General features: G+C 52.0%; 1 protein-coding gene across 8 annotated transcripts; it reads left to right on the top strand.

The window, feature by feature from the left end:
• Positions 1-439: 439 nt before the first annotated feature.
• On the top strand, positions 440-95,464 carry FGFR2 (fibroblast growth factor receptor 2). Of its 8 annotated transcripts, none has more exons than XM_004579767.2 (17): positions 440-711; positions 20,314-20,580; positions 21,352-21,429; positions 31,985-32,154; positions 43,387-43,510; positions 60,781-60,971; positions 63,629-63,773; positions 65,659-65,855; positions 74,072-74,223; positions 76,931-77,052; positions 78,929-79,039; positions 81,313-81,503; positions 86,654-86,776; positions 88,157-88,227; positions 89,458-89,595; positions 90,913-91,018; positions 94,286-95,464. In XM_004579767.2, exons 1-17 carry the CDS (start codon positions 546-548, stop codon positions 94,445-94,447), a joined length of 2,514 nt encoding a protein of 837 aa, XP_004579824.2. In that variant the 5' UTR covers positions 440-545; the 3' UTR covers positions 94,448-95,464. The 8 variants fall into 8 exon arrangements, with proteins under 8 accessions (XP_004579824.2, XP_004579823.2, XP_058527296.1 ...); XM_004579766.2 differs by lacking the exon at positions 63,629-63,773 and adding an exon at positions 62,355-62,502; XM_058671313.1 differs by having other exon boundaries at positions 94,193-94,315.
• Positions 95,465-121,896: the final 26,432 nt, after the last annotated feature.

Here is a 121,896-nt window from a genome sequence, read left to right as displayed (position 1 = left end):
CGGGAACTGGTCGTGTAAGCAGATGCTGCCTTCCGGCCGCCTGGCCAGTTTTCCACAGGATGGGGAGAACCTGACAAGGCTGAGCCCACCAGCCAAGCCAGCAAGCTTGTTTTCCTGGTCGTTCTCGAAGCTGAGGTCAGGCGCTCCTGCTTGAAGGGTGGTGGAGGCCTGGTCGATGGGTGACAGAGAGCGCTCTTCGCTGCACTCATGTGGCCACGCCTGAGTCCTGTAGCTGCTGCTTTTTCTCTCTGTTTCTTGAAAGGATGGCTTTTCAGAGGTTAGCCTCACACCTTTGTGGACGGTTCTGGAGGACACGCCTAGTGGTGGGCAGATAATGAAAAATGCTCATTGTGCCCATTGGGCGTCTGGAACTTTAAGAGAGAGGTACTGGGTGGAAGACAGCACTAACTCGCCTTGATCTCCTTTTCCTGGCAGCGGCAGCGGCGGCTAGACCAGCTTCAGCCCAGCAGCACCCTGGTTCCTGAGACCCCCACTCCAGGCTGAAGGCATTGCAGGCAGTCCATGCTCCCCGGGGACGTGCGCAGATGGGATTAACGTCCACATGGAGATACGGACAAGGACCGGGGATTGGCACTGGAGCCATGGTCAGCTGGGGCCGCTTCATCTGCCTGGTCATGGTCACCATGGCAACTGTGTCCCTGGCCCGGCCCTCCTTCAATTTAGTTGAGGATACCACCTTGGAGCCTGAAGGTAAGGGGTATCATTTCCCTTTTGTTGGGGGTGCGGAGTTTGTTTTAGGGGATTTGGGTGTGGGCGAAGTGGCACTTACTGGAAGGCCTGTTGAGTTTGGAAAGGAGTCTTGGAGAGGAGGTGGAGACCTTGTGAGAGGGCTTTTTTGGGGAGCCCTGCGGGCAGCAGGGTGCCTTGCTTGGTGGTCCCTGGCTGAGTGTGTCCCTCTCTGTGCTGGGTGAGGGAGGGTTGCAGCCAGAGCCGGGGAGAGCCGTGGCAGCCCGTGCTGTGCCTTGGCACCCTCGCTCCCAGGATGGGTTCCTACTCTGTAAAGGATTGCTGGTTTTAAGAAAAGGAGCTGGGAAGGGACGTCGGCTTCTGTCTGAAATGCTCATGTTTTCATTGTTCAAGGACGAAAGATTTTGGAAGTGAGCATGGAAAGGATTGACTTACTAGGGGTTCTTATTTTTATTTTTATTAAAGTTTTTTTTTTTTATGCTGCTGTAGTCATCTGACCTTGTAAGCCACGTGCCCTGGAGTGGCCTTCTAGTTCAGGTCACCTTCCGCGTGGCTCCACCAGGGGTCTGCCGGCTCCGTGAGAACTTCCAGACCCTGTGGGGCCGTGCAGCTCTGAGACTTCCTTGTAAAGGCATCGGGCCACTTGCAAGGCCTCGGCCAGGCTCAAGTTTTCCACTGGTTTGGACCCTGTCTCCCCAGGTTCTTCCGAGACATCATGAGCCAGGCGTCTGCTTGGTGCAGCCCTGAGACCTGTCATCGGCAGGGAATATTGGTAGCCGAGTTAGTTTGCGAGTGGTAATCTGAGACTAGCATGCCAGATCCCAACACTCATCGCCACTTAATGAACCTGCTTGCTGAGAGCCCACCTGGTGCCTGCCTGGCTCTGGGGGAGCCGGCACCATCCTTGGTGGCATCTGGGATTAGCCGAGCTGCTGTGCAAGTGCATGGGGAGCCCAGGCCCTGGGTTCGCTCTGTTGGGCTGGGTAGCTGGGTGGGGACAGGGAGCCGACCCGAGAGGGGTCCCTGGTAGTGCCTTCACGCTAAGGGTCTATGCATACTTGATGAGAGGGTAAGCCCCTGGGTACAAAGCACCAGAAGTGTGCCAGGGAGCTTGGGGAACTTTCTGTTACACAGAAATGTGACCGCTTTGTCATGAGCAGGTGTGGTGACGTCCCAGCGACGACGGCATCCCTAGGAAGGGAGTCTGGGTGTGTGTGTGTTGCGGGCGGGGTGTGGGTGTTTGTGTCTGTAGCTTGTACCGTCTGCACCTACAGATGGCTTCCGGCATTACCTCGTGGTGCCTCATGTTGTGACATCAAGATGGAAGTGATTGGCAGTGGGGGGTTGAGTGGGAGGGAGGAGGTTCCAGGTTTCTGAAAGTTGGGACTGCGCTTCTTTAATTTTGCTAATAATTAAAATGGATGTTCCCGTAATTGTTGGTTTTCCCTCGAGTGCATGGCTTAGCGCGCAGCGGGCAAGAAGAGCCGGGATTTCCTACAGAGGGGTTAGGAGCAAGCTGCCATTTTTCATTTGGATTTTCAGGGTGGCCTGGTTGTGGCTTGATTTCAGTGTGAAGTGGTCCTGGAGGGTTTCTTGAACCTTTTTTAATTACTGATGGGAGGTTACGGTGATGTGGATACCTGCACAGTGGGACCAGGCAGCGGTGTAGGAAGGCACTGAGTGCCCCGCACTGTTCCCTGAGTGGGAATTGCCGTGTGAGGACGTGGGTGTAGTTGACAGCTGGTCTTCCCATGTGGGGATGTGGGGATGCCCTGGGAGGAAACCTGAGATGTCCCTGAAAGTTGTAGGTCTGGCTTTACCGGGTATGTGTGTGTGTTTGTGTCTGGGATCATTAATTTGCCTCTAGAATCCCAAGACACTGGAGTGAGTAAGGAGACTGCGAGCCCTGGGCCTCCTGCAGTTCTGTGCCTGTATGTCTTCAGGGTCTCTTTATGGATACCCGATGGATGCTCATGCCCACTGCCTAGCTGCCTCTGAAGGTTGAGGTGGGCATAAAGGCCAGTCAGTACGAATGGCCGCCAGTGGGCACCGCGGTGCCAGCTGTTACCATTGTCCCTGGGAAGGCTGTGCCCGTTCCCACAGTGTCTGGCTTTTGGGAGAGGGGCAGTGTAAAATGCTGCCTGTGGAAGGAGGAGGCCCCTCCCCCATTCCAGGTCCTGAGGGGTTGCCCACCTCCCTCTCTGCCACCCAACCCCTCAATACCAGCCACCTGAGAGCAGATCATTCCTGGGGGGAGTTTGGTGATAAGGAGGGGCTGTTTGTCTATCTGAGGTTAGGATAAGCACAGCTGTCTTCCTGTATAACTATAGCTTCCTTCCCGTAGCAGTTAAGGTCTGCTTTGACTTTCTAAAGCCTTATCTTGGGAGACTTTTTGTTTTGCTAATAGGGAATTCAGTTTAGATCCTGTGTGGTTGGATCCTCCTGATGAAAGGGTCTCGGAGGAGAACCCCTGGCCTCTAACCCCAGAGCCCTTTCCTGAGAGTGGGGCTAGCCCCTGGATGGCCTTGGCTTTGTGGCTGGCAGAGTGCATGTGGCTTGCTAGCCCAGGTCTGTCTTTCAGAGACCCTGTGCCTGCAGGCGGGGGCCGGATTCTGCTCACCTGAGAGCCGTGATCTGCTGCTGCTCCTTGGTTCTGGGGCAGGGATGCGAAAGGCGTGGGATTGATTGAGACGGGAGCAGGCCGCAGTGCCAAGTTCTGTGCATGAGTGTTGTAAACAGTCACACACCCTCCCCATCTTAGCCTGGTCACCTCTGAGGGGGACTCTTGCTTTCAAACTCTTTCTGCTGTTTGCATCTCAGGTGGCTAACACAGCCGCGGGTGCCCTTACCAGCATCTTCCTTTACCCCAGCCCAATAGGAGCTGGGATAAAAGGGCATCCCCAGCCCCAAAGCCCTGAGGACTTGCCCACCCTCCTCAACCTGTGATTCCTGGCCTGTATCGAGGCAAGCACTGGGGGGAGGTTTGCCCGTCTTCCTTAAACTTATTGGGGGGGCAGTCAGACTGGATGTGGAGCTGGCCGAAAATTCGATGACAGAGAAGCAGAGTGTGGGGTTCTGCGTGGGTACCCCCTCAGTCTGATTTTTCCACTAAGCCCTTTGTTGGAAGTGTTGTAAATGTCATATCGGCCATATGCATTTAATTGCAAGTGAAAAGAAAAACAGAATATCTCCACATACCAAGAGTGGATGCTTTAAACTAATCTGTTTTATATTATCTGCATCTTTCCCCCTCAATATGGGTGTTAATATTTAAGAGTTGACTGTAATTTGATCGTTAGGCTTAGGAACAAGGACTTATTCTTGGCCAATTAAACCAAATGCAGGCTTATGCAGTTAAATACACAATGAAGTACACATTCTTTATTAGTATATAAAGTATTTCACAATTCATGGACGAAGAGCTGTGTTTAATATTACTTCTAGAACTCAAATCTGGCAAGCCCAGAGAACTGGTGTTTGTATACTTTCCATACTGCTCCCTCTAATCCGACTTTGGATTGTGTGTTTGTGTGGGTGTGTGTGCACACACACGTGTGTGCACCTATTTGAGCCAGTTGAGCACTGAGCATCCACGCAGCCCAAAGCTCCCCGTCCATCATGGCCCCCGCAGGCCAGAACTAGAGATGTGTTCCCTTGGAGTCTTGACTCGGTGGAGGGTGAGGGTTCAGATAACCAGGGCTATCGTATTTGAGAAGTTTCTGAAGGGAGAATTAATGAGTAATTACATGGTTATGAAATAACTGGGGTGGTGTTCAAGCAGGAAGTTTTGTTTAATATTCACGTTCTCAATTAAATCTGTCCACAGCCCTTCAGTTGTCTGGGGCGGGCGGTGAAAGCCCTCCTCCCCTCTGTCAGCGTCAGGCCCTTCCGCCTTTCCCTTCCAGCTATTTTTGTCCCTGCTGGAGGAGGCAGGGAATTGATTTTTGGGTGCTGGTGTGTGGGTAGGTGGGAAATCTTGAGGCTGCTGCGGCATCCCCCTCTCCCACACCCCGACTTCATTTTTGACGGGGTGACCTGCTGTGTGCGAAGGGTTCTGGAGTCATTTCTGGGGAGTTCTCATTAGGCCTTCCCCAGAGAATTCGGAGCCGGTGCTTTCGATGGGTCGCTCTCTGGTTCCTTAGGTCTTGGTGGTGGTGGTGTCTCTGCCCCGTGCCCCGAATTCTCCTTCCTGGCATCAGAAGGCTGGGCATTGTTCCAGGCCCACCCCTCTGTTCCTCGATTTGTCTTCTCAGTGTTGCTGTCTTTTTTTTTTTTCTTTTAAAGATTCCTTGGAATATGAGGGGTCAGAAGAGGGGCTCAAGTTCTAGTTCTGTTCCTCCCTGCTCTGAGTCGTCACTGCCTGCTTTTAGGGGGCGCAAGAGAAAATGCAAAATGGTGGTTCCCCATCGGTGGAGGCTGGAGATGATCCTGGTGATCGTGTATATAGCTTGAAGCTTTCGCCTTTTAGCTGTTCCTAGGGATGTTAACAACCCCTGGGGAAGCCATGGTGCACCTGGAGGAATTGATGTCAAGGTCAAGGCACCCTGCAGCTTTCAGTCATTTAGTTTTGGGAGACTTGTCTCCCTAGGGAGCGTGAAGGTGCTGAATGTGGCCTTGGCTCTGCTGTGGAATATGCCCATTGTGGACTGAGAATATCAAGCATCCCTGGTTTTTTCTTTTTTCTTTCTTTTTTTTTTTTTGGACTGGACTGAGTTAGGGACCTGAACTACGGCATATATTCTCCTTGCCTTTTAATGCCTGTCTGACCCAGGGTGGTGAATTCCAAGTCACTCGTGAACGGAATGCAGTCATATAGAATTTCAGGCTGTGGTGAGCGTGTTTTATGAGGTTAAAAATAGCTTATAAGGCAAATGCTGATAGGTCCAGCAAAGAGAACAAGAGAGGCCTTTATTTGTATGATTTATGCTTCACTTTTCCTTAAACAACTTCATTTTGAACTCTAACAGTAGTAAAGTTAACATCTCTATAAATTGTTGTGACACGTATACATATATATATTTTTTACCCAGAACGCTCATGTGACTTTACCTGATCTATTTTTACACTTGATAGTTTGCCATGAAGCTTTTTAATATGTGACCAATTGTAGTGATTTGAAAGCATTCAGACATGGAGCAAGGCCAGCTTTGGGTTGGGTGCGTGCGTGCGTGTGTGTGTACATGTTTTGCTGGGGTGTTATGAAGATGAATATAAAGATTTTGGGTCACTGGTGGAGCTGAGTCTTTTAGCTCCCCGTGCACCTTGGGCACAGTGGGGTTGCCCTAAAGCTGTGGGACTGCTCCCAGGGGCCTCCTCCTCCTGGCCCTGCTAAACCTGGATTTCCAGTAGGATTGCTAAAATGTTCTGGTTGTTGTCAGTCCAACCCAAGAATCACCAACTACACAATGAATCCAAATTCTGCCTAAGACATTTGTTTTTAAAATGCAAGTGAGTCAAATAAAAGAGAAGTAAGTTGTCTTGGATGGCCTGTGCTGCAGGAAGTCTGAGGGAACTTGGCCTGGGAAGCTGGGTCCCCTTTGCAGGATTTGCTGGGCTGTGTGACCTTAGACCAGTTAGATAACCTATCTGAGCCTGAGTTTCTCTATCTGGAGATTGAATGCAAATAGCCAACCAAGCCTCTGTCTGCTTTCTGGCCCAAGCTGGGTACTTAGAAAATGCTAATTTCTTCCCCGCCCCACCCCACTTGCCAAACTAAATTTAAAACCAGTATTTTGCAGACTGATAAGATGTTTGTCCTTCAGTATACACAGCAAGTCTTCTGATGAGAGAGGTGAGTTAAAATAGAAAACTGACCTCCTAGCTAGGTTTGTTTGTTTGTTTATTTATTTATTTACTTACTTACTTACTATCCTGGGCTTTGTGCAATGTGATCATCTTTCTGCTTGTAGTTCAAATGGCTCAGGATTGATATTTTTTTTTCCTCCTTTGTTAAAAAACTCAGTTGTAGATGTGTGCTAGCAGTGGGATGCATACGTCATGAGACACAACAGGTTTTGGAAAGGATGTTTTCTGTTTGAGGCTTCCAGGGCTGGGGTGGGGTGCCACTCGGCCCTGGTTAGAATGGTGATGGGGCCACTTTCGCCCAGGTCAGTGACCAGAGCCTGTTGCGATTGCCCTTGCCTTGGTGGTTTGTAGTGACCCGTCTGCTGCGTGATCTAGGTGCAGAGGGAGGGGGCTGCTTGTCTGCCTGGCAGGGAGCGCTTGCTGTGGGGCCTGTGGGAGTGAAGTGGGGAGGAGCCGACCTGTGTGGTCCTGTGGCGGTTACGGGATGGGACAGGTGGGGCTGGATGAGCTCACCTTCCTGGCCAGTGAAGCCTCAGGAGGAATGAGGTCAGGCGCCCTTCACCCATTCCTTGAGGTTGCGATGGTGACGACTGGCGTTGTGCTGGGTACTTGGATGGATTATCTTGAATCCTGTAATCCAGAGGGTTCATGTATTCCTGTTGTTGTGATATGACAAGGTAACCGTGCCTCTCGGGGACAAAGTCACTCTTTGGCTGTATCACATGGACCCAGCTCCTCCGGAAAAGTTTTTGGAGCTAAAATGATTTGCAACTTGATTGCTTCTGCTTGCTGAGCAGGCCGTCCTGGGGCAATGCCCCGCCCCTGACCATGGCGTCCTTATTCCTCCTAAATCTGTCATTGACCCTGGGGGATGCTGTGATCACTGCTTCTTCCTTCTGTCTCTTCCTCCCACACCCACACTTGTCCACAGCAACATCTCAGGCCGTGAAGGACTTGACTTTGTGATTCTCTGAAATGACCCCTGTCTTGTTGGTTAAGATTCTTGGGGTGGTATGGCAGCCGCGGTCTGCTCTGCGATACTGGCATCCCATATGGGTGCCCGTGTGTGTCGTGGCTGTTCAGCTCCTGACCCAGCTCCCCACCTTTGGCCTGGGAGGAGCAGCAGAGGATGGCCCAAGTGCTTGGGGCCTGGAGCCCACACGGGAGACCCAGCCTGAGCCCCCTGGCCATGGCCTGCCCCGAGCAGGCCATCGTGGCCATCTGGGGAGTGAGCCAGCAGGTGGGTCACTCACTGTCTTTTCTGCCTCTCTCTCTTTCCTTCCTCCCCTTTCCTTCTCTGTAACTCTGACTTTGAAAACAAATGGATAAAGCTTTGAAAAAAAATAAAAAGAAGCCAATTCTGCTTTAGGAGACCCATGGGGCTTGCTGCTCTGGGTCCCAGTGGTGACTCAGCCCACAGTGGGTTCTGAGGAGGCAGAGCGCTGGCCCAGCGTGCAACTGCCTGAGCTGGGCTGGCTGCCCCCACACCTTTCCTGTCCCAGATGCCAACTCTGGAGGTTTGCCCTAGCTGGTACTGAGCAGTGGCCTTCTGCTCATTGCTTTGAGAACCGCTTCAGCCCTTCTTTGCAGCATTTCTGATTTGCAAGGGGGTGGGAAATCAAGCTCCCCCCTACTGCCCTGACAACCCTTCAGCCAGGCCTCCCGTGTCCTTCTAGGGTCATTTCTCAACAGAATTCAGGAGCAGACTTGGAAAGCTGGGAAAGAGAACAGGTCCAAGATGGAAGGGCAGAAGCAGACACACCCAGTCTCCCGTCCGCCATCTAGGGGAATGGAGCCCACTGTTAAACAAAAGTAAAGTTCAGTTTGGTGGTGTTTTTTTTTTTTTTTTTAAGGTGATCTCTGATCCCAGCAACTGCAGGGATGCTTTGGGTCAGGCTTGGTCGCTAACCTTTGCTCTGGTGCCCCATATGGGGTCATCCAGGGGTTGGACATGATAGCTCAGTGTGGGAGGAAGTTGTAGAAATCTCAGCCGGAAGGAGACACCTCACTCCCCTCTGAAGCTTGCAGCCCCAAGTGAGATGCGCACCCTCGGAGCTCGGCAGAGGGGCTGTGGGCTTTGGCAGATGCTCTTAGCATTCCCAGAGACGCGGGTTTGACTCCTTAGGCTGGCTCTGCTCATTTGTCCCTCCTCCCCCTTGGTTTTTTCTAAGACGCTGCCACTGGGCAGGTTGTGTCAGGGATGGAAGATGGGGTGTGGTACATGTAGAGCAGGGTGTATCTCAGAGGGGAGCCCGAGCTGGAGGCGTCTGCACCCTCAGGGTGTTCCATGGACGTGGGCTAGGTTGTCCCTGGTCCAGTGATGGAGGTGGCCCCAGTCACAGGGCGAGAGCGTGCAGCCCACTTCCGCTGCTGGGTGATGCCCCTTGCGGGACCCCTCCCCCGCCTCGCCAGTGGCTACTGGCCGGTGCTTGAGCTGGGTCTATTTCAGCTGGCTCCTTGACCGTCACTTCCAGCACTACCTCCAATGAGCAGACTGCTTGCCAGGCTGACCTGGAGGCAGGGAGAGGGGTAAGTGTTCAGGCATTCGGCAGGGAAGTGACGGCGGGTCTGTGGGTGGGTAGCCAGGATGCTTGGGAACCTTGCCCAGCCTTTCTAAGATCAGATGGTTGCTTGATAAAGGGCTCTGCCGGGAAGAGAAGACCCTTCTGGGTGCTAGGTTGGTTGGTCCGAGGTTTTACCTCTGTGCATATGGGCAGGGGTTGGGTAGGGTGAAGGTTTCACCGTGGTGGCGCCTAGGTTTAATTTGGAATTTCCTGAATTGATGTGGGTTTCACTCCTCTGGCACAGGATCCCTAAAGGGGAGAGGTTTGGTGTTCTCTGCACAAAATTGGAGAAAAGTGATCCCTGGGGTCCTGGCTAGCTGATTCTGGGCTCTGCGGGCCGAAGCAGCTGGGTCAGCGGAATGCCTGCTCCAGGCTCCCACCCTCCTCCACGAGTCTGGGCCGGCCTTCCAGCCCCTTGCTGAATCCTCCTCTGGCCAGGAAGCAGTGCCTGAGCAGGATGTACTATCCAGCTTTGCCTGTCTGCCAGGGCTGACCCGGCTACCCGGCTAACGGGGCTGACCGCATTGGGAGCGGGAGGAGAGCCAGAGGAGAGCCATCTCCGAACCAGCTTCGAGCTGGGGGCCTGCTGAGAGGAGCAAGGCCCCAGGCCTTTGTATAGACTTACTGGAACAATGGCCCTCCAAGATTCTCACCTCTGCCCTCTTGGGATAATTCTGCGAACCCACCTCCCCCTCCCCACCCCGCCCCACTTCCACTTAAAAAGTTTTTCTGTATTCAAAAAGTACCATGGCCTGGGGAAAATGTCAAACAATATTTAGACATTGATCTGACCTTTAATGGGACTTAAAGGGCAAATGCGCCCACTTGAGACTGCACCGTTTATGAAGTGTTTGTATCAGGCTCTGCCGCAGCTTCTGGGGGCCGCAGGTGATGTGATGTTCGGCAAGGTGGCTGTCCTTGAACTCTTGCTCCTGGAATGCATGTCTGTCTCTGCAGTTCACGGGAAGGCACGTCTCCAGCTTGGGGACCCAGGGAGGCACGACTCCAGCCCCCAGTTCCACCTTGCTCTGCTTTGGGGCTTGTGAGACCATTCCCAGCATGCTTTGGGGCTTGTGATTATTTGTTCATGCTCCTCTGTCCGAGTCTTAGGAATTCTGTGGGGTGTGACCATGCTCTGCACAGTGAAGCTGTGAGGTCCTGAAAGAGTTTGTGGGAAATGGAATGGAAAAATAGGTAGGTTTGTTCTGGGGCCAAAAGAATTTTGAAATCCATGAGTATGAGGGATTACCAAAGCTTTATGAAAAATATGGTTTGGAATTGATAGTTTTTTGCACCATCTTTGAATTCCGTTTTTGTAAAACTGGTTTTTCCTAAGTCCCAGGCCACACCCCTTACTAATTACCCAGATGGGTGGGGTCTGTGGGTGTTGATAATGCCACTTCCCCAACTTTAGGTATTCAGTTCCCTTTGGGAGTGTTTCTAGAAGTCCCCACCTCCTTGGGTAACTGACAGAAATGTGCTGTGACAGGTTGGTTCTTTTGAAAGAAAACCCGGTTTTGAAGTCAGGAATGTGAATCGAGGTTCTCCTGGGGTTGGGAAAGCAGTATGGTGACTTCAAGCATCTGTGTTGGCACTACCACCTGCCGACAGGGACCTGGGAGACCCCAGGGCCAGGGCTGACCTGCAGGGACCTAGGGGAGCCCCGGGGCCATGGCTGAGCCGCAGGGGCCACCTCCTTCCCTGGGTGAGAGGGCTTTTGCTCAGAGGTGACCCTTTTCTTAAGGGCTACATGCAGAGACCTTCTGGGGTAGTTTCCACTGTTGTCCTTGCTGTAACCTTGAGGGCGGTGTGTTCCATGGACTGCAACTCGGGCCGGGCACATGCAGTGTGTTCCTGGCTGAAGCGGCTTTGAAACACTGTCCCCTGGCCACCAGAGGCAAAGGTCTCCCAGGAGGACCTCAGGCTAGCACTAGACATTTGCTAACTCCGGAGTGTGTTGGTCATTGTGCCCAGGGACGCCCATGGGAAGCAGGGTGTACAGACATCAGCTCTGCAGAGCCTGGAGGGGCACACAAAACTGCTCTGGGCAGAGGCAGTGGTGCAATCGGAGAGCTGTGAGCCTGGCTGTGGAGCCTGGACAGGAGCTTGCCAGGCTGGGCAACAGGGCAGGTGCGTTGGTGGATGTGGGGAGGCAGGAGGGAGCAGCCAAGCGTCTGTGTCCGCTACTCTTTGGGTTTTATTTGGAGCATTGTGAAGTCCAGGGGTGGACAGCTGGCTAGCAGAGATCCAGGAACAGCTGTGTTCTCAGGGGCATCGGAGTGAGCTTCGTAGGAAGGGATGCAGAGGTACCCAGAGGGGCATCAGGTGAATGGGGAGCTTGGGCTGTTGGCTGCTGCCAACAGCAGCGAGAGGCGGTGGCCGGTCCCTGGCTGGTTCTGCACAGGGCCTTGTGAGCTGTCCAGGGACACTTCCCTTGGTCAGGAGTGTGAGTGGCTGGGGCTTGGAGAGTAGGATGCATCCATGGGTACAGGAGGGGCATGGAAGGAGAATTTTCTAGAAAAGCAGGAGGTTCTCTGTTTTAAAAAAAAAAAGGATTTTTTAAAAAAAGATTTATTTTTATTACAAAGTCACATATACAGAGAGGAGGAGAGACAAAGAGGAAGATCTTCCATCCAATGATTCAATTCCCAGGCTACAAGCAAGGAGGTAGATGGGAAGTGAAGCTGCCAGGATTAGAACCGGTGCCCATATGGTCTCCCCGGGGCGTTCAAGGCAAGGACTTTAGCCTCTAGGCCACTGCACTGGGCCCAAGGATTTATTTTTAATTTTTACTTGAAAGAGTTATGGAGAGAAAGGGTGAGAGGTAGAAAGATATTCCATCTACTGCTTCATTCTCCAAATGGCCACAATGGCCAGAGCTGAGCCCATCTGAAGCCAGGAGCCATGGGTTCAGGGGCCCAAGGCTTTTGGGCCACCCTCTGCTGCTTCTCCGGATCATAAGCAGGGAGCTGGGTCATAAGTGGAGCAGCCAGAACTAGAACTGGCACCCCATGGGATGGCGGTACTGCGGAGGGAGGGTTGTGCCAGCCCCGAGAAGACCTCCCTGACAGGTGGAAGGCAAGCCAGTAGCTGAAGGTGCCTTGTCTCTCTGCTGGCGGCTCCTGGGCTCTTCTCACTGGCCCACTGCTTTTGCATGACGATGATGATGGTGTTGATGATTGGCCTGTCGTGTGGCCATGCAGGTGTGCTGTGAGCCATGGGTCCCTGTGCAGGTGGGTGATGGGGTCTGAGTGTTCACCAGGTGCCCAGCGTTGTATGGGTACGGTCCATGTGCTCCCCTGTTTGGTGTGGGGAAGAGGCATGAAGGAATGGCAAATGTGGGCGTTGGGCCCAATGTCACGTGACTTAGGTGGCAGGCGGGACTCGGCTCCCTGCTGCGCCTCGTGTCCTTCAGGACTGGGCATGGCATGTTTAATGTCCACCTGTTGCTTGGTTGTGCTGTGATGTGGGGCAGGAGTCGCCCAGAGCGTGAGCCCTGACAGGCCCTGGAGGACTTGAGATGTCCCCCATTGTGTGCTGCGTGTGGCAGGCGTGTTTCCAGGGGGCGGCAGGAGGCTGTGGCCCGGGGCCACCTGATGGCCGTGCACACAAACCCTCTTTGTGTGTGGGAGCTGTGGAGTGCGGGGCCCGTTGACATACTTGCTGTGCAAGTTTCTGCATCCTGGGCACGCTGTAATCTACTTGCCTGTCTCTTGGGAGAATGCCTTTGGAACAAAGGGCTCGATTCTGGAGTTCTTGTGTGAGCAGAATGGCCAGGGTTGAGGGATTTTGTGCAAACAGTGCTTAGTCCCTTTGTCTTACTGGTGAAGTGGGAGGTTTTTTGCTTCAAGTTATTTATTTTCATTTTATTTGGAAGACAGCACGAGTTCTTCCCATGCACCGACTTACTCCCCAAATGCCCACAGCACTCTCGGCTGGGCCAGGCCAAAGGCAGGAGCCAGGAACTGCATTTGTGTCTTACCTGGGTGACAGGGGCCCAAGGACCTGAATCGCCACTACGGCCTTCCTGGACACGCCCCGAGACAGGGGCGTCCCAGCTGGCACCTTCACTGTTCTGCTCCCCAAAAGTTCAAACCCCCCCTTCCCCACCGCAGTGGGAGTTTTGTGCTTGGGAAGCTGAGAGTTGAATGCGGTCATGTGACCAGGGTGAGAGGTGTGTTCCCCTCCCCCTCCATGATGTCCCTGTCATTGACAGCCTGAAACTTTGGGCTGGAGGCAGAAAACACAGGGAGGGAAGGTGTGCATTTTGAATCCCCACACTGGGTGATCCGGGTGACTCAGCCACAAATGTTTGTGTTCTTAGATGCTTTTCTGACATTTTTATTTTCTTGTGTGCCACAGTATGATTTCTGTACCCCGTGGAGAGTTGCACCCCGCCGTCCTCAGGCCCTGAGTTCTGTGGAGGGTGTCATTGGTCATGGCTCCCGTCTTAGAAGCACTGACCCTGAGCCCCTGGGTGAGGAGAAAGGGCAGGCAGTAGGGCAGGCAGGCTGTGTTGGAGGTGGCTCTTAGGGCTGTGCGTTGTAGAACAGCTGGGCGCTCAGCTGGAGCAGCTGCAGCTCCCGCGCCTGCCCACTTAGCTCCATTTCTGTCCGTCCCCCGCTTTCCTGTTGGCAGTTTTCCTTGAGGTCTGGAGCGTACGTGCGTCCTTGCGTCATGCTGTAACCCATGTCCCTCCTTCCCTCTCCAAGGACAGATAGACCCGTGCCTTCGTAGGCCTGCATGTGGAGTTTGTTATCCTTCAAGTCAGTTCTGGTCTGTGCGAGCCCCTGTAGTCGGGCCCGAGACTGCCGCTGGTGACATCATCATGAGCCTCCGTTGCTACAGAGTGGGGTGGCCAGGTTGATCACGTGTCTGCTTGTCGGGTTGCACTTCATTGATTCCTGGTTGTTCAAAGAAAGCCTTCCAGGGTACTGTGTGTTGGAGGGTTTCAGCCGTCCGTCCCAGTGGACTCTGTGGGTGTAGCAGGTGATGGTGGCGTGGCCTCAGTGGGATGGCCAAGGCAGGCCACTGGGCACTGGGAGAGGCCCTGCCACCCATCTGCCATGCTTTCCGTGTGGCTCAGCAGGAACATCTACCACTGGCTTCTGTTCCGCCAGGACACTTGATCACTGACCACTGCACCACCCTTGCTGCAAGCAGGAGCCTGGGCTGTGGCCCTGCGACCCACCCGCTGTCCGGTCCATCACCTCCTGCCTCTTCTTCCCTGTTCTCTGCACTCCCCTCCCCCGCCCTTCTTCTTTTCTCCCTTGTTTGTTCAGATGAATCCATCTGGGTTTCTGTCTCCCTGGAGGAATGTGTCCAGGGCTACCCTCGGTGGGGTTTGTCCCAGGGGCGACCCCTCGCATGCCCGGACCCAGGTATGGTCTGCGCCATTAGAAAGGCCCTGGCTTTCCTTGTGAGAGGAGCTCAGTTAGGTCCCACCCCCACCCGCCCCAGCACGACCTGCATCCTCCTGGCTCTGCAGCTTGAATCTGTCGTCCGTTCTCCCCTGAAAGGATCAGATGGGGCAAGACGTGGGTTCCCCATCTGTTCTCTGTTTGCATTTGGGCGCCATTTCAAAAACCACACGGGAAAGGTTTATAGGCAAACATTATAAAAAGTGACAGGCTGAAGTGCTGCTATCGCTGGTTTGGCAGCGTCCAGCGTTACCTGAAATAGCTGACCGTTCCCAGCCCTTCCGACGACACTGGTGTGGCAGGGAGCTGGGCGTGCCCAGCAGGTTGAGGTGTCCGCGCGTTGTTTATTTACAGAGGGATCACCTGCAGTTCTAAGAGGTGACGTCATCATCTGTGTGATGCCACGGTGAGGTCATGGGCTCCACCCTGACCTGCTGAGTGTCGGGGAGGGTCAGGATAGCTCCTACCTTTGTTTCCATCTCTCTCTGACTGGAGAACCCTTAGCAATTTGTGTAAGATTGATCTGTTTCTGCAATAGCCAGAGAAGGATTGGATGGAAGCTGGGAGAGCAGAAACTGAATCTGGGTTCCCACGTGGCTAGCCGACACCCAGGTGCTTGAGCCATCATGGCTGCTTCTCAGGGTGCAAGTCACTAGGGAGCTGGAACTTAAACCCAGGCCCCGTGATGGGGGTGCCTGGGACCCAAGCACCCCCCCATCTTTTTTTAAGATTTATTTATTTTTATTGGAAAGTCATATATATATATATATAGCAGAAGGAAAGACAGAGAGGAAGATCTTCTGTCTGATGATTCACTCCCCAAGTGAGCACAACTGCGCTGATCCAAAGCCAGGAGCCAGGAGCCTCTCCAGATCTCCCACACAGGCGCAGTGTCCCAAGGCTTTGGACTGTCCTTGACTGCTTTCCCAGGCCACAAGCAGGGAGCTGGATGGGAAGTGGAGCTGCCAGGATCAGAACCGGCATCCATTTGGGATCCCAGAGTGTTCAAGGGGAGCACTTCAGCTGCTAGGCCACCGCGCCGGGCCCCTAAATTTGTTTTTAAATTATTATTATTGTTTTTTGCAATAAAACGATCTTTTAATTCTGTTCTCAGTGAACTTGAGGAAGTACTCTGGTGCCTGCTGGGGAGTAACGGCCTGCTGAGGTTGGGCAAAGACCTAGGTTTCCGGCAGGGAACTGCTGCAGTTCCTGCCATTTGTTTTTGACCAGTCCTCTGTTCAGGCTTTCAGATATCAGAGCTGTCAGTTTATTCTGATAGAATATTGCACCCCAGCACTGCTCAAGGCTCTGAAACTTCTGGGAGAAAATGCAGCGGTTCACAGGGAGTCCTTCCTGCCCCAGGCTTGTGGGTGTGGCTACAGCAGGCAGAACCCTCCCAGAAAGTCAACGTGTCCCCTTGTTTGTCTGGCACTTTGCAGGAACAGTGACATGGGCTGTGCAGCGCCCGTCTGTGTCAGTCGGCCTTGCTGCTGGCGGACTTCTGTTTGGATTTGAGTCTGCGTCGTGATCAGTATGGAGAAACTTACCCTGTGTCTGTGGAGGCCTCTGCAGGAATGTCTGGGCCTTAGCAAAGAGCATCTGGAAGCTTCTCCTGTTCTTTTGGCGGGATCAGAGGAGGAGCTGCGGAAGGAGGCTGCTGTGGCTGTGGAGGACTAAACTCCTATAAAAGGGATTGTTTGGATTTCCCAGGCAGTTCTGTGCCCTGTGTCAACTGCCCTGTCAGAGCAGCCCGCACGGCCTGCTGGAGGCAGAGGGAGGGAGTGGTGGGGCCAGGACAAGGAGTTCAGGCAGGGCGGCAGGTGTCACAGTGAGGCGGGTGCAGCACCCCTGGAGATAGTCCTGCGATGTGCCAGGGGTCCCAGGCACGGGTGGTCCCCAGAACAGGCAGCACGGCTTCCCTGAGGCACCTGATGCGGAAGAGCGGGGCAAGGGGAAGAGAGGTCACCATGGAGCCGGCATCCTGGCCTGGGTATCCCTCTAAGCTGGGGACACCGGGTAGCCCTGCGGGCTTTGGGGCTGCCTTGTGATCATGCCTCTCCCAATCTCTCTTACATCTGTCCCTAGCTACTATTCCTCTAAGTTTCTCTTTATTGTATTTCCTTTCTCTTTGCCCCGTGCTTAAGGTCTTCCTAGGAGGATCTGGGATGTGGCCGCACACTGCCAGGAAGGGACCACTTTCCCGAAGGAGGAGGCCCCCACGCTCTTGAGTTTCCCCGGGCAGTGGTTACTGGGTGGAGGCTTGATGTTACACACCCTGTTATCTTGTTACTGTGTGTCCAGGTGATGTTTTGCCATCCTTGAAGCTTATCATCTCATTGGAAAATGCACAGACAGTTCTGACTGTGCTCACTGGAAATAAAAACCACCGTTACTACATCTGGTCATTTCATTGTCCGTTAGATGGGAGCCCATCAGGGAAATGTTTATGTGTGTGTCGCACTCCACAAATGGCCACAGTGGCTGGGGCCGAGCCAGGCTGAGGCCAAGAGCAATGAACTGCACCCACGTGGGTGCAGGGGCCTAGACACTTGGGCCATCGGCCATTGTTTTTTCAGATGCCTTAGCAGAGAGCTGGATCAGATGTGGAGCAAGAGGGACTTGAACTGGCACCCATTTGGGCTTTTGTTGTTGCGGGTGGTAGCTTAACCCGTTATGCTATGACACTAGCTCCTGGTTTTGTGTCTTGAAGAGACAAGTCCACTGACTTGCTTGTTAACCACTGGACTTGGTGGGGTCCCCCATCCTGGTGATGCTTGCTGCCTTGTAAAGTCATAGTGACAGTGCCTGTCACGAGCCCAGGACACTGTTCTGGAATGATCAGGATCAGGTTGGAGCCTCGTGGAGCACCCTGGGGTGTCTGGGTGTCTGGTGTGCAGGAGCGGGCAGGGCTTGGGTGCTGCCCATTCACCAAGCTGTCCTCCTGCTGCACCTGGCAGGCAGGTGTGGCCCAGCAGCCAGATGGCCCTGACTTCAGCAAGGCCTTGTGGTGTGCCCATTTCAGGGAGGGGCAGAATTTTCAGTGCAAACACTTGGTTCTGCAAGTGGAGAGAGCAGAGCTTTTCCTAGCGCTGCCTGGAGGAAGGACCCGCCTCTCCCCGCAGGGGTGGGGCAGAGCAGGCCTGTTGCTGCCTTCTGTGCCCCACCTTGTCTCTGCTCTGGCTTGGAGGAAGGCAGATTCCATCACATTCTCCGTGACTTGCGGATCACGCGGCATGCATAGTCATAGTATGAACTGATTGTTTTATGACCCTGGGCCAATGCAGTGTAAATTCATCCTGACATTGTGGGTGTTGTTTTGTAACTAGCCGTTGAAGACACGTGTGTGTGTGTGTGTGTGTGTGTGTGTGTGTGTGTATGGGTAGGAAGTGAGATTGGACTGAAAGACACCAGCCCCTGGCTTTCTTTGGTTGCTCGGGAGCAGGTGGCTTTGTGGGCTCTGTCCAGGCTGATGCTGAGTGACCTCTGACCCTGGGATGCTGGAAGTGGGACCACTTCCACTCTTCCTGTGTTTCTTCCTTTCCCTTTCTTTTTCTTTTTTCTTTTTTAAAAAAGAGTTATTTATTTAAGAGAGATCTCCCATTCACTAATTCACTCACCAAATGGCCACAGCAGCCAGAGCCGAGTCAGGCCAAAGTCAGGCACCAGGAGCTTTTCATGGGTCTCCCACATGGGTGGCAGGGTCCCAAGGCCTTGGGCCATTCTCCACTGCTGGGAGCTGGATGGGAAGTGGAGCAGCCGGGACACGAATCCATGTGCACTGCTTTACTGACTCTGCCACAGCTCCAGCCTCTTGGCCGTCCTATTCTGTTGCTGATGCAGAGTTCTTAGCATTTCTTAGCCAGTCAGTCTAGTCCTATTAGGACTTGAATAACTGTGAGTATCCTGGCCTGAGTCCCTTGCAAACCGAGTCCCCTGTGTTTCTCACTGCCCTGCCTGCTCTCAGGAGAGGGCCTTCCCTGGTCAGCCCGATGGCAGGACTTGCACAGCTCTCTGTGAAGGCGGGACTGTCAGGTGGCTGGCTCTGCAGGCCTGAAGGCTCTGCCACCGCGACACATCTCTGCCCTGCATTGCAAGGGCAGCCCTGGATGTAAACAGCAGTGTGTGGCCCCCTCCCTGGGACGCTTGTTTACCCAGAGGCTGATCTGGCCCAGGGGCTGTCACGTGCCAGCTGCAGCCATGGAGCAAGCAGTTGCCCATCATTTCTGTGGGTGCTGTGCCCTCCCTGCGTCGTCCTAATCCTGCGTTGTAGATTTTCTGTGTGTCCATTGCTTCCAGTGCGTAGAAGCTGCACTGGTGCAGGGCCTCCGTGTCTTCTCCGCTTGCTTTCTGAATGCCCGGAACAAGGCAGATGCTCAAGGAATGCTTGTTGAGTGGGATCAGCCCACCTGAGACATGCGGCCTGCCTCTCGGAGGGGACTTGCACCTGTCGTGTGAAGCACGACTTTGGCCATCTTCTGTGGATGTGGGTTTTTCTGGTTGACACCTGTGCTATTCCCTGTTTGTGTGCCCTGGGAGGGGGCCCCTTGTCAGGGAGCCAGGAACCTTCCCTGTTGGCTGCTGATGATGGTCGTTGGGGACCTCACTGCTCTGTTAGCTGTGGAGCTGAAGCTAGAACTGACTTTGTCCAGTGTCCTGTGCGGCCCTTGTTCTCCTGAATGGAGCCTGGCTAGGACACTGTCCCAGCACTGAGCAGGGGCTTGGGACTTTGTGTCCCATTCACAGTGCTCCATAGGGGGGTGGAAGCTGCTGCGTGGCTCCTAGGGCCACCCTGGCCAGCGGCACAGATTGGGCTGCTCTACAGCCAGGACTTTTGTGCTCCTTTTGGAGGGGCAGTCGGGGCTGGAGCCCTTGATGATGGTCACCATGTTCAGCTGGCCTGTGTCAGCTGAGGGTGACCCCAGTGTATAGGTGGCGGGGTGGTGGGGGCGAGTACAGAGATGGCAGACAGGCAAGCTTTGTTATTTAGAAATGTGGTCCACTTGCTGGGGACACGGGCAGCGGTGTGTGAGGCTGGGCAGTGTGAACAGGGAAGAGAGGGAGGAAGGCTGAGGGACCTGAGGCCTGAGTGGCAGGCAGGGTCGGACCTTGTCACGGAGTGAGGGTGCAGCTCTGGTCCGGCGCCGTGGAGACGGCCTCACAGCTGCTGTGCTGTTCACCGTCTTGGGGTTGAGGCCTCCAGGTTTTTAGCATTTGGGGAAAAGCAGCATGTCCCAGCTCGCCCAGCACAGAATGAAGTCTTGAGGTCCGTCTCTGAGAGCTCCTGACAGCCGCAGGGGGGCTAGCAGCTTTGCCGATGCACTGGTTTCCCTTGGGTTGGAGCCGTCTCAGCTTAAGAAACTCGATTTTCTTACTGGAAGGCCAAGCTTAACACAGGCGAAGGACTGATTGAGAGGTGACACACAGTCATGCTCAGGTACCACATCTGGAAAGTGCAACATTGTTGCAAGTCAGAGGTGCCGATGTAACGGTTCCCAGGTGCTCAGCAAGCAGCTTTGGGTTGGCAATGGACTTCAGTGTTGCTTGGGGGAAAATAATTTCCCACACTGGGTTTTGTTTTTAAAACCCTGCCAAGGTGGAAACTGAGGCCGGACTGCCTTTCTGGGTGTTTCTTCCGGTTGCTGTTTCTGGTGCTTAGACTGTTCTGGGGAGCTGGGGAGCCAGGGACCTTCCTGTGGAGCCAGTTGCAAAACAAGAACAGCTTCCAATGAGGACTCCGGGACCTCCAGTGGTCTTTGTGGGGCCTTCTCTCCCTCCTTCCCATCTGTCTCTGTCTTCTCTCTCCCGCCTTTCTGCAGAGCCACCAACCAAATACCAAATCTCCCAACCGGAAGTTTCTGTGGTCGTGCCAGGGGAGTCGCTAGAGTTGCGCTGCCTGTTGAAAGATGCCGCCGCCATCAGTTGGACTAAGGATGGGGTGCACTTGGGGCCCAACAATAGGACAGTGCTTACTGGGGAGTACTTACAGATAAGAGGTGCCACGCCTCGAGACTCCGGCCTCTATGCTTGTACTGCTGCTGGCACTGTAGGCAGTGACACTTGGTACTTCATGGTGAATGTAACAGGTGAGTTGGCCCCCACCCCGGCGGGACACACTCTTTGCAGCCACTTCCCAGTTACAATGTTTGCAGAAAAGTGCATTCCTGCTGAGATGTTGGCCTGCAGCTTCCTCACACACTGTGGGTCTGTTTATGACACTTTCCCCTGGGCCACTAACAATGACGGAGAGCTTGTGCACTGAGTAGCGTGTTTCTTTTTTGAGACGGCAGACTCTACTAGTCCAAACAGACCGTCCCTCGCCACCCTCAAAGCGACCCTGACAGCCTTGGCATTTTAGACTACGGGAGTGAAAGGTGCATGCTCGAGACCCAGGGTTCCTTCCTTAAAATTTGAGATTCCTCCCACGACGTGAGTGGCTCTGAGCTGATGCCCTGAGTTACGGTCCTGCTGAGCAATCAGCAGGGCCATGTGGGGATTCCATGTTGATGGGGGCTCATTCCTTTATTGAAATGAGCCCTGAATGCCAAGGTTATGTCGGACAAAGGGCTGTGGATGTTACACATGCGGTAAATTTATCAGGCACTTGAATACTGCTTGATGCGTACCTGATGGTTGCAGTCGTGTTTAAACCCCACAAAAGCAGAAAATCCTGAGATTCATCCCACGGACTGCTCATTGGCTAGGAGAGAGACTGCTTAAGCCGTGAAGACTGTATGACCTCGACACGTCTCTCACGCTAAATGCGAGGGCTCCTGGGTTGTAGGATTTGCAGTGTGGCCCATCGCAGCTTCTGGCCTTGCAACAGCGTACCCATGGGTCTGTTCTTTCCAATACAGATGCCATCTCATCCGGGGATGACGAGGACGACACGGATGGCGCTGAGGACTTTGTCAGTGAGAACAGTAACAGCAAGAGTAAGTAACCGCCTGCCTCGGAAGGTCCCGAGAGACAGAGAGCAAGCGCGCATCACGTGGAGGGAGCCCCTGCCTGCACCTGTCTGCTTGGCGACTCCTCAGCGCCCTGTGTGCCCTGTGGCCCGTGCCCCTCCTGACTTGCAGACCTGACAATAAACCAGTGTTCTGTGCACCCTGCTCTTCTACTTGTCTTTTCTTCTCGTGTCCGCTGCCACTCTGGTCTCTAAGCACCTGCTTCTCTTGCTCCTCTCCTCTGCCCTGTGGTTTCTCACTGTTGGAAGGTATACAAACAGCAGACCGTGGCGTCCATCCTAACCGCACTTGTGTTGAGACTGGGTGTGGTTGCCTGGCCTGCCCCCTGGGACACTGGTGGTGTTGGGTGGTCCTGAGGAGAGGATGGGGATTGTGGTGTCTCAGGGGTTCTGCTGTTTAACCCCTCAGCAGTGCGCAGTTCCAGAGCAGCCTGGTCTCATGTGCCGTGAATGCTGAGGGCAAGGGAAGCCTGCCTTGCTGTAGATGGGGCCTCAGTGTCGGGCACTTATTAAAAGGTGGTTGATGCTGAGTAGTCCCATGCCAGAGGCGGTTAACGTGGCGCACAGGGACTTGGTGGGGCCCCTGTGGCCTGGCTGTGAGTCTGGGTCCTGCCCCATCACTTCTCTGGGTTGCTAAGTGAACACAGTACACATCCATGCCTCAGTCTGTTCAGCTGTAAAGCAGTGAAAGCAAGAGCACAGAGCTGGTGTTGGGATTCGGAGCGGTGGTGGTCTGCAGTGCTCCAAGAGCGAGTGCTGGTGAATGCTTGCGGATGAAAGCCTTCCTTACTGACACAGCTGGAACTTGCCCAGAGTGACAACACGGCAGTCATTGGGTCCCTGGTGTGTGTGTGTGGGGGGGCATATTCTTTATTTTCTCAAATGGATTTTCATCAATTTTAGAACTTTTAAGGCAGTCCAAACGAGGCAGTTATTGAAGTGCAAGGCCTTTAAAAAAAAAAGGCAGGGCACCTTTTAGGGCATTTTAAAGTTCATAGTAAAAGTGAGGACACAGTGGTTTCTGGGTTTCTGGTCAGTTCCCGTGGTCTCCATTAGGGTTTGCTACTGGACTCACACCTTGAGTGTATGCATTGCAACAAAGGTGTAATGAGCTGCTTGCATCATTCTGGCGTCGCAGAGCGTGGTCCCACTCCCGGGCCGCCTGCCAGCAGCCGCAGCAGCCGTGGGTGACAACCCTTGTCGCCTCACTCGCTCGCCAGCATTCGCTGTTGGCAGCCTGCAGGGACTGGCCCGTTCTGAGGAGCGTGCGGTGATATCTTACTCTGGATTTGCTTCACGACGAATCAAGTGCACGCTTCAGTGGCACCTGGGTACCTATGATGCCTCTGAAACTGGGTGGGTTGTTTGCTGGTTGTTGGAGTTGAAGGGGTTTTGGATGACACTTCCGTGCCAGCTGTGTCAGCTGCACAGCCCGGTGTGTGGCTTGTCCTGTCAGTGTCTCTGACACAATAGAAAGCCTTACTTCTCAGGATGTCTACTTTGTCAGTTCTTTCATTGATTAATAACACGAACCTGATGCTGTTTCTAAAAAAGAAAGTCATCACACCCAAGCTTACATGTAGGTTTTCTTGGTCTTCTTGTGTTGAGAGTTTGAAAGATAGCTAGTGCAGAGCCGGGGAGAGGGACTCGTGGATCTTCCACCTGCTGGTTACGCCTCTCTGTGATTGGGGCTGGACCAGGCCGAAGCCAGAAATCAGAAAGTCCTTTTGAGTTTCCCTCATGATGGCAGGGACCCGAGTACTTGGGCCACCCTCTGCTGCCCTGCCAGGTGCATTAAGGCCTGGCGGCATGGCCTAGCGGCTAAAGTCCTCTCCTTGAACGTGTCCATATGGATCCCATATGGGCGCCAGTTCTAGTCCTGGCGCTCCACTTCCCATCCAGCTCCCTGCTTGTGGCCTGGGAAAGTAGTTGAGGATGGCCCAAAGCCTTGGGACCCTGTACCTACATGGGAGACCCGGAAGAGGTTCCTGGTTTCCTGGCTTTGGATAGGCGTAGCACCGGCCGTTGTGCTCACTTGGGGAGTGAATCATCGGACGGAAGATCTTCCTCTCTGTCTCTCCCCCTCTCTGTATATCTGACTTTGTAATAAAAGTAAATAAATCTTTAAAAGGAAGCTGACTCAAAAACAGAAGAACTGGGACTTGAACCAGCCTTGCTATAGGCGAACCCAGGCTCACAGCGGGAGGTTAATCTGCTGTGTCCCACCAAGGACCAAGGACCGCTCCCCACACTGTGTTTTGTTTTCTAAGAGTGTGTAACAGTTTTATTGTTTGCTTTAGGATCTGGAATATATTTTAAGATAGTTTTTGTGAAGTGTGCAAGGTTTATGTTTACATGAATTTGTGTGTGTGTGTGTGTGTGTGTGTGTGTGTATAGTTGTCCCAGCACCATCTATTGAAAAAAGTTTCAGGCCAGAGGTTTAGTTTTTTTAAAGGAAGAAGAGCAAATAGGTACTGCTGGGTGCCTGGGATCAGTATGTCACCCGAGTGGAGATTTGACCCGAAGGCTCCCAGCGGCTTGGGCAAAAAGGGAACGACTTTGGTTTATGTGGTCTTTGCTTTGTATTGGGAGGAAATTGAGGACAGTGGCCCTCAAAATGCAGTTCCTGGACCCCTGGTGTCAGCACCCCTGGGTGGGGGCGGAGCACCATCTCCTTGGCGCCCTGGGGTGCTTGTGAAAAACACTGTGTGAAAACCACTGGCTGAGGGGCTGCCCGCCGAGCTCTACGTTGGGCGGGAGCTTACCAGGAGTGACTGCAGGGTAGAACAGGAAGTGGACGGGCTGCTCTGGGCACGCTCTGTGTTGATGCTGGTTGCGCAGCACCACTAACCCAATGAGGTGGAGAGAAGGAGGTGTTCTTACAGTGTTGATCTAGAAATTGTAGTGCAGGTGCAGAGCTGTTGTTCAGCTGTGGGCATCTCAGGTTGGTTTGGGAAGACTGGAAATGCCACAGAGTAGTTTGTAGCTCTTCAGGATGACCTGCGAGTAGGAGTTGCTCTGCCTAATGGGAACACTGGGTTCTACTGGTTTGGTTTGGTTTGGTTGGTGGGACCTACCACTTGGCTGTGGTGGTTGAGCCCCTTGCAGCGTGATGTGTGAGCCTGAACACGGGAAGTGGGAAGATGCATCCCAAGGTGTAAGTTAGGTCACCAGCAGGCCCAGCAGATGCTGCTTCTTCGATGGTTCAGGAGGCTTGCGTGCTGTGCAGTGCTGCCAGGTTGGCCATGAGGCCTCTAGCCTGACCACCCCATGCCCGCTGCAGAGGGCTGGCCAGAATGGCACTCCGTTTCATGAATGCCAGCCAGTAGGTCACTTGCCATGCCTTCACCTTGCAAGCAGGGCTTTTGTAATTAGCTCTCGAATGACACCAACTCTGCCCCCCAAGTGGGTGCTGTGAGGTGATTATGGACTGGTGGGGACCCTGCTGCTGGGAGGGGCCTCTGCCTGGGGCCTGTGAAACATTAGATGCTATTTAAAGTGATAGCGGTTCTTAGCTGCCTACTTGGCCTCTGCCATCTGTTGGTGTGATTAGGCTGTTCTGATTCACAGGTGCAGCCCGGGGTGGCTGAGAGTAAGCAGCTGTGGCCTGTGTGGACAGAGGAATGCCAAAGCTGGGGCAATTGGCAACGCGGGAAAGGGGATGTTGCTATTGAAACAATTTCTTGCCACTCCAAGTGTCAAATACCTGACCTGATTTAATAGGGAAAATTGCAGAAGCACCACATTCTTTGCATTTTCCACCACCCTGGAAAACCCCCACGTGTCTGAATTGATTCCTTTGGGCCTTGCGAGGGTCTGGAGCATCGGTGGGTGGATTGGATGTTCTCTTGTGTAGCTAACCGTTGGCACTCCTGTAGTCCTGTGCTGATGCCAGTCGTTTCTGGGGGAGGTTCGTCCCTTTCTGAGTGGTGGTGATCTTGCAGGCTGACTCTCTCATCTTCTGGCTCAAAGGTTGTCCCCGCCCTGTGTGTGCTGGTTTCTTGTTGATCTAAATCTGGGAGTTGAGTATAAGAAGGCAAGCTTATGTGACCAGTAGAGTTGTTCTTAGGGTATGAACTCAGGTCCAGAATCGCAGCAGCGAAATGCGGTGGAGAGAGCAAGCCAGAGTGGAGGTGGGCCGGCTGGAGCTCGTCTCCGTGAATGTGTTTCTTGATTTTGAGAGAAGTGTTCTGCCATCTTCAGGGTGTAGTGGAGGCTTGCCACGTCCACTGGGTGGTGGACGCCTCTGAGTGTCACGTGTTGCGTTTTGCTGCCTTACACATGCAGGATGGCCCTGTGGCTCAGTGCGAACATTGCCCAGTCTTCGCTTACATCTTTCATGACTTTGTTTAAGAAGGACGGTAGTGTTCAGGTCTGGTCTTTAGCAAGCTCTTGTTTCCCTGAAAATATTTTTTTGGAGCCGTGGTCTAGAATAAAGTTCTGCCTACAGCTCATATTCCAAGGTGGATCTGACCCTGTCTTGGAAACTCCCAGCATCCCCTCAGCATCATACAAGCTCTGAGATCTTATACAGTAGGACATCTGCTTACTGTGTGCTATTGCAAGCTTGCTCACCAGAAGATGCTTTTGAAAAGACAGTGTCTAGCAGCCTCCTATTGCATGGGCTCTAAACAGCCTGGCCAGGGGCCGCTTTGATGGCCTGCATAGTGTCCCTCGCTCCCTTGCAGGCATGTTCTTGCGTCACTGATGTGGACGGCATTCTGACTGTGTTTTAGCATAATCAGACTAGATGATGACCTTATATTTCACCTGAGGCACAATCCTGTGATGTAATTGCAAGCCCAACTGCCAGGAACTACTGCCACTACATGCATGTGTTCAGAAAATGGCAGTTTCAGATGCTAATGTTTGAATTAAGTTCTGGTTGAAGGTTTGGAAAGGTTCAGATTTTGTGCTTGAGTATAAGAAAGTATAACCGAACAGGTCCTTGCTTTCTGTAGGAACCTGGTGTCCTAGTGGTCATCTGGCAGCAAACAAGACAATATGTGTGTCTGTTTGTTCATAAGATTGCCCTTACCTGGAGCTTGTGTTGAAGAAGTTAGTGTTGGAGTGCGAGATGTATCTCCTGGGAAGAGCATGTCGGACAGCAAGTTTACATTCTTTGAGAGGGAAAAAGGAAAGGAATTTGTTGGGTAGCAAGAAGGGAAAATAAAGAAACTCTGCTGAAGATTGCGGCCAACCTGCCGATAACGCAGTTCCCCATCACCTCTGTTCTCATTGGAGCTTTGATTTGCTAGAGATTATATCCGAGCTGCAAAATGGAGATTTTTCAGTTGTATTGAAATTTCCAGGAAATGAAGAGAACAATACAAGAGCAACAAAAGCTACAGGAGCAACAAAAACACAGAGGCTTTCTTAAGTTTGGAAATGTCTATAATCAAAAGCTCATTAGTAAGTTGGTTTGGGTTTTGGGGTGTTGGTGTTCCATTGAGACCTTCCGTTTCTCTGCCTACCCCCTGGTCAAGCAGCTAAGCTGGCAGCTGGAGGGTTTTCTTGGGAGGCAGCTCCTGGGCATTCCTGCAGGTTCCTGGTCTCCCAGTAGGACCCATCATCTCACTGGGAGCGAGTTGTGGTTTTTATGAGATTTCCCACGCCCCTGCCTCAGTTCACTCTCCCTTGCATCTTCGTATTTTGGTGGATTTGTTTCCTCTTGCGTTATGCCGGAGACAGACGAACCGCAGCCCACTGCAAGGATTGTGGGCAGCTCGCAGAGACGCCGCTCCTCCCGTCAGGGGTCAGAACATTCAAATGTTCTGATTAGTGATATTTTTAAAAGCCCTAATTATAGACTTAAGGCAGGCCTTAGTGGGGCTTTAGGGAGTTTGGGAGACTTAATCTAGAAGCTGAAATAGGCTGTGTGTATGTGTGTGTGTGTGTTTTTATTTTTGCATCAATAAAAATACAGTTGGCAGTCATCAGCATCCACTGCGCACATAAATCTTGAACTTTTGACTTAATTACCATGGGAGAGTTCAAAGGGCAGTTTGGAGTGGTTGAAAGAGTACTGCTCAGGGGGCTGGAGACTTGGGGTTGGCCTGAGCCTGGCCTCTGTCTGCGTGACCTTGAGCAGATCACTTAACCTTTCTGGTAACATTGATCACATCAGCGGTTGGGCCAGATGGTCACCAAGGTCTCCTCTGGTGCAGCACTGTAATCGGATCCCATGTTTTTCCTTAAACCACTGGGCCGTGTTCTCTCTGTTGGTGAGAGAGAGAGAGAGAGAGAGAGAGAGAGAGAGAGAGAGAGAGAGAGAGAAGGACCATAAACCTTAGATGCCAGTGTTGGGACATGTAAGCGTTGCTATGGGGACAGGCTTAGCAGCCTATGGTTTCTCCTAAGTTTAAATGAATGAGGTCACAGAAGCCCTATAATTCTGCCATTTGTTGATGTAATCAATAGCTGCCAGCACATGGATCCCTGGACTCAATGGACTAGGAGGGACCTTATCAGGGCAGTCCCTTATCTCACAGCTGCAACTTTCAGCAGTTGTCAGTCTGTCTGCCCATCCGTCCCTCCATCTGTCTTGATCCATCCATGCAGCGCTGGGATGTGCTCTAGACCTGGGTCAGCTCCAGCCGCATCCTCTGGGGCCAGCACCCTGGGCAGACACCGAAGGGGCTGTTTTGCAGTGCACATGCTAGAAGTACATGCCAGTGAAAGTGGCCCAGAGGAAGAATGAGGGACCCTCACCAAGGTTTCGGGATGGCAAAGAAAGACTGCATGGGAGGACTTTACTGGGGGATTTTGTAGGGTTATAAATCTTTCTTTAACCAGCCACATCTTAAGAGACGTCTGTTGTGTTAAAGTAACGCTCTTGCTTACTTAGCATTGTCACTGATGTACAGTAACTGTTCCAGTATAGAAAATCAGTGCTGGAATTTCATTTGTCAGTTGATGTACCGGTTGTGGCCAGGTTCTGATACTCATTCATCTGCCCATCATTAATACTTAGAGATTAGGAAAAGCTTGCCCTGTTGCTGCAGGCTCCATCTGAAGGCCTACGCATGTCAGGGTTGAAGGGACCTGGCCTGTCACTGGGATCAGCTGGAATACAGTGCCATTGGAGACTTCTGTCACGTTTCTGCTGCTCCACCACCTCCATGTCTGTTCCAGCAAAGAGGCATTACATGGATGCTCAAACCCGTGAGCTCAAACAACCTCATGTGAGCTTGGTTTGTATCTTGAACAAGGCTGTTGAAGAGCATTCATACTGAATACCTGCTGTGTACAGTCATCTCTGCATGTGTAGTTATTTAAAGATTTGAAACCAATTCCTTCTCCAAATGGAAGCTGTTCAAGGTGTTCACTCTCACATAGGAGGGAGGCCTCCTTAGCGGCAGGGGAGGTTGGCGAAGGTGTGTGGCCCATGATGCTCTCTGGCTGTGCTGTGGATTCCATGTCTTTGGTGGGAGACATGGAGGAGAGGAAGGGTGTGAGGTGGGCAAGAAGGCCCTGCTGAGGCTCATGAAGCTGGGCTGCTCTTGGGCAGTGTCAGCTTCTAGATAATGCGGCGTTGCATAGAACTGGCTTCTTTCAAGAAAAACCAATGTCAAATAATAGTTTTTCACCTCCAACTTTGCCCTCGTTGTAACAGCTGGCACCAAGAGAGGTCTGGTGTGATACGAGCAAATCAGCACAGGGTTTGGACAGAGAGTTGAGAGTGGCCTCTCAGGACGACGTGGGGAGCCCAGAGCAGCCTGTCTCCAGGGAACGTGAAATCCAGGATTCCGGCCTGACTGTGTGGGTGACCTAGTCCTGCTTTGCTGATTGGCTGTGTGGGGTCCGCACTACCCACTGTGGCTCTCTGAGACTTCAGTGAGGTGTGCCCATGCCTTGCCACGTGCCAACTGTTGCACACCCGCAGATTTTACAGATGTAGTTTTGTAGCCTGAAACTTTTTCCCCTTGAGAAGTAGCTGTCTGTCAGACATTCCAGCGGATTTCTTCCACCTTTGACAAGGTGCTGGTTGCCAGTGTGTGTCTGCTGCAGACCAGGGCTGCACAGGTGCACGTGAGCGGGGCCATTCCATTGCTGGTTGCAGGCCACCGCTGGCTTAGCACAGAGAGCTAGGGAAAGAACAGCATTTCTGTTCCCTAAGCTGAACACCTCTGCTGACGTTTTAGGGAACGTACAAATCATGCCTAATGATACATAACCCACATACCTGTTGTTTTCTTTTCTGTAAAGAAGTAAGGGCATTCCAGGGGACCAGCCCAGTGGTAATTGATGCTATCTGAAAGAGTTACTACATTAATATTTAGCTAATTCCAATGAATAGGCTATTGTGTTTACTTAAACAAATGACATGAGCCCAGACACCTGACAGCATGAGGTATGCTTTTCATTTAGGTCAGATTTGTGAAAGTCTTTGTGTAGCGACAAAGCTCATTATTTATGTTGTGCTCTCAATGGCCTCTTTTTAGTGACCGTGGATGTGGATGGATTTTTCTAAGTAGGAGCTTTTAAAATGAAAGATGATTGAAACCGTTTCAGTATATGCCAGGCCCCGGGAGCTGTGTGGTACATAGCGATCAAGTTCTCCCTCCTAAATCTTGAAAAGAAGAGTTGTTGTTTATGGGCATTTGACACCCAAAGTCAAACGGCTGCCTGGGTTGCCTGCCTGCCACTAAGACACCCAGGAGAGAAGGCCTCCGCTCCGTCTGTTTGGCCCCCCTCCCTGCTGTCTTTCCTGCTGCCCTAGACCGTTCCCAGCTGGAGTTTTTGCTCCTCTCTGCGCTGTCTTGTCTGTGTGCTGCCTTGACATTTAGCTGCTCAAGGATAAAGACGATAAGAACGCCCTTATGAAGAAAGCTCAGCTCCACTCTTCATCACAGTGCCAAGAACAAGCATGAGGCCAAGGGGTGTGTGTGTGTGTGTGTGTGTGTGTGTGTGTGTGTGTGTTTGGGATGTAATTACTCTGGTTCCTGATTGTACTGAGAGAGTCCTAAAGTTCAGTGGGGGGGTTGCTACACCCAGAAGCTTGGTTCACACCCCTTCTCACCACCCCAGAGTAGGGATGCTATTGAAATATGCATTGGGGATGCAGCCCCTCTGGACGCCTTGTGGGCTGTGGGCTGTGGGCTGTGGGGTATGTGTGTGTGTGCAAGTGAGCACCATCTCTCATGTCTTACCCTCATCAGAAAGGAGTCAAGTTACGAACTGTCCTTCTAGAACGTTCAGAGCCCTACTGGTGAATACTATACAGGGAGCACAGCTTTTGGTGACCAGTTGGCTATAATGCAAGCATTCCTGTGTTCAGTTTAATTGCTGTACAAGACTTCTATGGAGATGAAATGTGTTTGTGTGTGCGCCTTTGGCCCAGGATGGCCTGGCCTCTAGTTTTGCACAATCAGACTGGTTAAGGTGTGGGATCCAACCCCCCTGGGGAAGCTGCTTCCTCCCAGCAGTGCACAGGAGGCGTGGGGACAGCAGTGTGCTCTGACGCCAGACCCGGCTTGGCCCCACTCTGGCTGCACCCCTTTCCAGCTTCGTGGCTTTTGGCAGACTTCTCGCTTGCTCTGCGGCCGGGCCTCCCTACCTGTAAATAGGGATTATAATAGTGCCTTTCTCAGGACATTGTCGTGAGGATTAATGTGTTGGGCATGTAAAAGCTCTTAGCACGGTGCTTGGCAAACACAGCTTGCTCCGTCAACAGCGGTCATTAGCCATTATGTGCAGAGGTGAAGGATTCGCAGCAGTCTTGGGGATGGAGGCCTGGGCGCTCCTGCAGATAAAACGCACCTGACTTGGCGAGTTAAAAAGCTCCCTGCCTGCAGCTTAGAAACAATCTCTTGTGTTTATGACTTTGAGGATCATACTGTTCCACTGGTTGGCCCTCACTGTCAGCTCACACGTGGTGGCAAGATTATGGCGTTTCCAATCACCATTGGAGAGAACAATATTTTATTTTAAAAATTAAGATCTATTTAGAGACAGAGTTTTTCACCTGTCTCACGAAGTGCTGGGAGACGCCTGATGCCTCCCTGGACTGTTTCTCTCACATGAGGATGGTAATTTATATAATTGATTGCCCTTTAAAAGAAAGCTCTGAAGGGTTCCTGGATGTGGCTTCGGAGGCCAGCTTGTTTTTCCTGGTGTGCCTCCGTGCCATTGCTTCATGGGCGGTTATTGGAAAGATTGTGATTTTGGAAGACTCAGCTGTCCTTGCCATGTGTCACTGAGAGCTTCAAGTAGTGTTTTAAAAACATGCTTTGACATGAAATGATTCACTGGCACCAAGAACAAGAGAGAGAAGGTGTTTTAAATACCTTTTTTTCCTGTTTATAGGCGTAAACCAATGGGCAGCTCTTCCCCAGGGACCTTCCGCTAGGCCAGCTGGATAAGACTTCTGAAAACATTTTCCTAATGTAAATATTTTCCAGGGATTTGAAACACATCGAGTCTTTTTTCCTATAAAATACAGTGAGCCTACCTGCGTGGAGCTTACTGGCGGAGGGGAGGCAGTCTGCGACACATGCTTTAATGTTAATTTCCTGAAACAGGAGCGCCCTACTGGACCAACACAGAGAAGATGGAGAAGCGGCTGCATGCTGTCCCCGCCGCCAACACGGTCAAGTTCCGCTGCCCGGCAGGGGGGAGCCCGACCCCGACCATGCGATGGCTGAAGAACGGGAAGGAATTCAAGCAGGAACATCGCATCGGAGGCTATAAGGTAGGGTGAAGCATCCAGAAAGGGGCTGTTCAACTTGTGCATATTTACAGTTCTTGAAAGTTACTGGGAGCTAGCGACCAGCCGCATCCTTGCTTGCTGTTTTCTAACAATAGCCCTGGACTTGAACGTCATTTTCAAGTTCAGGCCCCATTTGTGTTGTTCGTTACACGAGGAGGGTTCAGTTGCAGAAAGGGTCGAAAGTTGAGCGTCTGTTTTCTATATGCTTTACGGTCTGTAAAACTTAAAACTGGTGCAGCGTTTGAGTCATCAGTGCAGTTGCATGTGGGAACAAGACTGGACCGGAGCCTGGAGTATGAGATATTTATTACTTGTTAGCCGAGAGTGTGCAAGGGCCCTGCGTCCTTCTATCTTCACGGATTCTGCAGGCTGTATCACCGAGGGCCATGGAGCCGAGACTTGTCAGTCTAGGGAATGTGGAATGGGCCAGCTGGCTCCCTAGACACACCTGCACGGGCTCCCAAAAGCCTGGGTTCAGCCCCTCAGCAAACATGGGTGCACATTCGGTGTTAGTAGTGTGGTTTTCCATGACTGTAATTAAGTATCCAGGGCAGGCTAACTGTATACGGAAACATAGTTAATTTTGGTTACAAGTTTTGGAGGCTGAAAGCCCAAAATGAGCTGTCTGGTTGCACCTCTGGTGAGGAAGGAGGCAAGGGTGTGGTGGTGGTGGTGGTGGTGGTATGTGTATATGTATATGAGAAAGAGAGAGAGAGAGAGAGAGAGAGAGAGAGAGACTGACTACAGGCAGAGATTGACCCCGCAGTGGGATTCGCTTACGACAGCTATCCCTCCTCCTGGGAGTTAACTCCGGCCCCAGGAACAACCTTAGTCCCTCTTGAGAGGTGGTATTGAGAGTTCTCTCCTAAGGGTCTGCCCCACCTCTTCAAAGGCTCTACCTCATTCTAGCATCACCATGTTGAAGAGCAAGTTCCCAGCATGTTAACCCCCAGTGGGTGTCCTGCCGACATTCCCAATCCTTTTTCTTCTGTGCCAAGCACTGTCCTGGGCTCTGAGCAAGCAAGGAGAGCAGGGCGTGGACGAAGCTTAGAGGCGCGGGAGACCCAACAGCATGCTGCATCCCATGTCCACAAGGAGAGGTGGTGCTTGGAGGAGAAAGATGAGGGTGGTCAGGATGTGGTGGGTGGGGCTGGGAGGGAGGATATTTCAGGTGAGAGGTGGGACATCCGGATTATCCAGCGTGGAAGGGAAAGCATCAAGAATTCGGCATATGAAAGGGACTTAGAACAGGCTTATTACGGAGCTCTGGGTGCATCTGGAGTATTTATACATTGCTGTGGAATGTATTGCCCCAAGATACAATGACTTTTCACAGCTACATTTGTTATCTCACAGTTTGTGTGAGTCAGGGCTGCAGGCATGGCTTAGTTTTGCTGGTCCTCTCCCAGGAACCTGGCGAACCCTGAGGCCCAGGCTGTCATCAGGGGGCTCACTGGGGAAGGCACTGGTCATGGGGCTGCTGTCAGGGTTCACCTCTTGGCGGGTGGGTGGGCTGAGAATGTGCCTTGCTGCTTCCATGGCTGGAAGCACCCGCACTTCCTTCCATGTGTGCTTGGCAGCCTGGTAGCTGCCTCTGTTAGGGAGGTGAGCAGGGAGCCAGAGAGAGAGGAGGAACAAAGGACGGTTTCTCTTACCTAGTCCTGGGAGTGATGTCCCTATTAGGAAGGAGGTGACCTCAGGACACCCCGAGGACTGCCAGGAGGTGAAGAACTTGCTGGGACCATGTGAGCAACCTACACTGAGGGCCAAAGAGGATGCTTCCGCTCAGACAGTAGCTGCTTTGGAGTCACGAGCGGTCAGGACCAGGTCAGTTCTTGGCAGCAGGGGAAGGTCTGGGAGTGCTCCCTCTGCCCCATGTGACACTAGCGTCACCCCACCTCTGCCGCTGGGTGCCACCTCCGGCCTGGACCTCTTCGTTGGCCTTCCATGCACAGCTATTGATCAGGGGGTTATTTGCTTCTGCGAAAGTTTTGCCTTTTTAAAAATTTATTATTACTATTAATTATTATTACCATTTAACAATGAACACTTGGAGGCCCAGGTTGAGGGAAGAATGGAGACTGCCTGGGAGTGTGTGGAGGGCAGGTTTGTGTGGTCCAGGATCTAAGCCACATCTGCTTGGAGGAACTGCACGGCAGGTGCCTCCAGGGGCCTGCTTGCCGGGGAAGCCAGAGGCAGGCGTGACTTGTCCGTTGTTTCTGGTTCAGCTCTTCTACCAGATGCAGTGAGGTTGCAGAGTCGCCCCATGGACAGAAGAGGGGTGGGTATTCTGTGGGACAGTGAGTTAAAGTGTCCCTTGAGATGCCTGCGTTCCGTTTTGGAGTGTATTGGCCAAGTCCTGCCTCTCCTTCTCGTCCAGTTCTTTTTCTAACACATTCCCTGGGAAACAGCAGGTGATGGTTTAAGTGGTGGAATCCTACCACATAGGAGGGTGGCAAACCCGGATGGAGTCCCAGGCTCCTCAGTGGTCTGGACCTGTCCTGACTGTTGTGGGTGTGTGCGGAGTGAAGTGGTAGATGGAAGGTAGTGTAAGGGCTGACTCTGTCTCCAAGAAATAAAGATAAATAGAGACCTATTAAGAAATAATGAATAGTTGAGGATTTCTGCAGGTGGTGCTGCTTAGAAAGAGTTAACCAATGAAATTGGCCCTTGGGGATATTTTATCCAGCAAATGTTCTCTGGAAGCTCATGTAATTGATGTTGTTCCAATGGTTTCTTTAAATATAAGTTAAGCATAAGCATGGTGGTCAAAATCCTGGTGATCAACTAATTTCGTTGATGAAGGCAGCCTGGTAAGGAAGTACAAAGAGAACTGACAGGCCTCCAGGGACGCCTGGTCTCAAAATAAATGCGACCAGGCATCAGACCGGCATCATCATTATGGGCACGGAGCTTTTTGCACATTTGCTTCTGTGATTATGAATATGTTGGGAGTCTGAGGGTGCCTAATGAGGAGACGCTGCTTGATTTGGAACAGGTGCAGCTCAGTTCTAATGAGGGGTGACAACATTCCACCAAGTTGGGGAGCTTCTGTGTTCTGCGGGCAGAAGGGGACCTCTTGGCCGAATACTCCAGCTTGCCCCTGGGCAGCGTGGATGGCTGGAGCGTTGTTCAGGCGGGGGGTTATGTTTGATTTGTTCCAGGATGGAAAGAGAAATGGAATTTGAGTGTGTGGACACCAAAACCCTACCCGAAAAAGTAACAAAAGGAAGAATAGTGTGTCTTTGCAGCGCGAAGTCCTGCTTGGCGAGTGGCTGCTCCTGTTTCCTGTCCTTCTGGGCTATCTGGTGGAGGCCGTGGCTGAGAGAGGCCAGCCGTCCAGTGCAGGGGTGAAGGAGGGGAATCTTGCAGTGTCCCTTTTAGGGGATAATGGGAACTTGGAAATCCCACCAGGCCCAGGTCCTGGGAGACCCAAAAGAGGCTCAAGACTCCTGACTCCTGGCTTTGGATTGGCACAGCTCCAACCCTTGCAGCCACTTGGGGAGTGGATTAACATACGTAAGATCTTTCTCTCTGTCACTCCTTCTTTCTGTTTATCTGAGTTTGCAATAAAAATAAATAAATCTTTTAAAAAAGATGATTTGGCGGAAAACAGTTGTGAGATCCATGCGTAGGTTTTTTGGAATGTTTGCCTTCCACGAACATTTCGATGAACACTTGTGCAGTCGGTAGATTTCATTTCTTGGCACTTCTGCACAAGGAGACAGAGGTGTTGACTGTCACACGGGGAGCCCAACATCATAGAGACCCCATCCCTCCCCCTCGACACTTGTTCAATGAAGCAGCAAAGTGTCAACTTTTCTAAGATGTATTTCTTTCCAGAAAGTAGAGGTCGGAAAGACTCCGCAAACAAATGTTTGTTATTTCTGCCACTTTTCTCCCTCTGTATGTCTGGGTGTGTGTGCTGGCCCTGCCCACTGCCCTGCTAGCTTTTCCACCTGCTGATGGGCAGGCACCCTGGCCCTCATCCACCCTGTGACAGCTGCTTTGAAATGGTGGTTGTGGCCGGGTGAGGGAGAAGGCCCAGAGCGGAACCCAAACAAAATCAGAAAGAGCTCATCATCCTTACCATGGCCAGGAGAACCGCTAGGTATTCCAAAGAAATTTTGATATAGATGTTTGGCTTGCTCTGCATGTGTGTTTGGAGTTATTGATGAACTTACAGTGTACTGGGGTTTTTCTTGGTTGAGACCATTGAGCTTGGCTCCCAGATCCAGCAGGCAGGAATGAAGTAGCAGGTATGTGTGGGTGTAAGCCAACGTTATTGGCTGCTTACCCCTGCCTGTGATGTCACTCGGTCAAGTATGTCCCGAGTGCTTTGTCACTCAGGCCTTCCACTCTCAGAGCAGCAGCCATGGGCTTTTTTTTTGTCCCTTTGGCCCAGGATGGCTGTGTGCCCCCAGCTGGCAGAGCTGGCATTGAGATCAGGTAGTTTTGCCCAGTCTGTGGCCTTGCTCAACTGTTTCCTCCACACATGGTTCTAGGGGTCTGTTACCGTGACAGCCATGACCCAAGCAAGGAAGGGCCCCAGAAGCCTGGAAAGATGGCTCAGCCCAGGGTTGGAGGGGAGGGCGGACTCGGGAGTCTGACCGTCTCCTCCCAACCTCTGAGTGTCCCGAATTGGTTATTGTTATTACGGTAAAATGGACATGAGCTGCAGCTTAGCGTTTAAGGACCGTTAATGTCACTGCGTTAATGACATCCGTTTTGTGTGCCATCAGCACTAGGCTCGTTTCCAACGCTTGGTCGCCTTAACTGATGTTCCCCTCCCTCCCCCCCAGCCTCTGTAGCCACCACGTTCTGTGCGTTCACCTCTTGCAGGGCCCCATGTAAGTGGAATGTTGGGATAGTCATCCCATCGTGCCTGCTGCTGTTCCTTCACCCGTGGGCCTGAGGCATTGAAACCCTGCTCCTGTGGATGATGGGGTCGGTCAGGACTGAGCGTATTCTGTCCACTCCAGCGTTTGATGGACACTTGGGTTGTTTCTGTCTTTTGGCTGGTGAGAGGAATGTCGCTGTGAGCAAGTGTCTCTTCCGGCCCCTGAATTCGGAAGTCTAAGTGGAATGACTGGGTCAGGTGGCAGTTTTGCTTCGCTTTTCCAGAACGATCGTGAGGCTAATATAGCACTACCTTCAGAAGGCAGTTGCACCTGCAGGCCAGCGCTGAGAGCGCCAGGCACCCTCTGTGGCCTCTGACTGAGCAAAGAGCCATTGTCACTGGTCCCGGGGGTCGCATGGCCTAGTGCTGCTCTCTGGCCACCTCCTGAAAAGCAGATTTCTTCTATTGAAGTTGCAGCTGGAGCATGACCAGGTGTCTGCCTCCACATCTGCATGGTGGTCACAACAGCTGGGCCATGGTCCCTGACATGTGAAGCTCAATGTGTGCAAACACGCTTGGGAGGTCTGGTCCGGAGTCCCTAGGAGCCTGGAAGGTGGCGAGGAGATAGAAGGATTTTTTGTGTGCCTTAAAAACAGCTGTAGTTAGGGCAGGGAACAGGCTCCTGAAGGCCAGGGTTAACAAGGCAGTGCTGTCTTTGGACAAATTAACTCAACTGGCAGAAGAAAGTCTTGGGTGTGATTTCTTGTCACATGGGCACAGCATGCGAGCTGGCAGGGAGACCAGTTTCTGGCTGTTTACTCCACTTGTTATTGAACACCTGGGTATTTGGAAATTCTCTCTCTCTGCAATGTGGAAACCAAATATCCAGTGATAGCCTTAGTTTTTGACCCGTGTGACTTGTGACCTAGGCGGTTTGGTGTCTTAAAAAAAAATAAGTTTATATTCCCAGTTGTCATCCAGAGGTAGCTGGGGATTTAATGGGCACCTTGGGAGATTTAGATAAGAGGAGGGAAAAAAAATCCAAGGAAGCTACTTTATGTATTTACATTTCCAAGGTTAGAGTCAGATGTTTGTGGAATATGCTTCTGGTATATGCTTCAGGCCGTTGTCAGGTGCCATCTGCTTTGCCTCCCTATTGGCGCGTTTTGTTAAGAAGTCTGCAATGAACCTTGTTTCGAAGCCCTGTGCTCTTTCATTTGTCACTTGGCAGCTGAAACGTGATGAGAAATTCCACCACAGTTTGGCTGTGGACAGGGATGAAAATGAAGATGCATGTGCTGTTAGCTGGTGGAGGGGCCCCCTCGCTCCTTGGCTGCTGGGTTTGCTGTGCCAGTCATAGGTACCATGGTTCTGAAGCCTGGCATTCAGTGCCAAGTGGGCTTCCAAGGAACTGGTCCTTGTTGACTTGTGATGCGTGTAGGAAAGAGTTTTGTTTCTATTTGAAGAGTGAGATGGAAAAAAAAATTAAGTGACATTCATAGTCCCTCCACTTAAAATCTAAAGTGTTTTGCCAACCATTTGGTGTTTTTTTTTCTGATTGAAGCTCCATTCAGGCGGTCATGCTGTGTGCACGTACGGCATGGCGTGTCTGTGTGTAGTTTGTGTAGAATGGAATCATGAACATCCTGGCATCCAGTCTCTTTTAAACTTAGTTGTATGTGACCTTTTTTTGTAGACAGTGCATTTGGCAGCATCAATGCCTCTCTCCTTGATGGAGCTCGGTCAAGGCCTCAAGCAGCTGTTTTGTTCTTGTGCCTTGAGGTCCTTGTGAGTGTATATGCATGTGTTTTAAGATCTGTTTATTTGAAAGGCAGAGAGAAAGGCGGAGAGAGAGAGAATCTTCCATCTGCTGGTTCACTGTACAAATGGTCACAATGGGTTGGACTGTGCCAGGTCAAACCAGGAGCCAGGAGCTTCTTCTTGGTGTTCTGTGTGGGTGTGGGGATCTTGAACTTGAATGATACTCTGTTGCTTTTCCATTGTGCGAGCAGGGAGCTGGATTGAAGTGGAGCAGTTAGGACTCAAGTCGGTGCCCATGTAGGATACTGGCATCACAAGTGGTGGCTTCATTACTCCACAGTGCCAGACCCTGTGATGTTTTGTTTTTTAACATATTTAAAAATATTTGTTTGAAAGGCAGAGTGACACGGTGGAAGAGAGTGATTTCCCATCTATTCATGCCCACAACAGCCTGGCTAGGCCAGGGAAGATCTGAGATCCACCTAGGTTTCCCAGATGGATACCAGGATCCAAGTACTTCAGCCTTGACCTGCCGCTGCCCAGGTGTGTTGGCAGAGTGCTGTATCTGAAGGAACAGGAACTGGCATCCCTAGGTGCTGTGGATGTCCCAGGCGACAGCTTAACCAGTTACGCCTTAACACCAGCTCCTGTTGTCTTCTGTGGTCTAAATGTTTAGAAATGAAATTAGCTGGATATAAAAACAAAATGTGCATTGCTGTCCTTAATAGATGTCACCAGATTGTGTTGCAGAAAGGGTTTTTTTTTTTTAAATTTTTGTCCCATTCGCACTTTGTGTCTCCTTTGCTTCGTACTCACCTAGTGCTGAATGACATTGATCATTCTAATTTTTGTTAATCAGCCAGTGAATAACAGGGTCTCATTATTGTTGTGATTTGCATCTCCCTGATTGTTAATGAGGTTAAGCGTCTTTTCATATGTTTATTGGATATTTACATCTCATCTTTTGGGAAAGCAAGAATGGTGTCTTTGACTTAAGTGCCAAGATAATCTGTGGCAATGAAACTCTGAGGGATGGGGAAAAGACAGTTTGAAGGGCACATCATAATTTGGGCTGAAAGAGTAGGCCCCATTAGATGACACTGAAGCTTAGAATGGAAACAGGCTGATTTAAAACAAGCAAGAAAAACCCAACCGTGACCGAAGCTTTGTGCCTTGGTTTCCCGTTTGTAAGAGCTGCTAATGCAGCCACTTAGCTGTTTAGCAGTCGCTAATTAATGGCAGGCTATCCCCTACAAAAGTGTCCCAACTCCCCATGCCTGCAGCTTCTAAATGCATCTTCCATTTGGAAGATACCATTGCTCATAAACTTGGGGGTGAGTGATATGTTAAGAAATTAAATGCAGAAGTGATGGTGGAAGAAAATAAATATTAACAGCCCTGCGTGGTGCAATGTTGATCAAGTGCTGAAGCTTCTGGAAGGGCAGAAACACCCTGTTTGCTCAATGTGCTACTTACTGTCAAAGCATTGTGGGAAAGCTGGCCTACTCCTGTGTGTGGTGCAGTGCTGGGGAGTAACTTTGGGGAGCACGTGTCCTCACTGAGGAATCTTACGTGGAATGCCACAGCCCTAGCGAGAGATTCCAGCTGACCATATGTCTTGGCTGAAGAGCAAACAGTGGCATCCTGAATTGCTGGTGCCAAGACTGAATGTCTTGGGGCCAAGGCAGACGGTGACCCCTTCCCCACGCCATTCAGGTTCAGTTCCATTTGGAATCTCCATGTGCCAGATCTGGATCTGGACACAGGAGATGCTGACAGTTTGGATGGGTTCCAGAGACAGGCACTCAGCGTGATTAAGGGCTTATGGGCATGACATCTGAGCGGGGGACTCAAAGACGTGGGTCTTTACAACAGATCTCAGTGCTGGATTACATGACTCGATGACGGAGGGGCCTGTGGCTGCAGCCCCAGTTACCCTCCTCGTGACTGGCTCTTCAGAAGCAAGGAGCTAACCCTTTCTGGTACCCTGGAGGGCTTGTGGGTGAGGGAACATCTTCTTGGGGGCCCATCTGCCTCAAACTCAGTCAGAGCTAGAACTTGCTGCTCCCATGAGCTTAACATTGCTGCTGTGATGTAGCATCTGAAAGCCAAGGTTTACAAGTGATTTCTCCTTGCTTTGGGAACTTCAGCAGCCAGGCCTGCCCCTCCCAGCAGGTGTCTGCCCCTCACGGTGCAGGTACCCCCTAAGGGGAGACTGCACTTGTTGATTTGCTTTTCCTCTAAGTGCATGGCCCAGCCAAGAGCAGAAAGGGGGTGTTTTTTGGATGTGGGTTGCAGATGTTCTCAAGTGCACGCCCAAGAGGGGCAAGCAGTTTTCCACTGCCAGCTCTGTGGCATCAGACTCTGAAAAAGCCCCATCGCCATGCAGGGGAGTTGGTGACAGCCAAGCAAGGGAGCTGCACCGGCCTCAAGTTGCTGCGTGTATGCAGTGGAGAGGAGGCATTCAACCTCCACGCTGGTGCTCTTTGCCAGACTGGCAGTGATGAGTAGCACTCTTGTGTTGGAACGCAACAGCAGAAATGACTCGACAGGCGTGGCTTGTGTCAAGTTGAGCAGTCACAGTGAGGTGCTGGTGCTGCGGCAGCCCTTGTGATCTACCTGGGGATGGCCACTGGCTCTGCTTGGAGTGGGGCCACTGGCTCCTCTGGGGGAGTGGGGCTGCTGGCTCTTCTGGGGGGAGTAGGGCCACTGGCTCCTCTGGGGGAGTGGGGCCGCTGGCTCTGCTGGGGGGAGTGGGGCCACTGGCTCTGCTGGGGGGAGTGGGGCCACTGGCTCTGCTGGGGGGAGTGGGGCCACTGGCTCTGCTAGGGAGAGTGGGGCCGCTGGCTCCTCTGGGGGAGTGGGGCTGCTGGCTCTTCTGGGGGGAGTGGGGTCACTGGCTCCTCTGGGGGAGTGGGGTCACTGGCTCCTCTGGGGGAGTGGGGTCACTGGCTCCTCTGGGGGAGTGGGGCCACTGGCTCTTCTGGGGGGATTGGGCCGCTGGCTCTTCAGGGGGGAGTGGGGCCACTGGCTGTTCTGGGGGGAGTGGGGCCACTGGCTCTGCTGGGGGGAGTGGGGCAGTGTTGCACTTTCCTGTCTAGTTTGGAGGTGGTTCTCACTCTGGTTTAGTTGTTGCTTCAGCGTGTAGGTGATGAAGATCCAGGGTCACTAAGGGACGCTGAGTGACATTCCTAAACAGAAGATTAAGATTCGTGGGCCTTAGCTTGCTGTTTTTCCTTTCTGGTTCTTTAGAAGGCCCGCTCAGAATACCTATAAAGAGTGGTTTGGATTTGGAGAGAAATGCAATAGCCTGGAGCCATAAAAATGCAGGAATTTGCATTTGTCCTGGGAAAGGAAAGCTCCTGCTTGTTTTCCATGTGAGCCTAGTGAAATGTTTTGTTAGGCGATGTGAGAACAGTGGAATCAAGTCTGTGTGCACATTGACAGATCTGTGGCTAGGGCCCAGGGTAGCTGATTTTCACGTGTGCTACTTATTTTGAAAAGTCTTAAAAAGAGTCTCCAAGCAGAAGGGTATAGGACTTCAGTTTCGTAAGGATTCATTGCTCCCATATTTGGAATTCTGGGTCTGTCTGCGAGAAACATCTATTTAGCCACAGCTGGAGCTAGGAGTTCCCAGCTGATAACCACTTGAGGGTCTGGGACAAGAAAGAGCAGCTTTGGGCTCGGCAGCGTGGCCTAGTGGCCAAGGTCCTCGCCTTGATCCCATATGGCCGCTGGTTCTAATCCCGGCAGCTCCACTTCCTCTCTATCTCTCCTCCTCTCAGTATATCTGACTTTGTAATAAAAATAAAATAAATCTTAAAAAAAAAAAAAGAAAAAGAAAGAGCAGCTTTCCCTGCACCCACCTCTGGGGCTCCTTGGGAGAACTGAACAGCTAATCCTGGAGGCAGAGCTCAGAGCAGTGCCTAGTATGCAGTGGGCACCCACTAATGTTGGCTGTTGGTCGCTCACCTGCCCATGGCACGGGTACTCTGCAGGCCCCTCCCCACCCACCCTGCCCCTTGGCTGCTCCTGGGAGGACTCTGATTGGAGGCAGCAGGACACCCCCTCCTCACCCCACGCCCCTGCCGTATCTCCTTGTACTGTCTGCTTCATGCTCGGTCCTGATGATGGTAGTGAGGATTGTTTTTCACGGACTGAATGCTAATTAGGAAGGAAGTTTAGCATTCAGGTCATTCTCTACCTTTTCCTCCAGCTGCTCTTTTTTTTTCTAGAAGAGATGTTTTAGTTTAGTTTAGTTTTTTTTAAAAGACTTTAATTGAAAGGCACAGTAATAGAGAGATTTCTTCCGTTCACTGGCCCATCCCTGAAAAACCACCACCGCCAAGGCAGGAGCTCGGGCCTGGACTTCACCGTGGTCTCTCGGTGAGGCGCCCAAGCACGCGGCCATGTGCTGCTGCTTCCTAGGTGCACTTGTGGGCAGCAGGATTGGAAGTGGAGCAGTCAAGATTTAAACTGTCTTAAGCCGTTGTGTCACAGTACTGGCTCGCCCTGGCCCCCCTTCCCAACTGCTTTTTACACTCAGAATGCAAAGCACATGGTGTTCTGTGCTAAGATCACTAAATAACCACCTGGGCTTCAATTTTTTTCAGGTACGAAACCAGCACTGGAGCCTTATTATGGAGAGTGTGGTCCCGTCTGACAAAGGAAATTACACCTGCGTGGTGGAGAATGAGTATGGATCCATCAACCACACGTACCACCTCGATGTTGTGGGTGAGTCTGCTGGTCCTGCCCTATGTGAGTGGATCTGCTTCTGCCCCAGCGAGGCAGAGGACCTGATCTGCGCTTCCCACATGCGGGCCGTCTGTCTCCATGACATCCTACCTCCGCAGTAGCAGGGTGCCAGGGCTTCTGCACAGTTCTGGTCTCAAGTGCTGTCTCATGTAAGGTGATGTGGTCTGAGATGACTGAGATTGTGGGAGGTGATATTACTCTAGAATATGTTGGTGTGTGCAGGGAAAAGGGTGCTGATTATATTTTATGAAGACTTTATGTTTTTGTTTTTTTTTTTTAAAGAAACTCTGTTGATCTTCTATCTGCCCGTCATTTACCAGATGTATGCCACAGAGTCAGGGCTAGGCCATGCTGAAGCCAGGAGTCCCTGGTGGGTTTCCCCACGTGAGTGGCAGGGTTCCGGGTGCTTGAAGTACCACTTGCTGTCACTCAGGTAGCTGGGAGCAGAGCTGGGGCTCAAGCCCAGACACTCCAGGAAAAGATGCAGGCGTCCAAAGCAGCATATCATTGCTGTGTCAAGCACTTTGTTTTTATTTTACTTTAAACAAGATCTGTTCATTAATTTGGGACAGAAGGAGATCTGGAAGAAAGAGAAAACCACCATTTAGTGGTTCCCTCTCCAGATGCCCAACCCAGCCAGGGCTGGGATAGAACAAAGCCAGGAGTCTGGAACCCCAGCTGAGTTTCTTATGTGGGTGGCAGGAACCCACATACTTAGGCTATCATCTGCTGCCTCTCAAGGGACATTAACAGCAAGCTGGATCTGAAGTGGAGTGGCCGAAACTCAGATTCAGTACGTGCGCACCCAGGTGGTGACTTACGGGTCAAGTGCTTGGGGCTGGTTGCAGGGTGGAAGGGAAGGATGCTCTGGCCGAACATCACAGCCAGCTGGAAACAGGTTAGTGTTAAATGTACTTGCTTCAGCAGGTCAATATCTGTTCTTGGAGGCCTTTTCTTTGTAGAAAGGGAACGGCATGTATGAGCTTATAAATAGAAATGTCTTTGCCAGAGTGCATGGATAAGTAGGCCATTTCAATGAAGCATTTTAAGACCACGTAGGCTATTGTCTTGGAAACTCAAATTCTTCCTAAGTCTTGCCTGCAGGTGTTGGGGCTCGGGGGAGATTCCTTGTTGTCCATGATGAAGACAGCGTATCGTCTTTCTCGTTGGAGGGTCCCTGACACTGTCCTCATGTGTACTGTATTCCAGCTCTTGGACACTGAAACTCTGTTTGAGATGCCTCATTGGTGCAGGGAGGAGGAGGAGTGGGGCCCTGCGCTGCTTGGGGCCCATCTCTTCAATGTCTTGTTAGGCAGCATGGCTCAGCCGGGCCTCCTGTTTTGGGCCCTGCCTTAGGTTGCCTAGTCGTCCACCCGCTCTCTGTGCAGGTGGCTGGCTTCTGGTAGACTCAAGGCTCACACTGATCCATTTTGCTTTCACATTGGTAACTCCACAAATTCAAGTCCACCACTGTAAACAAGGTCCCCTACATCATTTCGTATTTGTGTTCCCCTGTAATATTTCCTATGTATTTAATCTATTTCAAAGAGGTACAAGCTCCTTCAAGAGCGAGAGATGTCATTGTTATTAGAATTACCTAAAAAGCCATTAAAAAGAACTTTTCCATAAATCTGATTAACCAAATTGCCTAGATTTGGTTAATTGAAGATTGAAGTTAATGAAAAATTAAACAATAACCCATTTTGATATCTTAACCAGAGAAATGAAATGAAATCTATGAAACAGTCTGACTTAGAAAATATTATACTGTCTCTACTTCCATTTCTGTATAAACATTCAGTGAAACTGGTGTTTATTCGAACGTTTTAGTGATTCAGAAGTCTTTTTTTTTTTTTAAAGATTTTTTTTTTTATTATTATTATTGGAAAGCCGGATATACAGAGAGGAGGAGAGACAGAGAGGAAGATCTTCCATCTGATGTTTCACTCCCCAAGTGAGCCGCAACGGGCCGGTACATGCTGATCCGATGCTGGGACCAGGAACCTCTTCCGGGTCTCCCACGTGGGTACAGGGTCCCAAAGCCTTGGGCCGTCCTCGACTGCTTTCCCAGGCCACAAGCAGGGAGCTGGATGGGAAGTGGAGCTGCCAGGATTAGAACCAGCGCCCATATGGGATCCCGGGGCTTTCAAGGCGAGGACTTTACCCGCTAGGCCATGCCGCCGGGCCCGATTCAGAAGTCTTAATGTGAAATCTGATAGGTCTTTGTATGATCCTCTGGATATTCACGAAAAGTGACTTTTGGAACTCTTTCTTCTCGTAGAGATATTTGTAGTATGTTTCTAATGAGAATTACCGTGTTCCAATATTTCACAAAACAGACACACAGAGAAGTAACTGAAATAGGAGAGCAAAATGGCTAACGTTTACTTTGGCGTTGATGTGCCCTGAATTCACCAATCAAAGAGCAGGTGACTTGGAAATTTGCTTTGGGCCTGACCCACACTGAATTTGACTTGAAAGAATTTCCATTTAAGGAAAGTTAGATTGGAGGCTAACAGTTCTAAATAACCCAATTTTAACATGAAGTAACTTATTGTCGGTAAAAAAAAATCATGGTGGTATAACAGTCCTGTGAGGTTGTGGATTTACTTAGGCCAACGGAAGGGTAAGACTGGCTGGGGCCGTTCCAGGAACTCTGGCCTGGGACTCCGCCACTCCAGCTCTGGGCTGTTGCTGAAGGCAGACCTGAAGTTGAGTTGTTATGTAAAACATCCCAAAGCCCCCTGCCCCACCTCCCCTTCCCACTGGCTGGCAGCCCCTCTGTGAGGAGCCCTGGGCTCTCACTCTGAGTTCAGGGTCGAGATTGAATCGGTTGCTGAATAATGGAATTGTGCTGTCTAATGTTAATCCCCTGGCAATCGGTCTTGTTGAAAAGAGTGTATGATTCAGTGGTGTAATGTGGAGGGAGCGTGAGTGTATGGAGTAATACAGAGAGAGGCCTGATTATGTCACACATTTGGGAGCTCGCCCAGCACAACACGGGCCAATAATGACACAATGCTGTTTGGGAATATCCATTAAAGCTCAACTCCAATAATTTTCCAAGCCTTGAACCTTCATTATAAGTAGAAGCCAAGAGTCAGTGGTGTAGAAGGCATTTTCAGTGAAGATGGAGGTGTGAAACACTCCCCCCATCTTTGCGCAAAACCCTGGTCATTGCTTAGGAGGCAGCAGTGAGATGGGAGTGGAATTGGCTGATGAGCCTGGTAGGCTGACCCAGTTGGTGGTGGTGCTGGGCATCTCAGTGAGTGGAACCAGAAAGGAAGTGAGTTCCTGGTCACCCCTGGAACCCAGATTCAGTGTCACTGCGTGATAACAGTTAGGGTTAGGATTACAAGCTCCCTCTCTGGTCCGCAGAAAATCCGAAACGCCTTTCCCAGGGAGCAGTAGGCCAGTAGGCCCGGCTCTCATCCGCCAGGTTATATTTTGGTTGCTATGAGACATAAATTTGTGGTGGAGATACTGCGAAGCGTCAGAAGGAGTGCGATCTTTTTATTGAAATTCCTCCTTGGAAATGCATTCGCATAAGAACCGTGTCATTTAAGTGACGGCCTTGTGTTCTGGAAGTCAGCCGTGAGTGATTGTGTGTCTGAGAGCAAAATGCCTGATCTCTGGGAGCTCTTTTAGGGCTTTGCTTGATCCTCAGTAAAATGTATACCATTACTTGGTAGCTTGTGGGCTGCGAGGGAGAACCAAGGGTTGAAGTCCTTTTGGTAAATAACTGGCTCCCCTTAAATCGCTGGGTCTGCTGTGCCTGGCCCCATCGCTGGCCCTGGCCCTGACCTGCCCCTTGGGAGCAGAGGAGCCTAACACTCTTGTTTCCCTTGTGTCTGAAGTCAGAGGAGCTGGGACATGCAAGGGTTAGCAGCACAAGCGACCTGGGGTTTTTGTGGGAAGAAAGAGTAGCAGGTACCCAGCTGACACACTTGGGGCACAAATGAATTGGGTCAAGTTATTTAATTTTTTTTAAAGGTATTTGTTTATTGACCCAGAGATCAGTCTGTCTACTAGTTCACTCCCCACATGGCTGTGATGACTAGGGCTGGGCCAGCCAGAGCCAGGAACCAGAAACTCCATCCAGGAATCCCATGTGGGTGGTGGGACCCAAGCCCTTGGGCCATCATCTGTTGGCATCCCAGGCACATTAACAGGGAGCTTGGATCACACACAAAGCAGCCAAGACTCAAACCAGTGTGTTGATACAGGATGCTGGTGTCACCTGCCACGGCTTAACCCTCATTTTTAATGTGATTTTGGGGAAGATTTATTGATTGATTTAAAAGGCAGCATTTTCAGAAGACTTGGCTTTCCCGACCCTTTTTATTCTCAGTATAGTCTGAGCAATGGTACTTGCTCTCTCCTGTGATGGGGATATTAGCTTCCTGGAGCTGCCCTAACAAATCACAGCCAACTGGTCGGCTTGGAGCCACAGCAGCTTATTCTCTTGCATTTGGGAGCCTGAGAGTGCAAAGTCAAGGTACTGGCAGGTTCCATGTTCCCTCCTGCCCGTGGTGCCTTCCACAGTGCGTGGTGCTCCTGGGTGTGGGGACTTCTTGACTCCCATCTCTCCCTCTGTACCGCCATGTCCTCTGAGCATTCCGTTTGCTTTCTTTCTTTCTCCTGCAGGGACACCTGTTGTCTGTTCATGGCCCACCCTAAATCCGATGCCTACTTCTGGTTGTAATTCAATTACACCTCAACCCCCGCCCCTGAAGACCAAATCTACAGGTTCCAGGGAGGGGCTGGGGTGTGGGCTTAGTTTCTGGGGCTCGCAACTCACCCACCACAGCGGGATTTGTGCACACAGCAAATTGGCCACACCCCTCTTGCATCTTAGATCGCTTCTGTTAGGTCCAATCAGAAGTTTTAGTTAATGGCCTGAATGCCATTGTATTAGCTGCTGGGATTTTCCACCTGGGTGTGTGCTGCCCTCATGGCTGTCCAGGGCCATCTTAGGCTGCTGCACCTGCAAGAAGAGGTGATGGAGTCAAGTGCTTCCCCGAGTAGCTGCTTTCACGCCACACCTCTGTGTCTCTCCCCACTGTGTGTGGAGGAAGAGGGATGTGCTGGCGAACTTGAGGGAGACACTGGGCTAGATGGGGGTTTTTTTTTGCCGTCATCATGGGAATAGACTAGCACCGACCATCAGAGCCTGACTCCAAGAAGATGCTGCTCTGTCCCCATGCTGCGTTAGCTCTTTGCCACGCAAAGAGAGAGAGAGAGAGAGAGAGACAGAGAGAGAAACCCAGAACAGTTGGTCTTCTTCACCCCAGGACACTTTGCCTTTGCTTTGAAAAGGTCTGCTCCTCTTGGCCAATCCAGTTCTAGCTCCTGGGAGACCACTGATAACTTGTGAACTCTACTGAGGTGGCGGAGCACAGCTGATGTGGAGGTGGCCTTTGGTTTGCTGATGCCAGCTGGGTGCCCTCTCTACTGAGAGTTCACCCCTCCCCCAGAGCAAGAGCCAGAGGCAATGGGCAGTGACAGTGATGGAGGTGTGCGGATGGTGGAGATGGGCGGCACCGCTGACCAGCCCTGACCTGCCTGCTGGCAGGCTGGAATGGGCACCGTGGTCCAGCCCTTCTCAGGCATCTGCTGGGCCTGTGTTCCGGGCATGATGGGACGCAGTCCCGCAGCAGCAGGAATCTGCCCCAGGACTTGCTCCCCTCATGTGTGTGTTTGGGAGGGGGATGTAGGGGCTTTTACACCCAGCACTGACTGGCAGCCCCAACAGTGGAGTGGACCCCTGGCCCTGGGCTCCTGGCAGTCTGTGCCTTGTGGTAGAAGGGAGATATTGTGTAAACTGTTTATTGCTGAGGGCAGCCTCTGCCCTCCGAAGACAAAGGCCTCAGTGTGATCTCGGAGAGGCAAAGGGACCGAGATGAGCCAGAGCCTGTCCCCTCCTTCCCCGGACTTCAAATAGAGAGAGCATTTGGGGCTTTGGGGGTACTTTTTGAGCCAAGTAGGGTGTAAGTAAATCAAGGCATGTTGGCCTTCTCTGCTAACTGACTACTTTGTTATTAAAGTTTGGGGAACTCCTGCTCCCAGGACCCTGGTGAATGGCATGTCTCAGTCCTGGTCTCCATCACACTTGGCTCCTGGACAGAACTGCCTGTGGTGGTGATGTGTTTCCAGAGCACGTTGAACACGTGAGCCTGTGACATTCTGAAGCCCGCATCCCCCCTGCCCTCCCCAGCACTCAGGAGGCCTCAGTCCCTTGTGGAGCTCAGAGGGTTTCTAAACTCAAAGCGCCTTGACCTAGAAGCTTCTTAGACAAGCCTCATTTAGTTCACTTGATTTTCTTTGGGGTTCCTGATCTTGCTGCCAACTCATTCTTCATTTCATGCTTTAGGGTGAGGATATGGAGGCTTTCTCCTGGTCCTGGCACATGCCTGGCAGCCCCAGGGCTGTGAAATCCTGTTGGAGCGAGGGAGGAAGTCCATCTGTTGAGAAGGGCTTGGGAAGGCATTGCCAGGTCTCAGCAAGGCCTGTGGAGTTAGCATGGGATTGAGTGGGTAGCAGTTCCCATGGCTTCTTTGTGGTCATGGCTGCCTCATTCTTTGCTTGCAAACCTTCACTGCATCAGCACACCCTCAAGGAGCCCTGCCAGCCAGGTCCTATCTTTGGGTTCAAGTGAGAATCACACAGCAGAGGCAGGATAGTCTGGGGTCAAGTTCTGTTTCCATTTTTTGGCTGCTTGATAGTCCTGGAAAAGTCACAGAACCTTTGGGCCTCAGTCCCCTTGTCTGTAGAATGGGGGTGATGACCCGCTTTCCTGGCAACACCACTCGGAAGATGAGATGGCTGGGACTGCGACTGAGATAACTAGTGCCCCGTGACTGCTCGTTTGCCATGTCCAGTGGCTCCGCCCACTTCCCATATCTCCAGGCAGAGACACAGGCTCGGCCCAGCTCTGATTTTATCCCTTCCCCCAAGGACTGAGGTTTCAAAACATCCTTGGGAAGCTAGCTACTGTTTAATGAGCCCTGGAATGCCCCACGGTGGCTTTTCACTCCTGTTTCACAACTGGAATTCCTGGGGGCAAAGGCTGGCCAGGAAGCAGTTGGATGATGGCAAGTAAATAGTTCCCTGCAGGTGGGATGCCAGAGAGAGGGGGAGAAAGAGAGAGAGAGATACTGAGATTGATCTATCCATAGATTCACGCCACAAATGCCCGCAACAAGTCAGGGCCAGACTGAAGCCCAGAACCATGAACTCTGTGTCTGGTCTCTCACATATATGGCCAGGGCCCAAACACCAGGGCCATCTTCCACTGCCTTCTCAGGCTTACTAGCAGAAACCTGAGTTGGAAATAGAGTTGAGGCTTGGACTGGTGCCATAATAGGGGATGCCAGCTTCCTAAGAGGCAGCTTAACCCATTGCACTGCAATGCCAGCCATCATCTGCCCTTTGCCCCACCGTTGAGGATGGAAGGCTTATTGATCATTTCGGTTCTGACAGGGCCTCCCTGGGGTTGCTGGCAAGAAGGCTAATATTTGGTCTGTTGTCTGATCTTTGGCATTGACCCTGTGATACAGGCAAAGAGGATGTGGAAGTGTTGTGTTTGAGTTAATGGCTTACCATTTTAAGGAAAAGGAGAAGGCAAGCTGGGTGTGAAGCTGTGCAGTTGTGTGGGATTGTCACGATACACAGCAAGGCCAGAACGTAGCCGGGTTCCTCTCAGTATGTGCTGAACTGAAATGCAGACTGAGAAACCCCAACTCCGAATGTCAAAATGATGGGGTTGGCATTGTGGTGCAGTGCCTTAACCCACCACCTACAAAGCCCTCATCCCATAGGGTTCAAATCCTGGCTGCTCCACTTTCAGATTAGGGGTGCTTATCTGGAAAAGTCTGCAGGTACTCCCAAAGCCCCAGAACTCCAGTATCTGAAGCACTTTTGGTCTTAAGCATTTCAGATCTATAATAAATTACAAGCTACATCTATTTAAGGTATAAATTCTGGAGCAAGAACTCAACAGTTCCTCTCTAAACGCACACAGCTCAACCAGAAGCTGTCAGAATAAACCCAAGGGCCCCTTGAAGAGTTGTGTGAGTGTTGACATACTGTTGCCATCTGCCGGTTGTCAGTGATGTACATTCTGGCTTTCACAACACTTCGTACCTTAGAGCACCTCACTGCTGTGTTCACGGTCTTCACATGCAGGTTGTTCTCATGGTCCTGTGGAAGGGAGGATGTGCTGCTAAGTTTGATTGGGAGGGTGCCTGAGTTTTCACACTAGCAGCCCAGGTGCAGGTGGCCATGGAGGCGAGACGATTGTGAGTTCTGCTGTTGCTATGGGAGGCTTTTCTGTTGTCCTTTCTAAAAAGGCAGAATGGAGCAGTGAGAACCTCGTTGCCTTTTTTTGGGAGATAGCCAGGGTTCTGTGTGCTTGATGTCTCATCATGAAGAATCCTGGTTGCTTGCAGAGCACAGAATGTTTGTGGAGCTGCACTTGGCCAACAGGTGCCAGCCACTGGGAGGTAGAGCCTTCTTGGAGTCCTCCATTGTAGGGTTATTTCAAACAAATCTTGTAAGAATTCTGACCTTCCCTAAAACAGGTGTCCAACTCGGCATGCAGCACCCGGTGCATCGGGGGAATCATGAGAGATAGGCATTGACTGTTATTCTAGAAGGATCTTCTGCTTTATTTGAAAAGGGAAACTCTTACTGTTTCTGTAAATGCTTTGGACTGAAATTCAATGTGGTCAGAAGAACCTGAACCATCACTAATGGGGGGTAGGCTGCTTCAGAGCTGCAGGCACCCACCCTTCAGCGCTGAGCTGAGCCTTTTGTGACCTGCATGGCTCTTTTAAATCTTCTCGAAGGTGATGCTTGCACTAAGGAGCATCCAGGCCTACACTTAATTTTCAGGGTCTGAAATCTGTCTCCAAAAAAACAGATGGGGTTTATGGTTCAGCTTCTCAGGGTGTGTGTAGCAAAGGGGGCACTTCCTGTTTGCTCAGATGGGCTGAAGGCGTGCACGGCTGCTGGGCTCGCGGCAGGAGCAGGATGAGGCCCTGGAGAGACGAGCATGTAGACTTCCTGAAAAAGCGTGGCTATTTAGGTGGGGAAAGTTGTGGGGCCTGTTCATGTTTGTACACTTGATGTTGTTCTGTGTCTGTATGCGTACGGCTACTCCATTCTCACCAGTGGTCCCTACGCTGTTTTCTCATGGGTCCGGTAGACTTTAGCAAGTCCTGTTTAGGTCATACACATCTTCTATTTTCTGATCACACAACCTGGTACAGCAACACCTCATTTTTGGGCAGTGGTGTGAAATTTTGTCATGTTCTAGAGGTAGGGTAGCTAGGTCCTTTTTAGACATGGATAGCTGCATTTTGAGCCACGCTGTCTTCGACTGGGTTTCCTGGGTGGTTTGGTTTTTGAGGACCTTCACAGACTTGGGAGGTAGATATCCTCCTTCCGAGTGGAGCCTTAATAACAAAGGGTGTCTTTAATTCCGGAACAGTCTCACCTTCTCTCGCCTTGCTCTTCCTGTGCAGGAAGCCCAGCTGTGCAGATCCCAGCTGGTCAACTTGCATTCCTGAGCTGGGGCACCCTGGCCCCCAGGCTCCGAGCAGGCCCCTGCAGGCTGACCCTCAGCTGTGTTTATCCCTGAGCCTCAGGAGGGCGCCGGGGAAGGCTGACGTCCGAGCTTTACATCAGAGTCACCATGTAGAGAGGGACCGCGTGCTAAGGCAGAGAAAAGCTGTCGTTTAGTAAACGGGACAAGATAAATACACTCCACTAATCGGCAGGTCAGCTTTCCTTGGCCCTGGAAATAGATCCTGTTCTCTGGCGTAGGAACACCTCTGCCATGTGTCCTTTCTAACAACATTGCCCTCAAAGATAAAAGACCAGATGGATCGTCTTAGCCAGTTTTGAGAGTATCAGGGTCAGGGACGTTAAGTACCTTGACAGCGCGTGACCAGAGCAGAATTTTGGCTCCAAAAACTCTTTCACCACCGCCAAGCCAAGGCTGCTTTTCACAAAAGGAGCCATGCTTTCTTACCTAACTGTGGCTTGCCTCTGTGGCCACTGGAGTCTAGAGTTCTGGTTTACTGCTGTGAAGGCGCAGAGCCCTTGGGAACCCTAACCGTCTGGGGTTCCAACGACACTCTGGTCTGTACTGGTAATTCACCCAAGAAGATCCAAATGGACATCCAGCTGGTGGGACCCACTCCACCCCCAAGGCAAGCCATGGAGTCGTGTGGTTAACAAGGGAAGGTGTTTTGTGCCCACCCGCCTCGATCGTCCCAGGCCCCAGCCGGCTGTGCACGGTTCTTCTCCGCAGCTGTGAGCGCACACAAAGGGCGCGGTTCTGGTTTACACTGCACAGCCTCCACAAGTCTTTAGAGCTGCAGGGGCGGCACTCGACTTTCCCTGAACCGACTAATTCTGCAGACATCCCTGTTGGACAGGAAGCTGGGTCCCCCGGCAGGCAGTGCAGGCACCCGGACTGCCGGGTGGCAGAAGGGAACCAAGAGTACCCCAAGAAAGCAGCAGATCAGTTCCACTTTCTCCAAAAAAATCAGATAAAAGGTGCAAAAGTTAAAAATCTTGTCAGTTCGTCAAAGTAACTGAAAGTGCCCAGTGGCCCAGGGCACTTGCTGGCAGTGGGCACCGGGAATCTTCCTCCCATTTCTGTGCTGGCCCCCATAGCCGGAGAAGGCTTAGGGACAACAAAACAAAGCTCCGTGTCCACTTCCACAGACTGGCCGGGTTTGAATGGTTTGAGTACATTGGGCGGAGTCCTCACCAAGCAATGAACTCGTTCTACTAATTGTAATTAGTGTGAGGCCTTTAGCAAGTCATTGTGCCCCTCCAACTTCGCTGAGCTTTGATCAGCCCCCTCCTCCTAATCACCAGGCCCCTTGCTAACTAGTTTAGTGCATTTTGCTTCTTTTTTTCTTCTTCTTTTTTTTGCCCCTCCATGACAAAAGCAACTATCACCTCCTCTTTGGAAAGGAGCTAGGCTGGGCTCTGCAAAGTGCAACAGCTTCGTGGTTTGCACTTCCACTGTGTGTTCTGTACTCAGCACCTGGGGGTTGCTAAGAAACTGCCGTTTTGGAGGAAGGGTAATTAAATCTTGATGTTAAATAAAAGACAGCACGTGCACGCTCCTTAAGGGAATGGCAGCGCCTGAGCCCAGGGGACAGGCTGTTCCCAGCTCAGTCCTGGGGACTTTGGGTGATTGCAGTCTGTGCTGGGTTGCTGTGCAGAGTGGCCCCAAGTTTGGGAGAGAAATACATAGGAGACCGGGCCATGCTGGAAAAGCAGATGGCTCTGAACTTGAGCTTGTAAGTGTAATCTACCAGCCTGCCTCTTCTCTGATCCCTGGCATGCATGCTCACTGAGGCTGCAGATGCAAAGCCTCTACTCAGTGGACTTTTTGTGGCCTTTGCTGTGTTGGAGGAGAAGCTGTGCGTCTCTTCTGAACAAACCCGTTACGGTGTCCGGAGGGGGACTTGCCTGTTGTGAAACTGCAGTGCTCAATTAGCAAAAAGATTTATTCTTTGTCACTCAGGTATTTGTCCCCGTCCCTGCAATAGCCCGTGTTTTCCTGTAGCAGAGGGGGCCTGCAGCCTTGGACTTCCCTGCTTTGGGAAAGTGGTCACTTGAAAACTGGGCACGGGTGAGCGGGCAGGGAGAGAATGTATTTTTTACAGCACTTCAGTCGGAGTTTCCAGCCGGTTTCGTGGAGCCTCGTTGCAGCCACGCAGCCGGTTGTCCCCTCGGCGGCGGCCGCTCGCCCTTCTCCCTTCCCTGCGATCGTAGCAGTTGTCGTCCCCGAAGCATCCCATCCACCGCCCACCGAGATCATAATGTTTTAATTATGCAGAGGTGGGCTGCTGGGTAATGTTTGGCTGCCGCTCGACTTCTTTTTATTCTTCCTATGAGAAGGCAAATCTGGTTATTGAGAATCAAACTCTCCGTGAGACAGCCCCACCTAGCACTCAGAACCTACACTGGAGGAGAAGGTGTGACCTGCACAGGGCTTTGGTCTGCTGACCACGGCTGCTCCACGGACAGGTCGCTCTGCACGTTGGCCGCTGCGGAAGGTTGCGGACACTGGGGTTTTGGTTTGGTTTGCCAGGGCCTTGCCGAGGCTGTGGGCCATGCCTCTGTGGCCACTGTTGCCCTGGCCCCCACCTTCTTCCTAGGTGCCTGCTCGGAAGCCCAGGAGGGCTGCCCGTTCTGCCCAGCCAAGCTTGCTGGTCAGCTCTTCGTGTCCTTTTCACCCTGGCTTCTCGGCAGTTAGAACTGGAGTCCCAGCAGTGTCACCTGGGCAGGGAAGAAGCCCCGCGGTGAAAACCGCCGACGGCAGCCATTGGCGTCTGGGACCCTCTCCAAGAGGTGGTGGGCCTCCTCCCCTCTGACTGGTGTGGAGGGCAGAGCGTAAGGTTGCAAAGGAAGTCGAAACACGAGGCCCGCTGACTTTTAAGAAACATTTTAAAATAACATGCTCTAAGGTTTCATTGTATGCCGAAGGCAGCTGTAATAAGTTTTGGAAGGCGGTGTTCGGTTTCTCTGAGCAGCGATCTCACTTGCAGTTTCTGTACCCAAAGTGAGAAACGCTGGGAGGGGTGGGAGCGGGGGGTGGCTAAGAGGTTATTCTGGATAAGGTGAGACTATCTGAACAGACGCCTTCAAGCCTGCACGTGGGGCATGCTGTCACTTGCACATGCAATAACATTCAGCCGCTGCAGAGGTTTTCAACCCCCACCCCTTCTGTGAAAACAGCCAGATGGAGATGGAATAACTTAAAACTAGAGCTCCACGGCAGTGTGGTCACAAGTAAAACAAGACTGTGGCCCTGTGCGGGGCCCTGGCAGTGTTGCCCCAGCGACTGCACTCCCTGCTGAAGGCTGGCGCAGGCCAGCGCCGGCCGGCCGAATGAATGCACGCGTTGTTTAGGGGCGTCATTATTTGGTATTACATGTACAATGTTTGCTTGTGAAACCATTTATTAGAAACCAGCATGTTTAAGAAAGTCGACTTGGTTTGAAATTCTGTTGATCTGGCCTACGACATTTCAGGTTTTATAGTGCTTTTGTTTCTGTGACAAGACCTCTAGATTGCTGTAAATATTTATCTTTGCACACGTATACACACACACACACACACACACACACTGAGTAGCCCACATACACACATGAGTATGAAACTGGGAAACCAAGCCAGGGAAGGAATTGATACCTAAAGACTGTTTTGTTTTACATTCTGCGGGAAGAAGTGAGCTTCTATACTTGAGATGCGGAAGAGTGTGTTTTGTGAACTTGGCTGGCAGCGTTGGCCTAAAGGCCAGCTTCCTCTCATGCTGTTAGGATTCTTGGTAGGAGGCCTGGGGAGGAGAAGGGAGGAGATGGGCATTAACTCTGTCCTGCCCACATGGATGGACCAGTGGGGAGCAGCCCAGAGCATGGTCACTGCCCGCAGCACACTGAGCACCTGTGGACACATAGGCCTGACCAGGATGCTCGCTGTGGCCACCTTTGAGACAACGTAGCAACTAAAGAGCCAAGGCTTCAGTTGATGCTGGAAGGACCCAGCTTTGAGGTGCTTCTGCCCACGGCAAGAAGTCTTGTGGGTTCTTTTCCCCAGCATCCGTGGGTGATCTTGGGGCTAATAAATGACTTCTTTGGGGGCTCTGAAATCCTTATCGCCATAACATGGGAAGGTAGGTGTCCGAAGCACCAGAGATTCCGGAGTGTGGCGTGCTAAGAGAACCCATCAGTGCTTTTTCTTCCCTTGCAAGGCCAGCAGCAGGCTTGTGCAGTAAAATCAGTTTGCACATGGTCTGGCTCTTGTCCAGCACATTCCACTCAATGATATTTTAATCTGAAAGGCCAGATAGAGAAGGGCTCAGCTAGTTGTCGGGTTGTGTGCCGTTTCCAGGCCAGTGGGCCTCCCCCCAGGTGCAAAGTGGACACATCCTGGGTGTGTCGGGCTGCCTGGGCCCTCCTCCTTTTGCTTGGCTGTTTTTTAGATGGAAGCTAAAGGCAGCGGTACCCCCACAGTGGGGAGTTAACGAGACAGAATGGCTGGCACTCTCAGGCATTCGGGATGAAACTGTGAATGGCCTGATGGTTGGCTTTGGGCAGCTCTTGACAGAAATATAAGAAGAATTATCTGCTGACGTGTACGGCAGGTTAAGCCGTCACCTCCAATGCCAGCATCCCAGATGAACACCGGTCACCTTGATCCCTGGCTGTCTAATCCACCTGTGTACTGACACGCCTGGGACCTGCCTGCCACTTGGCAGATCCTGATGGAGTTCCAGGCTCCTGGCTCCTGCCTGACTCAGCCCCAGCCTTTGCAGCCATTTGGGGAGTGAACCAGCAGATGGAATCTCCTCCCCCGCCCTGCTCTGTATGTGTGTATGCACATGCGTGTGCATGTATGTGTATGTTGTAACCCTGCCACCTTTCAGATAAATAAGTCTTTTAAAAAAAACCCCTCAAGTCTGAAGTATTATGCTTCTGTAGACCAGATTGTGTGACAGTCTGGTCTGCTACTTAAGTTTTGTTACTTACACTACATTTTCTTTTGTTTGGTTATTGTAAGCACCCTTGACACAAGATCCTTGCTGAGACGTTGGGGTGTGACCATGCTGATGGGGGCTGTGGCCAAGTGCACAGCAGCACCTTGCATGACCAAAGCTCCATGCCCTTGACCAGCGCCCTTCTAGTCTCCCCTTTGCCAGTCCCTGGAAGCCACTGTTCCACTCTGATTCTCTGAGTTTGCCTGATGCAGGCACCCTGTGCAGTGCTCACCTCTCCATTTTACTTAGCATAGTGTCCTCCAGGCTCACTTGTGTGCGAGATGACCTTCCCCTTGAAAGCTGAACGTGTCCCTTCACGTGGATCTACCACACAAGAACAGGTGGTACTGGGCCCGGCGGCGTGGCCTAGCGGCTAAAGTCCTCGCCTTGAACGCGCTGGGATCCCATATGGGCGCCGGTTCTAATCCTGGCAGCTCTGCTTCCCATCTAGCTCCCTGCTTGTGACCTGGGAAGGCAATCGAGGACGGCCCAATGCATTGGGACCCTGCACCCGCGTGGGAGACCCGGAAGAGGTTCCTGGTTCCCGGCTTAGGATCGGCGCGCACCGGCCCGTTGCGGCTCACTTGGGGAGTGAATCATTGGATGAAAGATCTTCCTCTCTGTCTCTCCTCCTCTCTGTATATCCGGCTTTCCAATAATAATAATAAAAAATCTTAAAAAAAAAGAAAAGAACAGGCGATGCTTCCTCTTGTCCAATCATCCTTCTCTTAGGTATTGTGACAAATGCTGTGATGACGTGGAAGTGCTGATAGCTCTGATCTGATTTCAGTTTTTTTGGATCAGTACCTAGAGGTGGTACTGCTGAATCCTGCAGTGGTTGGGTTTTTAATGTTTGAAGAAACCTCCATATTGCTTTCCATAGTGACTGTGCCGTTTGGTATTCTCACCAAGGGTTTGCAGGGCTTCAGTGTCTCCCACCCTTGCCATCCCTTTATTTATCAATTGATTGGTTGATTTGTAATTATTTATTTGAAAGGCAGAGCAGCAAAGAAGAAGAGAAAGGATGGGGAATAGATACAGAGAGAAAGAGAGAGAGAGAGATCTCTTCCATCCACTGGTTCACTTCCCAGTGACTGCAAGTACAAGGGCTTGGTCTGGTTGAACCCAGGTGCCTGGAACTCCAGCTGAGTGTCCCACATGAGTGACAGAGGTTCCCTGCTGCTGCTTTCCCAGGCTCATTAGCAGGGAACTGTGTCAGAACTGGATTCCAACCAGCACTCCAGGATGGGATGCCAGCATCACAGGTGGGCAGTTAAAGCCACTGTACCACCACATCCACTCCTATGTTTCGCTGTAAAATAGCTTACCTGGACAGGTACTGGTAGGTATGGGTCCTCTCTCGTGGTTTTTATTTGCATTTCCTTGCAAAATTCATGATTGGTGGTGTTGAGCATCTTTTCTGCTCGCTGTAGGCTATTTGTGTGTTACAGAATCGCTCAGCCCGTTCTTTAGCTGTGTGACTTAATGCCTGGGGAGGCTTGTGTGGCACTGTTGGTTGGCTTGATTACCTGTGCACAATTGCTTCAGGGGGCAGGCCAGCACTGGGGTACACAGGGTTAGGCCTCAGAGCCTGAGGTGCCAATATCCCATATAGACCATGCTGGTCTGTGTCCTGGCTGCTCTGTTTCCCGTCCAGCTCCCTGCTAATGGCCTAGGAAAGCAGAGGAGGGTGGCCCCTGCACCCATGTGGGAGACCCAGAAGAAGCTCCTGCCTCCTGGTTTCAGACTCACCCAACTCCAGCTATTGCAGCCACGTGGGGAGCGAACCAGAGGATGAAAGATCTCTTCTTCTATTTCTCTATAACTCTTCCTTGCAAATAAAAAAAATAATTCTTAAAAAAAAAAAAAAAGAGAGAGAGAGAGATGCTATAGAGACCACCTCTTAACCAGAGAGGAACCTCTTCAGGCTGAAGATGCCGAGAGCTGTACTGTGTAGAGAATTCTTTTTCCCAGAGGGAGAGAGGCAGGATGATGGTGGCTCTGGGGGAGTTTGGAGCACTCCTGCGTGGCTCCTCCACAAAGCCCAGCTGTGGGCGCTGCCTTGCCCCAAGGGCTCTGCCCTGCTGCACCCCCTAAGGACTGCCTTGCCCCAAGGGCTCTGCCCTGCTGCACCCCCCTAAGGACTGGATATGGTGACGCTTGATACTGGTCAGAGAAATCAAGGGGTTCTAGAGGAGTGAATGAGTGGGATAAATTCCACAATGAAAACGTGAATCCAGTTGTTAATTTAGCCTGTAACACTGGGCTTTGGCTTTCAATTGCATCTGCATTTGGGGACCTCGGTGTGTTGCTGCCCGTGACGGTAAGGCAAAGGCAGGTGAGGCGTGCCTGGCCACCACCACTCACCTCACCATCCTAGATCGTCGGAATCTTGCTTTGCTTGTCCGCTGGCTGTGGATGAGCATTAACTCGGCATGTAGTAAATTCTGTTCCAGATTTTCCAAGTAGGTCTTGTTTTTCCAAAGGTTGCGTGTCAGAGGTCTCCTTTGAAGTTGCTCTTGCTCTGTCCGGGGCCTCCGTGTGATCCTGAAGGAGTCCTCCGGCAGACTGGAGGCCTTCTGGCCTTGAGTTCGTGGACCGTCTTCTAAATGCCACAGCTTATTTATCAGTCTCTCCTCCTCCCTCCCCTGCCCCTCCTTTTTTCCCTCTTTCTCGGCAGAGCGATCACCGCACCGGCCCATCCTCCAGGCAGGCCTGCCTGCCAACGCCTCCACGGTGGTGGGGGGCGACGTGGAGTTTGTCTGCAAGGTGTACAGTGACGCACAGCCCCACATCCAGTGGATCAAGCACGTGGAAAAGAATGGCAGCAAATACGGGCCTGACGGGTTGCCCTACCTCAAGGTGCTCAAGGTGAGGCCCTTCTGGAACTGGAGGTGCCCATGGCCGGGGTGGGGGGTGAGAGGGCAGTAGAATGGGCATGGCCACCGACGGGTGCTTTAATTTTCTATTGCATCCTGCAGGGGATGACTCTCCTTCGGCCAATAGGCAGTTGAGGAAGCAAGACCCTGTGCTTGCCAATGGGGCTCCAGAAGGGAATTGTGGGTTGGGTGGAAAATGACTCAGCTTGGAGTCAGACACCTCAGCTCTCTCTCAGCCTGTGCTCTTAGACTTGTGGGCTTAGCTGCCCCTCTGTAAAAGCTGGGAATCATAGTGCTACCCCCCGTGTAGGGCAGCTGCTAGAGAAAATGCAGCAGAGTCCATGGGGACAGCTTTGAAAGGTCTAGGCCCCCAGGGCGGGCGCAGTGTGCCTGTGCTTGCTTTCTGTGAGCACTGTGTTAGGTTCAGATGTTAGTAGTTGAAGGATTTTTTCCCTCAAAGATCTCTGCCTCTTTGGGATCTATCTGCGAGGTGGGCCATAAACCTTAGGAACTGTGTCTGCACTAGCCCGATGTTGAGCAAGGAACGTTTTATTCCTGCTGTGTCTGGTTCCTTGCAGCTCCCGCTTTGACAGCATCAGCGCCTTCCCTTTTCAGTCTTAAATTTTTTTTGGTTGTTGTTAAAGGCAGAGTTACAGAGAGGAAGAAAAGCACTTCCAAATGGTCACCACAGCCATGGCTGGGCCGGACTGTGTCCAGGTCTGCTCTGTGGGTGACAGACCCAAGGACTTGCGCCATCCTCTCTGCCTTTTCCAGGCACATGAACAGAAGCTGGATCGGAAGTGAGCCAGCTGAGACGAGAACTGGTGCTCGTAGGAGACGCTGGCATCACAGGCAGCTGTTTAACCTGCTCTGCTGCGATGCCAGGCCCAGCCTCTCTCCTTGTGTGACCTGACATGCTGTCCAGAATATTAGCAAGAGACAGTGGGCTCTGCACAGCCAGTTCTTGGCCTACTTGCTCCTTTGTTTGCTTGCTCACTTGTTCATAGAGAATGTCCTTAGAAAGGACAGTCCCCCCCGGGCTCCCAGGAGGCTCGCCTAGGAGCTCCTAGCCAATGCTAACATGGTCCTCTCCACAGCTGAACATTCCCAAGGTCCGAAGAGCTAGGAGAGGGTGACCCACCCGGGGAGGCGTGACTTAGGCCCTAGCCAGTAATCGCATCCTCCCACCCTCCTCCCTGCTCATGTCCATTGCCCACCGCTGACTTCCTTTATCCCTCTGGAATCTGCGGCTCTTGAGTGCTGCTGTGTAAACATAACGGAGTTTGTTTTCTCGTGGTGTGTTGGTGGTGGGACCATAGGCAGTGCTACGTCCTTCCTGGTTGGCCGTTATATTGTTCTCCTGTGTCTGTTCTAGCACTCGGGGATAAATAGTTCCAATGCAGAAGTGCTGGCTCTGTTCAATGTGACTGAGGCGGACGCTGGGGAATATATATGTAAGGTCTCCAATTATATAGGGCAGGCCAACCAGTCGGCCTGGCTCACTGTCCTGCCCAAACAGCAAGGTAACAACGTTTTTGTTTTTTGTTTTTGTTTTTTAAAACGGAAGCTGGATGTAGGCGCCGGAAAGACTTTGGTGCTTTGGGAAGCTGCAGGCAGCTTATAGGACAACTCTTGTGGTCTTGGTATATCGATGGTAATCTTCCTTCGGTGATGCAGCTGGTGTGGGGCCAGCAGCCATGGAAAAATGCCCACAGCGTTCAGAGTGCTTGCTCTGACTGCTCCACCATCACCCCATTTTGAAGTTGGCCCTTCTGGTTGGCTTTGTCTAGGCTGCATATTTCCCACTGTGACTACATGCTAACATCATGTGAAACTCCCCACCCCAACACACACACCTGCGTGCCTGTTGAGCCTGTGGCAGCAGAATTCACACAATCAAATTTTTAGGGAAATATTGCCCCTGATAGACCATATCCAGCAAGGCCTCATTTCCTCGGTTGCAGATTTGAAGTGAGTTCCTTTTGCGTTGCTGGATGCTGCTGAAAGCAGAAGGCTGACTTTCTTAGTTGGTGTGATCACAGATGTTGATACTAAAAAACACGAAAGCCCAGTTTTCCTATTACCAAGGACATACGCTCTTCCAGGGCTACAGAGCCCAAGATGCTTTTGCAGAATCAAAAGTGGTCCTAGCCGGGTTACCATGACAACCTTTTACCCCGGTCGAATCCCACAGGACTAGGTGGTCATGTGAGGTGTCCACCTGGGCTCCGCTTCCATCTTTGGCTTGATGACCTAGTTGCGTAGATGGAACCATCTTGTTCTCAAGGGTGGGAGTCTGCAGCCAGCAGGACCAGAGTGCCGCCCGTCTAGCCTTCTGGGCACCACCAGACCGGGCAAAGCACCTCTCAATCCAAACCAAAGCAAAGGCCAAGAAGTGTGGAGCTGTGTGGGTTAATTTTTCCATGTGTTTGGTTGCATGCATGTCTAGGTGGTGACGGGCCTGCACAGGTGAGCTGGCCGGTGGCGCTCAGTGTCTCTCGGTTGTGGGCTCTGTGGATGGGCTGCAGTCGGAGGCTCTTGGTGGCCAGCGCCTCCCAGGGCCGCCGGCGCGACACCTCCTGGTCCCACGCCCCCTCCGCAACCATCCTGTGTCGTCTAGCCTTTTGTCTTGCTTCCCTTGTTTTCTAGGCTGCCGGTGTTAACACCACGGACAAAGAAATTGAGGTTCTCTATATTCGGAATGTAACTTTTGAGGATGCTGGGGAGTATACGTGCTTGGCGGGTAATTCTATTGGGATATCCTTTCACTCTGCATGGTTGACAGTTCTGCCAGGTATATACTGCTCTTTCTCTCCGTGGGTTTTTCCCTTTTCTTGGTTGATTGCTATAAAATTAACACAGCTTCTGTTCTCAGAAATGGCCCCTTTTATCCTTGCATAAAGATACAAATAAAATGATAGCCCACTGCCCCAGGGATAAGAGATAGTACTCTTGGAGTGAGATCTCACACTCTCATTCATGAGCTGGTAAAATTTCAGCCTTCAGACTTGAAGGGATCCTGTGTTTGCAGTGAGTCATGAAGCCAATGTAGAAATGACCATGCTCCCCTACCCCCACTTCTTCTATGGAAGAAGTCCAAATTACTTTGTGAAATTCAAAGTAATTTTTTTTTCCTCATTGCGCATCCTCTTTATGCTGCAATCCCATATGTGTCTTTATGACTTTGGGCCCACTATGGAGTTTTGACGAGATGGAAATGAATGGGTGTGCCCTGCGGGGCCGAGGGAGAAGCACCTGTGAAGGTGGCAGTACAGAAGCAGTGTGCACGACCTGGGACTTGGTGGCTTGTGCATGTGGCCATAGAAGGGACTCTCCGGTTGCCTTTTCTGTGAAGCATGCTTGTGCCGTCTCGGGCTTGATGCTGTTTCCGCCCTCCAGAGAAATAAGCATCAGCGAAGCCCTGTGGCCTCCACCTTGCTGCTGCGTCTTGCCTCCCTTCTGGTCCAGCTCTCTTGGTGACCGCTGCCTGCTGAGAGGCACCTGCCTGTCTATGCGTCATTTGCTTTGTAAACCTGCTTAGACTGTGGTTTGTCGGCTCCTGGCCTGCCACTCCAGTTATTAATTCCATGTCGTTAGAATACAGTACTGACCTGCATGCTCTAGTTTATAGTGTATAAAATAGAAACTGATCGATTCATTGTGTGCTGTGCTGCTGAAAAGTATTGACTGTCCTGCAAGTATTTTTCTGATTGAAATGTATCTGCTTGAAATAATACCATTGCATCCATTTTTCTTTGGTTGTGAATCTGCTCTGTGAATATTTGCTTCGAAACCATTGAGTTGCCTCTTGCATCGAGCTTGCTTGTACTTGCAGTACTGCATTTTGCCAGTGCCCGTTTGGCACTTCTTAACCGATTGGCCTGACAGTACTAGCACATTAACTGAAGAATGCAGTTTGAGAGAAAGATAATTTGGAAACACTGCTTGTAGATTGACCACTGATGGCTAAGGAACAAACACCGAATGTTCAAAATTGACAGGAAGAAAGCGTGTGAAATTGATCATGTGTATTCATTTATGGTCATGTTTATGTTTTGCTTTTAAGAGGAAACTGTAGTGAGAGAATAACCAGATACAGATTTTTTTTATTGTATCTCATGGTCACCATGATGTGGTATTGTTCAGTCTTTCTATTAAGTGCACTGATTTGTTCAAAGAGCTCAGTGGAACTCATAGTCTGATCTACCTAATGAATATTCATTTCTGAGGTGCACCTGGGCGCAGCCACCACCGTGTTGTCTCTTCCTTTGGAAGAGCCTGCCCTAGTCAGACGGAAATGCTGTCCACGTCATGTTAGAAACATACAGTGCGCATCAGTCTATGTAGGGGTTTTTAATTTGAGAGACGGGACTTTCGCCATGGGTGCAGCTGGTTGTCCTCTGCTGCCCAGATGTCCGCCCAAGAAGGCCTAGTAGCCTGTGCTTTGGGATTCGGTGGCAGCTCCTGACTGGGTTGCAGCTGCCCACGGAGGCCAGAGACAGCGACTCCCCGGTTATTGGGTTACTGTTTTTGGGACAGCCACGGGCAAGAGGCAGAGGTACAGGGAAGGCCACTGCCTTGAAAGTGGATGTCACTGTGGATTCCTCCACTGAAGCCAAGCTGGTGTGCTAACTGTGTGGCCTGCTTATCTGTTCCCCTCCTTGTGATCAACAATCCAGCGCCTGTAAGAGAAAAGGAGATTACAGCTTCCCCAGACTACCTGGAAATAGCCATTTACTGCATAGGGGTCTTCTTAATCGTCTGCATGGTGGTCACTGTCATCGTGTGTCGCATGAAGACCACCACCAAGAAGCCAGACTTCAGCAGCCAGCCGGCCGTGCACAAGCTGACCAAGCGCATCCCCCTGCGGAGACAGGTAACAGAAAGTAGATAAAGAGTTTAAAGAAACTTACTCCCCCCAACCCCAGCCTGAGAGCCAGCCAGCTCATGGGTCCCTGCCCTGCTTGAATGCCTTTGACTGTGAGGAGTGGCAGTCCGCATGGTGAACCTCCAGCTCGGGTGTGGAGCTCAGAGGATTGGGTTGCGGTGCACAGCTGGGTTCAGTGAACAGGGTCTGGTCCCAGGAAGGGACAATAGTGTAAGAACCAGCAAGACTGGCCATCACTCCAGAGGCCCTGCCCCCTGTGCAGGCTGCTTGGGGCCTTAGCTCAGCATCTCTTCGAAGCCTCTGCCATTGCGGCGCTTCTGGTCTCTCCCGTGAGCGTTTGTTTTAAAGATAAGAATGAATACTCAGAGGAGTCTTACACTACTGGTAGGAAAGAGACTCGAGTTCTCTTTGACTTAAAGTCAATCAGAAACCTATCCCCGTAAGGTGGCATCCGAGCCAGTATGTGACTTAAACTGCCTCTGGTGTCCTTCTAAAGCAGAGTTTTGGCTGTGATGCCAAACTGTTAAAGTAGTGTTGTATGTAAATGTTACTGTTTGTAGTTCACAGGTGTGACTGTGGACTTAGTACTAGAGTGGTGGTTAAGTGGCAGCGGTGACCAGTTCGCTTTTAGCCTCTGGCTTGGTCTTTGGTGGTGACCTGTGGCTTGTATTTGTCTCCTGCGGGGTTTGATTTTGCTTCAGGGAGGATGGGGTGGGGTGGGGGGTATGATGCCCACCACCAAAGCTTGGCCTAGGTAGGAAGAATTTTGACTGTCCTGTTGCTCTGGGAGGTAGAAGGAGAGGGCAGGTGTGCACGCTCAGTGTTTACAGGAATGTTTGAAACTTGGTTCCATTGGAGGTACTTTTTGGAAATAATAAGCGAAGCAGTTAACGGGCTGGCTGCCTCTGTGTATTTTAGTAGAATTTATGAGGCGCTTGTTAAAATTGCAAGTGCCTTCGTCTCAGCCCCAGAGGTTCTGGGGCAGTAGCTCCTGGACAAGGCCAGAGATCAGCATTTCGAACACACCCCCAGGTGCTTCTGAAAGGCTTGTTTGAGCTGCTCGGGGTTCGGCGCAGCCCTGCCTCCCCTGGGGTTTGGGTAGCAGTGATAGTCTCTGGATGAGGCCTGCGGGAGGAGTGGGAAGCAGTTGGCCAGCAGTGGTCTTGGCAAGGGCCGGAGTGTTCTCAGCCCAGCTCCAGACTCCAGGCTCAATGAGCCCTTGTTCACATCTTTGGAGCCAGGCTTCAAGCAGGCCTTTCTCCGCTCAGGTGGAGCACAGGCTACAGAGCTTGTTGAGTCCGATCAGTGACTGGGCTGTGCTGAGAGCAGAGACGTGAAGTGGCCTGCTGGGGCACTTCTGCCACCAAGAGTGCGACTGTGATTTTGTGATTTTGGGTGACATCACTCTTGTCTGTGAGCCTGTTTGAGGCGACTGTTGTGGTCCTCTGGTACTCTGGCTGGAACCTCCCCCCAGCCCAAGCCCCTTATTGATCACCTCTGGGCGGTTCTCCGAGCCACCCACCCGCACAAGAATCTGGCTTCGGGAATGGAAAAAAGGGAATGGGTTTCTGTTTATGCTTTCTTTATTTACTCATTTATTTTTCTGGCAGGAAAAAATGGTATGTACTGGAGTAAGCCTGTAACTTGGCCTCGCTGGGCCTTTGTTCCCTAGTGAATTGTTTCATTATTTTTCTCTGCACCTGTGAAGGGCTCTTCTTCTTCTCTCCTATAAAAGAGGGAGATGTGTATCAATGCCCTCACCCAGCCACGGCCACCTTTTCCTGTTTGCTCCTGAGCTGTTTGTTGTCTGCCTACTCCAGGGAGCACGAATGTGAGAGTTCCTAACTCTTCTCTCTGTTCCTTCCTTTTAGTTTATTTATTTTTTGAAGATTTTATTTATTTTTATTGGAAAGTCAGATATATATAGAGGACGAGAGACATAGAGGAAGATCTCCTGTCCACTGATTCACTCCCCAAGTGGCTGTAATGGCTGTAATTGAGCCAATCAGAAACCAGGAGCCAGGAGCTTCTTCCTGGTCGTCTCTCACGAGGGTGCAGGGTCCAAAGACTTTGGATCTCCCTCTACTGCTTTTCCCAGGCCACAGGCAGGGAGCTGGATGGGAAGCGGGGCCGCCAGGATATGAACCGGTGCCCATATGGGATCCTGGCGTGTGCAAGGCGAGGACTTTAGCCACTGCGCTATTGTGCCTGGCCCTGCTCCTTCCTTTTAGACATCACCGTCTACCCAAGGCTTTGTGTAAGCTGAGTTCTGTGTGAGACCCGGCTGTCACACCTGCCTCTGGCTCCACAGTTGTTTGGGGGCTCTTGCAGATACCTGATGCTTGCATAAGGTCATGGAGTGTACGAGAGGCAGCGGAAGATGGACAGGTGCTGTCTCCATGGAAACACCCATCTCTCTGGGGAGGGTGTTGCTGGAGCTCAGTTGGTCGTGCAGGTCAAAGCGGATGCATCACTGGTCACTCACAGAGAGTGTTTGCTCAGTCAGCCTCACCCTTTCTGCTGGAGGCAAATGCCTATGGGGGGTGGGGTGTGTGGATACAAGATGATGATTGGACTGCAGCTGGAACGCACAGCCCCACAAAGGTGCAGAGACATGTTGATGATCGAGTGAATATCACAGGGATACCACGCATGCCTTCACCTGGTTACAGGTGAGCCTGTGAGCAGGTGTCTGCAGGATGGGTTGTTCCCAGGCACTCAGGAGGCCACTCGAAACTACAGGGTGGCCCGCCTCTGCTGTGATTCAGCGTAGGTCCCCGTCCCTCCCCTGCCACGTGCACGCAGCATCTCACTCAGTCTACCATTGCTTTTGTCTGGAACAAACGATTGCTTTCTTTTTTTATCCTCTGGTGAGTTTGCGCTCCCTGACATTTACTGTCTACCCTGGACTTGTCGATGTAAGACAGGCCTTTCCATGTAGGGGTTTTATTTTTTGCAGACAGAACAGTTTTTCCTCCCGCACCAAAGAAGAGAGTCTTTGTGGTCATTTTCCAGTCACTGTGACCTGGGGAGAGGGGATGTTTTTATGTACTGGAATGCTTGGTTGGGGGGAGCAGGGGTTGTGGCATATCCCTTGGCAGGGACTGGTGCAGGCTTCTTTCGCTCTCTGTGCCATGCCGTGTTGGCACTGGGCCCAGTATCCCCCACCCTGGAGGGGATCTTGGTGGGCCTGTTGGTGCTCATCCAGTCCCTAGGGCTCCTTTTCCACACCTGTGTATTGAAGGGGGAGGGCTTCACTTCTGTCTCTTACACAGACCGGTTGGGGCTTGTTCTGGAGGCGTGTCACAGAGCGTCAGATTCTTCCTCTGCGGCTTGTGGCTCCCAGAAGGCTCCCCTGGCTCAAGGCGGGCCCTGGCCAAACATACCTCCTGTTTTGTGGCTCACATCCTCCCCACTGCCATTGGCCCCGTCAGGGCTGCTCAGAGTCAGCTGCTGATCTAGGTAGATCAGAAACCAGAGAGGAACAGGGCCTCTCAAGGTCAGCTTTTGTAATGATGCTGGAAGGCATCTGGAGTGCTGCTGGGGAGTGGAGGGGCAGGGATGCAGGGCTTGGGAGCTAATTCTCGGGGGACATCAGACATAACACATTCCATTGGCAGGCTTCCAGAAGCTGCCCTCTGCTTCGCAGCTGAAGAAATAGCTGTGTGCTGCGGCTGCCCGAGACCTTCGGGTGATCTGAGCGGGCACAGCTGACTTCCCTTGAATCCCCTTCCCCTTCCTGCTTCTCGGGCCACCCTCTGCTCAAGGGCCCAGGAAGGTGAGGCAGCCTGCCCGGGAACCGACGCATCTGGGTCTGGCATGCCATTGCTTTCATAGCTCTTCTCCTGGGGTCCCAGAGAAAGATTTCGGGGAGACAGAGGCTTCTTCATCAGAAAGGAGAGTGGTAAATGGCTTTGTCTGACTTTCCAATTTTTTGTTACGGAGCTGTGGAGGAGATTCACCCTTTGAGAGTTTGTTTCAGTCTGGTTTGAGGCGGACCGTGCGGAGCGCGCCGCCCGTGGCCGTGGGGAACGAGAGACCAGGGCTCCCATAGGAGGTGTGAGCTTGGGGCTGTGTGCTCTGGTTTGGGAAGTGGGTCCACAGCGCATGAGGCAAAGGGTTCAGTTGCCAGGCTGTGGGTTCAAGGGCATCCTGCCAGCATCTGGCCTGTGCTGCTGCCATCCCTTCAGGATCAGGATCTAACCTGGTATGAACAGAGAGAGAATCCTGTGTCTTTAAGAAACATGGCCCTTTAAGGCAAGAAGGACAACACAGCGTCCTCTCAAGTCTCCCGCTAGACACAGAGCACATTTAGTTAAGAGCTTGATTTATGGCACTTGGCAAAGAGATTCCAGGATGCCAAGGAGGAGGCTGTGAAAATACAGACTTGGGTGGGGGAGGGGAGAATGGGCCAGGCCTGGGCAGAGGGGAAAGCAGGTTAATACCGAAGTTAGCCCTCCCTGTGGGTAAGGCGCAAACTGTAGGAATGGAATATGGAGACGGTGCAGCCGAAGAAAGTGATTGAGGGTGTGTAGGGGAGGAGGTGGCGGGGTGTGACTCCGAGGCCAGGAGCCCCTGAGCCATGGGGTCTCACCGGGGCAGCAGCTGCCAGGGCCTCCCCAAGCCTCCAAACAGGGTCTCTTTCAAAGGCAGCACTAGTGGAGAGAAAGCAGTGCTGTTTTACAGCTCCCGCGGGGATTTTAAAAGTGTAGTAAAAATGCATGGAGGTAGAATTAAGATGTACCTCGGCCGACAGCACCCTCGGATTCCCTGCTGGCTTTCCCTACCGGCGGCTCTTTCTTACCTGTTCTCCTGTGTTTTTATGGGAGCCATTTCTGGGTTGACGCATTGAATCCACATCTTGAAACAGAATCCCTCCGAGAATCCCTTTTGTAAACACGATCCCTATTGCTCAGGTCTGAGACAACACCCCACTTTCCAGTGGTTTTTACATATTTGGTTTGTAGGTTTCCCATTTCCATGGTGTTGTCAGCCCTCAGCTGGGAGATGTGTGTGGGCGTGTGTTACTTGGTGCTCGCGTGTGGGCTGCTGGTGGCCTTGAGCAGGTAGGCTGCAGAGCAGTTGCTGAAGTCTGCTCTAAGCCCACTCAGGTCCCTGCCCTGGGGCTGTCCCCTCACTCCTGGGGACACATCCCAGGAAGCAGTGATGCCCCAAAGCCCTGGTGGGTGGCAAAAGGAAGTCCAAACATGGCGACTTTACTGTCCCAGGCTCTTGTGAGTCGCTCCATTTCAAGCTTGTGCCCTTCCTTTTCTTTCTCCTGTTCATGTCTTGGTTCAGATCTCTCTCTCTCTCTCTCTCTCTCTCTCACACACACACACACACACACACACATACACACTATTGTGTAATTCTGTTAAAATGCATCTACCTGGTAATAAAGTCCAAACGGTCCAGAAGGTTTTGGAGGAAGATACTTCCTGCTCCCCCCCCCCCCCGACCCTGATCCCTCTCCACAGTGATGACCAACGTCCTTCCGGGAACCTTGACCCTACCCATGTCCTCACACCCTGTCTCAGTGCTCAGGGTGTGAGCCTTATCCTGAGACCGTGACTCGTAGCCTGTGATCGCTCAAGCTGGTTCCCCTCCATGATCGGAGCATGCCGCACACTCCGGGAGGGGCATTGCTTATGGAGGGGTATGGTGTCCTGACCGCAGAATCCCCCAGACCCGGGCAGCATGGTGCCTGTGCACCGACCCTTCTGACTTGGCTCTAGATTCCCCACCCTTGTGAATTTCAAGTAGGAGTTCTCCCTGCAAAGAGTGGTGATGTGGTCTGCATGGGAGGAAGAATACTCCGGAAATCTTTTTTTCTTTTTTCTTTTTTTTTTATTTTCTGTTTTTGAAACACCTGGCTCCTTTTGCATTCACAGCGTGCTGGTGCCAAATGAGTTGGGTGGATAGAATGATGAGGGGAAACATCCTTGAGCAAACAAGTTCCTGAAGCTTTGTGGGGTGGAACTCGGATGTTTGTGTGGTCGCTACAAACTGGAAGCCTTGGTGTTCTCCGAGGTCTCCTGTGGGTGCAGCCGGCTCCCAGCAGTGGCGTTGGACACCTGGGCCGGGGGAGCCATCTGCCTGGCCTGGTTGTGGTGTGATCACTGGGCAGCGGCCTTCTTGCCTTTCCCTGACTGCTCCTGTCGCTTGGCTGTGCAGCCTGGGCAGTTGGCTGTGAAGTTTTCTGGTCCAAAATGAAGGATTCTCCAGTTACTCCTTTTTAATTAGAAAAGAATTTTTTTTAAAACTGTGCCAGGGGTCAGCATTATACCATAGCAGATTAAACCGCCACCTGGGACGCCAGCATTCCAGCTGTTCTAATTCCAGTTTAGCTCACTGCAGGGAAGGTATAGAAAGATAGCCCAGGTACATGGACAGTGCCATCAATGTGGGAGACCAGACTCCTGGCTTCAGCCTGGCCCTGTCCTGCCTGATGTGGCCATTCGGAGGAATGAACCAGTGGATTGGAGATTTTTCCTTCTCTTTCTGTCACCGTCTGTCTTGGTGTAACTCTGCCTTTTGAATAAATAAATAACAAATCAATAACACAATGAGTAGATTGCTCCTGCATGATGAAATTTAGTAGTAGTTGTCTGAAGGACTGCTCAGAAGGCTTATAAATATACACATGGAAAAGACTGATGGGAATTTTATTACCTAACGCTTGATTTTGTTTACTTTTCTTCAGTTTTATTTGTTTGAAAGGGAGACATGTATGAAAGAAAGAGGAAAGAGAGGGAGCTTGGTCTTCCAAGCGCTGGTTCCCACCCCAGATGTCTGTGACAGTGAGTCTAGGCCAAGCCACAGCCAGGAGCCTGACACTCCATCCTGGCACCCACGGGCCCAAGTCCTCGAGCCATCTTCCACTGCCTTCCCAGGCACAGTAGCAGGGAGCTGGATCTGAGTCAGAGGATCTAGGACTCAAATGATGCTCTGATATGGGGTCCTGGCTTTGTAAATGGTGGCCCAACCTGCTACACTACCAGATTGTCCTCTGCTATTGAGTTTTATTGCTGGAAACAGCTTTCTTTTCCTGTAACTGTCAATCCCCCAGGCTATTCTTGGGCATCTTCTCTAGTTTACCAAGGGAGAGGAAGCTTTGATAACTGGGATGCTATTGAGTCCTGTGTTCCCTGTGAGGTGAGACCGAGTCTGTCTTGTGAAAGTTGATCCCAGTGGATTCCATTTTCTCCAGCTTGACTGACAAGGTGCTTGCAAATGCCCCTGGGGAATTGTGTGGATAGGGAAAGCCATAATCCAAGATGCACAGGTCATGTTGAACCTCATGATCCAATTCTTAGGGGTCTCAGTCCTGTGCTTGGTTCCGAATAAGGTGGTGCCAAACAGGTGCATGCTGTGTGGTGTCCTCAGGGGTGGCTCGGTGCACTCACACTGAGCCTTCTTTCCCAGAAGAGGCTGTGCTTAAGACCTGTTCATTCATCGAACGTAGCCTGAAGCTAATCAGGGTGGACAAGAAACTAACTGGGGTGGGGTCGGGGGACAGACATGCTTGGGGACTGGGTGGGGGACGAGCAGCGGCCCAGCGTGACTGTGAGTTGGGTTTTGTGCTTCTTTCCCTCCCTTCTTGATGCTGACACAAGACAACCCAACTTGCACTGAATGCTCTGGGCACCAGCAAGTGTCCAGGAAGACTGGGGTGGACCAGAGAGTGGGCCCCAGGCCTGATTTTCCCAGAGCTGGGGGCTACTGGGAAATTTCATACTCGGATCCTAGGACTCTTTCCTTAGGAGAGCCCACTTTATATTATGAAAGATGGGAAATCTGAAGTTTTCTAAAGGTTTCTGTGAGGTGTTCCAAGCACATCAGTGATCCAGAGTTTGAACAGGTGTCTGGGGCGCCAGTGCAGGTGTAGGCAGAGTGCAGTAGTGGCTCAAGTGAAGTCTGTCTACACGGCATCCAGTGCTTCTCCTCAAGAAGTAGGACAACAAGGAGACTTGTGTGTCGATCCAATATTGCACAGCATTTCCACTTAAAAGCCTGATCTTTGGAAACCCAGGACTGCATGGGGGGGGGAGGAGGCATCCTGGTTTTCCTTTGGGCCAGTCCCACCTCCCGCTCTCCCCTCTCCGTGAAGCAGTCTTCTGGCTGGCTGGGCTCTGGCTGACTTCCAGCCTTCCCTTCCGAGGTGGAGCCAAGATTACACCTGCGTCTTTGCATTTTGTATCCAGGTTTCTGCTGAGTCGAGCTCCTCCATGAACTCCAACACCCCGCTGGTGAGGATCACCACCCGCCTGTCCTCCGCGGCCGACACCCCCATGCTGGCGGGCGTCTCCGAGTATGAACTTCCCGAGGACCCCAAGTGGGAGTTTCCCAGAGACAAGTGAGTTCTTCCACTGGGCGTGTCCCTCCCTGAGTGCAGGCTTGAGACATTCATGGGGTATTGCTTTGACAGTTTCTCTTTAATTGCAACGGTCTTGGTCTGGTAATGTCAACAGGAGTGAGATTTTATTTCTAAACAACCAGCTCCTGGAAAAGAAAAGAATGGATTTTTTTTTTTTTCCACCAGAGCTACTAAGTGCCGGTTGCTCCCCAAACATGATGGCGTCTGGTTATTTTTTAAATTTCTGGACAATTCAAAGCCAGTCACATGCAGTCACAGTAGAAATATCCAATCTGTGAGACAGATCCGGTTCCAGCTTCTGGCCACCAGACCGTGACTATTCTGTAGTTCATTTATTTGGAGAAATTAAAGGCAGAGTATAAATTGTCCTAAAAATCTTTGCCCAGTGTTGCTGTTTTCCATGGTTATTAATGTAATTGGGAGCTGAAAAGCTTCAGAGGTGATGCTTGACATTGGATTTCTGTGGGGCATTGTTATCTGTCTGACTGTAGAGGTGTCCTGAGAGGCAGCCAGGGAAAGCACGCCCACCCCAGGGCCGAGCTGAGAGCTGCGGCTCTCCTTGTCTACCTTAGAGTCCGTGTGCTTTGGGCTCCCTGGGCCTGCATTTGATCCCGGCTCCACCAGGCAAGGGCCAGGTGATGCTGTGAGTCACGTGATCTGTGAGCTGCATCCCTGGAGCAAGAGCAGCCAGGGGCAGAACTCAGGCGTGCCGCCCGCTGTGCAGGGGCCAGCCAGGCTCTCGAGCACCTCTTGCAGAAAGTAGAATGTGACCAGCTTGACAAGGAGGCAGGATGGACTCCCTGAGTCTGTGCATCCGACACCCCAGATCAAGCTCTCGGCTTGTCAGCAGCTGCCCTGTTGGCATGGTGTTGATGGTGTGTCCCTGCAATGCTTGGTGTTTAATGTCCACTCACTGAGAGACGTCAGGGGAACCACCTCTCTTCGGAAGGCTGGGAAGCTGGCAGCCCAGGCAGCCCTCGGGTTCCGTTCACACGGCTTCCCGTCCATGCTGCTTCCCAGTACCCAGCACTCATGTGAACCTAAGCTAGGACTCTGGTACAGTGGTCGCGGAAGTCAATCTCAAGTGAAAAGACTATTCATGCGTTCTTTCATTCAAAAATCATTCACATGTGCTTTTTGGACCTTTACTGGAGAGGCCCCAGAAAAAGCACCCAAAAAAGAGACTTTTCTGGCTGGAGCGTGTGGAGATAGGAAGGCGTGCTTGTTTCTTGTTAAGGCCTGGCAGTCCCCTCGTGTGTGTGCTTCCAGAAGGAGGGGGTCCCGTACACATTCCCATGTGCAGGGCATCTGTGATCCTGGGGTAGGGAATTGTAACTTTCAGGGTCAGTCCCTGCTTCTGGCCACCTGCGACACCACAGTCAACAGTGGGCGTCTGTATGTGCCCGACTGTTAGTCCGCACCCAGGGGGACCTGGAGTGTGGAAAATCTGAGTACTGTGCATTTCAAAATAGCGTGGAGAACCAACGTGGGTGGAGCAGATTGCCAATGAATGAATGCCCTTTGGAAGCAGTTTCATTAGATGGAGTCAGAAGTTACACAAAGGCAGGCCTGTTAGGCTTGTAGTAGCAGGGGCAGGACATAAATTAGCCATTTTTCCAATGCAAATGTTTATTTTCGGCCAAGATGTGAAATTTAATTTTAGATCTGGATAGAAAGAGAATGACCTCAGCTTAACACACACTACTCTCTGTTGTCCTGCACTCTTGCCAGCTTCTGTGTACCTACTATAATACCAGGGGCGGTGGATTCCTCAAATCTGAAGACCCCTCTGTTGGGTTGCTTTCTGGACTGGGCAAGGAATGGCTCTTTGTGCAGTGGCTGCAGAGTGTCTGAAGCTGGGGTGGGCAGCATCTCTAGGAATCGTTTGGGTCCGGTCCTGCCAAGACACCTGGAGGCAGGACTCAGAATTCCGTAAATCGATAGCAGGCTGATTTTCAAGTTGATAATTTTATGCAGCCTCTGAAGGCTGTTGTTTAAATATCCAAATGGCTCTTGGCAGGAAAAAGGCTCCCCAGCCTTGATCTAAAGCTTAGAAATTTAATTTGTGATGTTCATTTTGGATTTGTTGTTAATTTCGGGTAGTTGTAAGGTTCTCTAAACGTCACATTTTTTAAAAAATGCTTCCCCTGGTTTTTTTTTTTTTATTTTCTTTTTCCTTCAGTGAAAAATTAGAGATTCCCTGAGATGCATTTAAGAGTCATATCCCGTAACTTGGCAAGGAATGTGACCATAAAATCCGATGGTATTTGGATAATAGTGATTTTAAAGCCACCCCTTTACAGGGACCAAAAACTAAGACCAGCTTCAGTGTTTCTCTTTGAGACATTCTGAAATTCAAATATTTAATTGGCTCCAGATCAAAAGCTCTTCATTGTTGGCACTTAGGAAAGCTGACCACCTCGCGAGCAAGGATCCCTTCCATAAAGAAAATAAATCGCGAATACAAATGTGAAATTTAATAGCTGTTCCACCCGTAATTGACATTCTCGAAACGTCACTAAGAAAATACTCGAGTGCGTGTGTACCCCGAGTCTCATTAGTTCCATATGATAAGCGCTCCACGGTTTTGCAAGCCGCTGAAAGATTTTTATATTTAGTTCTGGAATTTCCCGCACTACACCCCTCGGCCATATGCTGTATGCTAATCCTCTCTTTACACATCTAGGTTGACACTGGGCAAACCCCTGGGGGAAGGTTGCTTTGGGCAAGTAGTCATGGCTGAAGCAGTGGGGATCGACAAAGACAAGCCCAAGGAGGCAGTCACCGTGGCGGTGAAGATGTTGAAAGGTGAGTGGGAAGGCAGGAGGGTGGGGGCAGGGCCGGGCCTTATCAAGAATGTTCCCTTTGTGGCATGCGACCTCCTTCATGGCAGGGGTCAGAGAGCACATAGTTGACCCAGAGGTTGAGGAGTTTTCAGGATAAATCAGCGTCTAGGACAGACTATTTATCTTGAGCCGCTAAAAAAGAGAGGCCAGGTCTGTTGGAAAGTGGTCGCCTCCTAGATTGGAGTTACTGAGTCTTTTTCAGCCCCTCCGTGTTTTCACAACCTTTAGATAAGGGGAGGGGTACACTGTGTTTGGGGTCTCAGGGGAACTTGGCCCCAGGATCTAGAGGGGAAGGAGGCACCAACAGGCTGGGCTTGGGTAGTATAGAGCCCTGGGGTAACAGAGGTGAGCAGTGGTCTCAGTGTGTGGATATGGCATGGGGCTGTGGCCATGGCATCTGAAATTTGCACCAACCACAGGCAGAACTTTCACTCATTAACCCCTTCCTCTTGAAGAATTCTTGTAGAGGAAGCGCTGTGGGCAGGGTCACGCTGCCCACCCTGCTGTGGGGAGCACACCGAGGACTGCGTGTGGCCCACGTTTCCAGTAGAGAACTCTGAGCTTGGGCTGTGGGGGTGCCTGGCTCCTGACTTGGGCTTTTGCTTCCCTCTGGGGCTCCCCATGGCCTGGATGTCGCTTCCCTCACTGGGAAAGGGGACAGCCGGAACTAGTCGCAAAGATGTTGGTCTTCTTATGCTGTTGGTCTGAGTGGCTCCCAAGGACACTGGGGGTGTTTGTGGAATGTCCCCCCGAACCCGTTAGGCATCCGTGCTGTGTCTCCCTAACCTGGGTGTCTCGACATCACCCATGTTGGCTGTGGACCTGGGACAGGTGCAAGGAGAACCCCAGTTTTCCATCTGTCTCTGCAGAACTTGCCATTTTGCTGATGGGGCTACTGAGGGAGGCCTGTGGCTGTTTGCCTGGTTATGCCATACCTGGCAGCCCCTGCTTTTGCATATTCCAGTAGTCCTGGAACCCTTGTTGTGGAAAGTCCTTGTCACAGCTGGTAGGTAGCTGAAATCCTGGAGAGACGGGGGAGCCCCTGCCAAGCTGTGTACTCGCAGGTGCAGCTCCCTCTGTGTGGCGGGACGTCCGTCCTCCATGGCTGTCAGTGTAGAGTTTGCACGCATGCGGCATTTCATTTGCAAGCTGAAAAGCATGTTGTTGCAATGCAGTTTCATGAAAAACTGTTATCTCAGGAGACCCTAAAGGAGAATCTTGTCACTTAAAGTAAGCTGAGCCCATGTGGATACCATCCTTGCTCAGATTAGAGCAAAGATTTATAAACTTGCTGGACAGGCCTTGCAACCCTTTAGAGTGGCCAGTGGCAGGTGTGGGTCTTTGACTAGCAAAGTGCAGTTGCGTGCGCGCGTGCACACACACATACACACACACACACACATGCACACACAGGTGTCGTCTCAGGGATTCTCCCCAACCACCTCTGTGAATGCCCAAGGGCTGTGTTGGGTCTGTAGCAAGTGGAGTGTCTACCATGTCCTCTCGCTGGTTGTCTGGAGTCGTTCTCCAACTGTGAAGTTTGCTGTGAGAGTATTTCATCATTGGTGAAATTACATTTGTGAGGCTAGCTGGAAAAGAACTGGCCTTAGGGACAGATGTCTGGGTTCTGATTCTGTCAACCTCACTGACCCCAGCGAGGAGCAGTTTCTTGTCTGGGTCTGTAGTGCTTCCCTGGTGTGACAGTGGAGCTGGTTTGGAAGGCCTGGTGTTTCTTTGAGATGCAGGTTCACGCTGTTTACGCTGCGTGTTTATCAGCCTCCAGTGACAGCTGATGAGCCAAGAAGGGAACCCGTTTGTGATTGACTTGATATTCACAGATGATGCCACAGAGAAGGACCTCTCGGATCTGGTGTCAGAAATGGAGATGATGAAGATGATCGGCAAACACAAAAACATCATCAATCTCCTTGGCGCCTGTACACAGGATGGTGAGTCGGAGGGAAACGTGCTCTCATCCAGGGACTCTGAGCTTTCCTGTTAGAATGGTTTTTAGAAACAATTGGGTTTATGGATCCTGCTTCCGGCGCACCTCCAATGCACGGTTAAGGAACTTATAAAATACCCTTAGGAAAGCTGTCCCTGCCCCCAAACAGCTCCAGACATGTATCTGTGGCTGGGGGAAAGTGGCTGTGGGTTGACCAGGCTCCAGAGGTGCACCTGTGGCTGGGGGATGACCAGGCTCCAGACGTGTACCTGTGGCTGGGGGATGACCAGGCTCCAGAGGTGTACCTGTGGCTGGGGGATGACCAGGCGTAGGAGCCCTCAGGTCGTGACCTGCATAGTGTCGTGGGAAAGGCTGGCTCCTTGGGTTTTGTTTTGTATGTGCTAAAAGAGACATCAGACTGTGTTTTGGTTGAGGTGTTCTTCCCTTAAAATGAGGATGGAGGAAGGCATGTGATGCTTCGGGTGGCAGGTGGCTGGGTTGCTAAGGAGAGCGTGGGAGAGGAAAAAGTGGTGTGAAGATGACAGAGTTTACCTAGCGGGAGACTGAGGCTCGTTCACTGTGGGGCTGCTGAACTTGGGGGATAAGCTCATCAGTCATCAGCATGTTTGGGAAAGCCTGTCTTTAACTTAGCAGCAGACCTTCTCTATGAAGCACAGAGGTGGACATCTTAGGACCTTCGGGGTCTTTGTCACAAGTCCTTGTCACTGCCCCTGCAATAGGGACACAGCCGTCAAGGGCTGAGTGAGTGGTTGTGTTATCCATGTGGGCACTTGGCAGGATTTGACCTGTAGGCAGTGGTTTGCCAACCCCTTGATCTGTGCCGTAGAGAAATCATGGGGCATGCGCGGAAGGAAACCTGGGAAGGAGAGTTCATTCACTCCTCTTTGTTCTGGCCCAAACCCAGAAGCAACCTAAAAGTGCAGGAGCCCTGGGGGATGGCTGAAGTGGGCTGTATGTGTGTGCAAATTGTATGTAGCTGTGGAAAGTCTGAATTTGTTCTTATCAGCCCGACTGGGTTCCTTGAGGATAGTGTAGGGGGAAATGTTTCAAACCCCTCTCTTTGGGAGTGGCCCTTTAACCTTGTGGTTAAGAGACCCACGGGGGCTAGTGTTGCGGCACAGTGCATCGAGCTACCACCCGCCATGCTGGCACCCCTTGTGGGCACCATTCTCATCCTGGCACTGTGCTGCTCACCAAGTTTCCTGATAGTATACATGGGGAAGCAGTCCGAATCCTTGGGCCTGCATCCATGTGGGAGACCTGGGTGGAATTCCAGGCTCCTGGCTTTGGCCTGGTCTGGCCTCAACTGTTGGCCTCTTTGGGGAGGGAGTCAGCAGGTCCAAGGTCTGTCAGTGCCTCTGTCTTCGTGTGTGTCTCTCTCTGTAACTCTGCCTTTCAAATAAAATCAACCTTCTTAGAAAGAGACACCCGCATTCTGCATCAGGGTATCCAGAGTCACTTCCTGACTGCCGTCTCCTGCATTGTGTTGACCTAGCTTGCCTAGCTTGGCAGTGCTGGCCTACGTAGTTTGACATCCCTGCCACCTGTGTGGGAGACCTAGGCAGGTTTTCCAACTCTTGCCTCTGCCCCATCTCCAACTCTTGTGCCATTTGGGGAGCAGGTGAATGGATGGGAACCTGCTCTCTCTGTCTCTCAGAAATTTTTAGGTTGTATCATTGTTATTCATTCATGTGATTAAAAATAGTATGTGCTTTGTTGATGCGGGCATACATATAGGATACATTTATCCCTGGTCTCTGTCAAGGAATGGTTTCAGGGTCCCCTCCCTGCAGACATCACAGTCTATAGATGCCCATGTCTCTTGGAAAAAAACTACATAGATTTGTGTAGAAGCTCTGTACATCCTGCTGTGGATTTTCAATCCCTGGATAAACTATTACGAACATTAAAAAATAAATGGCTTCTTGCCATATTGTCTGGGGCTAGCCAAACGAGAAGTCTGTCTGTGTTCAGTACACATATAGTGTTTTCTCCGAATAGTTTCCTTATGGGACTGGCTGGGTCCAAGCGTGGGGAGCCTCTGGGGGCGGAGGGCTGCTTCCTCCGTGCCACATCCTATTTTGCGTGGCTTTGGGAGAGTCGAGGGTGCAGGTGTTTAGTTTTGTGTGTGCTTTTCTGAATGTCACGACTTCAGGAACAGACAGCACTGGGCTGAAACAGCTAAAAGGCCCTGCTGGGGTGTCCCTGGCAGGTTCGGGGGTCAGCAGCTCAGGCGGCTCCTTTTTCTGTCTGCAGGTCCACTCTACGTCATTGTCGAGTACGCCTCCAAGGGGAACCTCCGGGAGTACCTGCGGGCCCGCAGGCCGCCCGGCATGGAGTACTCCTACGACATCAACCGTGTCCCTGAGGAGCAGATGACCTTCAAGGACCTGGTGTCATGTACCTACCAGCTGGCCAGGGGCATGGAGTACCTGGCTTCTCAGAAAGTGAGTTCTTTATGTTCTGCTTGGAGGGCCAGAAGCCACTTACAAATGGCTTTGAACAGGCACTTCGGAGGTGCTCACTGGCAAGCTCAAGCCCTTGCCTATCCTGTTAAATCTTGGAAAATGCCTTCTGTATTATTCATCTTCGGGTGTAAGACTCTGGAAAGGCAGGGCAGCCTCACAAACCCAGAGCTGTTCCTCGTGGGTGAGCAGCAGTTTGGCTGGGTGGGCAACAGCCATATTGCAGAATATTCGCTGCTGTTCTGATAGGGTTTTGTTGTTGTTGTTGCTTTTTGAAGGTTGGTTAGTGTTTTTGTGGTTACTGAGTTTCGAGACACTGACCCTTTTGTGGTGTTGTGTTTTGGGGTTTGAGTTTGATAGGATGTTCAGTGGTGTAAGCGTCCGGATCCTACAGAAGGGGTATTGTAGCAACCCTGCGTCTTACAGAGCTTAGGGTATTTTGTCTCCCTTGGTGGATAACACTGTGGCGAGAAGGCGGCTAGGTCCCCCGAGGTGAATTGCCAGCATTCCAAGCATGCCACTTCCTGGGGAGCTTGAAGTATTCCAGTTATTCTGAAAGCAGTTACACAGGTGTCTGGATGACCCCTTCTCAGCCCTGCACTGACCTCCTGGGGTAGAGGTGGGCCCTGCTGCTACCTGCAGTGCAGCTCAATGCAGCATCAGGAGCTCCTCCAACAGGTGAGGGCCTCTGGCCGACACGGGCCGCCTGTGCCAGGCCAGCCACGTGAGCAAGTGCGCAAAGTGCATCCTGAGCATGCTTGTGTGTGTGTTTGAGTGTGTGTGTGTGCTTGTATGCGTGTGCATGGAGCGACCAGCCCTGCCAAGCAGGTCAGGCAAGCCTACAGAGAGGCACGGCAGCCTTTCTTTCCTTCTGGCGACACCTGGAAGGGCGGGCTGTCCTCTGCGATCCTCTGCTCTGGGTCCCTTTGTGCCTGCCTGGTAGAAGATGGAGGAAGATGATGATGATGATGATGATGATGATTTTGTACCCAGCGTGGAGCTGCTACTAATTCAAAAGAGGTGGGAACTGGGCTTCACCATCCAGTAAATCTGCAACAAACATGACTGGGCAACCCCGATGCCCATGCCTGCATGCCTTGGTTAGGTCCTCCAGTGGGGTGGACAGACCAGGAATAATCCCTGACCTCTTAGAGCAGGGAACATAGATGACAGGAGGGGAGATTGACAGCAAATGTGGAAATGACAAGTGGATAAACTAAGAAACAGGCAGTGGAGGAACCTGGGGTGGGCACAGCTCAGGCTGGGTCTTGCTGACCCAGACAAGAGTCCTGAACTTGGCTGTTGGTGCTGGATGCCGCTGAGGACAGTCGTAAAAGCGAGTTGCTGCTCCCAAGGTTTGAGCTGCTGTGTCCCAATGAAAGCGATGGGGTTTGGGACCAGTGCTGACCCGAGAGAAGTCAGGAGGTAGATCTCAGCTGGTCAGTGCAGTTTACAGATAAAGGATCTTTGTGGGAAAGAGCCATTTAGGGAAAGTGCTAGATCCCCAGCTTGAGGTCATTTGGAAGGTGATGTGGCTCCCGCCAGGTGGTAAAGACTTGAGAATCCAGGGGGTCCATGGCTGGATTTCAGTGGAAAATCCTGAAGCCATTTGACATGTCTGGGAGGTGGGGTGTCAGGAGGATCGGCAGTGAGGCCTGCCTGGACCAGTGGGAGCAGACAGGGCCTAGAGTCAGGCCCTGAGACGGCTCTCAGAGATTGGCCAATACACAGGATGTGGCAGGGAACCAGAGAAGGCCCATCTGTGAGGTCAGAGGGACCCGGGGTGTAGCTTCCAGAAGGACGGAGGTCAGGAGGTCCTTGTCCTGCTCAGACCATGGAGAAGCAGCAGACCAGGCCAGGCTCACAGGCAGTGGTGACCCCGGCCCAGCCCCTGCCTGCGGGCCTGGGGATACTGGAGCTGCTCAGGACTATAGCCCGAGACCCGAGTCGGTCAACTGTTGTGAGAGGAGCCGGTGCTAGGGTGGAAGGGTCCTTACCGTTGTGGCAAGATGAGCTGCCGCTGCTCCTGCTCACTGCTCTGCAGCCATGGAAACAAGTGTTTGCTGTGCGGCATCTGCATGAGCCCTTCCCCCCCAAGGACTCGGATGGAGTGGGAGTCCATCCTTCACTAGGGATGCCCAGGGATGTCAGTGCTAGGTAAGCTGGGCCCACGTGTGGCCGTGTCCCTGTGCTCCCCTGGACGTGCAGGTCCTTGGAGCGAGGAGGATGGTTCTAGGCCTCTGTCTGCTGGTCGTGAAGCACCGTCTCCCCTACTCTGCCCGTTCCCTGGCCTCGAGCTGCGGCGTAGCCCAGTGAGGCTCTCGGCCTGGGTGTTGCTGGAGAGCCTGGGTCAAGGGGACCAGTGTTGTCTCTTTCAGGCACTGCCTGGCTCCACACACAGCACCTTGGCAATGATGACCTCAAGTCGGTTTGAAGCTGGTGAGAGATGGAGGGGTCAGGAATGAGGCTCTTGGGAGCAGTGTGCTTTTACACATAGCACGTGCTTCTGAAGGTGAGTGAGCCAGCAGGGCAGAGTGAGAAGGGCCTGCCCCAGCCTGGCCCCGCAGAGCAGGGCTGGGCTTGTTAGAGACCTGCTGGGCCAAGGAAAAGGCAGCAGGAGCTGTGAACACTGAACAGGTATGGTTGTGAGGTTGGCTCAGTCAACATGATGTGTATACAAACACAGTAGTACAGATAGTAGCAGATTAGTTAAGCCTTATACAACTTAATAAAAAACCTATGCTATTTTAATCCAAAGCATGCTCATTTTTAGTTATTATTATTATTATTATTATTTTTAACCAGTTCTCCATTCTAATTAAACCTCCTGAGCAGGCTGGTTGTTTTTTTAAAAGCAAGCCTTGGCTTCCCCATCTGTGAAATGGGCATACTCATGTGTGTTGCAATGGCAATGGAATGCAGTTCGCTATAAGAGGCACCCACGGGGGCATTCGCCCACCTCCCCTTAGTAACCACTGACCTTCACCTCCAGTCAAATGGATGCTAAATGCGTATCGGGAACAGCCAGCTCTCTGGGTGCGGGACCACTCAGATCCGAGTGGACGGTGGGAATCTGGCTGGCCTTTACTCCGTTTGTGTTGTTTTGGGTGTGAGTTCCAAGTCTCCTGCTGCTGAGCCCTGGCAGGGAGGGGGCTCTGGGGGGTCCCCACACCCCAGGAAGGTGGTGGCGGCAGCCATCAGCAGCATGTGCCTGAGCGGCGCCCAGATGTGTGGTCGGAGCCGAGTAGTGGGGAAGCCAGATTGCCTGACCACACAGCTTGCCAAGCACACAGCGCACACGGTGGCGGGAGCACACCACCGGGAGAGCTTGGCCGGGAGCTTGGAAGTTCAATTTGAAGAGGCCTCCAAGACCAAGAACGCGGCTCCAGCCCAGACGGCTCTTGGGGCGGCTGGGAGTTCTCAGGTTTCCTGCTCCCAGTCTGGCCAGGGACAGGCAGCCTTGGGTGGCTTTGCTGCTTCCCCGGTTTTGATGTGAGCCCATCCACGTGCAGCAGAGAAGCGAACACACTCAGGAAATAGTTGGGGGTGGGAGAGGTGAGAGCAAGTCCTTATTGGTATTTCAGAGGCAGTGTGAGCTGCTCTTGAGTGAGTCCCGTCTCGCTGAGCCGGATGCAGAGAGCTGCGCTTCGTGCTGTAACGAGCCCATGCTAGGAACATTGGAACGGTGATCGAGGGTGATGCTGGCCTGCTTCATCCAGAAATGGACCCTGGTCAGCACGTATCATCATGTGGGCACCTCAGAATATTTTTTTTTCAAGATTTATTTATTTGAAAAGAGTTACAGAGAGAAAAAGAGAGCTCTTTCATCTACTGGTTCACTCCTCAAATGGCCGCAGTGGCCGGGCTGGAGCCAGAAGTCAGGAGATTTTCTGGGTTTCTGACATGCGTGCAGCAGCAGCCTAAGCACCTGGGCCATTTTCTGCAGCTTTCCTAGGTGCATAAACAGGGAGCTGGAGGAAGTGGAACAGCTGGGACTCAAACCAGCACCTAAATGGAATGCTGGTGTCACAGATGATGGCTTTATGTGTGCTGTGGGGCCACAGCACCGTCCCCAGAATCAGAATATGAAAGTGCAACTAGGATGCTAACAGCAGCTTACACAGGTAGACATCCTTGGTGGACTCCGTCAGCCAAGTCGTCCACTGCCTTGGAACAAGGGCTGGGGCGTTTCGTTCCTGTGTCCTGGGTGGAGACAGCTTGTGCCCTTTGCGTGGGCCAAAGGAGGGGATGAACTGGACCATTGGCAGGTTGGCATTGGCCGTGAGATGGCCCAGTTAAGGTTTGGTTGGGTCTTTGAGAGACAGGAGTCATGGGAGGTATGGAAGCTGCAATGAGGCTGCGTGGCAATGGGACCAAGGCAGTCTGGTGACGGGGCAGGCTGTGGGACTGGAGGGGTCACGGTGGGAGGCCGCTGGTGGTGGGAAGGAGTGAAGAGGTGATTGGAGTTGAGACATCCAGGCCTTGGAGGAGGTGTTAAGAATGCTGGTGTCCACCTGTGATCAAAAGAGGTAACGAATGAGGGGGACAGGGAACTTGGAATTTGTGACATGAAAGAGACCGCACTGTGGGAATGTCCCATCCTCTGTTGGAAGCAAGGTCAGGGCTGTCAGGGTCAGAACGGAGATGGGAATTTGTGTCCATGGCTTGCTCGTCTAAGAGTTGACATCACGAGGACACGTGGGCGTGCACAAGCTGCACGGGGCAGCTTCTCACTTTGAGGGCTAGAGGAAAGGCCTCAGCCAAGAGGCTTCGGAAAGGGAATGAGCCAGCACTGGTGCTCGGGGAGGATGCCACACTGGGACCCTTTACACAACTGAGCAACAAATCAGCCGTGCCCCGAGCTACAGAGGAGCTTCTCTCAGGGAGCGCCAAGAGGTGATGTGGACGGACAGAGGCTGGACTGGCTGGCCAGTGACTGGGCCAGTGAGCTGAGGTGGGAGTCTTGTTACTTCAGCTGAGGGTTTGACAGTGAGTATGCAGAGTGAGGATGTCAGACTGCACCATCAGGGGCCGGGGTGCGGCTTGAAGGAGTCCCGGTGTCGCCGGACACGGGTGCGGATAAGGGGACAGGGTGTGTTGAAGGTAATTGCTTCTATCTCTCTTCGTTTTAGTGCATTCATCGAGACTTAGCAGCCAGAAACGTTTTGGTCACAGAAAACAATGTGATGAAAATAGCAGACTTTGGCCTGGCCAGGGATATCAACAATATCGACTATTACAAAAAAACCACCAACGTAAGTCCATGGTCGTGAAGCGGTGAGAAAGGCTGGGGTGCAGGACGGTCCCTGATGAAGGTGCCTGGCTCGTCCGGAGCCGAAGAGACTGGGGCGTTTGGCAGCTCCTCCTTGCTGGTCTTTGGCCTTACCCTCTGTCTACTCTTGGGAAGCACATGGAGGCCACCAGTTAACATCAGTGACTCTCAGAGACTGTCTGTGCAGAAGAGTCAGCGGCCTGGGGCTGGTCTTACAGTTCTTGTGTTGCAGGGGCAGTGTTGTGCAGTAATTAAGGCTGCATCCCCTACCAGAGTGCTGGTTTGAGTCCCAGCTGCCTGCTTCCCCTCCATTGCTGATGTGCCCGGGAAAGCAGTGGCTCAGCAGTGGCTCAGCAGTGGCTCAGCAGTGGCTCAGCAGTGGCTCGTGGCCCGAGTGCTTGGGCCCCTCCCACCCATTTGGGAGTTCCAGATGGAGTTCCTGTCCTCTGGTTTTGGCAGAGAAAGAAATGATTTGCTGGTTCACTCTCGAAATGGCTGCAACAGCTAAGGCTGGGCCAGGCCAAAGCCCGGAATCAAGAGCCTCATCTGGATTTAGCATATAGGTACAGGGGCCTAAGGACTTTGGTCATCCTCTAATGCCCTCCCAGGAGCATTAGCAGGGAGTTGGATCAGAAGTGGAACAGGGCCTGCCGTGATATCCTAGTGGCTAAATCTTTGCCTTGCATGCCCGGAATCCCGTATGAGTCCCGGCTGCTCCACTTCCCATCCAGCTCCCTGCTTGTGGCCTGGAAAAGCAGTCAAGAATGGCCCAAAGCCTTGGGACCCTGCACTCAGGTAGGAGACCCGGAGGAGACTCCTAGCTCTTGGCTCCTGGGTTTGGATTGGCTCAGCTCCAGCTATTGTGGCCACTGGGGAGTGAGCCAGCGGATAGAAGATTTTTCTCTCTTTCTCCTTCTCTCTGTAAATTTGCTTCTTATACAAATGAATAAATCTTAAAAGAAAAGAAAGAAAAAGAAGTGGAGCGGCCAGGACTTGAACTGGGCACTTGGGTACTCATACAAGATGCTGGCATTGTAGGTGCCCAACCTATTATGCCACATTGCCAATCCCAATAAATTCTTCCATAGAAAAGAATGGGGCTTAAAGATTGTTCGTTTTTGCCTGTAAGCTGTGTTTGTGCTAAGGAGAGAGAAAGGATATTTAGCACCCAAGGGGATGGTCTTTGTTATTGAGCCCATGTTTGTCTAACTCACACAAGTCAGTATAGCTTATTTCTGCCCCAGTGGCTGACCAGTAAAAACCATTAAAATGCCAACCCCGAAAATGGGCATAGCCCTGCTGAGCTAGCTAAAGTGAACCTGTCTTAATCTGTTGGCTTGTGCACTGTTTCCCACATCTACAGGGGCGGCTTCCGGTCAAGTGGATGGCTCCAGAAGCCCTGTTTGATCGGGTGTACACGCACCAGAGCGATGTGTGAGTAACCCCTCCGCCTGGCTTTGCATAGAGTTGTGAGGCTCGCTCGTGTCCTCCCCATCATCATTCCTCGCAGAGTTGGCCTGGGGGAGGGTGGATTTCATGGTAGGCTGGTAACCAATGCTGTGTTACTAATCTGCCTGGCTTCAAAGAGCGGAGGGGGTGGGACTGCCGCCTCCTCCTGCCAGGGCGGAAGTCCCTCCCGGGACAGTCACGGATGACGCCTACAAAGCTGCCGAGGAGTTCACCATGCTCTTGGCGTAGTCTCGCACTCCCTGGGAGCAGGCATCCCGAAGCCTTCCCTCTTAGCTTGATTGGCTGGCTGTCTTCTCACCTGGCTCTGTCCTTGAGTGGGATGTGATCGTCCCCGTGGGTTTCATTCCACAGACTGCCCGGCATGTCTGAGCATCCTTTGTAAAACCTTCTCGCATGGGAGTAAAAATGCTGTCATTTAAAACACTGTCAGCGCCAGCCTCCCACTGCCGCTTGGGGTTGGACATGGACTTGAGTGTTGTGACCGCTGGGAGAAGCCAGGGAAGGGCTGGTTGTGCAGGCTGCTATGAGTTGGTACTGACCCAGAGGAGCAGGTGTTCTGCTAGGGGCGAGCCTGCTTTCTGTGCTTCCTCAGCTGCCCCTCTGTCCGTCCTGGAAGGAAGCGGTCAGGAGTCCCCAGTGTGCAGGGAGCACGTGGGTACACACAGGTGTTTCTGTGTGTCCTGGGAGAGACCCAAGAGATACTTGGCCCCCTTTCCCCGAGCAACCCATCCATGTGCCCCCCCTGCCCCTTGGCTCCCTCCCTGCTTTGTCTCCCTCAGTCTCAGGGCCTTTGCCACGTGGAGCACTTGTACCCTCGCAGGCATGACCCTTGGGCCTCCTGCCGGTGCCCACCCTGGCAGATCACAATTCTGGAAGCCAGCTCCCAGGAAACAGCACAGAGGGCCTTGACGCTTAGAAGTTGAGACCCTCACTTTGCTGCCACCATGTTGAAATGATCCCATTTATCAGAGGGCTGTCGGCCATGTTGTTGGCAGTGGGTGGAAAATTCCATCTGCTTAGCCCCAGCCTGGTACCCGCAGCACCTGGGGCAGGAGTGGGCGGGGAGGTGTGCCTTGCAGGAAGCCTAGCTTGTTGCACTGTCAGGCCCCAGGGCAGCGTTAACTTCCTCAAGTGGACCATGCATGTTTCTGCCATTGCAATGGGTTGGTGATGCTGTGCTTCCTTTCTTTGCAGCTGGTCTTTCGGGGTGTTGATGTGGGAGATCTTCACGCTAGGGGGCTCGCCCTACCCAGGGATTCCCGTGGAGGAGCTCTTCAAGCTGCTGAAGGAAGGACACAGGATGGACAAGCCGGCCAACTGCACCAATGAGCTGTAAGGCCCCCTCCCACACCCTGCCAGAGCCTAGGGTGCACAGAAAGGTACCCTGAGACATGGATCAGCTTTCTGGGGGACCCCCAGTTTTCTAAGTGCTCCCAGAGGATGAGAGGTGCTGGCGCCACTGGGCTGCACCTCAGTACTGACAAGCATTCCATGTGGATATAGGTCACAGGCCACCAGGGCTGGTCTCCCTGGACCACTGGCTTGTGCTGGCTGCTGGTGCCCTTGGAGTGACAGGAGTGACCCATGGTGCAGACGACGGGCTAGAATGCTGGGGACTGCCTTGTAGAGTGGGATCTAGACCCTGTGCCATGCCTGGCCCCAGTGTGGTGGCAGGAGAAGGGGGCTTTCCAGAGCTGTGTCCTCGGGGTGCACACACATACTGGGGTCTGGTTACCTGTTTGGCATCCCCGTGTTAGCACAAAAAATTAGACCTGTGTCCTAGTGTCTTTTTCAGGGTAGTAGGGCTGGCTTGTGCACGCTCTGCAGGATGGTGCTGTGTTAGTAGCCCGTGTCCTGGGCAGTGATCGGTGCTTGGAACAGGAGCCACCTGCCTTGGCCCCAGGATTAGCCGGCAGAGGGGCTGAGTCTGTGCGCGGGGCACTTCCCAGGGATTTGCCCGTCGGTTGGCTCCCAACTGCTTTTCGGTGCGTGGTGGGCGGGAGGTGAGCTGCCGTATGAAGGCGCTGATTGTGCTCCTGTGGCTTTTTCTGACACAGAGGGTCTGTCGAAACCCATCATCAAGATAAGGCCTGGGAAGTGAGGCCTATCTGAGAATTAATCAGGAAGTTAGCGAGCAGCCCTGTGGCAGCGGATTAACGCACCAAAACTGACCTGAAAGTTCCAACGTTCAAACTGTTTTTTTTTTTTTTTTTTTTTTTTAAAGCCAAGGCACCTTTGTCAGTCGCAAGTCTTTAGAACAAAGCCAGATCAATGTGTCCATCATGGTGCAGCTGCTTTTGTCTGGGCAGGGGTGTTTGAGGAGGGAAGACTGGGACCAGCTTGCAAACAGCTTCCTTCTGTGGCCTCCAGAAGCGCTTAAAAACTCAGTGCCATGGTAGCATGTCATGCTGGCCACACGGCAGCCAGAAAAAGCACACAGACATGTCGTTCTGGAGGGCCTGCCTTCGTGAGCATCAGGGTCAAGGTGATGTCCTTGTCCATCATCGGGCATTTCCAAGTCTTCGGGAAAGTGGACACTCCTGGTACATGTTCGTGCTTTAGGCACCTCTCCCTGTTGCCCATGAAAACGCCACAGTGCTGCAGCCAGCACTTACGGAATTGACTGCAAAGGAAATCCATCTCTTCCAGGTATATGATGATGAGGGACTGCTGGCACGCAGTGCCTTCCCAGAGGCCAACGTTCAAGCAGTTGGTGGAAGACTTGGATCGAATTCTCACTCTCACAACCAACGAGGTAGGGAAGCCCTCCTGCCCGAGCCTGGCCTGGCCTGGGCGAGGCGCACAGCCTCGCTCCGTGCAGGCTGCACCATTGGAGGCGGCCGTCTCCCTGATGGTTTTTCGTGGTGGCTGGAGTTCAATTTTTTGTTCTCAGAACTACAGTTTCTGGTTTCTGACTCATGAAACCAGAGACCGAGGGAGGAGGGTAGGGCTCTCAGGCTACCCCTAGGGTGGCTGGCCTGGGGAGCACATAGGGGAGGGGAAGTGACGGTCCCCGGCAATAGTTTGGGGAGCATGGGAAAGAGCCTGGAGCCTGCTCGCTTGCTGGTGCTGTGTTGCCAGTCAGGTTGACTGGAGCAGTGAGGTTTTGGTTCTAGCTTATGCTTTTCCCAGCCCTGTTCTGGGTGGCCATGGCGGGGGCCTTCAGTGTCTGTCTATATGTAAACACACAGAGACAGTTTCCCCTGGTGAATGACTTACTTGACGTCTAAGTGGAAAGGGGTTCGAGTTGAGCATCCCTGATCCAAAAACCCAAAGTACTCCAAAATGAAAAGCTTGGTGAGCACCGCTTGGACACCAAACATGAATATTCTACAGCCGACTAGTGCACAGCGGAAATGCAGGTGTGCTCAAAATGTTTTGATGATAAATTACCTTTAAGCTATGAATGCAAGATGCATGTGACACATAAGGGAATTTTATATTCAGGCTTGAGTCCCATCCCCAAGATACGTCATTCTAAAATTTAAATCCTAAATGTGAAATACTTCTGGTCCCAGACATTTTGGGGAAGAGATCTACTCTTTGCAGAAATACTGACTCTCCATAAAATACTTAAACAAATCTGGGCAAACCAAAACAGTGCCCTGCTGTCTCACGGTGGCTCCTTCAGCAGATAGCTCCGCCAGCCTTGGGGAGCCCGGCCGGGACTCACCCGCCGAGGCCAGGCAAGCCCTGCAACAGTTAGAACTGTCCGTGACCAAGTGTCCGGGTTTTGGTCTGGGCCGGGGGAGAGGGGAAGCATCTCTCTGGACGCACAGTATCCCGAGTCTCTCAGTTGTTTGGACCACAACAGAAAGTTAGGGAAACTCCCAGGTTGTAGAAGGAGAACAATACACTTAATCGCTGAGAGAAAGCAGAGATTTCTTGTGTATGAAGCCTGGCGATAAGAAGCATCCCCCAGCAGTGTTGTCTTGGACACAGCTCGGTGCTGGAGGAAGGCGGAGATTGCATTTAAATGAACACAGCTGACCTTCAGAAGTTGAAAGCAAAGGAACAGTTCAAGGGGAAAACACACAACTTTCTTCTCCTGCCAAAAGTGTTGTTTCTAGCCTGAGCTCCTTTCGTCCCAGCCTTGGAGTGCACCGATTCCCCCTGGTTTTTCTCCTATCAGATCTGCGAGTTTATGGCTTCATTTAGAAACTGGGCAGAAGGACCAGTGTTCCCTCTTAATGAGCCCACGTCTGTGCTCACCACTTTTGTATTTATGTGTTTACAGCGAGTGTGGGTTCGTTCCTACCAAAATTGATGTCTAGTACCCTAAAATAAAAAAATAAAAAAGCAGCACGCCATGCTGTCTAACGGATATAAAACTCGAAGTTGCTTTCCTCCTGAAAATCATTCCCAGCTGCTGGAGAAAAATGGTTCCATTTAGAACGAAATTTCATTTTTATCTTTGTAAGCAGAAAGTTTTCTTTTGAAGTGGTGGGCGTGGCAGTTTCTGGTCGTGTGGTTCAGGCTGATGTTGTTGGAACTGACACGTCCCCCTTCCCAGGGCGGGGACCGTCTCCCGCCAGCCCCGGCGATGGATTGCAGTGGGGTTGAGATGCCCAGCCGCTGGCAATCCCAGTTAGCCCTCGCTAACACAGAGCGCCTTGTGCTAGGAGCTTTGCTTTGGGCACCTGCCCCCAGCCTCAGAAAAACCACATCCACAAGTCATCGCTGGCTTCTGAGTGGGCGAACCCAGCCCCCCACCCCACCCGCGTTTCTCTGCTCATTTGAGAGCTCTGCTTCGAGCTTCACAACAGGGACCAGCAAATGCTTTCCTTAAAGGCCTGGGTGAATGTTTAATTTATTTGAAAGGCAGAATGACAGAGAGATCTTCCATCTGCTGGCTCACTCCCCAAATGCTGCTGTGGTTGGGGTTGGACCAGGCCGGAGCCAGGAGCCTGCAGCTCCATCTCTGCTTTCTACATGGGTGGCAGGGGCCCAGATACTCAGGCCGTCTCCCCTGTTTTCCCAGGCACTGTTAGGAAGTGGAGCTCAGCTTGGATGCCTGTGTTGCAGGTGGTGGCTTAGCGTGCTGTGCTATAGTGCTGGTGCTGAGTGTAAATGTTTTTGATTTTGAGGGCCGTGTGGTCTCTGCCGCAACTCACTGTTGTGGCATGCATGTGAGCCTGTGCTGGTACGATGTTGGAGACACTCGTCCTGGAATTTGACATGATCCTACGTGGATTTTCTGACTGTCTTTCACAGTTCAGTGCAAGAAGACTGTGACTTTTTGGAACTGTGTGCAAATGTTCCAAGGCATGCTGGACTTAGGGCCTTCCAGATGAGACAAGGGGCTCTCGCCCTGTCCTCAGCCAGGGAGGCACTGGGGCCCTAGTGGCCCTTTGGGTAGCAGACTCTGACACCTCTGCTCCCCTAGCCTTGCCTTGAAGAGCCCCTATTGGATGCAGCATGCTCGAAGATGCCCAGGCCTCCCTTGAGCCTGGTCATGTTTTCTGCTGGGAGGGTAATGAGTGCCAGCTGGGCAGTTAGCTCCTCAGTGAGGAAGTAGCCCTCTTGGACGATCTGCGCTCGTGCAGCGTCATTCGGAAAGTCGATACGTGTAGGCTCCACTCTCGAAAGGCATCTGGAGACCCCCAGCCTGGGGTGTGTTTTCTTGGGACCAGGGCTTGAATTTGAACTTGCTCTCATGTGAAGGGTGCGGCGAGGGGCCCGTGTGAGTGGCGGTGACCTCCTGACACCTGCAGCTCAGCCGGGTTTATGGTTTGATGCTGGCCGCATGGCCTTCCTAATGACTGTGAGTGAGCAGTCCAGTGAGGCCTCCCTGTCCCTGAATTGGGGTCTGGGGAAGCCTCTGGCAGTCTGTGCCGGGTGGTGGGGGGGTGCACCCCAGGTCAGTGTCAAGTTTCAGCATCTCAAGACCTTGTGTTTGAAATCCAACTCTTCTCTTCCCTTCTTGCAGGACTACTTGGACCTCAGTCAGCCCCTCGAGCCGTATTCACCCAGTTACCCTGACTCAAGATGAAATAAAAACGTCTCTCTTCCCTTCTTGCAGGACTACTTGGACCTCAGCCAGCCCCTCGAGCAGTATTCACCCAGTTACCCTGACTCAAGGAGTTCTTGTTCTTCAGATGACTCTGTGTTTTCTCCGGACCCCATGCCTTACGAACCATGCCTTCCTCAGTATCCACATGGAAACAGCACTGTTAACACATGAACCCAGCCGGCCGCCTGTCCCCGTGTGGGGGCAGCGCCGGCAACCTGCCCGCCCCGAGCAGGGAGGCCATGCCTCCCCGAGCTTGCTGTCTCTGCTTGTCTGTGGATCCGAGGAGTGACTCATTGTAAATGCAGTCGGCATGCGTGGAAAGCCGCGGAGGGCTGGAAACGCATGAGCTTTGCTGCCAGCGTGTCTTTGGGGCCACGCACAGCCATGTAGACCCTCTGATCTGCGTGGTACTGGCTGAGGACCACTGGGGACTTGAGGCAGACCCGTGTTCTGCCATCCTTGTTAATTTTGTAATAATTGGGGAAAATATATGTCAGCACACACTTACAGAGCACAAATGCAGTATATATAGGTGCTGGATGTATGTACATATATTCAAATTATGTATAAATATATATTATATATTTACAAGGAATTATTTTTTGTATTGATTTTAAATGGATGTCCCAGTGCACCTAGAAAATTGGTCTCTCCTTGTTTTTTTTAAAAAATAGCTATTTGCTAAATACTGTTCTTACACAGAATTTCTTAAATTTCACCGAGCAGAGGTGGAAAAATACTTTTGCTTTCAGGGAAAATGGTATAACATTAATTTATTAATGAATTGGTAATATACAAAACGATTAATCATTTATAGTTTTTTTGTAATTTAAGTGGCATTCCTATGCAGACAGCGCAGCAGAATGGTTCATCTGTTGCTTGGACTTGACTGGTTATTAGAGTCTTTGGAAAGAGAAGTATTTACAATATATGACTAATTTGGAGAAAGTGAAGCAGGGATTTATTTGTGTTTCAACTCTGCTGTCTGATGCTTGTTCTTGTACGACCCAAATACCCGGATTTAAAGAACGCGTTCCTGAAGAGTTGTTTGGGGGCCAACGCGCCATCTCACGGGACTTCCTGAGGCGGATGGTACCAGCATCCTGTCCAAACGATGCCTTAATCCATTCCCGGGACAGCCTTTGCATGCAAGGACAGCACCCGGGGCCTTTTTCTGGTGGCCGCCACCTGCCCGAGTCACACCTTAGACCAGCCCGTGTTATTATCCTCAGCAAATTGGTCGTGGCTCGCAGATTCTGTGGCCTTGAAGAGGCCCTTTTAGGATCTTCACTGTCACCCTGGAGACTCAGCACCGTGCTGCCGATGGCTTGGGGGACACTTCCAGCTTCCTAAGAGATGGCTTCTGTCTGCTGCTAGAAGGACCCCGCTGGGAGACCCGGCCCCGTGCCGACGTCGTTGCTTGTGTATTGAAGTCTCGGGTCTTGCTTCTAAAACACCCACTCACTCTGCTGCAGCCATGCATCATGAATGCAGATTACACTGATTTTACGTGTGACAGAATTGGAGAAAGTATTTAATAAAACCTGTTAATTTTTATACTGACAATAAAAATGTTTCTACAGATATTAATGTTAACAAGACAAAATAAATGTCACGCAGCTTATTTTTTTAATCCTCGTGTGTCTTACCAAATGGTTTCATGTGCTCAGAAGTGTAGGCCAAGTCCTGTCTGTTGTTGAATGCACGAAAGATGGAGCCAGAAGGGGTGTTTGTTGGCTGCAAGTGGAGGTGACTTGTAGAGGTGTTGGTGCAGAGCGGCAGAAGCAGGGCAGGTGGAGCTGGTGCGAAAGCTGAGGTTTGGTTCAAGCCCCTATTCCTTGGCTTCCCGAGGCCATGGCAAGTCCTTCATTGATCCTCCGTGAGTCCTGCCTGCTCCCTGGGAGGGCCAGTGAGGAAGAGCCTGGAGCGGAGCTGGGTAGACGGGGAGGCAGTGGGAGGATGGGGGTGGAACATGGATTAGAGAGATGTGTACTATGTGTGGGGACCTGGGGGCACCTTGATGGCTTGTGGACTGGTTTCCTTGTGATGCAAGTAGAACTTGCTTCACGTTTTCCTACAGCAAACGTGGGACACGTTTTAAAAATAAATATTTCTTAGAGTGCTACTGAGAGTAAGCGGGAAATGGAACCCCGCTTGTTAGTGAACACCTGTGATTCTGTGGTTCTTTATGTTCCGCGAACCCTGCCTCTCTGCCTCAGCCCTGCCACACACAGCCAACCTCTCCCCAGCTGGCCTTCCTCTGAGGACCTTCCAAGGTCATTGGTACCTGGCGGGATCTGCCTGTGGGGGCTCATCTGTGTAATGCTTGTGACTGTAGAGAACGGACTCGCTGAGGCTGCAGGTGGATTTCGGGCAAGGCTCAGCATCCATGCAGGTTCTCTTTAGTGAGGATACATGTGTCCGTTCCCTGTGTTTGAGATGGATGGGGTGCTTGATGGCTTTGACCATGGGGATTATAATGGAAGGGAAATTTGCTGTGTTTCTTGCCCATTTCGGGGAAAGCAGAAGGCAAGAAGACTAAGCTAGCTGTTGGCCATTTATCTCTTGGAAAAAGACTTGTTTATTGGAATTGGCTCAGTCCAGCCAGAGCTGGGCCAGGCTGAAGCCAGGAAATAGGAACTGCCTCTCAGCTTCCCAGCAGGGTGGCAGGACCCTAAGAACTTATGTGCCTCCTAGTTGCATTAGAACACTGAATTGAAAGAGTGAAGTAGCCAAGCCAGCAACCAGCTCTTCTATATGATATGTGAATGTGCCAGGAGGTAGTTTAACCGGCAGTGCCACAGCACCACTCCTGGAATTATTTTGAAAGACATGTTTATCGCAAAGGGAGTGAGCAGGGCGATCCATGGCAAGGTTGGGGAGTGTTCCGAATAAGCACAGAAGCAAGCCTTGGTGAGTATCCTGCGGCTGAGGACTTTCCCCTAGGCCTAAAGAGAACAGGGATTTGTTAGACAGCTGTGACTGTCGCTGGGGCACGAGATGCTCTGTGTGAAAAGGTGAAGGGTTACAGATGTCTTGGGTGGGGTGTGCCTCTTGTTCCAGAGCATTCCTGTTATTCTGTGAAGGGTGAAAAGGTCCATGAGCAGTCACTTCTCAACTCCCCTCCTGGTCCCTGACAGCCTCTAGTCTGTCCTCTGCTCATGGATCTGCCTGGAGATGTTTCATGTAAGCCAAGCCTGTACCAGGGGCCTTTGTACTTCGTGTTTTCGAGGTTCACCCACCTTGAAACCTAAGCCAGAACCTCATGCCTTTTATTATTGATTGCACTTATTTGAGCTGCAGTCAGCCATACAGCTCCCATCTGTTGGTCCACTCCCCAACTGCCTTCCACTGGCCAGGGCTTGGGTCAGGCCAGCCAGTCCAAACTCTGGGTGCTGGAACCCAATCCAGGTCTTTTGTGTGAGTGGCAGGGACCCAGCTATACCTGGGCTGCCATCTGCTGCCTCTTGGGGTGTGCATTAGCAGGAAGCTGGGTGTGGGAGTGGAGCTGGGCCGTGAGCCTAAGAACTCCAACATGCAATGCAGCAATCCCAGGCCAGTGTCTTAGATGCCTGGCTAGAAGCCAGCTTCTCTGTTGGCTTTATTGCTAAAATGTAGTTTGTTATGTGTGTATATGACATTTCTGTCTATCCATTCAGCCATTAATGGGCATGTGGGTTGTTTTTGCTTTCTGGCTACTATGTGTACGTTTATGGGCCGTCACGTATTTTCATCTTTCTAGGTGATACCTCAGAGCAGAATTGATAGTTCATATGGCAACTGTATTTTGTTTAAAAAAATGCTTTTGCTTTGGTTTGGTTTTGCCATAGGATTTTTATTTTATTTTTAATTGAAAGGCATAGCGAGATCTTCCAGCTCCGATTCATTTGCCTAGACGGCTGTAATACCTGGGACTGGACCAGACAGAATGCAGGAGCCAGGCGTTCCTCTCAGGTTTCCCACTTGGCGGCAGGGATGCTGGTACTCGAGCTGAGTCCCAGTGGGTGCCTTAGGAGGAAGCTGGTCATGGAAGCAGAGGCAAAACTCGGGCCAGGCACCGTGATGGGGAATGCGGCCAACCCAAATGGTGGCTTAGCTTCTACACCACACACCTGCCCCTGGCAACTTCCTGCTTTCAGTTTGGCACTGTCCAACTTCTCCAGAGCCACCTGCTATTTTGCATTCCCATTAGCGATCCTTGGATGGTTCTCAAAGCTCGCCTCCTAGCCAGCGCTTCTCATCTTTTTCATCATGGCCATCCTGATGAGGGTGAAGTGCCTCCTGCGAAGGTGATAGGCAAGCAGGTCCCACTCAGCTCAGGGATCCATGACACCAAGTCTTCCAGAAGGAAAAGGATGTCAGTGAGTCAACTTCACACTTTCAAAATGGCCACGAGGACCCAGAGCCCTCTGGGTTCTCATGGGATGCAGGTGCCGAGAAACGTGGGCTCCACCTCTTAGCTGCCAGCGGTGGAGATCCCAGCCGCAGTCCTGGAGCGCTCCACACCTCCAGCTCCGCTTGACGCCAATGAAGCCTAGTGAGCTGGAGCCGCCCACCAGGACTGATGAATGCACCATAGCTTATGTATGCACGCTGGAGGCCTTAGCCCAGCCTGGGTTTTGATGTTTATTTCTTTTTTCTTTCTTCTCTCTCTCTTTTTTTTTTTTTTTTTTTTTTTTATGTTTTTTGAGATGAAAGCAAAGTCTGTCTTCTCTCACATTTCATCTCCGGGGAGACTTGAAGTGACTGGGCTGTCTCCCTGGCCAGGGCCAGCTGAAAGCCTTCGTTTAAGTGACCTTCTGGGCTGGCGCCCCTCCATGTCCTTGTTCTTTGGGGCTTCCAGGGATTTTGAATGGGCTCCCTAAAGCAGCTCTGCAGGCCCGATGCAGAGAATCCCATGGAGAGCTGAAGAAGACAGTGGGCAGAGAGGACGCTGGGAACCCATCCCTGGGCCGCCTTGTCTCTAGACGCCATCGACATCAAAGATGTTAGCGCCCCAGGACAGTGACAGATGGGGCTGTACGGGACGCTTCCTCTGTGTCACATCACTGCCTCTCTGGGGGTGGCGTCCTTTTCGTCTAAGTCTTTTGCTAAGGGCACCTAGTTAAGTCTGTATCCCTTCTAAGTCCAAAGGACACTGACAGACACATTGAAATTAAGGAGACTTTAGCCAGTAGGCTACTGCGCTGGGCCCTTAAATTAGGGAGAAAAGTCTATAAACAGGCTGACAAATGAAGCCCAGCTCAGGTGATTGCCGAGTTAAATGAGATGTTACATGGGAAATGCCAATGATGACTGCTGGGTACTACTCAGATGTTAGTTGATCCACCTACTACCTGCCCCGTCTGTAGACACGGGTGTAGACTGAGCCAGACGCAGGCGTGGAGCCAGAGATGCATCTCAGAGCTGTCATTATTGCTGAACAGATGCATTGGGAGGTTCCTGGTACGCTGTGAATGCCGCCAGGGCCATGCCCCCGCTACCTGCTTACTTTCTTCTCATCTACTTCCATTTTACTTGAACGGCTGAGTGACACAGACAGCCTAGTGCTGCAATAGCCGGGGGCAGGCCAGACGAAAGCCAGGAGCCCAGAGCCAGCCCACGTCTTCCACGTGGCTGTCAGGGACCCACAGAGCGGAGTCATCAGGAGGAAGCTGCACTGGAAGTGGAGCCAGAAGTCAAGACTAGGCGCTCCCACACCGGACGCAGACAACACAAACAGCCACACTCAACTCCTCTCCATGTTTTATTAGAAAGAAAGATATACATAGAGGAGGAAAGAAAGAGAGAGAGAGAGAGAGGAAGATCTTCTGCCTGCTGTTTCACTCCCCAAGTGGCACAATGGCTGGAGCTGCACCGATCTGAAGCCAGGAGCCCGGAACCTCTTCTAGGTCTCCCATGCAGCTGCACGGTTCCAAGGCTTTGGGCCGTTCTCCACTGCTTTTCCCAGGTGACAAGCAGGGAGGTAGATGGGAAACGGGGCCGCCAAAACTAGCACCAGCACCCATATGGGATCCTGGCGCGTGCAAGGCAAGGACTTCAGCCGCTAGGCCACCATGCCGGGCCCCATCTCCTTCTTTTAAAACAGGCATTCACTCTATATAACACTAACCAGGTCATAGCCACCCTGTGTGACAAGCGTGACAATGCCATGCTGTAAGAACTGCACAGCAGACCAGGCTGGTGAATGGTCTAAATAATGTGGTCCCAGGGGCAGACTAGAACAGGAGCAAGCTCTTACAAGGGCAGCCATGTGTGGCTCCAGACATGAAGTTATTACAAGAAAATCTAAATAGGTGCCCCCTGACCAAGGGAAACACCCCAGGGGATAGAAGTAAGGCGGCTGGACGCGGTGCCTCCTAGGGCCCAGTTGTGTAGCGTGCAGGGACTGCTCTGCTGCGTCGTCAGCGTTGAGAGGCTAGCACGGATCACTCAGATGACGAGGCTGAAATAAACCGTGACCTTGCACGTTCATCAGAGTCCGGTGCGTTTCATTGCCGCTGGTATGGACCGCACAGGTGTGAGCAGCAGCAGCGGGCTGGAGCGCTTGCTCAGATTCGGGGTTGTGCTATGCAGTTGTGTGGTGACCAGCCACTGCATTTTCTGCACAGCAACCACGGCAGGACAGGAAATTAGAAATCTCACCTGCTTGCTGCCATGGTCTTCAGCCCCAGGGGTACCAGCCCTTCCGTGGCTCTTGCTGGGTCTTGGCTTAACCAAAATGCAGAAGGTCCTGATCCATGCTGGTCATCGCCCAGGGACAGTTGGAGCTGTGAGGGAAAATAGCAGAGTCAACATACAAAGCCACAAACCCGGCGGAGATACCGAGGGGGTGTGGGTAGTGGGAGAGCTTGTTCAAAAAATTGTGGCCATGGCCAAGTCCAGCTCACTCATGGCCCATGCTGCCTGAGAGCTGAACAGCATTTGAAAGGTCTGCTCTGTGCTATGCATAAATTATCTAAAACTTCAGTTTTGGTGTCCTTAAGTAAAGCTTACTGAAACTCAGCAGGGCCCATTTACAAATGTCTGCAGAGTGTTTGTACCACAACAGCAAAGTTGAATAGTTGTGACAGCAATGGCTCACAGAAAAGTAAATATTTACTATCTATTGCTTTTTACACAAGTGCTTGCCAGCCTCTGGCTTAGGTAATCAGGTAGCAGTCGACGTGCCAGGCCTGTGCAGGTGGCTCATGGGCATGGACAGCAGCTCACAGCCAGAATCTGAAATCGGGATGCTTTCAAGGGCAGGATCTGTTCAGAACACAGGCATGCTGTGGCCAAGAGGGCAGCTCTTAGCCACGAGAGGTGTTTTGGCTGAGATGCTGTCTCGTCCACCCTCCAGGCACAGGTTCTGCCCTGGGTACCAGGTAGCTGCACAACACAGCTCTTCCCAACAAGCTTGCCACAGAGATCTACAGACCAAAGGCTAAACAAATACTGCGGTTCCTCCTGAGAGAGGGCGATGTGTGGGTTTGAACAATGCTTGTTCGCAGGAAAGAAAACGGGTCCGGGAGCAATGTGTTGCCAGCACTCCATCTTCTACGCAGGGCTGGGCTGGGTGGCAGGCGGCATGTGGCCAGGCTTGGCTTCTCCTCATGCTCGTGTTTTGGGCTGTGGTAGGGGCTCCACACCCCAGAAGACAGGTGCACCTGCCCTTCTTGACTCTTCTCACACAGAGGCAATCCCAAGACAGCCTCACGGTGGAGTTGCCTTGGTTTGCCTGGATGAGTTAACCAGGTGTGACTCCTTTCTGCTTCTCCATGAGTGGAGGTGAAAAATGTTTCCCAAGCTCCGACTGCTGACAGAGCCACTTGCCCCACAAATCAGCCCGTGACTCCCCCATGTAAATAGATCTGGGGGAGAAAACCCAATCTACATATGCTGTAAATGTGTACGGGTAATGGAGACAGCTAATAAAACTGCCCGGATCTGGTTTCAGCTTTTCGCTTGTTTTCTAAACGAGGTTGAAAGCAAATCAAGCCCTAAGCCCTTATTTTTCTGACCTCAAAGCAGGTGCATTTAGTCAAGTGCAGGAGACATGAGGGGCAGGGGGAACCCTGGGTAAAGGAATCCAGGGTGTGGGTAGATGCTTTGGGGAGGCTGTGCCCCAGGAGAGCCCCAGCCTGAAAGCCTAGACCCCTTCCAAAGACCCCAGGCTGGAGGCGGGGCTGGCACACCTCGTCAGGCTGCCCTGGTGAGAACCTGAGAAGCGATGTTTGGAGTTGCTTCATGCTTGGGCACATGCCGCCTTGTAGACTAAGCTTTCACAGCTTTCTAGAACAATGGAAGCACTGAAGGTCCCCACAACACAGGCCGTTGGTTCTTTAAGATCTCCGTGGTGACCCCAGTGCGGGGCAGCAGGAAAGCTCTACAGAAAAATACAGCAGTTAGGGAGGAAGCAGGATGGTGGGTCAGGGGAGCTGGGGACAGTTCTAGAATCTCTTTAGGAGATCAGCTGAGGGTCCAAAGCTGTCATGGAAGGGGATTGGGGGATTAGGGATTTGACTCAGAGCAGCTCTTATAGCAAACATACAGTCTTGATTATGCAAATCAAGTGGTTTTCTTGGTTGAACTGGAAGGGGCTGGAGATGGAGCAGGGAGCATCCCAGGTTCCCCAACCACCCCACCACACTTTCTCAAAGCTCTAATTAGCCCAAGCAGCTGCACTTCCAAGCCCTTCTCTCAAGCAGTCTGCCAGACCAACGCTCCCACCACTCCTGTCCGCCCCTGCTCCCACAGGAAGGAAGAAACACAAGGGATCCTTGTCCCCACCATCCTGAGCCCGTTCGAGAACCTTCCTCATCGAGCTGCTTGGAGCAGCTGGCTGACAGATACAGCCCCAGCCACGAACACAGATCTGCATCTGTCTCAGCGCAGAGGTGGCATGAGAAGTGTTTGGCTCAGCTCCCGTGCGTCCACGCTGTGACACTTGGCAGAGGCAGGGCTCCTGAAGCATCCTGGAGTTGCTTGGCCGCACCCTGTTCCAGGGCTGCACAGGCGGCACTGGATCAGGAGAAATGGGGTGGTGTTGGGAGAGAGGGCTCTCTATGTCTGTTGCAGCAAGTCTGTGTTGTGCGTCTGCCACAGTTCTGGGGTTCATTCTTTCCCTCCCCGGTAGCCGGCAAGACACCGTGGGCCTGGTCTGGCACCAGAGATGGGAAATTGTATTAGTTATGGATCATTCTTGAAATAGTCCTGAGGGGCGCTGCATTCCTAGGCTATTCTAAGAAATTGCTGTAAACGAAGTGGCCTGAAATGACAGAAGTTCATTCTATTGCATGTCTGGAAGCCAAGTCACGGCACTGCAGGCTTCCCCTCCTGCCGAGCGCTGGAGGGGCAGACCCTGCCGGCCACCTCTAGCTTCCTGGGGCTGCAGGTGCTCCTGCACTTGCTTGGCTCCAGCCTGTTTTTTCCTTCATGGGGTTTCCTCCGCTTCCCTGGGTGTGTCTCTCCTCTGTCCTCTAGGACCCTTTGGGACTTGGGAATGCTGCCCACAATCCAGGATGATCTCCTCCTGAGAGCCTGAATTCTATCTGCAAAGAGCCCGTTTCCCAAAAGGCTCCAAAAGAGGAGGGTGGGAGAATTGAAACCTGATGACCCTTCTAAGTGATGCCACTGAGAGCAAGGCTGCCACTCATGAACTGATTTGTGGGGGAACCTCTGCTTCAACCATCTTACCTGATGAGATGGGTAAGTCCATTCCCTGCCCAACCCTGATGGGCAGGGAGCTCAGCTGGGATGAGCCTTCTGGGCACCTGCTGTCATTTGCAACCCTACAGCAATTACGTGCTTGCAGGGTTGGAAGACTGGGATACAGACCCAGGTTAGCCCAATTCTAGGTCTGAGGGTTTCTCTTCACACCTGCTGTCATGACAACACTCCTGCTTTCATGTGTGAGCTTCAAGGGAAAAGGACCCCACCTGTGAACTTTTTATAGTCTAGAACTAGCTTGGGAAGGCGGAAGAGGACTCAGGCCAGGGGAAGGCTGGAAGCTCCTTAGAGCCACAGACTGGGGGGATGAAGAGATGGAGGCGACGCGATAACGGCGTCTGGCTATGCGACGTAAGTCCTTAAGGGAAACGTGGTCATTCTGGGTCTCCATGGAATGGGAACAGGGTCCCTGTGGCTGGGGGCTGGGGAGGGGGTTGGACACCAAAGAATTTGGAGGGGAGTGACTCTGAGCTGCCCACTGCGAGGTCTGTTTTTCTTCTTTAGCCAAGCGTCACACACTGGGTGGCTTCAGTAGCATCGAGTTATTTTGTCCTAGCACTGGAGGGTGGAAATCCAGGACTGAGGTGCTGGTACCGCTGGGTCCTGAGGGCGCTTCACCGGGTCCCCACTGGGCCTTCCTTGGCCACAAGTGCATGGAGAGTGTGATTTCTGGCCTCCTCTTGTTTTAAAGCCACTGGTCCTGTGGGGTTGGAACTCTGTCCTTAGACCCTTGTTCAAGCCTAGTTACCTAAGAACCTTACTGTCAGATACAATCATGCTGGAGATGTATGTTTTGCAGGAATGTGACTTTAGTCCTCAAAAGTGCCTTTCGTCCTCCCCTCCGCCTGCGCATCTCCCCTTCTGTCCTAACCTCACGTTCAGCCTGCAGACATGACCATTGAGCATACAGGGCTGCTCCCCAACAGACCACTACGGACACAGAGCCATTCCTTTCCAGGCTGGGGTGGGGGGGCACATCTGTGTGGCCTTTTGTTTCCAAACCAGCACCAGGGCCCCACTGACCTATCCCACTGTGGGGACCACAGAAAGCCCCTCACATTCAAGTACAGGTGGAAGGGGCCGCAGACTGACTGGCCAGCTTAGCCCAGGTTCATCCTGGAGCTGGACTTCCAATCCAGGTCAGCTGCAGCCAGAAGGCCTTGCGCCGCACCCCCCCACCCCCCGAGTCTCACTGGGCCGCAGGTTTCTCATTTTGACCACAAGGACACTGTTGTAGCTGCCTCTCCAATGACACGGTGTCAGTGTTGGGTCACTTTTGGAGAGCCATGGGCAGACACGGTATGGGTCAGCAGGTTGACTTCAAGTAGGGGCAAATGAGAATTGGCTGGCTCCAGCCCATGAGGGGTGTCTTCCCCAAGTCAGGTTCATGTATGAGCTTCAGTCCCAGAGCCCAGTCCTGGAATGCGGTGTACCTGCTGTGGGTAGCCAGGGCTTTCGGAATGCCCCTTTGCAGACGCGGATGTGCTGGCTGATGTTAGGAGGCCCCAGGCATGAGGCTGGCCCTGTAAGTCTGCCTCCCAGAGTCCTCAAGTGCTACATCTTCAGGAAGAAAACAACTGCCGAGGAGAAAGGAGATGCATGTGGTTTGTTTTCCAACTGGGTTGTATGGAAGATGTCTCTTGCTCAGGGAACGGTTTCTATTGGCTAAGGGTGCTTGGCTGGTGTGTCCAGGCTCCAGTGACTGAGGAGCGGGGAAGAGGGCTGGAGAGGACCAGGAGTGTCCCAACCTTGCAGGAGGTTCCTCCTCGTGTCTTGTTGCACTTCTGCCTTGGTAAGAGATGGAGGGAACAGAGCGCAGAGCTCCATCGGTGCCAGAAGGCTCTGCTTTGTTTGGCCTGTGTTGGGTCAGAAATATTTTGGAATTGGTTCACAATACTAAAATGTAGAAGATTCTGCAGGAACACGCGTATTTCTAGGGCGTCTTTTGGAAATGCAGAAGGTGTGACCTTGGCCCATATCCCCACATGGCCATAGTCCCTACGGGTGGATTAGCCATTGTTTTCTTTACATGAGGCACACAAGCCTACCTAGCTGGCGTCTCTCAGCCCTCAGACTCCAAGGCTGCCCAGGACCTGGAAAAGCCCCGGTTGAAGGGACAACACATCTAAGCTACATCTGGCTTCCATTTTGGCCATCACCAAACCTTCCTAACCAGTCGGCCAGACTTCAGGTAACAGGGAAGATGTCCCCTTCCACAATGGCGTCTGTTGAAAAAGGCGAACTTTCCAGAAGCGGTTCTTACTTCCCTTGCTGGTTGACCTAATTGCAAAGGAAAATCTTGTTTTCTTCAAGAACTGAGGTCTTGCCGGTGTGGTTCGTGGAGAGGCTGCTCAGCGTTTCCATTAGGAACACTTTCCTGGGCTTGAAAACCCAGCCGGGAAGATGTTTTGTGGAGGAAAATTGGTCCTGCCCCAGCTGAACCTGAGAATCTTTATTCCAAGGCCTTTTTGAAAAGATCTTTGACTCTTGATGTGCAAATATGTGTGGTTTGCGGCTCAGTAGGCCCTGCTTGGGGTTTGGGATTTTGCTGCATGACATTTTTCCAACCATTAATTTTAAAGCCATCATCTCCTATATTTATTTCCATGGTTAAGGTTGGTATTTCCCCCTTTTTTTTCTTGCTAGGGGGAGAGGGTTGCATCAAAGGGGGCTTTGTCCAACGGCTGCAGTGGGGGTGCAGACAGCCTGCACCCTTGTCGGAAACCTGTGGGGCATATCTCTTAATGGTGCTAATTTATATCAGCCAAGAAGAGTCAGTGGACACAATTCCATTAGCAGTTAGAAACAGTCCGTGTTTCCAGCAGAAAGAGTGTGTGTGTGGAGGCGGGGAGAAGTTTTGGTGTTGGCCTGGCTGCTACAGGTATGAATAATTATCTGGATTGCCTTAATGATCAGAAAACCAAGTTCAATGTAATTCTCAGGGGGAATTTTTGAAAATCTACTCTCTGGCTTCTGTTTTCTCAGACTGCCAGACATCACAAGCCTGACACTACCCGTCTGCCAGACTGACTCACTTGCAGTCTGTCCATTCGTCTTGCCCATGCCTACCTGCTGTAGTCTGTGCTGTCCCTCTATTTCCCAACCTGATCATGGTCACCCAGCCAGCCTCTTAAGTGAGGATCCCTCACCCCCCAAACCTGGCCTAGGTTCTTCCCTCTTCCTTCTGTAATATTCACTTGGCCAGCACCTCCTGCCCATTGCCCCGTCTGAAGTCTCTTGTTCTGTCCCCTCCTTCCAGTCCCCACTGCCATAGCCTGGCCAGCGTTGTCCTCATCTTTGGCTTAGGATAAGCAGTCTGACAGGGCTGGAAGTCTTGGTGTCCCCTCCACCCAAGCCATTCTTGGCACCACTTTGGATCATAAAGTCATATCTCATCCCATTCCATTATCTGCTGGAAACACTTCTGTCAGTTGCTTCTGTTTCAGGTTCAATCCGTGCTGCAGCCTGACATCCTAGCCGACTTTGCACAATTGTCCCAGTTCACTGTCCCTCAAGGACCTGAGTCCCTGTGTCTTTGCCATCATCACGCCACGGTCCCTAGAGCCTTTGTGTACCCCGGATCGAGAATGGCTTTGCTCAGGCAACCTTTCATTTACAAACTCATCCAAGACCTAAGTCAAATACTAGGTCCTTTCGAAGGCTTTCCTGGTCAGTTTAAGATGGAGGCTGGCACTGGAAGCTTGGGGTGAGCACCTGTCACGATGCATGGTGGCTTATCCTGCCGTGGGCCTTGTCTTCCCTTAAGCTGTGGCCACTTCGGAAGGAAAGTTTCTAGGTCTTTGTTGCTCTGGACTTACGACACCCAGTGCAGTGGCTGACCTAGGGAGGCTGCTCTGTCAATATTCTCTCTACTGAGTGGTCATCATGAATATTTACCAAGTGCTCCTCGGACATCAGACATGATTTCCAGGGTTTGACATGTTGTAATTGCCTTACAATTCCACTTGCTAATGAGAAAACAGAGGTGCAGTATCATGGGGCCTGGATCAGGCTTGCCTCAGCATATAACTCTGTTTCCTTGCAGACAAGTCCCAAGGCCAGGGCACTCATCACCTCTGGATAGATTTGAAGTGAAAGTTCTAGCAGGGACTCAAACCAGGGTTCAGTCCTGGCCATGAGATTGCCAGCTCAGACTGGGAGCACCAAAAGTTCAGTCTCTGTGTCCTGATTCTCCTCTGTTACTTGGCCTGTGAGAACCTTGGGAGGGGAGCTGACCACATTCCTGACCTGCTTTGGGGACCAAACCATTCAGGACCTGGAATCCTGCCCATCCAGAGCACCCCCATGGGTCTCAAAGCCTCAGGACCAAGGCCTTGGCAGGGGCTGCTGTTTCATTGCCGTCAGCATCCCCGTCAGCATCTCACGCCTTCGCTGGAGGTTGGGAAGAGACTCAGTGTCAGTCCGCACAGCCAAGGACAGGAACTAGTTTTCTGACCTTCTGGCACTTGACACAGGTTTGTACATGAACAACCCTGGTCAGCTAAAGTGTGACTGCAATTGCTATAGGGACACTACTCAGGGGAACCCAGGCAATGGCCTCCTTCGAGAAGCATTGGCTGGAATGGCTTCGGTGCCATCTTCCTTAGGGGTGGGGACCTAAATGAGGTCTCTTACAAGATCTTTTCCTCCCGGCCCCTGAACCTGGGTCTGGCAAACAGCCAGGGTGTGCTGGAGTGGACAGGGTATGGGGACAGGACTCACTGGCTCCATTGTTGGCTCTGCCACCAAGATGGACAGTTGTTGCTGGTCTGTGGTCATCCCTTTCTTCGACTCTCCCTAACAGCCCCCACTCCCTGTTTGACGACCCATATGGTTCTGTAGGGGTTGGTTGAACTCTTGGTTCCAGGAATGGAAGCCAGACTCAGACCTGGCCATCAGCACATTGGTCAGGAGGAGGCCTTGTGACCCAGGGAGGGCCAATCAGAGGATATTGGCTGGGGATGCAGCACAGTAAGATTTCTCCTTCTGTACCCCAAAATCCTGCAGCTCAAGGATCTTGTAAGAAATGCACCTTCTTAGGCCACACCTGCCGAATCAGAACCTCTGAGCCAGGGTCCAGGAAACAGTCCATCAGGTGAGTCTGAAGAAAGCTCGAGTTTGAGGTCCACTTCCCCCACCCCCTCCCACTTCACTGACTCCCAGGTGATACAAAGCAGGTGCAATGGGGCGAGATGATTTGCTCACCTAGTAGTTTCAGGGCAGTCTATGACCAGGAGGCTGGTTTCAAGAACCACCCCCTTGTGTTTCACTGAGTTGTGCAATAGAGAACTCACCTTTTCAAGTTCCTCCCCAACGCCAGCCCTCTTCTCCAGGACTGAGAATAAATGCCCGGTCCCCTGCTCTGAGGTCACGCAGGGTGAAGACTCCCCATCTCTCCCAGGCTGCTGGGCCTTATCACAGATTCGGCATTTGCAGGAAAGCTTGGAGCCAGCAAAACAGGCTTGCAGAGGCAGGCCCCCAGGTGACCTAGGACCCTGGGCAGCACACCGGGCAAAGGCTGGCTGCTGTCATTCCTCGGATTCAGCTGCTGGGGGTCTCAGTTGACTCCTGGCAATGTGATCTGAGCCCCGGTTATGGTCTGCCCACCCCAAGGCTCAGCTCGGCGTGTGCGGGAGACATCTGGCTCCCAGCCAGCGTCGTGGCTCCAGTCTGGAAGTCCAGGCATACCTAAGTCGGCTTGCGTGGCTCCCCAGTGCCTTATTAGGCTGCCCCCTCTGGAGGGTGGAATCTCTGACTCATCCCCTCTCCCCCAGTCCCCCAACTCCTGCCAGTTTGCTCCAAGATTAGAATTCCCTCAAATCTGTGGGTTCTAAGGTTTATGTGCTGTTTCAGTTTGGCAAAGGACTTCTTGTTTCAAGTTGGAAAAAGTAGCTCTCCCCCCAGGCTGGCTCAGGAAGGCTTCTGTGGCCACTTGATGTTTTATACACCCCCAAAGCAGCACAGTGACATCTGTGCCCTAAGCCAGCAAGGAGCCCACAGTGACCTCCGATGCATGTAGCTTGGGTTTCAAAGATGTCACACAGTTTCCCATGAGAGTGACAATGTGGCAGTAACAACTGTCCTTGGGTGTCCTGCAATCCTGTCCCAGACCCTCCGTGTACTTTGCTAACCCACATCTTAGACCCACCAAACAGGCAGACTCCCATTCTACAGATGTGCGAACTGAGGTTCTAAGAAGTCTGCCTGAAGAGTTGGTGTTGGCTGGCTTGTGATTGTGCCACAGTCATAGTCCTGCCTCCCAGGATGGTATAGGGGCTTGGGAGGAAGAAGCTGGAGGCGTGGGGTATCCATGCTGGTGCCCTGGGATTTTGGGGGATGAATAAGTTCGGGCTTTGAGGTGGTGAGCAGCAATATAGGAAAGTGACAACGAGGCAGCAGCCGGAACAATCAGAAAGACAGGGCGCTACGGAACACGCCGTGGCTGCTCTGACACTCCCGTGGGAGACGTCTCGGTGCTGCTGGCACAAGGGACGCATACTACTTTTTGTCTGGCCACTGTGCCATGGGTGCAGGGAAAAATGCATGTAGTTGGTTCTGCTGGACTCAGGGTCCTGTCTTGTGCTTGGGGTTGCAGGGGGACAGGGCCTCATGAAAGACATGGGGGGAATCCAGCTGTTCTGTGCTCTCGCTGGCATCTATGTGCCAATGGTGCTCGCTCTAGTGCAACCGACCTGGTGGCATTGCTCTATTGGGGCTGACCAGCCACTCTGCGAGGTGGCCGTGGCCCCGTGGTGATCATGGGCCAGCGGACGGAGACCATAACAAGCTCTGCTTCCCTCTTTCGGCCTCTCAGCCTTGCTCCCGCACAGCCCGGGGATCATCAGGGCCAGTGTGTGTAGGGGGCAGGGGTGGGGAGCCATTCACAGCTGCTACTCCTACTGCCCTGCTCGGAAGCTCTGGGGCAGAAAAAGCCAGCAGGTGATGAAATGGGCTGTGCTCCACCCACTAAGGACCACCTCTGAAATGCGGAAGGACAAGGAAGTCCTGAGAGCCCCAGGGCTGACCCATGCCGACTGTTCTGAGTGGGAAGCTAAGGCTGGAGAAGCAGAGGCAGGGCCCAAGGTTGCACCATTAACTAATGATGGAATGGGGATGGTGGAGGGGAGAGGACCTATGGCTTCCATACTTCCTGGCCTGCCCCAGTGTGTGCTACCAAGGGACTAGGGTTTCCTGCCCTTGCTCTGACACTCAACCTTCCATTTAGTCTGGCAACCATCATTTATTAGGCACTTACTGGATGCATGACTCCATAGATACATTAGGACTCATGAAACTTATCCCCTATCCTCCTGAACTTTATGACTCTTGCAGGGAAGAAATGAGGAAACAAATGGCCACGATTAAAAGCTACAGATGAAGGAATATACTTGGGGGACTTGGGTACCTTTTTTCCAGTTTTGGAAGGAGCCTGATGCTTGTACTGCATCCTCAGAGTAGGAGATGAAACAGAAACTGCAAGAAGGGGTGCAGGAATTAGGCGTGTGTGGGGGGGTATCCAGGCAAGTGTGCAGGTGTGCTTTACAGCCACACGCACGTGCAGGTGAGTGTATGCACGTGTGTACACAGGGGTATGTGCAGGCATGGCAGAGCTCTGACAGCAGAGCTTTCGTCCTCCCTGGCAGGTGTGACCAGAGCGTGGCCGCGGTGGTGATGATGGGGCAGGGTGGATGCCGTTGGTGCTTGGCTGAAGTTGCTAAGAATGAGTTTAAACATTGTCTGACAACGCCTTCCCGCCTGGGCCTTGGCTTTCTTTCTGGCCAGCACCTTTCTTCACACACATCCTGTCCACACTTCTCCTTTTGGAACCTTCCCCTCCTCCAGCCCGGGGGTCCTCTCTTTGCAGATAGAGGGCAAGGTGCCCACAGTCAGCTCAGGGGTTTGGTGTATCAACAAGGGTCCCCTTTGCATGCAGCCAGGACCTAGCAAACACCGAGTGAGGGGGAACCCACGGGACCCAGGCCTGGCCTGTCTGCCTTCCCTCTGTCACTGACTCTGACACTGACAGAGCAGCTGTCCCCGGGTATCTTATGCACCTGCCACACGAACACCTCGGTTCTGCCCTAGAGTCACAAACTCGTCCAAGGTGGATCCATACCCTTTGTTCAAGGGGATCATGGTAGGCTTGACCTTGATGTGTAAGCCACAACTCACTCCTTTAAAGTGTGTGCAACCCTGGACCAGCTATTGCCCTTCTTGAGCCTTGGCCTATGGGTTCCAGTGCACAGGATACAGACGGCCATCTCACTGCAAGGCTGTGAGAATGAAGCAGATGGCTGTGGAAACTCCAGGGAAGCAAACACTAAGTTATTGATTCCATGGCTCTGTGAGCTCATCCATTTGAAAAGAAAAAAATTCAGGATAATTCAAATTTTAGAGCCTGGGCCTAACATACTTAGAGGAAAAGAAAAAGAAAGAAATTGAGTAGCTTATGGCTGTTTTCTCTTAAAAGGGAAGATACAATCATGAAGAAAGTCCTGGGCAATGTCGGTGAGGTTAGCGCTGCTCTCCCTTCAGGCCAGACAAAGCTGTGCTGGTGTCTCTAGGTGACAACCCCAGCTAGCCACTGAGGGCTGTTGGGGATGTGCCCTCGGGAGAGCCTGGCCACTAAGGGGTGGGGGGAATGTTAGCTGCAGAGCATGGTGGCTGCAGGGGGAAGTGGAAAGCCATCAGCTCCAGAACAGGGGCAGGAAGTGCCAGGACCCCTGCCTCCCTTTAAATAAGCTGAGGCCAGTGTGGTGGCACGTGGGGTTAAGCCCACACCAGCATGGCATCACATATGGGCACAAATCTGAGTCCTGGCTGCTTTCCTTCCAGTCCAGTTCCCTGCTAACGGGCTAGGAAAGTAGAGGAGGATGGCCTAGGCGCTCAGGTTCCCTGCACCCACGTGGGAGACGTGGAAGAAGCACCTGGATTTTGGCTTTGACCTCCCTTCAGCCACTGAAGCCTTTTGGGGAGTGACCCTGCAGACGGGCACTCTATCTCCCCCCTCTTTTTGTAACTCGGCCTTTCCAATAAATAAATAAACTTACAAGGATGAGAGCAAAAAATTCCTGCTTTCCTGGAGCAGGAAGGAGCATTAAAAAGCTTGCCCTGCCTGATCCTTCTCAGAGAACTTGTTGAAGTTTTCACATCTGCATGGGAGTCCCTCCAGTTCTCTCTGGATCAAAGAGGGGGAGCAATTCTGGGGAGACTGAGGACTCAAAGTTATGAATAACTTGTGGGTGGGTGGTTTTGCCTGCATCGTTAGAGGTTCTAGGAGGAAGGATGGGAAAGCCCATGAAACGGGGTTTAGGGGAGATTGGGGGCGATCACACTGGGGTCTTTAGTTTCCTTTAGATTTGAGCTTTGCGGTCAAAGTTCTAGCAGCAGGGGCCCGGCGGCGTGGCCTAGCTGCTAAAGTCCTCGCCTTGAAAGCCCCGGGATCCCATATGAGTGCCGATTCTAATCCCGGCAGCTCCACTTCCCATCCAGCTCCCTGCTTGTGGCCTGGGAAAGCAGTTGAGGATGGCCCAATGCACTGGGACCCTGCACCCGCGTGGGAGACCCAGAAGAGGTTCCAGGTTCCCGGCTTCGGATCGGCGCACACTGGCCCGTTGCGGCTCACTTGGGGAGTGAATCATCGGACGGAAGATCTTCCTCTCTGTCTCTCCTCCTCTGTGTATATCTGACTGTAATAAAATGAATAAATCTTTAAAAAAAAAACAAAAAAACCCAATTACCAGTTGAAGGATGAATTAACGCTCAGAGTCCAGTGGCTACATAGATTGCATGTGTGCTCGGAGCACATAGCAGGAACTCAGAACAAACATGGAGGTCCTCAGGACGTGGGACTAGGGCAACTGCACTTGTCCATGGGACTTGCTGAAGGGATGTGTGGATATTGGATGTGTGGCAGTGTTCTCCTCCCCCTCCTGCAGCTAGGGTGAAGTGTGGGTTACCCTGGGTCCTGAGTGACTTGCAGACCCAGAGTGGAGAGACCCAAGCAGAAGTCTCCCTAGGACCTGGGAGCAGGCAGCATGCTAGAATGGCTGGAGCCCAGTCTTCTATAGGCTAGGCCTGGGTTTGGGTCTTGACTGGCTTCTTTCTAGAAAGCGACACCTGCTAGAACAGACGGTTGGCCTTCTAGAGCCTCGCTGTCCCCATGTCACAGTTGCTGCTGGTTGCATCATGAGGGCTGGATGTCCCACCAGGAAAGGTTTTGGCACAGCCTGGCCAGCCACGGCTGCTGCACACAGGGACTCCTGGAAAGATGGCCGGGGCCTTGTGGCTCATGGCCTCTGTTGGGCTCAGGTGAGGTGTGAGAACTGTCAGAATCCTCCCTGACGTTTCTGAACCACTCTGCCATTCTCCACCTCTCGGCCCTACAGGCCGGACCTTCAAGAACACCAGCTGGGACCAGAGTGTCGGGTAAGTCTTGCTTCTACCCCGTCCCTAACATCAGTCTCCCTGTGACGTCACTCCAGGCTGGTCTTACTACTTGGCCAAAGGTCCTTGTTCTACTCCAGGTGGCCTTGGGACTTGAGGCTCTGCTGAGGCCCAGTAGCTATGTCCTCCTTTGCTGCATCAAAACTGGGTTAACCCTGTGTTCCTGCACTGTCCTGTGGTGGGTCTCACTCCACCCACAGCATTCTGGAATTGTCTTAAATATAAAACCTGTTTCCTGCTTAAGCGTGCCTCCTGCTACTAAAGGTGACTTCACACATAGGGCTCTCTGGGGCTGCTCTTGCCACCCAACCCTGCTCCTGCCTGTTGTGCATCATTGTAGGATGGCTTGTATTTCAGTCATGTCACAGCTGAGCTCCTGCTTCAAGGTAGGGACTCTTCCTGTCCTTGGTGCCTGCCCAGGGCCGGCTGGAAGGCTCTCCTCTGGTTCCGTGTCTGGAGCTTGTGAACACTTGTGTGCAGAACTCGGGGCGGAGTGTGGGATTGAGCTGGGCAGGCAAGCATAGAGAAGTTTGGCAGTGCTGTATTCCTGAGGTTGGGATGCACTGGGGTCCTGCCAATTATACTGCGATTGCACAGGGAGCTTAATTTTAGATGTGGTTACTTTCATGTGGAGACATGTATCCCTTCTAGTGCTGTGTGCATGCGCATGTGCGAGCAGGTGCATGACTAGGCTGGCAGGCCTGTTCTGTGAAAAGGCTCTGCTTGCTGCTACTTCCGAGCCTTCACCCACACTGCCTGACCTCTCAGAGAGCAGCAGAGGCATCCGCTTCTCTACCCTCATGGCAGTTGCTCCATCTTTCCAAGCCACAGTTTCAGTTGCAGACCACTGCCTGTGGCCCCTTGCATTGTTCACTGATCTCACGTTCCACAGAACAACTCCATGGTGCATATATTTTTGAGGAATGAGCACCAAGTTTGAAGGTCTCACCTTCTTTTTCCTCCTGATTGCTGGTTCCTCACTGATGCCAGGGCCATGCACCTGTGCTTGCCAGCATTGTGGTTGCCGGTAAACATCATCACACTGTCTGTAGATTAAGGGCATGAAGATTCTGGGGGAGCAGTCCCTGGCATGGTGGAACTGTGTCTGATTGAATGCTTAAAGTCATTGATTGTCAAGGTTAGCAGTTCCAGATCTCGAGGATTCCAAGCTTTTGCTCCGTGGATTGTATCTGGTGATCTTGCCAACATTGTGTACCCCACAGAGAACCACTTGCAAGTACTTCATGTCAAGTAGTAATGGTAAATCCAACATACATTAGTGTGATAGATTTTTAAATTGGAGCTCTCTGTTTTCCAAAACAGCCAAAGCGTGAAGTGGTATTTTTTGGTACATTGATTACCTGACTTTAGAGAAGGGAGTTGGGATTCCCCCATCTGCCTATGCACTCATGTGCCATATAGATTCTGCAAAACTCCACTGTGCACCTTTTCAAAAGAAAGATTTATTTTTATTAGAAAGGCAGATTTACAGAGAGAAGGAAGGACAGAGAGAAAAGATTTGTCTGCTGGTTTACTCCCCAAGAGGCTGCAATATCTGGAACTGAGCCGATACAAAGCTAGGAGCCAAGAGCTTCTTCTGGGTCTCCCACGCAGGTTCAGGGTCCTGAGGCTTTGGGCCGTCCTCGACTGCTTTCCCAGACCACAAGCAGGGAGCTGGATGGGAAGTGGAGTAGCTGGGACATGCATAGGCACCCATATGGGATCCCAGTGCATGCAGGCTGAGGATTTAGTCACTGAGCCATCGCACCAATGCCATCCACCATACACCTCGGAGAGATGGGAATGCCAAAGCAATTGATATCCTCGGTCGCTGTGAAGACCACCTCACTCTGAGAGACTCTGGGAGGGCCTTGGGAACCAGGTGGTACCAGGCCTCTCTGAGAGCCACTGCTGCTCTGCCCAGCTCAGTTCTGCTTCACTTTTCCCACTCTGTTCCACCCAAGGCTTCCTGTCCATGCTCCCTGATATACCCGTCCTATGTGTAGTGATGAGGGGAGGAGGCCATTGTATGTGGCATCCATCTTTTGCTGCCAGAGAAGAGCCCTACTGGGCTTGACTCTGCTCCTGGGGTTCTGGAGGGAGGCTGCTGCTGGGTCCAGAGGGCACCCCACGTTTGCTACCCCAAAAAGGAATCTCAGCAGGACTGGGTGTCCCTGACTGGGCTCCTGGAGATGATGAACTCTGGTTGGTGATGGACCCATGACCTGAATCAACTCAGACCATTTATAATTGGGGAGGAGGAGAGAGAGCTCTGTGCTTTTCTCATAGGAAATACACATACGTCTCTGCAGGCTGTTAGGCAGGAGAAATGAACAGGTGGGCCCAGGGTGTCTTAGGGCAGTGAACTGATAAACACATACCATCACACAAGCACCAACCCCATGCTAGGTGCAGGGTTGAGAGTGTACCCCCATGGAGACGGCAGACTTGAGCTAAGGATTAGAGGTCCACATTGGCACATCCGTTGTAATACCCTGCTCCCCGCACCACTAATCAAGGGTTAATAATGGAAACAAGGGCAAGTGTTTTGGGATTGTTTTTTCTAAAACAGTTCTAAAAACACTGCCATTTTAAAAGACACGCCTGCTGGTCTCAGCAGTAGCTGAAGGCCCTTGGCGTTTGTTGGCTGGGATGATTTCATGGCAACCCTATGGCACCGCCCACTTGTGCCACCACACCTGGAACAGTCCCCGTTCGCATGTCATCCTCCCCAGAAGAGATGTCTTCTTGGGATCTTGCTCCCACTGCCTGTCGCCTGTCACTCCCTGGAGTCTGCAGTAGCATAAACTAGCATTTGGAGGGTGTAATTCCAGGGGTGAGACCAGTCATTAGGGGATTATTTAATGACTGGGGGCCCTTAGTCCATCATCGTGGGATAACAGGCCTCTAACGCACAGTGGAGCAGGAACAATGGATGCCATTTTTCCTGGCTGGCGAATCTGCCCATGGCACCTGCAGGGAGTCCTAGCTCTTCTGTAGGGCCACACGGGGCTTCCTCCCGCCAGGGACTCGGTAGGAAGGCGTGTGATGGTGAGGGAAGGGCCAGAGGACGAAGCAGTTGGGGATGTGGACTGCCACTTGCTTGGCAGCTCAGGCGGACACGCTCTGGCATGCTGGAACGTCTCCCCACCACAGCTGAGTTTTACACACAGCCAGGCTGGGGGAATGGAACCTGCCATTGGCATTTGTGGAGATTGGAGAGCATGGGGTTGGGCTGAGAGGCACCTGGAATGTGCATCTCAAAGGTGCTCGCTCTCCGGCTCATGCAGGTACAGGTTGGCACCTGAACATGAGGGGCTCTGTGCACCCACAGTATCTCTCTCTTCTTACTCCAGGTGTGCCCCATTCCTGTTCCTGTCATACTGTGTGCCTTACCTTGATAACTATTGTTTTCTATCTGCTTGGGAGAGACAAAAGAGAAATGGGTTTCTTTGGTTCAGCCCCTAACTGCCTGCAACAGTGAGGGGCCGGGCTAAGGCTGGAGCTAGCAGCCCAGGGCTGAATCCAGGTCTCCCAGGTGGATGAAGTCTTCAGAGCAGCTGCCTTCAGGGGTTGCAGCAGCAGGAAGCTGGAGCCAGGAGCCATAGCGGGAGTCCAGCTCAGGTACTCCCAGGTGGGATGCGGCTATTTTAACCTGCGAGGAGCCGTTGCCCATCTTCGCCATACTCTAGGTGACTGACCTTGTGGTGGTCTCCTGGCTGCCTTCATTCAGCTGTATCATCTTCTCTAACTTCTGTGGGGGCTGGCAGGCTTGAGAAAAACACTTGGCTTCAGACCTTCTATGAAGGTTCCTCCACAGCCCGATGTGTACATCAGCTCGCTGATAAGCGTGTGCTTGAGGGACAATGAGGAATTGTTCCAACACTAACAGGGGAGACGCTGGCGGTGGGCATGGGGGAGGTGCTTTCCACAGGGGTCAGGTCAGGGGTGCTGCTGTGGGGGGCGGAGTTCAGGCATTGCATGCAGGGACCCTCAAACAATTTACGTTTTTTTTTCTCTTTGCTCAAACTTAATTGGTAATATTATAACTTCCAATTTAATCATTGACCTAAATGAGCTGTGTTTTTATCTCCCCAGGAGCCTGGCGGGGCTGCGGGAAGCAGCTGCTGGGGCTGAATGAGGGGAAACTCTTGCTAGGATATTTGCACGGGTGGGGGACACCACTTCTGCTCTGAGATAAGAGGGAGGCCTGTTCAAGCTGTGTTTTAAAATCATAAACTCCGAGTCTCCTCCTGGAGATAAGCTCTGTGTTGCTCCGAGTGTTGGGATGCTGGGAGAGGGGAGGGTCAGGCCAGCCAAGCAAGGACGGCGCCTGGGAACAAGGTTGCCCATCATTATGGTTGGCAGAGTTCTCTCCAGGTGCGCAACAGACAGCTTGGTCCCTGGGATTCCTGAGCCGGGGTCAGGTTAACTATTAAAAGAAGACATGGGAGAGACCTGAAGCTTTTCTCTGGAGCAGGCTTCATACCTGCTGCTGGCTTCCACAGGCCTCGCTCGCCCTTAGGGCTCCCAGGAGGTCGGTGTTGCTCCACTGCTGAGCCTGGGTGATCGGAGGTGTCCTTCGTAATGATGGAACAGGAGACCGGTGTAATCCCTCAGCACACAGCCCTCCGTGGTCATGGAGACCCAGAGTGATTGGACAGAAGCCGCAGATGGTCGTGGCATTTCCCCTCCACCACGCACTTCTTTTGCTAGGGCTTAGCACCAGGCATGTGTGAGGAGGTGGGGTGGAGCGGGGAAGAGGGTGGGATTCACTCTCCTTCTTTCTCGTGGCAGCTTACACCCCACCACAACTTTGTGTGCCTAAGATCTTTTATAGGCATCCCGCTTGGGTCTAGCTTTGATCTGGGGGATGCAAACACATGGTCCTTGAAGCTACGAATCATCTCCAAAAAACCCAGAGGAGGGGGAGAATGCCCTTCAATAACTGCTCAGACCAAATTTAAAGCGTACAATCAGTACTTTGAATTAGTCCACGGTTCTTTCTCCCCTGTCTCCCGCTCTCATCTGGCCTCTTGCATGGGAGGACTCTGTAGCCATAAAGGGGTTTGGCTTCGGCAGGGCTGCCATCCTGTTTCTCAGACAAGGTGCTTTGTTTACAGAGGGAAACTTTGTACTCTGTCCAATCGATCTGGAGTGACTCAGGAATTTGGGTTTTATTTGTATTTATTTTGTGAACATTAAAAAAAAATATATATATATTTATATGTAAGGTGGAGCTGGAAACAGAGGCAGAGTATGTGTGCTTCCAGCTGCTGATTCACTCCCCAAAGGGCCATAACTGCTGGACCAGGCTGAAGCCAGGAGCCCGGGACTCCATCAGCATCTCCCACTTGGCAGGGGTGAGCCATCTTCCTCTGCTTTCCCACACATGTTATCAGGAAGCTGGGTGGAAGTGGAGCTTGAGCCGGCATTCAGGTCAGATCCCTGCAGCACCATGACAAGGGACTGTGGTTTTATTATTTTTTAAAGCATTGTGGTACAGTAGACTAAGCCCATGCTTGTGATGCTGGCAACCCATCATGAGCCAGTTCGAGCCCTGCTGCTGGGTTTCTGATCCAGTGTCCTGCTAATGTGCCCGAGAAAAGCAGCACAAGATGGCCCAAACACTTGGACCCCTACCACCCACTTGGGAAACCCAGATGGAGTTTCATGCTCCTGGATTTGGCCTAGCCTCAGGCATCATGTCTGTTTGGGGAGTGAACCATCAGATGGAAGATCTCCTCCCTTGGCCGGAAGAAGTCTTGGAGCAGTCAGGATTCCCTGTGTTGCTGTTTTTGGGAATCCTGTTCTGGGAAGACCGAGGTTACCCTGCCCAGACATCAGCTGACTTGACTTCTGTGGCTGCATTGCTTCAGAAGGCCAGTGGAGTGGGGTCTGCACCAACGCAAGCTGCCTGGGGCTACCTGGGGAACGGCTCCACCTGGCTCCACCTGGCTCCACCTGGCTCCACCTTGGGGAAGTCAAGATTGCTACTCCCTTCTCAGCACTGTCTTTGGAGCCTGTAGGCAAAGGGAGGAAGTAGCTTGTTTCTGGGACACAGAGCTGAAAAGCATACTGGAGTCTTCAGTTAACCTGAAATCTGTTTTTCATTCAGTCTGCGTGGAAAGCACCAGAAGGTGTCAGAGGTTCACCTCATGATGTTTTGCAGCATGCTCTGGGGTGTAAATGTACGACTTAATCTCCCTTGGTTTCCTTGTGTCTTCTCCATGCTTTTTGTGGTTGTGATAGAATATACATAATGTGGAATTTACCTTTCTAGCCGCTTTTTCAGTGTGCATGTCAGTAGTGTTAAGGACGTCGACAACGCTGGGTTATCATCACCCCTTTCCATTCGCAGAATTGGTCCATCACCCTCAGTAGAAATTCGGAGCCCACTGGTGAAAAACTCCCGCCCCCTTCCCCCAGACCCTGGAAACCATCGCTCCACTTCTGCCCTCTGCCCCGGGCAACGGGCATCTCCTACGATGGTGTTCTGGCTTATTGTAGTTAGCGTTGTGTATTCAAGGTCCGTCTGTGCTGTACCAGATGTCAACATCCCATTCCTTTGCAGAGACAAGTGATGCTCCATTGTATGAATAGATTATATTTGTCGGTCCCTTCATTTCGAGTCTTTCCCATATTTTGACTAGCATAAGTAAGGAATCTATGAATATTGGCATGCTGAATCTTTATGAAAAATGATGGGCAAGCATCCCCAGTGTTGATATTTGAAAAAAGGGCAGTTTCCTGTTAAGATGGGGGAATCACAGAGAAAAGGCTCAGAACATCTCCATTGTGGGTTTTTTTTATTTCCTACGCTGTGACATTGGGTGAACGATTAAGCTTTGGAGTCCTCATCTGCCAAATGGACCGAGATGGACACATCTAGGCTGCTTGGACAGTCTGGTGCTTCCAGGATTCTCCGAATGATCAGACAAGTACCAGGAGCCCTGTTCTGGAACACCCCCGTTGGAATACCAGGGGTGGAGACTGGGGATGGCCTCCTTACCAAAGCCTTCCCGAGGCTCCAGTTTGAAGTTCAGTCCCGAGGGGCAGTAGTTAAGTTGCCCATGCTCCGCATGCAAATGCTCGGGTTCACTGCCCGGCTCCTGTTCCAGCTCCAGCTTCCTGCTAACGCCCGAGTGAAGAGGGAGCAGGTCACAGCTCAAGTCCTTGGGGTTCTGCTCCCCACGTGGGAGACCCAGCTGTTTTGGGGTTCTGCTCCCCACGTGGGAGACCGGGCTGTTTTGGATTTTGGAGAAGTGAAACAGTGGATGAGAGCACTGTTTGTGTCTTTTTGCCTCTCCAATACATTAAAACAAAACCACAAACACTCCTTACAGAAGTCAAGTGCAGAAACCCAGCCCCGCCCTCGGGACAGAACACAGAGCTTGGTAATCGCTTCTTCCTGCTTCCCTCTTCCTCTTTCTCCTCTACCTATGAAGAGGGAACAGAGGACC

The sequence above is a fragment of the Ochotona princeps genome, chromosome 13, assembly GCF_030435755.1.
Source record: "Ochotona princeps isolate mOchPri1 chromosome 13, mOchPri1.hap1, whole genome shotgun sequence".
NCBI lineage: Eukaryota > Metazoa > Chordata > Mammalia > Lagomorpha > Ochotonidae > Ochotona > Ochotona princeps.
This window is presented reverse-complemented; position numbering and strand designations above follow the sequence as displayed.

Excerpts from the sequence above, each read along its gene's own strand:
- FGFR2 (XM_004579766.2), top strand. The coding sequence starts at position 546 with ATGGGATTAACGTCCACATGGAGATACGGACAAGGACCGGGGATTGGC. Across the intron at positions 21,430-31,984 it reads TGAGAACAGTAACAGCAAGA|GAGCGCCCTACTGGACCAAC; the intron begins GTAAGTAACCGC and ends TTCCTGAAACAG. Across the intron at positions 60,972-62,354 it reads CCTACCTCAAGGTGCTCAAG|CACTCGGGGATAAATAGTTC; the intron begins GTGAGGCCCTTC and ends TGTCTGTTCTAG.